Source organism: Phaethon aethereus, assembly GCF_964289735.1.
Source record: "Phaethon aethereus genome assembly, chromosome: 12".
Classification (NCBI taxonomy): domain Eukaryota; kingdom Metazoa; phylum Chordata; class Aves; order Phaethontiformes; family Phaethontidae; genus Phaethon; species Phaethon aethereus.
The window spans coordinates 2043105-2187283 of record NC_138588.1 but is presented as its reverse complement, the minus strand read 5'-3'; the positions used below and the strand labels follow the sequence as shown (position 1 = coordinate 2187283).

The 144179-nt window shown below is 45.3% G+C and overlaps 1 protein-coding gene across 4 annotated transcripts; it reads left to right on the top strand.

The window, feature by feature from the left end:
• Positions 1 to 66590: 66590 nt before the first annotated feature.
• SMAD3 (SMAD family member 3) lies at positions 66591 to 141167 on the top strand (the record flags this gene model as incomplete). Of its 4 annotated transcripts, none has more annotated exons than XM_082005123.1 (9): positions 66591 to 66796; positions 122856 to 123049; positions 123910 to 124044; positions 124737 to 124811; positions 126621 to 126671; positions 133286 to 133498; positions 134882 to 135019; positions 137398 to 137542; positions 141044 to 141167. In XM_082005123.1, 9 exons carry the CDS (start codon positions 66591 to 66593, stop codon positions 141165 to 141167), a joined length of 1281 nt encoding a protein of 426 aa, XP_081861249.1. The 4 variants fall into 4 exon arrangements, with proteins under 4 accessions (XP_081861249.1, XP_081861248.1, XP_081861250.1 ...); XM_082005122.1 differs by having other exon boundaries at positions 134882 to 135097; positions 137353 to 137542; XM_082005124.1 differs by lacking the exon at positions 123910 to 124044.
• Between the last annotated feature and the right edge of the window lie 3012 nt (positions 141168 to 144179).

The window sequence follows — 144179 nt, the reverse complement described above, 5'->3', positions numbered from 1 at the left end:
ACATTTCCCTGAGTGTGAACATATGACAAAGCTTCTGATCTGGGCGGTTTCTACCCCAGCGGGGAAGTCAGGTCAATGCGGAGGAAGGATCGGATGTGGGGAAAGCCTGGTCCAAAGCAGGTGAAGCGTGATACGGTCGAGCAGGTCCAGGGATGCTGCTGGGGATGCGGCACCCCACGAGGACCCTCCAACTCCTCCAGCTCAGCAGCTCCCGGCTGCTGAATCCACCCAGAGGTTTTTCACCTCCCGTTTTGGTTCAGAGAGATATAAACGTCTTTGCGATCAGTGGTGAGTTTAGAGGTGGGCTTTAGCCAAAGCCCAAGTCTTGAGGTCCAGGGACGGCTGGAGCATGGCGTCTCGCCGTGGTTGGTCTGCACACCCCTCTGGCTTGCTGTACACCGGCAGGGATGGATTACAGCACCCGGCCATTAACCGGCAGCGTTTTGGAGATGGAACGCGTGTTTTCCAGTTGTTGGTCTGGATTTTGTTTCTGCCCCAAGAGCAGGCAGCGCTTCCCATGGCGCCTGGCTCTTCCTTTGACACCCCTGCTACAACAGCTCTGCCGAAGGCGGAGGGAGAATATTTCAAGCCCAGATTTTCTGGCTGCCCTGACAGGGTGGCGTTAGGAAACAACAGGCTGTGGCGTATGGATAACACTGGAAAAAGGCTGCACTTCATTTTACCCTAACCAGAAAGTTTGTTCACCCAGAAGCCCTTTTGGGGGAGCTACTTATTTTCTAATCTTGTGGTAATAATGAAATGATACAGGAGTCCGGGGATAATGAAGACAAACTGATTTCCTGATGCACTGAGCACAAAAGGAAGCAGAGAAGGGTTTCAGCAACGAGACAAAGAGTTTATTTTAAATAAAGATTACAAAAATAACCTACTGTCAAAGATGATGTGAAAACCATTAAATAGCAATTTAACGTAATTATAATCACGGGTGAGCTAAGGGCTATCTTACACAATTACAATCAATCTTTCTGTCTGGATGTGTTATCCTGAGCCCTTACTCCTGCCTCCAGCCCCGCGTTCCCCTTGGAGAAATGGCTCCGTTTGGAACGCGGCTCCGTGACCGCTGAAGCCATCGAGACGGAGCGATACCTTCCGAGGGCTGACTGAGAAACCCGCTCGGGCTCTGCCTTCCCCGACTGCGACAGCCCTTTTAACAGCCGCACTTAACAACCGAGCACGGTACCTTACTGCCGCCGATCGCTATAAAGCGGTGTCTCGCCGAAGGAGTAGCAGATGGCTCCATCATGCTTGGCTGTGTTGAAATTTTATGAGCATGGTGGATCCTTATTTACTAAACTAGCAGAACTGTGCACACACCCGACACTTAAAAAGATGAGCATCAGTCAGCCGGACTGTGCCGTGCTCCCCCACGCAACGTGCTTCTCCTCTGGAGAAGTAAGAAAAAACATTTAAGAAAGAAAACGAGTTCAAAAGCTTTTGCTTCAGTGGACAAAGACGGCTGTTGTCCTGCAAAAGTGCCACCCAAAAGGGTGCTGGGAGACCCTTCAAGGTGAGAATCGAAGGACTGCGTCTGTGCCCGTAGCTGTTGGTGGAATCCTACCCACTAGACCGCGGTGGCCTTGGCCGGGACATGGCATGGGAGGCACTGGTGTGTGATACTCCGCGTCTCGCTACAGCATTTTCAGTCTGAAACAAAGGCTCCTCTGTCAGCACTGAGCAAAGAACCCAAGAAAAAAATAATAAAAATAATCTCAGTAATCTAATTTAGTGCTGGTTCGAAGGTTTCTGTAAGCATGGGAAGTTAATCAGAGAGACTAATTAATAGGGCTCAGAGCTGCCCTCCATTGCTCAGCAGCAGTTTTGGCAGTGCTGGACCGAAACACTCATCCTGAGGAGCTGGTGGGACCATCCCACCCCACCTGACATGACTGGTGCCTCAACAAGGGCATGTGGTTCAGTCCTGGCTGCTGCCAACATCTTTGGACATGCCGGGAAGAAGTCGTGTGCCCATGGAATGGAATACATGGAACATATGTTCCCGTGAAAACCAATGCGAAGGGCAGACCATTTTCTCTTCTTGCTGATGGGTCTAAATGTGTTGGTCCCAAAGAGGTCTACACCCTTCTCTGCAACACCTGGAAATGCAGAGAGAAGCCAATGCTGGACCAGAAGGGGCAGTTGGATGGTTCTCCATGTCAGCTGGATGTTTCTTCATGTCCTGGTTGTTGTCTTCTTGTTTGTCCAACACAGTTTCAGAGCACCTGCAGCTGTTTTAAGACATTTCTGTGCCTACATGGGACACTTGTACCAAGCAGTTGATGAATCCCACTACCAATGTTATGGATGTCTCCACAGTAGCATAAACTTGTTTGGTCAGTGATGTTAAATATAACGTAATCTTCACCATGGAGTCTGCAGCCTCACATCAAGGCTGGAGCAACCCTGGAGCTTACTCCTGGCCCAGAACATCCCTGCTGGAAAGGGGAGAAGTTGATAAAGGGACCAGGACCAGAAAAGAGGAAAGCTGAGAAGCATCTTCTGTCCTATGTGACGGGCATGCAGCCACACTGGTAAAGCAACCGCACGATTTGTACCGGGCAGTCAGGGCAGGCAAACAGTCCCCGTGATGATTTTCCTGTTTATGCTTCAGAATCACTGAAGGAGAGTAACAGTATGGGAAAATCAATAAGGGTGGGCTGTCATAAAGTAGCACTAATGATCCTTAGTTTTAAAAGTCTAGGACGGTGTTTAGACATGGGCTTTTCAGAGCACAGACATCAAATCATTGCTACGAAGGCAACAGTACAGATGATAACATTGGCCACGTGCTGGAGTTCCCTGAAGGTCCCAGCTTTTGTTGAGGGGTCACATCGTGTTTCCTCCTCTTGGATGAATCATTGACTGCAGGAACCCGGCTGCTCCAAACCAGGTTTGCCAGCCAGGTTTAACTCTGCCAGCCGCAGTAGCTGATTTTAGCTGACTTGACTTACCCATCTCACCGGAGCGTGGTGCGAGCGTTGCAAGGTGCCAGCACAGCAGTACCGCGCTCGCTGTGGGAGCAGCCCCCAGGGATTTTAGGTCAACGGGAATGATGCAGATGCCCCTGCCTCAGTTTCCCACCGCTGAGCAGGGCCTGGGAATATCTGAGTTGCTGCGAGTAAATGATGAGCAGTAAAATGCTTTAACAAGACCCGGCGACGGGTCTGCAGGAAGCACAAAGGCTTCTGCTCGAGTAGCTCTGAGCAGTTTCTCCTTCCTCCTCCTGAGCCCAGGAACGTTTCCCAACCTTCCACGCTGGTACTTTCCAGGTCGATCTTAGCCACAACATGGTCTGGATGGCAAGAAAAGCCCCTTAAAAAGGAAAAGTGAGCAACTGGCAGCCAAGACCAAGGGGGAGATGCCCAGCACCACTGTCAGCCGCGTCAGGGAGCTCATTTCGTCTCCAAGCAAAAGCAGGGCTGGGGACTAGCTTTGCATAAAAGATTGTTCTGAGGGGGGAAAATGTACTAATTAATTTGATTTTCGTTTAGAAAAGGGGCGGTGATGTGAGAGCTGAAATTGCCTGATTATTGCCAGCACATAAATTTCTCCTAGAAATGTGGCTGCAGTTTATCCTAATCATATTCAACTTTAGGCCATGAAAATACTTTTTGCTATTTGTTTTGGCTTCTCTTGCTGTTACAGCGTCTGCAAAAATATGTCATGCATGAAATGCTCCCCTATAGTTTGACAAGTTATTCCTTATGCTCGCTAATTTTTCATTTAGAAAAATGACAGAAACACCAGATACCCAGTAAGGTCTCCGTAATAGCTGTGCATCAAGATTAAAGACTGAGTAGTGTGGGTCTGCTGGAATTGCTTCGTCTCCGTTATTTTAATGTATTTGTTAAAAAGAAAGTCTCCCATCCCATTCCTGCACTTCTCGGCTACGACAGCTGGAATTTCGCCGCTGTAGAGCATGCACGATAGGTTGTAATGTAGAGTTTGTACAAGGGAGATCTGCTGGTGAGCCTGAGCCGTTGCATGCACGTTGGGCCAAAAGCCGCCTCTAGCTGGCTCCGGGTGCTGCTGGTGGCTGAAGGGGGAAAATTAGCGTTATTCGAGCAGAAAGTAGAGGTTCCAACCAAAACAAAGGGGTCGGTGGATTAGGCAGTCCAGAAAAAGCGAGTCCAGGCAGTCTCTGCCCCAGCTTCAAATAACTCCTCGACGGAGTCGTGCGCTGTGTGCAAGGGACCACAAGGTACCTGGGCAGGTTGCCTGGGGCTGCGGAGCAGAGCATTAGTCCTGGTCCGTGCCGAAGCCTTAAGGAAGAGCAGGGGCGATGCTCTGGAGGTTAAGTTCAAGGCTGAAGGCTCCACAGATACGTTCTCTAAATTCTGGGGAGGTCTGAGATGGGCAGAGGCCCCAGTGCGTTGATGAGATGATGGGGGTGAGCGGGAGCTTTTAGGGATGTGAGGACCCCAGGAGCTGAAGCTGGAGAAACTGCTGCGAGAAAGGAGGTCAGATGTTCTGAGTGCAATAAATGGTGCTTTTTTGCAATGACCAGTGTTATAACCTGCTGGAAAAATGGCATCGAGCGGTGGCCACGTGTGGGGTTTGGTGCAGCAGCGGCAGAGAGCGAGGCCGGTCCACCCCTGATCCGGGGGTGCCTCTGCAGAACGGGAACATGCAGGAATGAGGTAACTGGTATTTTATGGGGTTTTTAAGGCTGCCTTGTACGTCAGCCCCCTTACCCCTACCACCCTCCGCCTTGTATTATCAGCTTCCTAAAGCACAGGGAAACCTTTTATAAAGCCCATTAAATGGGATTTCAGCACTGAAGTACGCAGCTTAACCGAGCAGTGTCTGATAGACAGTTTGAGGCTCCTACAACAAAGCAGCAGCAGGTGAGAAAATCGGTATTTAGGTACCCGAAGTAACGATTTCCCTGCGCAGATCAGCGCACGCCTCCGAGCACGGAGCAAACTCGGAGATGCAGCCGCAGAGAGCTGTGTCCCGGCTTCCCGGGCTGCTGGTGAGAGCAGGGGTGAGGCTTTGCGCAGAGTCATTTACATGGTAATTAATCGCGCCTGAGCACGCGGAGGCGCGAGGGCGGATGTCGCCCCGGGGAGCCGCCTCGTCCCAGCGGGCTCGCAGGGAGCCCTCGCCCCCGAGAGTGGGGAAGGAAGCGGAGCCCCTGAATAGCTTCATTTCCTCAAGGACCTTCCCAAACAGATGGGATAAAATTGCTATAAAAGAAGGAATCCCAAGATGGGAAAATATAATGAGCTATGGGCAAGGGGAAAAATAAATGCTGAGGGATATTTGTGCAGCATGGGGAGTAGATAGATCAAATCAGAAATTCCAATTAAGTCCATAATTTATTTCAACGGAAATAATAAAATTAAACATGGGCCCGAGCGGCAAAATTCAGATTGGGATCCCGATCCAAACGGCGTGTTTGGGCTAGGTCCATGTCTAGCCATCTCCACCGTGTCGTAACGGACAGTGTAGACCTGCGCCCAGTGGCAGGCCCTCCAAAAGTTGTGGTGCAACCTGGTTAGATAAAGTAGCAGGCGTTCAAAGGGCACCATAAATTGTAGATGCTGTGAGACAGGATAATTTTTTAAAAATACATAAATATCCCTCAGCATAAAGTTTGCAAGAGGAAAAGATACATGATGCAAAGACCAACGATATACACTGAATACAAGGAGAAGGGTTGGTTTTCTAATGCATTGATTAGAAAGAAAGGTGTTTATCAGGCCCAACAGCCGTTGCAGTCACTGCTGAAAAGTTCTGCTGGCAAGAGTGAAAAATCCCCTTGGGCTTTCTCTTCTTTAATCCACCAAACCTGACCGATGTCCCAGCAACAGCAGGCGTGCATCCTTGCGAGGAAGCCAAGGAGAACTCCAGAGAGAGTTTGGCAGGGACAGAGAAGTGTATTTTGGGGTTTTTTTCAGCATGTCAGCTGTGTGTCTGCAGCCACAGGGCACGGCTGGCGCGTGGGTGCGCCGGCACTGGTTTGTGATGGGAAGATGCAATTGTAAAGCTGCGGCCAAGGAGCTGCCCTGCTTGCTGCAGAATTGCTCTCTGCGGTACCAGTACGCCCCAGTTTAATTCAGCGTCGGGGTCACTGGGATTGGCACAAACACAGACATTTCCCCTAGCTTAAAGAGGGGAAGGGGCTGGACAAATTTTTTTGACCCCCCCGCTGACAGCAAGTGACAGAGTCCCTTGAAACCCAAAGGGGTAATGAAGGCGGATGCTCTCACCTTCCAGCAGCCCATGGCGAGCCTGAGAGTGATCCGCCGTCTGCAAAGTGCATGGACCGGAGCTCCCCGCGCCTTGAGACCCCATCAAGCCACAGCACCTAACACCCTGCCCAAACGGCCCGGATTAAGCGAGTGGGAATTAGCACTGAGGAATGCCCAGGACAAAGAAGCAGCAGTTCCCCTTTCACACGGTTTGGCTCGTGACGTGAGAAATTAAAAGCCGGGTACAAGCTGCTGCAGATTTATAAAAGATGAGAGCGCAGCATTTTTACCCCATTTCAGCAGGACTCCATGTTGCAAATAGTTACTTATTATAAAAAGAGATTCTTAGTGCTTGGCCTGAAATTACTCTGGGTTTGGTTCACGGCTCAGCTCCGTCACTGTTGTGAGTAGCGTCCTGGGAGGGTCTGGGCCGCGGCCATGGTGGCACGCAGCCCGTCCCAGCACCCCGCACGTGGCCGGGTCATGACCAGGGTGTCCCCACTGCCTTCCAGTTCACACCGTACCGGCGCCGCTGACATCAGAGTCTTGAGGAATTACAAGGGAAAAGCCCCGTTTTCTCCTGCAGAAGAGTGTCGTCTTGGCGGCTGCCTGTACAGCTCCCATTAAAAACAGTCGTCCCAGTAACGGGCAGCAAGGAGTGGGTCGGTGTGGCTTCCTTCTGCCCGGGTCGCCCACCGAGCGTCTCTACTCGGGTGTGTGTTGCGATGCTGCCTGGGACCCTCATCCCCCGACCACGATCTCCGTGCGCTGAGCAGACGGGGTGGAGGGATCCCACCGCCGCAGACGCAACCAGGGTCACCGAAGCACCACCAGCAGCGACCGAAGCTCTTCCACGGAGAAGAGTTAACCCCCACGGCCGCCCTGCCCGCGCCGCGCCAGCTGCTGGGCTTCCCTTTCAGAGCCTCGCAGCACCTCGGGAGACGGCTGTTAGCATTTCGGTTTAGCTTCCCGAGTGCTGTATGTCCACAGCTCTTGTGAGTCATGTTTTCCAGCCCCTATTATTCAACACAGCGCTTTCAGCCAACGTGTTTTATGGACCGAAGTCGCCGCGATTAGAAATGTATGTTTTCAATGATGACAACGTACTTTCCCTCCCTCCAGCCCATTCAAACCCTCCATTTACCAAACGGAGAAAGGTATTTTAAACATGTAGATCAAAATTACACACCAGCCTAAATGTGTCACTTTTTGGCACAGCCATCTCATTTCTCAGCCAAGACTTGCAACTAAGATTTCTGCTCCTCTATTTTATTGATTCCCTTTTTTCTTTCCAAAAGCACAAATAGCCACTTAACAAAAAGAAAAATTAACCTCTAAGCAACTGCTCTGTCTGCTTCCTTGAGGCTTGGTTTTTGTGCTAATCCACGGCTTTTCCCAATACCATGGTGGCTGCTCACTGACCATGTGAAGTTTCTCAACTGCTCCAAATTGTCTCAGGTCCTTCATCTTCGGCTGAGACCAGCTGATGGTTCCACCTGAGGTGTCCTTCAGCAGCTATGGTTTTTTCCCAGGCATGAATATGGCTTTCTTAAATAGAAAGGTCTGAATTCTCTGTAAATAGAGGCTAATTTATATCCTAGCATCTCATTTCAGAGGACCTCTGAGTTTCTCAGATGTAGCCTTTAATGCGCTGTGTAATTTAAAGGGAGATCATAGCTGCAAACACGAATGGCTGCATTTGCAGCTGAAAAAAAGAAAAGAGGATATGAAACAGTATTTTGCACTGTATTTGTGCAAGGTTCTTGTAACGGGAAGATTCCACCAGGCAAAAGGGCTTGAGATGTTGAGGTTGGAAGTGGAGTATGTTCAACGACATGCCGCACACAGGACATTTTGTCTCCTGGCACGTGCAGTACAAAACACAACCCTATTGTGCAGTTTAGGGGTTTTCCAGGCTTCTCTGCTGTATTTTGAACTCTGTAGCCTCAGGTAATAAATACATGTATACACACACCCCCACGTTCATCGTTACCCCAGGCTAGGAATTAACCAAAACAGAGAAAGCGCGATGTAAGCAAGGATTTTCATTTACACTATGTAGCAGTTAGCAACAGATGGAACCATAAGATCAATATATAGTCCAAATAATTAAGAATCGTGTTTTTAATTGTGCCTTTTCAACAAGCTTTTCAAATGCTTCTTAAATCAGCCGTGCAGTTGTTGATACAGGGAACGGTTGCCATATATTTCTTTTTGAGAGACCGATTCAAACAAGACGAGCGAGTGCCTTGTGTTCGTGAAAGGGTTTTGGCAGCTCGGGGGGGGTCACTGAAAACCATCACTGTGCGGATGCGTTGTGATACCCAAGAGATTAACCTGGCAGGTAAAGTAAAGCACAATTGATTTTACCCTTCGGAAGGCTTGGGGCTTTATCCTTCCACATGCTATGCTTTCAGATGAATCAAACTCTTTTTAACTCTCACGGCTCCTGCGTGAGTTCAGCATTGTGGTATTTGGGTAAACTGAGGCACAGACGTCCTATGGGCCAGGCTATTTTGGGGGAGCACTGAGCTCTCCTTGCCTCTTTTTCCTTTAAAAGCCTTACCAAAAATGATATTATCTAGTGCTGTTACAGCAGAGTGCGATCCCAGGGGCCTGTTTTTAAATTCGGATGGGTTGGTTGTTCCCTAACATCAAGGTTCTCACTTGGAAAGCTGAACTGAAAGATTTTGCATCCTTTGGAAAAATAATCCTGTTTGGCTGTTCTTGTAGGCGTTTAGCCCAAGGAGCTGGCTGAAAATCAAATGTCATAAACCAGCGGCCTGGGAGCCCTTCCGCAAGCGCACGGCTGGACGCTCGGAGAGGCAGAATCCTCGCGTGCCTCTGGGAAGGGGCTGTGCCTCCCCAGCTACAGGCGGCCCAGGGCCCGTGCCCGCACGGGTCGGGGGAAAGATGCTTTATTGGGGAAGGCCGGGAAAACGTTCCCCCCCGGCCATGGGACCGTTGCCCCCCCAGCAGCCTCTGCGTGTCGCCGCGCCGATGCCGCGCACGTGCACGTTGAAGGCTTTGATTTTGGGAGAGCAGCTGCCACCCAGGTACCATAGAACCACAGAGCGGTTTGGGTTGGAACGGACCTTTAAAGGTCGCCTAGTCTAACCCCGCTGCAAGGAGCAGGGACACCCCAGCTTCCCCCCAGCACCGGCTGGACCTTGAGACAAGCCAGGCGCAGGCGTGCTGGTCAGCAGAGCCCGGGGTGCTGCGGGAAGTGCCGCGGCTCTCGGCTGCCTTCGCAACCGCAGCGGGACGAGAAGTCATGCCCCGCTCTATTACGTACTTTTGGCTGTATCTTAGAAGGCCATTTGGTATCATCTCTTGTTCTAAGGGGTTTCAGCACCACAGTAAGGTGCTTTTGGGTTGTTTCCATTCGCTAATGTCATTTTGTGAGGTCATTTGTTCCCCTGGTTGAACAGAGCATAAAGCCACATCCAGATACGGCCAAGAGCCAGGAGGAACCCGCGCGGTGAAGCGGCCGGATTTGCCACCGGCCCTGGGTCCGGCACCCCAAGAGCCTCGGCCGTCCCGCCCGGACCGGCTCGGCCCCAGGTCCAGTCCTGCCGCGCAGCGTGGGCCCTCGCAGGCAGCGGGGGATAAAGGGGTGGTCAAGGGGAGCGTCCCACCTCCGCCATCCCCGGCGTCTACCGGCATGAGTCAGACCACGAACGCTGCCTGCGCACGGTTACTCCCTGGCTTAATTTATATTAAATGTGGCCACATCATTCAAGCAATCTCCGCGCTCTTCTCTTTGTGCAGGTAATGATGATATAGACTCATTTATGCAAGATTATCCTTTTATCACATTTCCAGACTCATTTATGAGGCTCATGTTTTCCCCCCAAGGGCATCATCAAGTGAGTTAAGTTGTACTATTTGCCTCCCGCAGTGAACTGGCAGGAGCCTACTTCATTGACTGATGAGGGCTGCTGCCTTCGCCAAATAGGGTCTGTGTGATGGATATTTTACTTGTGAATATTATAGCTGGAAATTAGCATGTTTATTGAGGTAGAATGTGTTTGTTTACATTCTGCTACCCATGGTATTACCTTTTATGACCTGAGTTATTTAGCTGAAGATAAGCATTAAGTGCTCCCCATCTGGGGGAGGGGAGAGAGGAAATAAAAAAAATTAATGAACTACTAGATATCAAATTATGCCTTCAGTAAGTGACAGAGACGCCTCCCTGGGAGCTGCCCCCATCCCCTCACCTGGGCCGGAGCGGCTCGGGCACAGAGGGGTGGGAGGGAGGGACTCGGCTCAGTTTTACCTAGTTTTACCTTATTTTTGCCTATCAAGAAAGAGGCTTTCCAGGGAGGAAACCATCCCATCTCTCTTGAAGCTTCCAACAGCAATTGGACACCACATAGCAGGGAAGGCGGGCGGGCAGAGCTCGGGGTCTCAGCTCACCCCACAGGGCAGTTCTTCCCTTTCCGGGCTTGTTCACCATCCCATTGCCTTGACTACCTGGCAAGAGCCCGGGCACAGCCCCGCTGAAGGGTTAAGAGGAGACCAATGCAGGCAGCAGCCGCTAAATGAACCATTCCCAATTGTTGAAAGGTTAAAAAAAATCTAAACCTCAGGTTGCAAAGCCACCTGGCCCGGTTTTCTGCATTGCAGGAGCGCGCACAGCGCAGTGCGGTGGGTTTGTGCCACACCGTGAGCTACGGGCAGGTAGATGCCGTCTTTCCCCATTTGTTTCTATTTTTCATTTTTCTCGCCGATGCCATCCATCCTTTTTGGCATCGCCTACGTCTGCGAGGTCTGGCCAGCCACGGGCTCTGACTCGCGTCCCTCCGTGGCACGTGGTTGCTCCTCCATGGTGATGATGCCAATTCATTGACGGGTGACAAACTCCCACGGGACGCTGAGGGCTGGAGGGAGCCTGACCAGCACGTTTCAGAGGGGACGTGCTTTGCCCAGCCAGGGAAGGCTCTGGCCTATGAGGTAATATATAAAGTGACCCTGATTGTGTCAAATTTTCCTAAAAAGAGTTATTCCTTGCCTCCTTGAAATGACGATGGTGCATTCATTATGTGAATTACCTGGATACAGAGCTGCCTGCCGCCTGATGCAACGCAGCCCAGCAGTCATAGGGTCTGGAAAACAATGCATTCCCCAACCCTACAGAATGGGGAATGTACGTAAATTCATACATCAAATCCTTGGGAACACAGGCGTGTTTTCTCCATGTTCAGAAATGCCTGCTTGGAGTAGGGAATTTGGCCGGGCAAACAGGGAGCTGGGTGTGGGACTGGGCACCCTGCTCCCGCGCAGGAGGTGTTTGTGGAAGTACAGATGAAGCCTGTTCTGAAGCCTGCGTCAAGATTTAATTTCATTTTAAAAGGTGCCTGCCAAGCTCTCTTTTACTCGGTGCACATCTGCAGACAAAAACGTGTTTTATATCAAGTCAAAGAAATGCTCTTTTTCTCTTTCAGCAAAATTTGGCTTTAATTTTTATAGCCTTTAAATATATATTATCACGTGTGAGCAAACGAGAAGGGAATTAGTGTGTGTCAGCGAGAGAGCAAAGAGGAGGTTTCAGCGACGGGCAGGGTTGGTGCCAAAGCTCCCACTGTGCCGGCTCATGAGCTGCGTCGGACAAACGGGGGGCAGGAAACCCTCCTGCCGCCCCAAAGTCCCACGAGCATTTCCCTGCTCTGTGAGCTGAGACTGAACTCACGCCCACGTCCCCTCCTCCGTTCCCCAACGTGCGTGGAGCCCCGCGTGCCGGTGACAGCAATGCCAGCACGTCGTCTGCAAGACGTGACACCTTGGGAGAGTAGCGACGGCGTTACCCCATCAGCATCTGCCTCTCTTGCTTTGCTTACCATGTTAATTTGCTGCCGCGTGACTCTCCAGGGTGCAGTGGAGACAAATATGACTTCACTGTTACAATAACTAGTAATAAAAATTATGATTGCCAATATCTGGGAGGCACGCACTTGTGAATCGTAAGATGAAGCGAATTAACAGCTTGAAAAATTGTTGGCCCTGGTAGAAAGCAGAGCTGTAAACGCTGGGATTATTTCCCCTGTGACGCTGCTGTCAGCAGGGGATGGTGCAAGTGGGGACGTTCTCTGGCCCCCACAAGAAATCGTTTCCCCTTTCCCTCGGCTGCGCGAAGCCCTTCATCACAGGCGTCCGTGGGGCTCGCTGGAGTATTTCATATTTGGCAAACGTGGACACGTTACGCACAGACGTCTTTGAGTGTGCAAATCTGCTCTCGCAGGTCAGGTCCGGGAGCACCCCCGGGCCATGCACGCCTGACAGCAGCCACGATCCTTGTCTGCCCATAAAGTCATTTCTTCCCAACCTCTTCCCCGACTGTTCGGCCAAAAATCGGTGATTTATCCGGGGCTTGTGCCTCTTCCTGCTCTCCAAAAGAGCTCTCAATGCTCTCGTTATCCCCATTGACTTCCTCTCCTCATCCTGCTTTTGGCCTTAAAGATATCATGATGCAATAAATTCTTGGGGCTAATTGTGCATTATGTAGCAAATATCCAAAGCAAACAGTTTGCCCAATGGGCTAAAATACATTTGCATGAAGTGTTCATTGAGCAATTATGAATAACCTACAAGTTTTAAAAACAGCCTTTTTGTGGATAATTTGAATGTTTGCTGCAAAGTGCAGCATTTGCTGAATTAATGAGTCATTACAGATATTTCACTGAGCTCTGGTGGCACTGCCTGCTGCTGCATGAAGGGTTTTTTTTCTTCCATTGCACCTGTACCATTTCAACGACATGCAATGCTTAATTTCTGCAAATTACTCCTACTAGAGCGATATGAAATACAACTAACTTGGGGGAAGAAGTATACTTTAATTAAATCATCTTACAATTAGTCCTTGAGTGATGTGATAAGGTGTTTTATCTCTGTGCAAGTGGTACCAAACCACTGAGGAGACGTACAGGGAGGGAATTCTGGAATTGGACGTTGTAATCAGATGACTTGTTCAACAGTTTGAGATTTCTTAAAAGAAGCCAGCCAGCTACTTGGGGGTTACTTTTGCTGGTTGCTTGGGACCGTCCATATTTACAGCATTAGAAGAACTGATTCAGTTAAAATCAATATTTTCTGGAAGTGTGTTTGGGCCCTAAGGACTATGGCAAAACACACAGACAAATTAAAATACGCCATCGATCAGGTATTTTGTGATGAGGAGGATGCACAACATTGCATCCCTTTTGTATAGGTGCTGGCTTTGGTCCTTTGAGATCTCATTCTCAGCTGTGGGACTCTGCCGCTGCTCCTCTGCTCTCCGCAGCACTTTTAGGGAGCCTTACTCGGGGAACGCAGAGTGAGAGACTATTAGCCATTAGCGCCAAATGTGGGTGTGATGGTCCCATTTGTCCCTTCCATGGTGACGCTTGCACCCTCAGAAGTCAGGGAGACAGGCACCATCCAAAACACCTCCAAGGTGGGATAGAGATTTCACCATTCATTTCCCTTTGAATTCTTGGCTGATGAAGGAGATGAATGGCTGAATGCTTCTGAATATATAACTCCCCAGACAGCATTTAACATGGTGTAACGTTTCCTTAATGATTTATTGTCCCTAGTGTTTTGGACAGGCAAAATATGTTTGCAGTCTGTCCTGCCTGACGCTGAAAACCTGGGCTGACGTATTAAGCCCTCCAAGAGAGAATGTCTTCTTTGAAGACATCTAAGAGCCTCTCGGGACGGAAACGTGAATTCCTCTGTGCCTCCGGTCTAAGTGTTCACGGTAGCTTGTGCAACCCAGGACCAAGCCCCACGTGCTCTTACAGCACAGCACAGTCATTATTTACCTTCAAGCCCAAGAGGCGTTTCATACACGAGCACTGCACCCAGTACACGAGCGTTGGACCAAGTCTGGTCAAACTCCAAGAAGTCCCTTTCATTGACTTGGGCAATTGCTGGGTCAAGCTTTTAATGCAGACCGAGTCATTTTTCTGCTGTCAGGTCATGCTCAGGGAAACTTGATTTTAAGGAGGGGAGCAGGCAGAGGCACTGGGGAGATTCCGTCCTGAATTGAAGAACAAGTGTTAAACAAGGGCAGGTGCAGGATAAACCTATTCTTCAGACCACTGTTGTCTAGATATTAAAAAAAAAAAAATCTAGTAAAGAAAAAACCCTAAGTGCAGTTTAGTAGCAGGACTTGGAAAAGCAAGGAAATTCAAAGTGGCAGTAGCAATTTCTCCCTCTCCTCTCAACAGACCTGAGTTTTACAAGAACCAGTGGGATGTGATCCAGGGACCTGCACCGGGGTAGTTTCGCGCAAAATGTCATTTCTTTGAAGTTTAGAAAACCACGTATGTAGTAATGTAACATCAGGTCCATCTCCGCTGTGAAGCTGCTAAGTAACATGTTCGTGACTACATACGTGTATACAATGGAGACAACAATAAGCAAAGAGCCCGGCTTGAATTTAGATTTTTGGTTTGTATGAGGTTGCATAACAACCTTAATGTTACTTAAATGTAGGTGTTTTGTGTGGGGGTGCATGCGCGTATGTGTGTATGTGCATTAATAGCCATTTGTGATAGATGCCTTTAGGGCCCACACATTCAATAAGAAAAAAGGAGTTTTTATGGGAGATAACATAACTGTTTGCAATTTGGCTATTCATTGTATCTTTGGCATTTTATGTACTGCATTAGCTGAGGCAATTTCATGCATATGGATATAATGCATTAAGTAGAAGCATTTAAATATAGTGAAACTAATTTTATGATGATTAGTTGAAGGAAAACATTGCATTCGTATCATCTATATAGGAGCCAATTTGCATGAAAATGCCCAAAGTTGCTATGCCAACATTTTCTGTGTTGTCGGTCGGGGTCGTCTCTGTGTCAAGACTTTGTATTAAAAATCGGTCTCCAGTGCCCGTGTCTTTTAATTCATTGCAAGCTGTAGGCCATTTGCTCACAAAGCGCTTGCAGTAAAACAAATGAATAGCTAAAATACTCATTTGCATGATTCCCATTTGAAAACGATTCCCCTGAAATTAAGGAAGCGTGTTACTCGGTTGTGAAGATGGATGGGCAGATGAGCCATGCAATTAATATTTTTCGGCGTTCTCTTTTAAAGCTCTCCTAAGACTAAAAGCAACACATGCTGCCTTCCAGACAAATTGGGTCCCGCAACAGTTCCAGGGCTGCCATGGCAGCAGCTTGTTCCCGCTCTCTCCCCTTTATTGTCTCACTTACATTATGCAGTAATTAAAACTATTTACCATTCCTACTTATCTGCCATCTGCTGCCATTGAAGTTTCCTCTTCTTTATAAAGCCATCGTGAACAGCAACAAGAAAAGTAACGGATTCAAGGACAAGTAGGGAGGAGGAGAAAATTCTCCTGCTTTTTATTAATAGGTAGCAGACCAGGACGAGGGTTGAGTGTTATAAATGACCGGGTACTTTAATGTACTGTGTCACTTACACCCCGGCCACGGCGATAAGAAACACGGGCACACGGTAGAGGGACACCGACACAACGCATGTATATGGTGCTATAGGTGGGATACTCCTCTATTTACACCAGGATAAGAGGGAAGAAGGATCGTGCCGACGGTTTCATTCACTCTTCAGCCAAGTCAGGGGGAGTCAATGAAAGATTTGGATTTGGGTGGACACTGGCTTCGAAGCACAGGTGATTTTTAGCAGATCCTTGATTGCGACCCCGCTTCGTGTGGATGAAATCCTGTAGGATGCCGTAGCTGTGGTCAGGCAGGGATGCTCGGCAGAAACAGCAGCTGATGTCAATACATCAGAGAAATAGGGATGGAAACACCCAGAGATCTCCAGGTGAACTACGGTGCTTGCAGGGCACACGAAGGAAAATACGGTTAGTGGTCGTGGCCTTGAAGAGTGCCTAAATCATGCCTGGGAAGCGGTGACAGCCAGGTAAACGGCGCCTGCAGGGGACTCCGGAGAGCCCAGCCCCAAAGGCAGATTTAGGGAGGGCAAGACGTACCCCAGCAGGGCTGTTACACAGTCAAATGGGCCAATAAAACAGCTCCCAGCGTGCTGTTGGTAATAAAAAGTGAAGAAGCCGGCAATTACTGTCGCCCTCGTCGCATAACTCATGCTCCATATTATTTACAGTGACTCGAAAATTTAAAAAATCCCGTTAGCTTAATTGCCTTTCCTCCTGCGTGGATGTCGGAAGAGAGGGCGGCGGCAGCCGACTGCTCCGGCGGCTAACCCCACCGTTGGCTCCCGGGGTCCGGCTCGCCCGGCACTGGGGCTGGGTGGGGTAATCGATAGCACAGAAACATCAACCTTTGCTGGCTAACTCCTAAAAAGCAGTTTCGCTGGTAATTCTCCTTTATTAAAACTCCAGCAGTCTAAGTTACTGCTGCATAAACCCAGCCGTGGCACAGAGGGCTCTGGCTGAGCTGGTTTTATTCTTAGAAAGCCGTGGCAGTTTCATTAGTTTTCCATCGTTCAGCTACAATGGATTTTCTCAGTATTAATTTTTTTTATTTTATAAACCGTTCTGTATTTCAACTGTTTTTTCTGAGAGTCTGTGTTTTTGCCACCATCTCCTGGCCTGAGTAAAAAGTCAAGGAAAAGAAGGACAAGAAAATGTTTAGTTCTGGGTTTGGGTGGGTTTTTTTAAACGCCAAGTCTTAAATATCAGGGATGTTGGTGCAAAGCATCATCCAAAAAACTCCAGGAGAAATAGGCCCAAACCTATAAAATTATGCAACATGGAGAAAATTGTATGTTCATATTACAAACAATGCTGGCAAGGAGCTGACCGTTCGCTGGGGTGGCTTATTCAGTTTTACAGACATTTCCTTCTCCCCACATCTGGAAGGATTTTATGGTTAGGTGAGAAACAGCATCCCATTTTTCAGCACTTTGTGTGATTTCTCAGATACAGTGGAAAGCCTCATGTTCAAAACGACAGTCATTTTCCAATCCATTAAATTCCTTTGTTAACGTGCAAATACTTTTCATTCCTTCCGAAGTACAGTAGAGCAGGCATTGTTACACCAAATTATTCACAGACACACAGCTGAAACCTAAAAACACAGGGCTCTTTCTCGTCTTTTTTTGGTAACCATAGTGGGCTTCTCCCCAGATCAAACGCCCTTCAAACACAGGGAGATCGGAGCATCTCGCATGCATCCCAGTCCGTCCCAGCAGGACGGGACCACCCTGCTCTCCCCAGCACGTGGTTTCTGCACTGTGCAGAAACCTCATCCAGATATGGCTGGTATCATTAGGAGGATGCAAATTGTCCCCAGAGCAGCATAATTAGCTTTTTCCTTGGTGCTGGGCTCCTCCTTGCAGCCTCCGAGCAGCCGTGGTTGCCCGCTGGGTTCCCGGAGTGCCCGGCCGTTGTCGCCCACTGCGTGAAGCATCTCCTTCAGCACCAGAAAACTACCAAATAATCCCTTCCACCCAAAGTTGAAAAACTGGCTGAGTTTTCTTTACGCCATACAGCATTCCCATCCCTTTTAGTAAATGATTTTGCATCACAACCCTGCAAAAAAATTACCATGCAGATCCCATTTAAAGCAAGGGAAAAAAAAAAAATGCAAAAGGAAATATTTTAGGTGGGAGTTGAACAGCAAATGCTTTTTGGTCTCTGTGGGGAGTAATGATCCACAACAAGGACACAATTCTATATGCATGTAATATTATCACATGCTTCAAAAAGCTTTTAAATCACATAAATGCAGTTATGGACCATTGTACAAAATAAACATTCCGCTTGTGCTCAGGCTGTTTTTAGTTCTTTGATCTAAAGTGATGCTTGCAGATTTTATTGCTTTGTAAATTAAAGCGGCTTTGATTTGATTGAACTAAATTAATAAGACTTCTGCCTTGTTGCGAGATAACGGCTATAGTATATTTTGGCTGCACTGCACGTAAGAAAACTGCAGTCTGTACCAATTCCGCTGAAGCTTCATGGAGGATTTCAATACCTATTTTAATTAAAACAAAAGCCTATGTAGCACTAATGCGTTCCTTAAAGAGCAAAAACTTAAAGTGTCCTTTTAAATCTATTTTAATATGTCTTAAGGACTAGAAGATAAATAGCAGGAGAACTGGGCTCTGACAAGGTGCTTTTTCCCTGCCTTTTGAATTTTCTTCTTGCGCGTCCAAGGCACGTCTCCTTTCAAACGATAAATCTCACGTGGAAAAGCGAGCAGCTTTCGGGTGTCCTCCCAGGCGCCGAGTGACGGCAGCGCTTTCAACCCAGCCTCACGGACCACAAAAATCCCCCGCGTCCCCGGGCGGAGCCGGGGACGTGCTGATCCCCACCCGGCGCGGGGCACCCACGGCCGCCGGGACGGGGACCCATCGGCAGGTCAGCCCCCGCCCGCCCGCGGGGTCCTCGGCCCGCGTCGGCCAACGCGCGGCTGCGCTTTGCTCGCGGGCACCTCAGCTGCGGCGCCGGCGGGGGCGGCGGGAGCCCCAGCCCCACTCGCAGCGGGGTAACCGTCGTTTAGACGCCCGAGCGAGACCCCCACGAGCTCGCAGCCGGGCCTGGGGCACCGGCGACCGTGGGGCAAGGCTATTTCAAACCTGCTGACGATTTTAAGCGAGCTGTTTGCTGCCCGGGGGTCTCCTTGGGTTTTTCTGCCCTCGTGCGGAGTCGGGAAGTTTGAAACCGGCAATGCTTTTTGCTTACTTCTATTTACCAAAGACTCTTAAACAAATGCCGCTCTTTGAGGCGATAAAAAAAAAAGCAAGTGCCAAAACAACGGAGCTGACTCATCCTGACCGCAGGGACGAGCGGCAGAACCACCTCCAACGGGGAAGCACGGCGGGCACGGGGGCTGTGCCCCTCCACCCACGCCTCCCCGGCCCGGCATCCCCGCGTCGGGGGTCCCCGGGCACAACCGCGGCCCGGGGAGCTCCAGCGACAGCTCTGCCCTTCGCGCCGCCGGGGCTCCGGCGCGGAAACCGGCAAAGGAAGTGTAGGAGCAAGGCCTCCCTCACAACCTTCACGCCCGCGTCCCTCCGGTCCCTGGTTCGACGCTGCCACACGGCGCAGACGCCCGGTGCGGTGCCGCGATGCCGGCGCCGGGGGTCCAGGCGGCACGGGGCAGCGGCGCTTGTTTGCATCCGCTGTTTGCCTCGCGGTGTGTCTCCTGTAAACAGAAAAGAAAGAAAAAGCATGGTTTAATTGCAGGTGCTGTAAACTTTGCCTGAGGTCGAGAGATCAGCAAACACGTCGAAGGGACGGCGTTCGCTCATCGACCGCCGTGTGCCTGTGGGCTTCGTCCATTCTCCCCCAGAAGCTCAGGTCCCTCCATTCTCCCTCCTGCACCACGGCAGCGGATCTGCCCCGGACAGTACTGGCAGGAGGGTTTGGGACGCTCCGCGGTGCCTCGCTGACCGGGTCGGAGGGACAGAGCTGCTGCCGGGGACATCTGGCCCCAGGTGACCCATGATCCTGTCGCCGAGTCAGCCGGCATCCCGGCCGCCGGCACACCGCCCCGCTCCGCTGCGAGCTCAGTAGCGGGATGAAAAAATTCCCCCCAGATTTGTCTCCCCTGGCAGCAGCCCCAGCTCCCCATCCCTCCCCTCCTTCTTACGCTTTTCATAAATAATTTTAATATAGTACAGAGTGGCTCAAAACAGGAAACTCTGCTGTTTTAGTTTGGTCTGGAGTCAATTTTCCTAATCCCTGCGGTGGAGTTGCTAAGTTACCCTATCCCGGGGCCCAGCGCTGCCGTTTTCATGTGGGGGGAAAAAAGAAAAAAAAAAAATCTGTTCTTCACTAAAGTGCTGGAGTTTGAAAAAGCCGTGGCTCATTACTGCACGAAAGGTCCAGCACGCCGAGCATTTACAGCGTTGTCATCTAGAAATGGCATTTACCGCAGCTGAAACCCAGCCAGCAGAAAGCAAAGTCTTCGCCGGCTTTGCCGAGGTCAGGCGGGTCAGACATGAGATGAAATGAAAGACAAACAGTGGCCGTGGAAAGCTTTCACTGCCATCTCCTCCGGCGTAATGAGCCCTGGCTGCGCGCTTGGACAGAGGCCAAGCACTCATTTACCACAAATCTTCTGTAAATGATTACATTACCTTACATTAGTTTCTGTAGTACCCCCAACTGTTCCTTCCAAAGCAAGTTAAGCAGAAGGAAAGCTGCCACTTCCCTGTAATTATTCTCCCTCGGCCAACGGGGCACGTTCCTCCCGTCCCTCCCACCCGGAGGTGCAGGATGGCGGAGGCACGGACCTGCTTTCCCGTGGCGGCTCGACGGACGCCGCGGCCGAAGGAACGGCGGTACCCGCCGTGGGCCGGGGAGGGCGCAGAGCACGGACGCAGCCGGAGGCGCAGAAGCTCCCTGAGATTCCCCTGGGACGGGAACGGACACCCAGCGCTGCTGCGCGCCCATGGGTGATGGTTTGCACTTTGGCTCCTGGGTATCTCCTCCGCTGCTGGGGGACTGTTGGGTTGAAGTTTGGACCTCAGCAAGCATGAGCTCGGCTGCCTCCGAGGGATACCGTGGCACTTCTGACCCCCGGCAGCCCAAGCAGGGTGTGAAGCTGGTGCCTTGAATCGGTTAACTCCCAAGCTCCAAGTCTAGTGTCATCCCAAGGTCCAAGGTCTGGATGTTCTGGAGAAACCTCAGATCTCCCTAAGCAATTCGTCTTTTCTCCCTCTCCACCTCCTTACTTTCCCTGACCTAGATGAAGGCTAAAGCAAAAACACTGGACATAATCCCTCATCTTCATCCACACTTATATCTCAGCACATGCCTCTGCTTATACCCATTTGTTCAAGCTGCGTTTGACTTCGGGGGGCTACTTTTTAAAGTTCAGCCATATGCACGTGGGTGAGGAAAGAACAACTGGGACATTATAGCCTGGTGTAAACTCACAGTCTGCTGGTGTGAACTAGTCTTCCTAGACAGGAGTGACAACCACGCAGTGATTTCCCCCCTCTCCAATGCTCCTCAGATGACAAATTCCTGTGGCTTGCAATGTGGGGCCAGTTTATTTATTTTTTCCAGCCCTACATGTGCAGCCCGTGTTGCAGAGAGGCAGAGCGATCCCTACCCCGATGGCTTGCCATTTCTCCGAGGCACAGGAAATAGCATCGCTTCGCCAGCCAAGACATACATTTAGGCTAGAGGCTGGTGTCGGGGGAGCATGCTGCTCAAAAAGCCCTTGCGAAGGTGCTGTGAGATGAGCAGCAAACAAAAGATAAGCCCTGGGGGTTAAGCCCTGCTTAAGTTAAGCCAGGGAGTGCCAACGCTTTCTGTCATTCTCAGGCGTGCTTCCCGCACGCCCCTTCCCTTGTCCTCCCTTCCCCTCTTCCAACCTTCTCCCAAGGCCTTCTGCAAATCTGCCATTTGTTATCGATTTTATTTAAGCCGCAGCAGTTTGTTGTTATTATTAATTCCAGGCACATTTTTAATAACACTAATAGGTCGGAAGAGAGAAATGCCCCCATTTGCACACCCTTTCTTTGGGCTGGCTGTGGCTGATTTAAGTCCATGCATCTCCCCAGCACAGAAACTCACGGGAAAGGAAGATACAGGCTGTTAACAGGGCTTTTACAGTGCTGAAGTACGAGAGCGAGGGAGTGAGAGGCAATACCCGGAGGTCTTTAATTGTCATCCTGTATGAGCACGGGGTGTTCCAAAGAACTGAGCTTGTGCTGCCTTGCGGGAACACAGGAAAACAGCCCTAATCCCGCAACTACTCCCCGTTAGGTGGGCGACCTTTCGCAATATCGCCCCAGAGGCAATTGCCCTTATTGCCAAATATTGCCCTAAAATGTTGTGATTTGGCCACGAGTTAGCGCCTTGCTCTTCACCGTGCCTTTGCGCTGAAATCCCTAGGCTTCATCCGATGGAGGAGTGATGGAGGAGAGCGTTACCCTTCCTCTTCCTCACCGTTACATCGGCTATCTCACCGCTAAGGTTTTGTTGCTGCCACAGTGCAGATGATGAAGGGAGAACGCATTTCTTGGTGTGAATTTTGGAATAAACAGCTCCTGACATACGCTTGGCAAGCGCCGGCTTGCGTGGAGACAACGTGCACCCGCAAAGCACGAGGGTGCCCTCGGGGCTCCCGCCCTTACGCCGCGGCTGTGAAAACCAGACGGATTTTCTCCATCGGCATCACTCCCTTCACCCCCAGCCTTTGGCCGGGGACAGGGCGAGGTCACCGCTCGCCGTGACAGACCTGGCGCGTGGCAGGAGCCGTTTGCAAACCCCCGTGGGCAGCGTGGAGCCGCAGCCGTGCATCCTCCCGACGCCATCATCACCATCGCTTCCGGGCACGCGACTCCGCTGTCCCCCGGGCTGGCAAGCCAGGAGCCCTCTGGGCCTGCTGTAAATTAAAGCAATCAGATTAACAGTGGGACATAAGATGTTCATAGGAAAAACCCAATTTTAAGGCGTCACAAAGGGGCCTCGGTTTGAACCGAAGCTTTGGCTACCAGGAAGTTTGCCTTTTGTTTGATCTATTTTGCATATCCCTATTAAATAACTAATTATTTAACATCTTTTAAAGCTTCGCTATATATTACAGCAGGCAGGACACAAATGGCTGCTTTTAATAATATAAAAGCCCATTAGCTTCATTTACTGTTAATGTTAAAATAAACATGAGGCAATTTAGATATACTATTCCAATTTCACGGAAACTTTGATGTTTTTCTTCTCCACTCACATAATTAAGGGAAAAAACTACTAATGATATTAAGTTTGTACGGTGTTAATGACAGAAACAAGCTGCAGTAGAAATTGCAGCCATTAATATGGAAAAATAAAATATTTAACAGAGGAGATAAATGAAAGCAATTTTAATAAAGTAAAATGAAGAAAATTAATTTTTAAAACTTTCAGCGTTCTTAAAATGCTATCGGTTCATGACACGCCTTGTGTATTTTTCTGGTTGGGATTATTTATGGGTGGTATGGAAATCTATCGTTATTATTTTCAACACCTACCTGTTTTCCCTCTCTATTGTCCGTTGTTTTCTCCGAAGGCGAAATTCTGCCCTGACTTACACCCCGTAGCCTGGCAGCAAGGTCGGCTCGTTCCGATGAGATGCTTTATCGCACGATTTTCTCGGGAGGCCGGAGCCCCGCAAGCACCTCGGACACCCAAACGCCACGTCGGGACGCGGGACGGCGCCAGCCCGCGCGGGCAGGGCTGCGCGCCCCAGGCACACGGGCAGCCTTCCCGCGCGGGCTGCCGGCGCCCAGGGGAGCAGGTCTGCCCGCGGCAGGGCCTGCGCCCCACGGCTCTGCCGGCGCGGCGGAGGAGGAGCTGCGGGAGCGCCGCGCGGGTTGAAGGCTCAGCGGCACCCCGCAGGGCAGCTGACGGGGCTCTGCCGCGGGTGGGTCTGGGCTGAGATCTACTGCATGGGGCAAACTCGAGTCCCCGGAGCGACCGGGCGCTTGAACGGGAGGAAGGGAGTCCGTGCTGAGGTGGGTTAGAGCAGGGACAACCTGGCGGGTGCTGCAGCCGAGCACCAGCCGCTGCTCCCGTCCCCACGGCAGCCCCGGGGCTCCGCTGCGATGGCGACGGGACCCGAGAGGAACGTCTCACCGGTTCTCGGCTAAACCTGCTTCCCCCAGGAGAGAGGCAGGGAGAGCTCATACCCAAGGAGGGAGGCTCGTGCGCTGTGGCTCAGCCGTCCCATCCCCAGCGCCCTGCTCCCTTCGGAGCCCCTCGGTAGCTAAAGCAAGCCCATTCCCTACGAAACTTCCTACATTTCCAAAGTTGGGAGGAAGGACAGCTGGCATCCACTGAATATTTCAGCCTCTCTCCTGCCTCTTCCACACCATCAGCTCCACCACGCTAACATGCGGCAGCCTCTTACAGCAAACCCTTTTTAGAAACAACACCGTGATTTACTTTATTCTGATGCATTTATTTACAGGAAATGATTAATTAAATAAATTCTTTCCATTGCCATTAATTGTTTTGCAGGCAACCCGAAGAGATAATCATCACACGCTGACAATCACTTGCCATCAATTATCCACACGCCGCTGCTGTCAATGAATCACAGTCCCTACCTGGTGGGAGAGTCACTGCTGGTGCCACTGAGGCATCTCGCCAGTAATGTATAACGGGGGAGGATATTAGACACTATTTTCAGACAGGCTGAGAGATTGATATGCAAGCCAAAGGGAAATGCATTAAACTATTTAACTGCCTGGAAATCCAGCATAATGAACATCCAAAGGTATCTTATTACTAGTTCATTGTAGCTTGCCTTTATTTATTTGTTAGCATTTAAATTTCGTTCAAATTAGTTCTTGTGTTGGAAACACTCTTGCTGCCGGGGTAGGTCCTGCTCTCGCTCTGCTCAAGGCCATGGCTGAAGACCCTCGCGTCTGTATTTGCTCAAGTCACCGCAACAGGGGGTGGAAAGGGACCCTGGGCACCCTGGAAAGGGTCGAGGATCATGGCAGCACTTGCGTGGACCGGGGGTCATGGCATTTGGGTGGGCATGGGTGAGCATCCCCCGCTTCCGAGTGTGCTTGCCCCTTGAACGCAGCCCGAGACGCTGCGCTTAGATGCGGGGGCAGCATCCGCTGCGGAGGCTTGGTAGGCACCGTGGTCCTGTTGCCCGGGCAATATTTCTTGTTGCTGCTCTGGGCCGGGCGGAGAGGATCATATTCCATGATTCTGTGTTTCTATGAGAGCAAGCGCCCTGCTCCCCACGCCTCAAAGGCTGGATCGAGCGAGCTGGGCTAGGACTCACCACCGCCTCCGCTCCCCGTTCCCACGTCAGTGCTGAACTGGTTTCGCTGGTGCTGCCCGCCGCCGCCTCCAGCGTCGCGCTTGTCAGGTGTTTCAGAAAAAAGCCCAGAAACTTCCTCACGCGGCCAGGCACCCCGGCCGGGCGAGGGGACCTCGCACCCGGCGAGCAAAGTTTTTGCGAAACCGGACCAACGTACGCAGCGACGTCTGAGCTTTTTAAACATGCCAGAAGGACGTTAAACTGAATGTATTCAGTGCTAAGAATTATGGTAACTTTAGAACCTAAAGTGTATAATTAAATTATAGCATCTGAGATTGGAATTGCTTTTTCACTTGTAGGGAAAAAAAATAAGACACTTTAATAACATGTCATAAGTTTTACAGTTACTGGATTTTCAAATTGTTTACAAAAGCAATATTGTTAAATTGCATAGTTTTTTTTTTTTTCTTAAGTCTTTTGATAAAAAGAATAAACTAACAATAATGTTCCCAGGAGGTAAAACAAAATTGCATTTCACTTTTGTTATTTGTTTAATTATCCATTCAGCCAGTCAGTATATAAAACTCATTTTCAGCAGATTCGTTCTGAAAGTCGCCGGCTCCAGCTGTAACTGCGAAGAGCATTCGACTTTTATTTAAGATTAGTAAGCCAAGGAAAAGCCTGGTGGTTAAGGTACTACCAGCACCTTGTCTGCAGTTCCAGCAGACCTGAACAGGAGGGGACATCAGGCTGGTAATTCCCAATTTTTAGTGTTGGGGGGGAGCTATGGATCATGGGGTCCCTTTTATTTTAGATAGGGAACAACTGGCGACTCCTTCCTAAACATCAACAGTGCCCAATGGCCTAATATCAGCATGGTTTTACAAACCGTAATGTCAGTTAAAGCTGGGTAAATCTTGAGCAGTTTGAGGGGGTTTGTGAACTCTCCAGCTATTCTGGGTTGTTGTAAATTTGGTTGGAAGGAGAAGGGAGCCTGTGCTGCAGGAGGCGGATTCCCCGGGGCATAAACCGAGTGAGGTCCACGTTTGAAAGGTGACTTGGCTCAATATAGAGCCGGAGCTGTTCCCACGGCTGGTTTGGTTGGTTGTGTCTTGGTTTTGAAGAGATTTAATCAATGGATTTAATCAATGGATTTAATCAATAGATTTCTGCCTTCATCAAAATTCTGGTATTTTTATGCCACCATCCCTAGTTAAGTGTGTATTTTTAGCAAAGCTGGCTTCAATAGCCTTTAAAAACATTATTTTCTTGACAGGGGGAAGTTTTGCATAGCTGGAAACCTACCTCAGTAATCGCTCTGTGTAGATGCTACAGGATTAGTACGCACCGCGTGATACTTCTGTAGATGTTTTTCTCTCTTCTTTCAGCATCTTATCCCAGAGGCTGATTTCCGCCATCCTTGAAGCACCGATGCTAGTACACAACATCATCTTCCAACCTCATACACCACCAGAGCTGTTTCCAGGCAGCAGCAGGAACCTCTCTGTTTGCAGGGCACCCCATTGAAATGAGCTCCCGCTTTTGGACTTAGCTGCCGCATAAACCCCACAAAGCAGCACCTGAGCTGGGGCCGTGGGGGAAACAACCAGAAACAGGTTATAAAGAGGCATAAAATGAGGGATGAAATGAAAGAAGAAGGTATTTCATCCTTTGGGATGACCAGCCTTCTCCTCCTGACAAAGCGTATCGGCTGCTAAATGCTTACCCAACAGTGGGAGGGAGGTTATTAAGAACAGTGAATTCCTCCGACAAGTTCTCAGGCCATAAAGATGTTTGACTCCTCATTTGCACATTTCTCTTGGAATCAATCAAAGCAGAAGAGCTTGAGGATAAAAATCGATAGGGGAAAACAAGTCTGCGCAGGGCACGATAAGACATATAGATACAGATGCGTAGGTGCAGGGCGATCATTTAGTGTGCTAATAAATGGGAAGGTGATAATTCAGAATTGATCAGATACTGCCTAAGCTGATGCGATTCAGCGGCTCCAGAACTCCTGGTCTGGAAGATCTCGCAAAGGGATGCTTGGATTAGCTGCACAGTTCCCAGCCCACGTAGCTGCAGGTATTGGCAGGTATATTTATAGCACAGGAGAAAAGCAAAATGAGACTTGCTCTGGCTTAAATACCTAATAAAGCAGGACTTTGCTAATAAGTGCTCTCACTACTCCAGTAGGTATTCATTGCCCACTCCATCTTGCCCGGTATGGATTCAGCGGCTGTCGCTGCACCCGCACGTGACCCACAGCCTGCTCCTCCTCTGAAAACGGCACTATCAGCCGACAGCAAAGCTTTGGCTTCCACCAAAGCATCACAGGACATCGGGGGATTGATTAATCCTCCTGACACCCTTGTGGGCTGGAATTGACTCTGTCCAAAAGTCCCAGAGGATGGAGAAGATCTGTCTGCTCTCGAGACCCACAATGGGAGCAGATCAGAAATGTGCACCATCGCGTTTTTTGCAGAGTGGTCCCAAGCACGAGGTACTGCTGTTGTAGGACGAGACAGGAGATTTAATCAATGGATTTAATCAATGGATTCCTACCCAAGGCTGCCCTGGGGGGCATGGATTTGGCATTCCCAATGAGTATTTCTGGATGAAACTTAGCTTGAACATAGGAGGGATGCCTATGGACCCATTTTTTTGGAAGGCAGGCGATGTGTCAACCAGACACATACCACCTGCGTGTACCCTCCGGGGGGAATTTCATGGCAAGGCTGTGGGACAAACTGTGCCCTGATTCCCCTCTGGGTAACTGCTGTTTGATGGCACCATCCATGCAGTTCCTTGAAACAAATTACACTTTGGGCATAATTTCTGGAAGATCTGCCCTTAACCTGAATGGGAGGAAGCACCCAGGAGCCCGTGAAGAAGCCACCTCTGCTGCACGGCTCCAGCAGTGACCCCGCCACCGGAGCGTCGGTGCCAGCCGGCTTCCACCACTGCAGATTTTGAAGACCAGGTCAGGCAAACATGTCCAGGAGAGTTTAGACAGGGCTGAGCCCTGGGGCGAGGGGGTGGTAGGTGACCAGGCAAGGTCGTCCCGTGCCTGTACCCCTCCTTTGGCTGCAGGGTGCTGCCCAGAAAGGGGCTTTGCAGGTGCCCAGTTACCTTGGGCTTTTTCTCTGCCCTGCAGCCAAAAACGGGAAAGGAAAAACAAATTTCTTGGTAACAGATGTGTTTCCTTAACAAACAAATGTTCCCTTAAAACATCCAGGATGACGAGTTGACAGTAATGAAGTAACATCTGTCCAATCAGTGCACTTTTTGGCAGCTTCGGAGCCTCCGCGTGAACGTTCCCTAATGTTCACCAGACACTCGCAGCACCTGCTCTTCACCCCCAGCCTCGTACCGCTGCCTCCAAATGCAGAACAGATGTGACGGCTGAGATAAAAAGCTTCCCCAAACAATCTATCAGTTTAATAGCATTGATCAAACAAAACAACCTTGGAACATCACTTGTTTTGCTCCGGGCACCTTCCACCTTGCTGGGGCACGAACCCTGCCGTTAACCCTTGCAGGGATGCCGGGAGAGTGACTGGGGCTCTCGGGACCTGGCAGGGCGTTTGAACGGCTCCTGTACGCACTGTCGCTGCTGCTGGGACCGTGGCTCTCGGGGACGTTTAAGAGTTGCTGCAAGGATGTGCTGGGAGTAACAGGGGACAGACCGACCATCCGTGTAGGCATCAGCTCCGGGGTGGCTCTGAGCCTGCCTGCGGTTGAGAAAACCAAAGCAAGGACACATCAGGAGAGTGTTTTCCATGGCAGCAGGGAACGTTGTCGGCACTGCCTGTGGCGCTGGGGAGACCTGGCATATCCAGTGCAATTCTGGTTGCTCGTGCCCGAGGCCAGTGAAGGCAGCATGGAAGGGAAGTTGGGACGCTTGGGCGGCTGCGAAGTTCACCTCCTGAGAGGCACCTTGTCCCGTCCGGCCCAGTGCAGGTAAGAGCAGTGGTGCAAGACCGCGCTCTGCCAACCTGCAGGGAGGGGGGAGCTCCCTACGGTGCGAGACCGCCGCTGCCTCGCTGCCTGCGTCACCCCCGGCCCCGCGGCCCCGCGCGAGGTGCTGTGTGGGCAGAGCAAAGCGATCGCCCCGGCTGCCTGCGTGGGGCTTCTTGGCTCGCGCCTGCCCCACGTAACTCCACGGCAGCGGTGTTTTACACCCAGATCCGATCGACGAGCGTACACCCAGAGCTTACGAGCCGGGAAGCCGCAACACCGGCGGGTTGTCCTCCCCGCGGCCAGCCATGGCATCAGCACTGAGCCTGTGTCTCCTGCTGTCTGGTCCCGTTTTTCGCCACATGAGGCGGCGTGGGCCGCTCTCCGTGAGGGCAGCCAGCCTGCCCGGGCAAGTACCACTTCAGGACTGTTTATTTTCTATTTAATTAGCTCAGCTCCAGCCTGCAGCTCAGGGGTCAGCAGGTCCCAGCCCTGAAAGGTGCTGTCATTGCTGGTTTGCTGCTTTTCATTCCTCAACAGCCTCTTTCATCCCCGCATCTCAGCTCACTAACCATCCCCCCCCCTTAGAGGGGTCCCCCCACCTTAGAGGGGTCCCTCCGAGCTGTCCTCCTCTCTAATGGGGGCATGTTTATAGTCCTGCAGAGTGACAAAAGAGCAGCTAGTCTCCTTCCTCTGGTCTTGTCTTGAAAGGAAAGAGCAAACCTCTGTGCTCCTTCTGGATGGGAGACGTGTGAAAGAGCCTCAAGCATGATGCTGAGAGGGCCCCAGGGACATAGAATCATAGAATCATCATAGAATGGTTTGGGTTGGAAGGGATCTTTCAAGGCCAACCCCCTGCCATGAGCAGGGACATCCCCAACCAGAGCAGGGTGCTTAGAGCCCCGTCCAACCTGGCCTGGGATGTTCTCAGGGATGGGGCATCCACCACCTCTCTGGGCAACCTGGGCCAGGGTTTCACCACCCTCACTGGGAAAAATTTCTTCCTTAGACCTAGTCTAAATGTGCCCTCATTTAGTTTAAAACTGTTACCCCTTGTCCTGTCACTACAGGCTCTGCTAAAAAGACTGTCCCCATCTTTTCTGTAGGCCCCCTTTGAGCACCGTAAGGCTGCGACAAGGTCTCCCCAGAGCCTTCTCCCCTCCAGGCTGAACAACCTCAACTCTTTCAGCCTGTCCTCACATCAGAGCTGTTCCAGCCCTCCGAGTATTTTTGTGGCCTCCTCTGGACCTGTTTATAGGGACATCCCACGGGACACCCCATCCCTGGGATTGGAACGGCTCCCTCATGCCCAAAGCCCATGGCATGGCACAAGGACCACCAACGTGAAGCATCAGGGAGGTGGACTGAGCAGGGCACGTTCGGCGCTGACGTAAAAACGTGTCCCACACCGATTGCAGCACAGGTTAAGTAAATGGAAGCCTTATTAGTCATAAAAGATGTGATATGGAAACACTTAAGGCAACCACTCAGATAGAAAGAGCCAATTTAGAAATCTATTAGGTGCAAAAAGCACAGCATATGTGGTGCAATAAGGGAGAGTGATGCAATCACCAAAGCATATGGACACCTTCCCGTGCCTAAACATATCTATTAGCTTGGCGTATCAGTTCCTGCGAGCACTGTCACTCAGGATTATTAATGTGCTGCCTGAATACTTGCAGGGAACAGCCACCGGCTCTTCTCTGGGTCACAGCCACAGCTTGCATCTGCAACCAGCCTGGCCCCAAAATCCAGAAGGGTGGCTGAGGTCAGAGGGTCTCAAGCGCTGCTTGCTGCTGGCTGGCACAGTGGGATTTTCCCTGCCACGTGTGCGAGAGTGACCCAGCCGCAAGTACGTACTGAATGGCGCCTGCTTGCTCCGGGAGCCGTGCCCTTGGCAGCTGCAGGTGGGGAAGGCTGAGCTGCTCTGCATGGTTTTCCATCGATTTCCCTGCAAAATGGTAACGGCAGCTGCAGACAGCGGGTCACTGCACCCACCAGCCACTCACACTGTGTTATCAGGCCTCTTTTATTTGCTGGGCTGTGGGAAGCAGAGGTTGAGACAGATACCTGGAGGTACCAGCTGTGTTTGGCAATTAGATGGGATCCCTTCCCGCGGACCCGGTGCTGGGAGGCAGCAGGACGGTCCTGTCTTTGGGGTGACCGTGTGCTCCAAAGTCTTTCCAATACCATAATCTCCTGCCTGTGGTCAGACTTGGCGGCGCAGCAAAACACAAAACCACCCAAGACCATGAACATGGCAAAGGCCACAGCACATCGCTCCAGGACATCGTTTTGTGCAGTTAATGGCGCCGGCTGCCCAGAAGGGCACTAATCTGGAAAGAAACTGCCGCTGCCCACGGCAGCGGATACTGGAAGTGCCGTAAGCGAGCCTTCAACTGCCGTCTGCAGCGGCGTCTCACCCCTCTGCTCTCAGGGCAGGTGGGGCTGCGGGTGCCCCAGCACCCCGAGCCCGGCGGGTACCCAGCTGCGGGGATGTTGTCGTGTCCCCCCAGGCCACCAAGCAACGCTCCTGATCGTCCTGCCCCACGGGCCGTGCGGGGTCAGTGACCGGCGTCAGCGGTGGGTGCTGGAGGTGCACCCACCCTGGCCCGCCGCCGGGAGGGGCGGGAGCCCCCGGCGCCGGGGAGCAGGCACGGAGCTGCCAGAGCCCCGCACCGCGGCTTTGGGCCGCGCACGGGGCCGTGCCCTGCGCGGCGAGCAGCGTGTGCTGCCTGCAGACAGCCACCAGAGAGAGCCCCTACACCGGGAACCGGGGGCGGGCACCCCCCGCCCGGCTGCCGCAGGCGCTCCGGCACCGCCGGCCGCGGTCGCTCTGCTGCTTTTGTCGTCTTTGGGGGCTCGGGGACTTTTTTGGCTGCTACCATAACGGCCAGCTGAGCATGAGGAGTGATGCGGTGACGAGGCTGGGTTTAAAGCAGAAGTTGTCACGGGGCTGCTGTGTTGACTCCTCTCTAACCATCATCTTCCTCCTCACAGTTCCTTGTAACGTAACAAGTTACCTAAACCTGGGCCGCTCGTAAAAGTGAGATACAGGGTTGGCGAGAATTAATGAATACAACTGTCCTTGAAAAGTCATTGGAGCCACGTTGATTTGTTCCAGCTAAAGATCTGGCTCAGAGCACACCTGTGGACATACTACGGTATCTTCCGAGCTGGAAGGAAATTTAATAACAACGTAAAATATCCTGCCAAAACCTCCTGAGCTTTTGGGATAGAGATTGCCCTCCTGGGCTGACGGTAGAGCATGGCAGGGCGCCGTGCCTCTCCCATGCCTGCAACAATTAGATCTATTCTCGAGATCCAATGCTGAGTTTGTTGTCCCATTAACACAAAGGAAAGATGAATTAGCAAAGGTGGAAGGTGAAAGGTCTGTCTGCAGGCTCGCCCGGCGTCAAATAGAGGAGTCTCAGCTCATTTTACATCAAGTGCAGCAAAGTAAAGCCTCAGCCTTGGGGCTTACGGCCGTTGAGCTTATGTATATTGATTTCCCACCTTCACTCATTTGCTTCAGCTTTCCATAGTGCTTTCATGCGGACAAATTTAAGGCCCAGCAGAGAAGGAACATCCTTAGCTAGAAAAATCAACTGTGGCAAATTCGCGATAAAAGTCAATCTTCCATGCACCTTTGTTTTGCTATGTGTTGTAAGAGATTAGACATTTATTTCATCCAGCTGGATTTTCACCCTGAGCATGCTGAGCTTGCCTTGGTACGGATCAAATGAGGGGGAGGTTGCTGTGCTTTGCTCTCCTGAAAGCCCAGCCCAGCCGGCAGCCGCCCGAGAGCACTCCAGATACCTGGAAATACAGACCCTTTATAAGAGGATGCTGGGGGGGTGGGTGATATTTTTTTTAGGCAAATTACAAGAGGCTGTGATTTCCAATTAACTTTAATTTCTTCAGGTCTATCAGTGGTAAAAGGAAGACTAGGGAAAATGTGGGACCTTTGATGAATGAAGTGGGAACCCTGGTGACAGAGGAGGTAGAGAAGGCAGAGTTACTGAATGCCTTTTTTACTTCAGTCTTCACTGCTAAGACTACTCCTCAGGAATCTCAGACCCTGGAGATAAGCAAAAAAGCCTGCAGGGAGGGAGACTCTCCACCGGTCGATGAGATTTGGGTTAGAGATCAGTTGGCTGAACTGAACACTCACAAATCCATGGGCACTGATGGGATGCACCCACGAGTGCTGAGGGAGCTGGCTGATGCTGTTGCAACACCTCTCTCCATCATTTTCAAAAAACCATGGAGAACGGAAGAGGTGCCTGAGGACTGGAGGAAAGCCAATGTCACCCCAGTCTTCAAAAAGGGCAAGAAGGAAGACCCGGGAAATTATAGACTGGTCAGCCTCACCTCCATCCCAACCTCCCTTCTGGAGGCTGTCTCTAGGCACATGGATGAAAAGAAAGTTATCAGGAGTAGTCAGCATGGATTCACCAAGGGGAGATGGTGCTTGACCAACCTGATAGCCTTCTATGATGGAGTGCCTAGCTGGGTAGATGAAGGGAGAGCAGTGGATGTGGTTTACCTTGGCTTCAGTAATGCTTTTGGCACTGTCTCCCATAACATCCTCATAGTGAAGCTCAGGAAGTATGGGTTGGATGAGTGGACTGTGAGATAGGTCGAGAACTGGCTAAGAAGCAGAGCTCAAAGGGTTGTGGTCAGTGGTGCAGAGTCCAGTTGGAGGCCTGTAGCTAGTGGTGTCCCCAGGGATCAGTACTGGGTCCGGTTTTGTTCAACATCTTCATCAATGACCTAGATGAAGGGTTGGAATGTACCCTCAGCAAGTTTGCTGATGATACAAAACTGGGAGGAGTGGTTGGTACACCAGGAGGCTGTGCTGCCTTTCAATGGGATCTGGACAGACTGGAGAGTTGGGCGGAGGGGAACCTCATGAAATTTAACAAGGACAAGTGTAGAGCTCTGCACCTGGGAAGGAACAACCCCATGCACCAGCACAGGTTAGGGGTTGACCTGCTGAAAAGCAGCTCCATGGAGAAGGACCCTGGAGTCCTGGTAGACAGTAAGTTATCCATGGGACAGCAATGTGGCTTGGTGGCCAAGAGGGCCAATGGTATCCTGGGATGCATTAAGAGGTTATCCTCCCCCTCTACTCTGCACTGGTGAGGCCTCATCTGGAGTATTGTGCCCAGTTCTGGGCTCCCCAGTTCAAGAGAGACAGGGAACTTTTGGAGAGAGTCCAACGGAGGGCTACAAGGATCGTTAAGGGACTGGAACATCTCTCGTATGAAGAAAGGCTGAGAGACCTGGGGCTGTTCAGTCTGGAGAAGAGAAGGCTGAGAGGGGACCTTATCAATGTCTATCAATATCTGAAGCATGGCTGTCAGAAGGATGGAGCCAGTCTCTTTTCAGTAGTGCCCAGTGATAGGACGAGGGGCAATGGGCATAAACTGCAGCACAGGAAGTTCCACCTCAACATGAGGAAAAACTTCTTCACTGTGAGGGTGACGGAGCACTGGAACAGGCTGCCCAGAGAGGTTGTGGAGTCTCCTTCTCTGGAGACCTTCAAAACCCGACTGGGCGCGTTCCTGTGCCATGTGCCCTGGGTGATCCTGCCTTGGCAGGGAGGTTGGACCAGATGACCTTCAGAGGTTCCATCCAACTCCTACCATTCTGTGATTCTGTGAGTACTTTTAGGAAAAGCTAGTTAGCCCTGTAGGCACATTTTGCTGAAGTGGGTGGCACCGGTACAATATTGCAGCAATGAGGGGGTCACCTCCACCCCATTTCTGGGGCTGTTTCCGCAGCTGTGGCCCCTTTCCTCTCTGGTTCGGTTTGATCTGCGCGTCCCTGGGGCTCTGCACCGCAAACACTGCTTTACAGCTAGTTTACTCTCTCTTCCTGCTTTATGCTGCAACCTGAAACAAGTCATTGCTCTTAACACAGGACAAAATAAGGTCTGTATTGTTTCCTGCATTGTCTCCAGTCCCCATCCTCTTTCTCCACTCAAAACAAGCTAAATCCAACTCATATATTTGGCAAACACAACTTCAGGGCACTTCTAACATCAAAACTGAGGTGATTTTATTGGCACCAGTGCAATCCTGGGCATGTTTTGCAAGAAGCATCTCCCAGCACTGAAGCTGTGGGTCCAAAGGTGCGTGCTGCGGGAGTAAGGTGGGTCCTGTCCTTGCGGAAAAGCCTTACCTGTCCTTGCAGAGGGACTTGCTCCTTCCACAGGAGAGCTATAAGCCACCCTCAGATTTGCTGGGTATTTATCCCACTCAGATGAGTGCAGCTCTTGCTTGCAGGTACAAAGCTTGAGCTGGCTGCAGCATTTCCATCCAGCACTGCTTTGTTTGGATTAAGCAGTGCTGCTCCCAGCTGCAGCACGTTTCATCTTTTCCCAGGACTGGAGGAGATAAGAGCAAGATGATCACTGAGTTAGAAAATCCTCCCTGGTCGCCGGAGCTGGGGGCGAGGCGACCACTGTGTGCAGGCTGGGACCCCCTGAAGGGCTGGATGGATTTCTCACAGTCCCGTAAATCAGGACTGCAGGCTGCTCTGTCATCGGTGCAAAGCAGGGGAGGGTTAGCAGAGCAGGTTTGCATCCTGGATCTCCTCCCAGAGCCCTGAGTGTGCACTGGAGAGGAAGAGCTCGGTCCAGGTCTGGGACTGCGTGTGTCGGCGTGGGAGCAGGGCTGCTCTGCCGTGCGCTTTCATTTCTAATTGGCAATTAAGGACAGAGAAGGTGAAGGAAAAATGCATACAAAGTCATCACGCCTTCACCCAGAATAAATACATCTGGGTAGAAAGGGAGAAGAAAGAAAAGGAATAATCTGGAGTAAAGCAGGAATGACCGTGTTGGCCCCGCTGTGAGCCCTGTAGGGGATGCGGTGGAGCATCCTCCTCATTCACTAGCATCAGCTTTGGGGACAGCTATAGGAAAGCAGCAACCAAAACTCCTTCTCCAGACATTGCATGGGCTTCGTTATATCTATCCCACAAAAATGTCCTTTAATCCTGGAGTAATGGAGGAGAAAGTCTGTGGTTTCATCCCTAGCTTGTAAGCAAGGGGTAAGCGAGGGATTCTGAGCAAGGGATAAAAAAAAAAACCTTTCTCCACGTACCCATAAATGGCTAATTTTCTTAGGCAGGGCTGCGGGAGCAGAGTGGCCTGGTTAGGGGTGATGCATGCACGCCGGGGCAGTAGGCATTCCTCGTGAAAGGTGTCTTTCCCTCAATCTGCCTCGTCGCTGCATGAGTAAGAGGGAACCTCAGCTCCCTGTTATTAATATGCCATCAGACCATATGTTCTCAGCCTCAGCCCATATGTATTTTTGAAAAGAACCACCTGTGAGTAATTCTGCCTCCTCAGAATAGTGAGTAAAATCTGCTTTGGGCGGGGGGGTGTGCTGCGCAGGGAAGGGGGACTTCAGGCATTTATTGAGTTCGTAGGAACGTCACTGTCTCCAGGTCTTCTCTGTTGCGGCTCAGGGGTTACCTCGGTCCCCATGCCCTCGGTCCTGCCACCAGCCGCCTCACTTCTGTAGGAAACCAGCCCCAAACAAGAGGCTGTTGTTGTTTTTCAGGCAATCGATGGTTCTGTTCATCTCAGGTTATTTTAACAGCTGTCATGAGCGAGTCAGTTAGGAGCTGGGATTTCAGCCGGAACTGAGTCACCTCTGCTGCCAAGGACAAAACACAGACCTCCGCGGGGATGCCAAGGATGAAAGGCTGTCCTGCTCGGGGATGCTGGCGGTGCTCAGTCGCCCCAGACAGGCAGAGCTGTGGGCCTGATCCTGGCCACAGGCTCCCTGTTGTTTTCCTCGACTTCATTTTTAAAGCAGTTCAGGTGGCCCCAGGCCCTTTTCAGAGCTCTCGGAGCCTCTCAGCCCCTGCAGCCCTGCGACGTGCTGCCGAAGGATGTCCCAATGACAGCTGTGACTTTCGCATTTTCTGAGGGCGTCAGGACAGAGGGTTAAATCTCAGCCCCTCCGAGCTGGTGGGGATGGCTGGGAAGCAGGCAAAAGGCAGAGCCATTCAGAGAGGTGGCTGAATGGCTCAGAAACATCACCTTTTCGGTTTTGGGGAGGCTATCACGTTTAGCAGCAGTGACCACGGGCCAGTGAAAGCCTGGAAGTAGCTATTGTTTGCAGATGCAGGAGAAAATGTTTGCTAAACACGTTATGAATCAGTGTTTTAATGGATTGAAACCACATGCTTGTGTGGCTGGTGTGTACTTTTTCACAGTAAAATGTTAATGAAAAACTTTTGGGCAAGCCAGTTCCAGTAAACCCTATAGCCCATGCCTGTGCAATGCTGGGAATGCACGAGAAAGAGGGGCAGGTTTACTGCTCCATCAGAGTAAAAAAAAAAATTCCTGTATAGAAAGGGGTGAGTATAAGAGAAGAGGGGTTTCACATCCGCTCCGTGCCCTGCCCGAGCTACCCTCACTCTCCCGGCACACACGTGGCGAAGGGCAGCTCCAGCACCTGGGGTACTTAATGTCGCTTCCAGGGTATTGTGGAGGGAAGTCTGCACATGTGGAAACCCGGCACCTTGGATCACTCCCCTCCGTCTGAGCAGGCTGGCTGGAACTCACAGAGACTTTTTTTCTCTTGCAGATGGAAAATATTCCTCAGTGGAGCCCCAGTATTTGACTGACAAAACAATAATATTCCCTTTAGGCACGTCAGGCAGCCAGGTAAACAGAGGCTTTGCTGGCAAAGGGCAGCAAAAGTTCTCCAGACCCCTCACCAGCTTCACTGCCCCTTTGAGAAGGGCGACGGAGCTGGGGAGGGGTCTGGAGCACAAGTCTGGTGAGGAGCGGCTGAGGGAACTGGGGGTGTTCAGTCTGGAGAAGAGGAGGCTGAGAGGAGCCCTCATCGCTCTCTGCAACTGCCTGAAAGGGGGTTGTGGTGAGGTGGGGGTTGGTCTCTTCTCCCAAGTAACTAGTGATAGAATGAGAGGAAATGGCCTCCAGTTGCGCCAGGGGAGGTTTCAACTGGATATTAGGAAAAATTTCCATACTGAGAGTGTGGTCAAACATTGGCACAGGCTGCTCAGGGAGGTGGTGGAGTCACCATCACTGGAGGTGTTCCAAAAACGTGTGGATGTGGCACTTCGGGATATGGTTTAGGGGCCATGGTGGTATTGGGTTGATGGTTGGACTTGATGATCTTAAAGGTCTTTTCTGACCTCAATGATTCTGCGATTCTGTGGCATCACCGAGGATGCTCCAACACCGGCTCCTGGCTCCAACTAAGGGCTTCGAAGCACAGCACGACGCTTTCCAAAGTGAGCTCTTAGCGAGCGGGGTTGTGCCGGAAGATTTACACCTTGCCCAGACTGGAAGGAGTGAGCAGGATGACAGTGCCTTGCTGAAACTGCACTGCAGGCAGTGCCCAGGTATTTTTCCGTCACAGTGTGCCTGAGGGGGGGCTAAAACCACCTGAACTTTACACCCCAGATTTTACCAGTGCTGGAAATTTGGGTCTAGGAAAAAAAAACAATGCTTTCGGGCAAATTGTTAGATTTGGATGCTCGCTGCAGCTGGCCAATGGAGCGTTCAGAAACGCCCGCTGCAAAGCCCCGTGCCCTGGGCGAGGGCGCCCGGATCTGCTCATCTGCTCCCAGCACGCAGTCCCAGTTGATGGAAGAACGCGTTCGTGAGGAGCTCACCCTCGGCGTACGGGCGGCAGCGTCACTGGCAGGTGGTGAGCTCCCAGGCACCCACCAAATGCCATTTTGGGTAGGATTAAGGCCAATCGCTGCTTCTCTGTGCCACCCAGGGCACTGAGTCAGCGAAGTCCTTCAGTGTATGCTGAATGTCGAACCCATTCAAGATTCAATTAAGCACATTTACTTATTTTAGTGCCTAGATGTGGCTCAGATACCAGATGCATTTGCTGTATGTGCTTATTCCCTTTCCAGACTGCTTTCCTTTCGGTGTCATTTGGGCAGCAAGTGCTTGCTCATCCCCATTCTTCTCCAACTGCAAAATTTCACTCTTGCTTTTAAGAAAAATTAGGAAGTTGTAAATTCTGGAAGTGAAGCGTGCATGTGTGGTGCGGGAAGTTCAGAAAGAAAGGAAGGAAAAGAAAAAGAATTCAGCGCAACTCAGAAAACAGGAGGGGGAAATAATTTGTGTGAAGATGCATTTCAGGCCCGTCGGTGCTAACACACCACGTGTCAGGGCATGGAAGGGGAATGGGTTTAACAGCTCCTTGGTCCTTCTTTTACCTCCCTGCGTCGCAGTGGCCTGTGTTCACAAGGGAACTCACTTCACCAGCTAGTAGCACCTTTTTCCACCGACTGTCCTGTTACAGGAGGAGTTTGTACTGGTGAAGGAACTGTTTCCTTACGCGAGAATACCATAAGGTATGGCAGCAAGAGTCTTTCTTGGCCTGGTGGCAAGGGTACGTGTGGGGCTTTGGCTGGTCCAGAGATGTGGTGAAAACCCATACTGCTGAGCAGGGAAGCCGTGCAAGGGAAAGCTTCCAGAGCAGACCTGGCCTTTGTTTATGAATCATTTCAACCATCCATTTAGTGTCACGCAGAAGGATTAACCCACTACAGATTTTTGAAAGGAAGCTTTAGAAAGATCACTCTCGTACATTGGGGGGGGGAGTTAGAGCAATGACTCAGTTTAATCTTTCTGGAAGCTATTGTTTTAAGCCTGTTAAATTCCATAGGATTTCTCATGGGATTGAGGATGAGCGAGGGGTAGACAGACAGCTGATGACCAACACTGACTATTCCAGCTGCTGTTTTCTGTTCAAAGACTCTCTTTAGTGGGGGCAATCTTAAATGTCATGCCTTGAACAAGAAACAGAGATATTTCAAGGTCCCCTTTCCTGGTGATCTCATGTCTTCACCAGGGAAACCTTAATTATAAATCATAGTAACACCAACGAGGATGTATCATACCCATCCCTGCAGCCCCTCCTTGCAGCAGGAGCTCTGTTCCCGGCTCATCCTCCCTATCTGCTGCCTCCTCAGTCACTGTTTACAGCAGCCTCCCAGTGCTGGCGGTCGGAGCGAAGGGAGGAGCGGGGTTTTGGCTTTAGGGATTAGGACCAAAAATAAAACCCTCTGCTGAAAGCCACGCAGCGCTGGGAATCTTGAGAAACGCTCCCGCCCAAGCACACAGACGGGCTTCATTGGGTGGAAAATTAGAGACGGGTATTGGAGCAGGCGTGGGCGGCAGGTCGCTTGTATAGAGTTTGCAGAAAGCGATGCTGCCTTGACATAAGACGTCTCCAGGGCTCAGATAGCCTGTGGCTTACACTGGTGTAAGCAAGAGCAGACCCTGATGGGCTGTCCAAGCCCAGGCAGTTCAGGAGGAAGCCCCGAAGTCACCAGGGATAACCATGTAGGTGGGGAAGCTGGGCCAATGCTGCTTGGTTTAAGATTCCCACTGGCATTTGATTTTCAAACTAAAGTTAGCTCAGATGTCTTAAAAACACAAGGTTTGATTCTGCTCTTTCTTGAACTGGTCTAAGAAAAGAAAGAGCCCCCTGAAGTTAATGATTAGCTGGTGCAGACCAGGCCTCCTTGGTGGTCCTACCTGGTGCACTCACCATCTCCAGGATAAGCCATAAGCCACAACCCCCACCTCAGCAAAGGGCCAGTTTTGTGAAAAGGCTTAAAATGCCGGATCGGTGCCAAGCGCAGATGTCGCTAACCAGGTTGGTTAGTCACGACTTCGTCCTGGCACTGTCACGACAAAGCGTGTGACGCAACAGCCCTTCGGCAGTACCACTTCCCACCACCCCAGAGCACGTGTTTACTGGGTCCGGTCTAGGTCAGAGGAGGTTCAGCTGATGGTAACTGGGGTTTGGTAAAAGCAAGAAAGGAATTACTTCTGGGCAGTTACCTGTTTATTCCCTCTCATAGCACAACTTAAAACATCCTGTCTGGGTAGTTTTGCATAAAATGAATCCAATTTCATTCCATACTGCTGAATGCATTGGATTAATTCTTTAACCTTAATTATTTATCCTAGTTCTTATGTATCTTATGTATCCTAGACCTATACAAAATGAAGCTGGAGTTTTAGAAGATTGAGTGGAAGATCAAAGAGCAAACGAGGGGTGTGTTTATATAGATTAAGATTGAAGCTGCGTGTGGTGGGTTGACCCTGGCTGGAGGCCAGGTGCCCCCAAAGCTGTTCCGTCACCCCCTCCTCAGCTGGACAGGAGAGAGAAAGTATAACGAGAAGCTCGTGGGTCGAGATAAGGACAGGGAGATCACTCAGCAATTACCATCACAGGCAAAGTAGACTCGACTTGGGGAAAATTAATTTGATTTATTGCCAACCGAATCAGAGTAGGATAATAAGAAATAGAAACTAAATCTTAAAACACCTTCCCCCCACCCCTCCCTTCTTCCCCAGCTCAGCTTCACTCCCCATTTTCTCTCCCTCCTCCCCCGAGCGGTGCAGCGGGACGGAGAATCTCTGCCGCTCCTTCCTCCTCTGGAGAGGACTCCTCACACCCTTCCCCTGCTCCAGCGTGGGGTCCTCCCACACGAGACAGCCCTCCACCAACTTCTCCAACGTGAGTCCTTCCCACGGGCTGCAGTTCTTCACCAACTGCCCCAGCCTGGGTCCCCTGCAGGGTCACAAGTCCTGCCAGCAAACCTGCTCCAGCGTGGAGCTCCGTGGGCTGCAGGGGCACAGCCGGCCTCACCGTGGGCTTCCCCACGGGCTGCCGGGGACCCTCTGCCCTGGCGCCTGGAGCATCTCCTCCCCTCCTTCTGCACTGACCTTGGTGTCTGCAGGGCTGCTCCTCTCACACGTTCTCACTCCTGCCTCTGGCTGCAGTTCCACAGTTGTTGTTTTTCCCCCCCTTCTTAACTCTGCTCTCCCAGAGGTGCTGCCACCGTTGCTGATGGGCTCGTCCTTGGCCAGCGGCAGGTCCATCTCGGAGCCGGCTGGCACTGCCTCTGTCGGACATGGGAGAAGCTTCCGGCAGCTTCTCACAGAAGCCGTCCCTGCAGCCCCCCGCAACCAAAACCTTGCAAACCCAGCACGCTGTGGAGGAAAGGCGTCTCGGCTAGCACCAGCGGGCAGGCAGCCATCTGCCAGTGCGGGAACCCTTGTGCCAGAAACTCTAAGCCCCACAGATCTAAAAATCTCCTGATCTTGCAAAACTACTCTAAAACGAGTGCATCGCTTCCATTCAGCAGGCACGAGCAGCGCGGCCATTCCCCTGACCGGGCAGCCCCAGCGCAGCCATGCGGTGGTTTTTCCACCCATGGATCAGTTGCACGCCCGCAGCGCGGGCGGGTGTACCGTGCGCTGAGCCACCGTGTCTCCAGGCAGGTACTGACCCCAGAGCCACCACCGCTGTGTTGGCCGATCTGCCTTTTAATATTTTGAGGTCTTTCCTAGAGACTCTCGTGGCAGCTACGCAGCCCCGTGCTGCCCGCTGGGCCGAGCTCCCACAGCCTCAGGCCGGCACATGCAGTGCGCAGCCCAAGTAGGGCCGACCTCTTCATGTCTTCATGTCTTCAAAGACATTTTCTGCCTTACTGGTATTGATACATACTGTTTTGGCTTTGGCTTCTGGCCTTTGTCACCCACGCTTGAAAATGTCCCGTGCTACAAGACCACTTTGTGTCACCAGCTTAACAGGTACCACCAGGCTCTGGTGTGTCTCCCTGTTCAGATGTTTCCCCAAGACTTTGCCGCTCCATCTGCCTCTTCTGATGCACCAAAAAATACCGACGGCTTTCAAAAGCCCTTGGAGTCCATCTCTAAATTCATATTTGCAGAAAAACATTAAAGTTTGCGTGTGGTGGCAGAACAAGATAAGTGTCTATGCAATTAAGAAACAGCTGTTGCTGGCAGTTTGCCCCGACCAGTCTCAACAAGGAGCAAGACAGGTAGCCTGCTTTCATCAGGCCCTGGAATCCCTTTCAAACCACCCCAGCGTATTCACACCGAGAAAATAAAATAAGCATTTTTATCAGCCTGTAGGAATGGCACATTGGTTTGGGTCCAAAACACAAGATTAAGTTGTTCTAAGACATAATGCACTGTGGCGAGGACAGCATGTTTCCACAAACAACACCTGGCAAGAAGGAATTAAAAACAACGCTGAAATCATGCCAATCTAAAGATTTTCTGAAGTTGATAGCGATGCGAAACGAGGACAGGTGTGGCCGTGTTTTCAAAATCGCCCAGGGCCAGTGTTTCAGGAACTTGGCAGCAACTGGCAGGGCCAGATTTTCTAAGGAGGTCAGCATCCAAGATGTGGAGCTTGCTTGAAAACCTGTCCCATAATATCTAGAAGAGAAATACATACCTTGAGGGTGTCACAAATGTTTCTCCACTGCACCAAATGCAAGGAGACCCAGGACCCTTCTCTGCACCCCTGGCCACAGCCTGGCGGCTCTAACTGCCTCTCCCACTGCTATCCAGAGGCGAAGGAGGATCCTTCGGGATACCTGGCAGCCAGTGGCTTGAAAGCAACTACTGTTGTTTCTCAAATAAAATCTGTGCAATTCCCTTCCTTTTGCTTCCTCTCCTAACCTCTTCTCTTCTCTTTCACTCCCAATTTTTTCTGTAGTTGGCTTCGATTTCCAAAGCATTATGATTTGCAATTGTGATTCATTCATCGTATTCTAGCGAGAGCGTGCTCAGCATGGTGCTGGGAGCTGCACAGACACCTCCGTCTGTCCTGCTTTCCGCAGGCAGGGCTCGGGCAAGGTGGAAGCAAGCCAGCCTCTCTGAGCCGGAGCGGGATGCTCACCCCGCCTGCCAGGGCTGATGCTCTGAGTGAAAAGGTGCCTGCAAACCATCTCTGTCCGGCCTTGGGAGAGGTGGGAGTTGGATCTCAGCTCTTGGCATGCTTCATGCTGGGCTGAACCAAACCCAGACAGGGACACCCATAAATTCTGGGAAAGTCTGGTTCTGAACTCCGTGGCTTGGACTCCTCTTTAATTACAGGTCACTGGTAAAGCTGGTTGGAAAATGTTATATATATATTCTCTGCAAAAATGGTTGTTCAGTTAAAAATCTTTCACGGATTTCGTTCCTTGATTATTGTATCTTTTTATTGAGGCCTCACATATAGTTGTCCATTTTTTCACTTAGCTTCCATTTTTTCAATAGAAGAGCAGATTAAGTGACAGAAAATCAAAACCCTCACATGCATTTTTGTCCAAAAATTTGGAAAATTCCAACCAAAACAAAGAAGTACTTTAGCCAAGAGCCATTTTTGTTGATGAAGTGCTCTGTGAAAAACAAAATTGAAACCAGCCGTGGTCACAAAGCTGCCACCGCGTCCACAAAGTGCTGTGGGAAGAAGTTACCCCAGCGCTCGCCCACCCACTGCTCCCTAGCCCTATACCCAGGGCTGTTGTCCTCTGCCGAGAAACCCCACCGCACAGCTGGAGGGGGTGCCGGCTCTGCTCGTGCCCCGGGGCGGTATCTCCACTTTTCCATGTCTTCAGGGCTGGAGAAAGTTGTAGCTGCTGCAAACGCAGTGCCTGTGGACAGTGGTGCCGCGCTCAGGAGGATGATCCAAGCGGGCAGATGTTCCTGGGAAGTGAAGGGTGTGGAAAGAGAATTTCTGCAGCACGTCAGTGGAAAAAAAAAAACAAACCAAAAAAAAAAGCGGCCAAGTGTCTTAAGCAATGGTGCTTCCTGCAGAGCCAAACAACAGTGAGGACAACCACCTTTGGGAATTGATGATGTAGAAGTGCTCTTCTACCGGAGACGGAAGCGAGGACGTGGGAGGATGCAAGTCAGCAAGAAAGGCCAACGCTTCTGAGCAGCTTGACCCACATCCCATGGAAGTCTGTATTTTATTATTAGAATCATTATTATTTGCATTGTGGTAGCATCAAGTGGCCCCAACTGGAAGAGAGCCTCATTGTACTAGGCACTAAACAAACACCGAGTAAGAGACACTCCCTTCCCCATGGGGTTTGCTGGCAGAGAAGACGCACACAGGGCTGCAGGGGACAGGAAATTATCATTTACTGGCATTCATTGTAAGTGTAACGGCACTTCTGTGCTAATGAGTCTGTCTCCCACTACCCTCCTTCCCATCTAGGGCCTGATCCAAAACCTGATGGAGTCAGTGGAAACGTGGACTTGAGCACAGCACAAACCAACACATTTATTATGCTCCTTTCTGCATGTCTGTCCACACAGCTCCTAAATATGCAAGAATTCTGGTTTCCAGCCACCACTGGCTGAATAAAGATGCAGCCTCAAGACAGAGGAGAGATGGGGAGATATGGTCACACTCCTCCCAGAGCTGGTAAATCTAATTTTGGGTCCATCAGCCTTGATTAAGTCCTTTTAAAGACTGACCCAGGAGGGAAAAGCTAACTATGCTGTTGTGCAGAGGCCACATACAAGGATCACAAGTCTCTGATTTCCCCAGCCTTCAGCTTTATAAACTGGAGATTACTACAGCAGCTTCAGAAGGGAAACTTGAGATAGATACAAGGCTGACAGGTCTCCCTGGATTAAGGTCACTTGTTTTAAAAATTATTTATTTCCACATTCAACATTTTATATCTAAGTGGCTGGGAGTCACTGCATACATCTCCAGGGAAAGTGGGGCAGGAAAGTGCATTCTCCAGGGACCTGAATCCTGAAAGACAACCCTTATGCTACCTGATATGTGACAAATAATAGTTCCAATTCATGCCATTTTTCATCTTTCTACTTTATTCAACTGACTAGTACCAGAAATCCAAGTCTGGCAGGTGATGAGCACTTTGAAATCCATTCAAAATGATGGGAGCTGCAGAAGTAACTTAGCATCACTGCATTGCAGTGAACAGTGCTCTAAGGGAGGCATCACTCTCTGCTTCAAAGGAAGGTCCAAAACCTTACAGTGGGTCATAGTGGGAGATTCCTTGCACACCCATAAGCAGTTTGCTCGGGGACTGCCACATAAGACTATATATTCCCAGTGCTCCTGCTGAGCCTGACAAAAAGTCTCTGTACAAGCCAGCTGAGGAAAAAAAAAGAAAAAAAGCCAGTGCTCCGACACCGCTCCCTCTGCAACGCGTGGGAGTTTTGCTGTTTGCCATGAGCACGATCAAGGCTGCTGTTGAGGCAGGTGGAACAGAGCTACTCAAATCTCAAGCAGAAAAAATCAAACGCGCTGCTAGTGCACTCTGACCTGTGTTGCTGCGTTCTGATCGAAAAGCTGTGGGTCTTCTCTCTCATTCATACGCCCGGCAGTGTTGTGGTACTTGGGACTGGCTGGCGTGATAGAGCGAGGGCTCCAGCCTCAGCCCGCGGCCACAGCCCGCCCTGGGGTTACGCTGAGTGCGGATGCACGTTCCCGCTGCCCAAGCAGGGCTGCTATTTGTCTGCAGCTTGTGAGCCCTGGGCCAGACGCAACCAAGGCACAAGCCGCTCGCCCCGCCGTACAGGACCATGGCACAGAAGGAAAACCTACTGCAAATCCTAAGCCGTGGCCGTGGGGTCTGATGGAAGAGATCAGTGACCAGCATTTAGCAGGTTGCTGGGAGAGCTGTAGCAGCTGGCAGATGCTCCCCTGAGGCTTTTGGGCATGTTCTAGCAAGGGCTGAGACCCGGCAGCTCCCCGCAGTCTCCCCTGAAGCACCGCGGGGTGCTACCTGCTGGTGTCCCCGGAGAGGTGACATGAGTGCAGACAAACGCAACAGCTTCTGCCCAGGTTTGTGGCAGCTCTGAGAAGAGGAAACTCTCTACATGTTGTTCAGAGAGGTGTGGGCAGGGAACCGTTTGTGGGCAGAGACTGAGAAGCAAGAAATCTTTTCCAGCCCAAAGTGACTCCTAACCCTGTTCATTTTGCACAAGGTATCTACCTTCTCTCTGACTTGAACAATGTTCTTTTTCACAGGAAGACTTATTTTGGTACTCAGGTGTCAAAATCAAGTACTCAAATGGTGACAAAGTTAAGTACTCAAAAGGTGGGAAGTGCTGCTACGAAAGAAGGACGCTCACTGAGCATATTTGAACATATATGTGCTCTCGTGTTACGACGTTATCTTCTACTGTACAACTAGCCACAGTTTTCCTCGTAGGGCTCCCGTCTCTTTCCATGTACAAACTTGCTTAGTGAACTATTATTCAACCTCCTATTCTTCCTTGTTGTGCAATGTGTGGCCCCATGTCTTATTTACTGCACACTATCCAAATCCTGCCATGAAGACAGAATTATTCATTTCCTTATGAGCACTCTTAGGACACTGATGACAAGCATTAGCGAATTTATTTTTCACCATTCCCCTGTGAGATGTGGGGGTGGTATTATGCTTGGTTTATAGATGACATTTGAGGCAGAGAGAAATCAAATTCAAAAGTACTCACCAGTTCTGGTTTTGGACACGATGCATCTGCGATCATAGTCCCATGCAGCGCTGCAGCTTCTTGAAGCCCGGCTGTCTTCAGATCCAGTTGGGAGTCCGGAACCCAGCGAATGAAGAATGTATATTTAGTGACCATCTGGGAATATTTTATTTAAGTGACTTGCCTAATTCTGCTCAACAATTCTGTGGCAGAGGCAAGGATTTTACAGACATTTTTCCAGGTCGGTTTTCAGCTGCATTAGCTGGTTCTCTTTCCAATTTCCTCCGTAAGTCACTACATGCTTCCCACTTTCTGCAGCAAATGGAGTCGGGGCCCATCAGGTTATAGCCTTCGTCACCTTGTAGCCTTAATTCACCCCTCAATAGGCTCTTGCATACATGCTGATAGAAACTGAGGGGAAAAAAGGACATGGTTATATAATTTGTAATAAATGGTTTTGTGGGGGTCACAGGAGGATCACACAGACAGATCATCAGGTCTGTGTCTTCTCTGGTTCCTTCCACAACTCCTACTCATCTCCAGTTCTAGTCTTTCTCCCCGCTCCCCTTCTGCACATATCTCCTGTTCCATCCTCTAACACGGAGCCAAGCTTTCTGTCCTCTCTTCACTCCTGCACTGGCATCCATTCCCAGTTTCATTGCCCAAACTTTACCCTGCAAGATTGCCATGGCTTCCAGCTCCTCTCCGTGTGTAGCATGCGAGGCCATCAGACCCACGCTGCCTGCAGCACCTGTGAGCTGCGGTGACAAAGCCGGCTCTGCTCAGTCTCCCTGGGTGCAGGGCTGACGCCTGCTCTGCCGGACCAGGTCATCCACGGAGGACAAGTGAGCATCCAGCAGCCCCCTCTGAGCACTTCCAGACTGCAGTTCTTCGTAGGTTTATAACTTGGTCAAACTTGAGTGATTTTTTTTTCCAAAAGCATTCCCCTTCCCTTGCCAAAGTTCAGGTTTCTTTTCTGGAGAGTAAGGATGTTTCTCAGAGGGAAGGTCAACAGAGTTATTGTAAAAAAAGGCAAAATAACCTATTTTACTCTGTCCTAATTTCAGAAATGGCTGAATGGTTTAATTTGATTTAATTTAAAATCAAAAGAGCAAATAAAACCTCAAGGCAAACCCAACCATGGTAGGCCTTTGACGTGAAGGGTTTGAACTCAGGTGATGAAAGTTTGGCCAAGATTTCAGCAAGCCTTAGCATCGAGGCAGAACTATAGCATCAACTGTAATAGCTGTGTTTTACTCAAGAAGACTGTAGTGACCTCATACTGTTTTGCAACTAAAGAAAGTGAGACGAGACAGTGATATTAAAGGTATTAAATCATTAAAGATTGCAGAGGTGGCAATCTGTGGTTGAAAGAGTTTGCACGCTCTCGTGCTGCCAGGTAGAGATGGCAGAAGATAGGGCTGAGCACCGCATCCATCAGCAGGGACACCACCATGCCTGGAGCTCTGTCCCGTACAGTGGCTGTGCTGAGATTCCCAGAGAGAGCTAGGCCAAGTCTTTGTAGCTTTTTCTTTTCAATTCTTGTGGATTTCTGGGTGTGGAAGTGGTTTATAACAAAAACTGAATCACTCCCACGTATCTTTTCAGAATAAACAGGCTTTAAAGTGGAAAGCTCTTCTTTTGCAAAAGCAGAGCTGACTTGAGTCAGGGACCCATGTGGTACGATCACCGCAGCAAGGCGTTAGTAAAGGAAGTGTAAAACAAGTTCTGTCTTGAAAAAGGCAATGGAAGTCAGGGAAGCAGGTACCCTTTATCTGAAGTTTTAACCTGGTGGATGGAGCCATGGCAAGGGAAGCATTCCAATAAAGTAGATTGTCTTTGGCTTAGCCAGGAGATCCTTTCTGAAAGCAGTCTCATATATCAGGAGGGGAGGGGTGCTTCTCTTCCTTAAAACTCTCATAGTGACCTACTTACTGTTTAACAGATGGCTGGTGATGAGCTTCGGCTGTGTGAACCTACAAAAACCAGAGATCAATTGGGACACAAAACTCAGATGTGACAAGCAGGCAAACGGTCTCTAGCTTCCGGATTTACCAGCATGGGTCTAAATTCATTACCAAGGCCTAAAGCAATGGCTCGCTTTTTAGTGGCAGATACTAATCACCAAAGCCCTTGATCCTGCAGGTTCCAAAAAAATGGAATAAACCCTTCAAGGCTATTCTCCTCTTGATGTTAATACACGTTGCTTAGTTCAGCTTTGCATCAGCACAACTCTTCCCCTGTGCACGTGCTTTGGGACAGGTAGCATTAGTGCCCAGCCATTGTTTTTAATTGCTGTGCGGTTAAGGAAATTTTCACAAGAGGGTATGTATTGCTCATAAACTTTTCCTCTAAAAAATCTTCTGTTTAGAGAACAGAGTAACAACCGTCCCTTAATATAATATATTTAAACATCATGATAAAAATCCTCTCTGGAGTATCTGACAACACACTATTCCACCAACATTATAATGGATGGTTTTCTTCTTTTAAATGCCTTGCCATTAAAGTTTAACGAGCAATACTTACTTTCATTCTAAACTTATTTTTCTCCTTGACAGATTGGATACTTAGTTTGGATTTGTTCACATAGCTAGTCATAAAAATGTCTGCTTCAAAGAAACTGATAGATACTGTCTTTAGGAAATTGGGCTTTGATGCCTTATTTGATTTCCATGGTAAAATAAGTTCATATTTTCTTATTTGGAAGAAATGAACATGAAGTGCTCTACAGAGCAAGCTAATAAGCTCATGCTCCAAATAAAATTTGCCTGGAATTTAAGTTTATATCAAGCATTGTGTATCTCGGAAATGTCCTAACTCAGGACTGTACTTTCAAACGACAAGGGGGTTCATTTGCGGAATTTCTGATTTAGCTTTAGACGTTTGCAGGACTTTCCACCTTCTACTCCTTTACTTTAAAATGTATGTAGTGATACAAGGAGTGAACAGAAATGAAATTGCAACTAAGGCTTACATCTTTACATAGAGGTTATTTATGGCATCACACATCTTAACCAAGTGTCTGGTAAATGTCCTTTGTAGTGTTTCCAGTTCTCACAGATTTACTTTGAATCTCAAAATATTAATATTTCTCTTAACATTTCCATTTCCTTTCAAAAGTTATTTCTATCCTTAAATTTGGAAAGGAAAGACTGAACTTGTGAATTCTCATGCTTCAAGACAAACATACATTTTTTTGAACCATAAATAAAAAGAAACTGCAAGGAAGGAGGGATGAGCCTGACTCATGATTTTTCTTACATTCAATTTGTCCTTCCTCTGATATACTCAGACTCTCTTAGAATAGTCTCTGTGATCTTGCCAAGCTTTGTGCTTCAAGAACAAATATTTGAGGAAAATCTCCTTGACCCCCTTAGTTCTATACTGCCTAATGGGTTGGTATGTTGTTAAGAGTTACGGTAGAGAAACAAAGCGAGCGATTCAAAGACTTACTAGAAATATTCACAGGAAAAAAATGCTGAGTAAGGACATTCTGAATTTCTTTAGCATCATTTCCTTACAACAGCTGCCATCATTACCCTCCTCTCCAAAGCTACAGCACCTACTGAAGAGCCTTTTCCTAGCTCAGACAAGGGCAACAGGCAACCGCTTGATATTTGAAGACACCAAGATCCACTGGAAAAGAAAAAAGCAGACCACAAATAGACGGTAGAAACCCATACAACATCGCAGCAAACATTTCCTAATTTACTGCAATGCCAGAAGATGATTCACCCCGGTGTTCCTGTTGCATAATCTTCCCCACAGCTCAGGAGAGTGAAACTAGAAAACCAAAGATCTCGCTGGGCTTTCAGTGACATTTATGTTTAGACTGAACTTTCAGTTAGGAAAGTGTGAGTTCTTCTCTGATGACAAAGGAGGAGGAACTGATATAGTAAGGTGTTGTTTCAGAAATGATAAACTACTGAGTGTACCAGATTGTCAGCTCCCTCGGCCCAGCGTAAACCCCGAGCCAGACCACAGGCTCCATTTGCCCTTCCAGCCCTTCACACAGGTCCCGTCGCAATGACAACCCGGCCCATTCAGCCTACCTCGTCCCCGGCACATCACAACGGGACCCTGAGAGCCGTCAAGCCCCTCCAGATAAACCATGCCAGGGTCTCCCAAGGCTTGGGTGTCAGGGTGGAAGGTACCGTGGGGGGTCATCCCCCCCAAGACCTTTCAACGGCAGCAGGAGGTCTGGAAACTCCAGGCACATGTTTGCTCTGCCTGAGCACTGTGCACATGGTAGGTCCAACATTGTCCAAAAGCACCAGGCTTGGTGCGTGCCTGCAGGATCTCCCAGGCTTTCAGGGAGCCCCGGGCATAAGCACAGCTGCCAAACTGCCTGTGTAGTCACCGGGGAAATTCCACCCAGGCAGCCACTTGCCAGAGAGAGCGGGGAGAATGGAGTAGGGAAGCAGCAGGCAGCAAGGATGACTATTTCAGAGCCTCTGAGAGGTGTCATATAGACACAACTATGTGTTTTAGGAGCCCAATTTACTATTTTATTCCTTAAAATCAAGTCAAGCAAATTAGTGAATGCTGCACATCTTCAAAGGAATGTCAGGCTGAAGACTCTACATTCTTGTTAGGCTCAGTTATCCTGGGTTAGTGACTGGGTGCCAGGCATTTTTGTGTGCTGATTTGGTGAATGCTCTTTCAGAAGAGCCAGTGTGAGCAGCACACGAGTCCTCCACACCTCAGCAGCTTTTCTGCTGTCTGTTACACCAGAGTGAACCAGGTTAGTTCCTCCTTCAGGGCAGAATTACTACAAGCAATGTAATTTCTTCCCCACTCTGTTCAGAGTAGAAAAAATTTCCTTTATTCAGAGAAGAAAAAAAAAAGAGCTAAGCATTCTGAGGGTGGCTTTTTTTTCCCTCAGCGTCTCTGTTTCTGTGGGATTTCCAGTGTTGCTGTATTTCACATCCCCTCCTTCCAACTGATATGCAGCATGGTCAGATGAGACATTCGCTGAGCGCTTGTCTCGAACAACTGCCCTTTTCAGCAGGGGCGGACGCTCTTCGGCGCAGCCTTGGCTCCGCAGGTGCGTGGCCCTGACTCACGAGGCAGAGCTGCCTCTTTCCTGCAGCAGGGAAATTCTCCTGCTGGCTCTCTGCCCTGAGCTCTGCCCTCTCGCCAGCTCTGGATGCGCTGTCTGCATCTGAGGCTCTATCTAAAGCATCCACGGGCCTGGCCTCGAGAGGAGAAGTGGGTGATCCCCAGGTGATCAGCAGCTGCTGTCAAAAGCTATGGGGAATCCCGAAACTCAAGAGGCTTTAGGGTTCGAAAACAAAAGGACGGATTGAGGGCAACCTCAGTCAAATGGAGAACACTGTAAGCCTTGTGTTAAGGTTAGCGAAATGAAGGTTCCTCACATTTTGCCAGGGGAGACCACAAACCCAACAGGCAGCTGCCTGTGGGTGAGAAAGGGCTGCCTGACTCACGCCTCTGAACAGTCCTTCGTGCCACCATGGGATAAGAGAGGAGAGCTGAAGCCGAGCTTTATCCCTGCGAGCTGGGGTGAAACTGAAATAGGAGCGTATGCCAAAAAGGGAACAAAAACTCATCAGCTGAACCACAGCTGTGGCCAGAGAAGGGACGATGGGGTTTCACAGCCTCTCTCCTCTCACATCGGGACTGCATGCCATAGGGAAGGAGGGGTAACCCACATTGCTCCCCCCCAGGCATTGCCTCTCCGTGGCTGGGAAATCGAGCTTTGCAGCACGATTCCCCCGTCCCGCTACGATCACTGCCCTTGGCAGCAATGCAGACAAACAGTTGCGTCATTCAGATGAGGATGGGGATGAAGAGCCCTGCCAGCAGGCAAAGACGTCAAAGTGCAGGTGCCTCCTGCACCCCAAAAACTGTTACATTAAACGGAAAGTCATCCGTGAGTGGTAAGCAGAAAAAGAACAAACTGGGTGCATTGGTGGAAATATAGGTCTTAGCTGGTAGCCTGAACAGAGAGACAAAAATCTGGGCCTGCGTTGGTAAAGATGACGCTGAGAGAGCACACAGGGATTACAGATCACGCTCAGGTTCTCGGCTGCATGATACAGCAAAAGGGAAAATATTTAGAATCTACCTGAGGGGCGATAATTCGTACCTTAAACAATTCATATGTCATGCTCTGTACACTGAAGATTTCACCGAAAGAGTGCAGCTTCCCCTGGCACATACCCACCCAAAAGGAAACTTTATAGATCATAGATATCCTGCGTTAAAATACTTATGGAATTTTCAAGACTCAGGAGGAGGGAAATGTATTCAGAATGGCTGAAGGACTGATAATTTTCAATGCCGCGTCTCGGCATGAAGCAAGTATTTATGGCCAAGTTATTAAATGGTGTCTACAAGGTTTCTAATGGAAAGGCTGGCACCACCTTAACTGTAGTAACTCTGGCAGGGGCTGCTATGGCTCTAACATCAGCCATGGCTGCAGAAATGGGAAACAGCCTCTTGTTTGTTCCTCATTCTGAAGCAGGGAGGGCATATGTGCCGCCTGTGGAGAACCCTTTCTTTCTCTTGTGTCCTCTGATTTGTAATCTTTAATATCCTGTTTTAACTGGAAGTTAAGATTTAGCTTCATAATGCTGCCCACACACTAGGAGTATGAAGCTGCAGCATGGCATTGACTGCACATTAAGATCAAAATCCTGCAAAACAAATAGATTTTTAAGTATTCACTCAAATCCATTCTAAATCAGGAAAAAAAAATATAAAGATGTTTCAGTGTTTTGATGAACAAAGGCAAATTTAGGCATAAACTTAATTTATTTGCAAAATTTGTGCCCAAGGCGTGCTCCAGAAGCATTACAAGATGTTCCCTTTTACAGAAGATCTTTTAGAGAATTCTCTTTCCAAAGTCTAATGTTATTATTCTACCTTAATTCATTACAAGCTAGACTTTGCCATTTCCATTAATGTAAAACCATCCCTTCACATTGAGCTGAAAATAGCTAAAAGTAAATATCTAATTTAACTCTTAAAATGAAAAGAATGTTTGGAAGGATCTGTTACCAGACAGTGAAGGTTCTGCAGTGCTTGTTTTCTATTTTATCTGTGTTAACTGCTGTAGCATTCAGGCCCTTGACATGCATTGTTCACTGGAAATGAAATTGCACACTGTTAGAACAGTCTATTGACAGCACTGAATTTCTGCGGAACTTCACTTCTTTTCTAGAAGATAACATCTCTCTTTCTTTCCAAGGATAAAATAGCTTCCTTTCTTGCAGCGGTATGTATAATGGTGCTATTGCTTGATGGGGATGTCAAGTTCCCTTAACTGTTAAGGAGAGGGGAAATGTCTTTGTTACACATTTCTGTTCTCCTTTTATCCTCTCCAGAGAGGCCCCAAGCTCAATCTAAACAAAATAAAGCCAGGGTATCATTTAAAAACAAAACCATTTTGAAAACTCTTTGATCTCCCTGACTTCCTGTTAATTATACAATCGACTGTTTTTCTACATCCTCGACCACTACAGATCTGATTTTCTCTACAGTTTATATTGTCTTTGGCGCTACACAAAATTAACATGGCATTGGCTATAAAATCTCTTAAAGACAAAGAAATCCAACCCCTCCTCAGCTTCACCTTTGCCTTTCTATGTCCTTTTTTTTTCAATCCTGCAACCCACCTTTCTGTTTATGCACAAGGACCCTGAGGTTGGTCCATCTCTTGTTGAACTCCCATTTTCCAACTCTCCTGTCAGACCATCTTCCCCTTTTCCCCAGCTCAGTGAAGATTCCTTTATACGTGTTAGCCCTGGAAGAACTCAGCATCTCTTTTCCTCTGTATCTACACACTGTTCTGTTGGGTTTTTTTTTTTCCTTGAGAAGCTTCTCCTGTCCTGCTCCACCAGCGCTGCTACCAGGTCACTCTGTTGACTTCGGTCTCCTCCACTGTGGTGACTTTCTCCTCCACCTCCTGCCTGAGGTGGAGCACATCCCCACATCCTCTGGGTGGGGAAGAGCATCGGTTACCCCTCCCCATGCCTCACCACCAGCCCTGCATGGTCAGGCCCTGACTTCCGTCGTCCTCCCCTTTCTCCTCACCTCTGGCTCTTGGCATAGCTCAGCATTCAGCTGCGCCTCAGCCCTGCCCTTCTCCCTGTGCAGAATTTAAACTTTTCCAGTCTATTCATAATGCCATTTCTTCTCTCTCAAATGGCTTTATGCATTCCTCCTCACTCCATTGTAATTTGAACAATTGTCTTTTTTTTTTTTTTAGGGGGTGAGAATGGGTGGATGGGAATGAGAGAGTTTGCTGTCAACTTTCTACTCCTTAAGTTTATATCTTAACTGTCCAGTGTTCATCAGTTCTGGTGCGTTAATGACTCAGGCAATATATATTAATTATTTAGGGTGAGAAGGGAGTTAGATCTGATATAGATGAATAGGTGGTAAGGTATTTAGGTCTTACTGTATTTGTGCAAAGCACTGCACATAATCTATTGAGCTCTACAAGTAGCAACAGGAAGCCTAATCCTCTGTACTGGCAAACTGTTGACTTGGTCTCTTCCAGATTTAGTTACATCGACGAAAAACAAAACATTCTAGCTTTAAGGACTAACTGCTTCATTAAGTGTAGCATTTTAAGCAAGAGAAATGTTCGCACACCATGAAAAGACGCTAATGTTGCTCCATGTGCAACTCAGATAAATTGTTCTCTAGCTTTAGTGACAGCAGAGACAAAAGGCTCTGTCCTCCCACACTGCGGCAGCAACATCTGGGTGGCTGCCACCGAACTTCTCCCCTTACTTGAAGCCCCTCTGTTTTCCAATAGCTGGGGAAGGAACATTGTTTGACACACCTCAGGTGGCACCAAAATCGGCCAAGGCCTGAAGAAGGCTGTGAGACCGTGACGGGTGCAAGTTTTGACGTGACGGTGCAAAAGTGGGAATTGAGTTTGCATGCGTGATGGGGAGATGTGCTGTCAGAATAATAGATCTCATGGGGCCTTGAGTGGCTGATTAGAGAATTATTTTGCAACTTGCCTGGTTTCCCTTCTTGCCTCAGAGGTATTTTATAAAACAAAGCCAATATTTCATAAAATAAAGGGCCCAGAATATCAAAACAAATTGCTGCGTAGCACAGTCACTCAGGTTACGAAGTACCAACCAAATGCAGAGCAAAGGCCAAATTCCCAGCTTACCTAAATCCATTCAAATCCTGCCTTGCACTGTGGCAGCTTTGTGTTCATCCTGCCTTGCAGGGCACTCATAACCCCAGTAGCAACAGCCTTTTCAGCATTCTCCTCCCACAGAAGCACAAACCGATGATGAAGGAATGACATTGATATTGGATCTTCTTCCTCCCTGCTCACAGCATGCTTATCACCTCCTCCCCCTTGCTCCCCAGCCCCCGTTTCAATAGCCAGTGGGAACACTTGGCAACTGGACAGTGTAAAAGCCCAAAACTAGGCAGTGTATAAGTGTGCAAAAGCCACCCTCCACACGACGCCAGGCTCCAAACCCAAGAGATCCTCAAGTTACAATTCAATATTCTTTGAGGAAAACTCATAACTCTCAGAATTGTCAGAAGAAATTAAAAATATGCTGACTAATTTCAAATGTGCCTCAATCTCCACCTCAGCAAGCTTGGTTACGTTTTTAAAAAACAAGCCAGAAAACACAAGCAAAACCAAAACCAGAAATCGGAGTTGAAAAGACCATCTTTGTACCCTTCCATTGCCAATTCCGTTTCTACCCTGGCTTCCTTTCTTTTGGGAAGAGTGCACCTCTTTGGAAATGGCCAGTTCTGTGAACCTTTGTACCTCTGGTTTGCCATTACTGCGTCTGGTCAGAAAGAGTGACCGTACAGGAGACAAGTTAACCATTTCTCATCTGCTGAGTCAGGTTCACTAAAAGAAACATCGGCCAGGAGGTCATCCCCTATAGACCAGAGCAGAGATATGGGCCCACTTACTAAACATATGCTTTATCTAGCAGCACATTCAATATCCTGAAAGTATATAGTACAGTGAAATTTCTTCCTAAAGTGATCATTACTAATATTTTTTGTACCCTCTTGTTATAAAAATATTCTTTCTTTCAGCAGTTTGTCTACATGACTAAAGGTCAAGTGTCCTGGGCCTAGGCCATAACAATTTATGCGGTATTACGAGTGATATTGAAATGCATATGCTTTTTTTTTATGTGAATGTATATGAGAAAGCAAGGGATCAATGGACAATTAATAACTGAGTTAAAGAATTCTGTCTTTTTTAACCCAGGGATCTTCAAACTCTTTACAAACCCTGATTTCTTGCTCGTAGTGAGTTTTGGATCAGTCCCTCCCAAATAAAGAAGCCAGTTGTCTTTTACCCAGCTCCTTCTTTGCACTGTAGGCGTAAATCACATTTTACTTTCTCTAAGTGGGGAGCTGCAAACAACTCCGGTGCCTTTGGGGTAGGCGGGGAAAAGAAGTATGGCTGATTCTAAATAAAAGTTACTTGTCAGATCAACCTTGATAGCAGAGATAATGAGGGTGATCACATGGGAATAAAGATTCAGGGTTTAGTTTAATCATCATTCCATATCAGCTGCACTGATCCAGTTCTGCGTGACTAAGTCAAATAAATGTTAGGTAACCGAAATTATCTCTAGCCTCCCTACTTTTCACTCCCCCCTCCAGTACCCCGCAACATTTGCTTCAATTACTTTAAAATTTCTATAAATTTTAAATTTATAAATCTATAGAGGACATCTATAAGTGCTAATAAGTAAACAGAGCATGAAGAGGTATCTGAACTTAAGGTGTGAAAGAGATTTCTAAAGGCAAGAAATATGGTAAGGTCATGAAAAGCACATATGCCTTTGAAAATCTCTATCAAGGATGTACCCAGGTGCCTAAACTGGCTTCCATTAACTTCACAGGAAGCCTCTGAGTGCTGAGGCACATGATTTTCAATCTACGCTCAACTCCATGGGGTGGAAAGACCATCAGTATTGAAAAAATTGCTCTTTGATATATTACCAAAAACCTTATAACCAGTGATGTGGCATTACCATAAAAAATATCACCCAAACCTCAGTATGTCAGGTAAATTTATAATTATTTGCATTTTCTCCACAGCTCTGGTTTCACTTGCACCGTTCCTACCTCTCGTGAGTTTACTGCTAGCCTCGCACAGGTGATGTTTCTTAAAGCCCTTAGCTCCTGGAAAGATATAGTCGCATCAGGACCCCCATCTTTGTGTCATTTCATCTCTTCTGTGGGCCGAGACAAGGTAGGAAACATGAACCCTTTGAGATGCAAAAAGAGCAGAAAAAAGGAAACAGCATTATTATTCTAATTTAATTGTTACAATTTTAAGCCCATTTGATGATATGTTGGGGTCTTGACTCAGGAGGTTTGAATGCTTGAGTTGGTAATTCTGCCTTTAGCCTCTATATCAAGTACTACACTGTGTGTTTAAAGTGAATTTGATTTGGGTTTAGTTTTAATTTAGGGCACTCTGCCCAGATTGCTTTCCCCTCTCCTGACAGACTTGGTAATGCTTTAGCAGGGCCCCGAGAGCTTTTCAGCCTCGCTAGCAAAGAGCCCTCACACAAAGCGCTTTATTTCCCCCCAGAACAAATAAACAAGGAGTAAACATCCCTCCTCTCACACACGGAGCAGGAGCATTTCTTTGCAATTCTCCTCCCCTCTGTGCCGTTGCTATAGCCTAAGTAGGACTTGAGCTTTATGAAAATTTTATGAAAAAGCAAAGCTGCGTTTTTGCAACAGTAAGCACTCAGAAGAAAACTAAAGAAAAAAGTAATCCCAAGGTTTTTGTATATGTACATGCACAGATTGTCGAGTCTCCAGCTGCGTTTGAGGATCTCCACAGTAATGTGGCTGTGCTCTCTTCAAAACGTAGTGAAATCCCCAGCAGAAAAGAAGAACAGGCAGACTGTAGTGGTTTGATTTTCCTTTTTTATCTTACCCCCCCCCCTCCAATTCTAAAGAATACACTTTCTTGGGTTACACATCAAACTGTCAGGAGGCAAAATCAACACTTGGGATTCTACATGGAGCTTGAAAAGTTACTCCACAGAGCATGGCCATACAGAGCTTCTCCCATAAATCTTCAAGTTGTTTTTCTTATCTACGCAAGCTATGTATAAATATTAACATATTATTCATGGACAAATAATTCCATGCCACTCCTTCCTGCTGCTGCCTTAAAGAGGATTCTTGATTCAGATGAGAATGACAGTCCCTTTGCGGGGCCTCAACTGCGTTTCAGGTTAAAAGAATTAAAACAAAAAAGAGAGTAATGACACTTCTTAATTAAGTAAACCTCAAAAATTAAAAACTAAGCAGACTTTAACTGTTGGTTTCAACGTAGAGAAGCCACCATATAAAAACTATTGGCTAAACTGCATACTAATTGGAATTAGTAAACTCCCACTCAACTTCGTGAGGCAGGGCTGCGATCCGAAGCATTCGCTGTCTGGGGCGAGCGCGCACGGACGCGTGTGGCCAGCAGCCCCGCGCTCTGCCCAGGCTCAGCACAAAGGCGGGAGCGAGCAGGCAGTGTCTGAGCCACGCAGCTTGAACCCGGGTCGGCAGCTCCCGCCGGCGCCGGCGGGTCGGTTCCAGCGCCTTGGCCGGGGTGGTTTCTCCTGCCCAAGGCTGCAGCACACTAGAGGGATTTCCCACTAAATTGTTCCTTGAGAATCTGCCTTGCGCACAACAAGGAAAAGCGTGTTCCTCCAGAAGTGTATTCTTCCCGTGGAGGGTTTGACATGCCAGCAGTTGTGGACAAGAGGCCGTTGCAAGTGGAACATGTGAAAACAGGAGCCTATTCATAAAAATAATATATTTATATTTGCTTGTTAAAGGCCTTTGCTCAGGATGTTTTTTAAAGTTCAGCTGAATATAAAATGCCCACTTCAAAAGCCAAAATGAAGACTTTAACAGATGTGCCCTGGCAAAGCAAAGGGTGTAGACACAGCAAGGAATTCAGAAGGGACAGACAGTCATATATGGACATAGGAAAAGAATCTCAAATAAAATGCTTGTGGCTGGGAGCTGGAGTTTTTGTGTTACCTGTAACGAGCCTTTGTGTTTGGGGCTCTGGGGCCTGCCCTATCCCTTTCTTTTTTTCTGGCTGCAGCTTTTTCACTGGTGCTTTTTGTGCCACAAGAGACTATTTGTGTAATTTTACATGGATCCCAATCACTCTAGCAACCAGCGGAGGGAAATGTCTTCTAAGGAGAAACTTCCCTATAACTGACAATTTGGCTCTTATTTGAACCGCATGACATACTTTTAAAAAAATTATGAAATTTCAGGGTGCAAGACTCAGAACAGGCCAGCGTTTGCATTTGAATGAGTGTGTGTACGCAACTGCGCTGAGGAGCAGCCTGATGGCAGCCACCCGCGAGCAAAGTCTCGGCAGTGCTGAGCATTTGCAGGTGCTGCCTCCTCGCAGAGCCGGGTGTTGAAAATGCTCCGCTCCATGCCGTCAGGATATCTGCACGGCCTAGCGGATGTCTACACGAGTAGATGGTTTTATCTGCAGGTTAATTGAAAGCATATTAATTTCAGGTTGTTAACACGTTTGTAAAGATTAGATCAGGCCTTAGCCAAGCGATTGGGGTTCAACCGAGGGCTCAGCCTCGGGAGGCTTTTGTGTCCCTGCGTGTACCTCTCCCATGCTCCGAGAGCTGTGCAGGGGCAGATGCCATGGTGTCCCCAGCAAGATGCTTTGTTGTCTCTCACGAAACGAAAAAAAGCCAAACCAAAGAACTATCCTCCGTACTTTTGACTGCCATCTCCTGTCGCTTACTGGACAGATGTAAACCGTGTTAAGAGTTATCATATAAGGTAAATTAAGACTTCAAAGACAAGCCTTCAGTGACCAAGGAAAACCAGAATTAGGATTACCACTCTCAAAACTCTGCTAGTCGTTTGTTTTTAAGGAGGTCCTTAAGGTTCTACGATGCTATGACCCTGACCACCGGGACGTCCTGCTTTACTGAAGCAGAGCTCTCGGCAGCTTCCCGTGCAGCTGCGTGTGCCCTGCCGCAGACCTGACCCCCGGGGAGCAGCCAGACCTCCCAGGAGCGAGGTGCACACAATAAACACGCTCTGTTTTGGTTGCAGTTGCCTCATATCACACAGGAGCAGCAACAGAGAGGGAAAAACTCCAGTTTCCCAGGAGAGCACTCACCTGCCCTAACCACACTACTGCCCTTTCTCTTCTTGCATGGCCACCAAGTAGCATCCAGTTTGTAAAATAAGTAACAAGGGAATCTTACAGACAATATATTTTCATCGGACAATTTCAGTTCATCTTTTGAGTAGCTCTATTGTGTTTCCCAGATGGGACCCGGGGGTCTAGCGGAGGCCACTCGCACATGTAGGTCAGAAGCAGAGTGGTCTTGGTAGGAATGGCCTGTGTGTGGCTCTCCAGGGAGATCAACTCCAGTTCAGGAGTGTCTACACAAATAATTACCAAAAATTGGCAGAGTATATTAGAAGAAGGATCACTCTGGACATGCTGCTGCCTTATATTTTTTCCTTAGGCATTCTGGCTTAACTAGATCTTTGGTCAGAGGTGGTTGTGTGATTTTTATACTACTGAGCCTCTTGGAACATGGAGGTGAATTAGCTTGCGTGTATTAAGTATTATGAATTTTCAACAAAGGAACTTTTTATCGTATATGTATATGTTTTCTCATATGTAGAGAGGAATAATTGCTGTACCCTGAAAGGATTTGTCTGAGCTGTGTGTTTGACAGTGTTGAAGTTAACTCTGAAGACATTAACTTCGAATGACCTTGCTTTTTTCATGACTCACCCCAAAAGTTATTTTCCTGTAGGTTTGTTCTGAGTGATTAGGATAGGTTTGCTTGCATATAAATGCTGTTCTACATATATATATATTACCTTAACCAAGGAAAGCTCCCACACCTTCCCTTGTTTGCACATATTATATGTGACACAGATTCAAAGCTAAATGTCATAGCCCTTATTTACAAGCTAACATACGAATATAACCCAATTTAAAACTATCTCCTCATTTTCACTGCTGCCTGTCTCACCCTTCAGTGTGGCTGCTGCTCGCAAAACGTGGAGCAAATGGAGTTGAGGAGGTCACAGCTCTCTCAGCTGCTCTAGCAAGTCCCTGTCTGCTGTGAACTTCCCAGGTTGTCCACCTGCTCCTCAGCTGTCTGGGTCACTGCCATAGGAAAGTTCCCTTCCACACACAGATAATGCCCACATAGGAAATTGTACTTAATATTTCAGTCAGCGAGTGAAAGAGAGATGGGGGCAGTACATTAGAAGCTGGTTCTCAACCACTCCCTGATTTTCAAACTAGCCACAACTGCATGTTAAGACAGCCTGGGAGCTGTTTCAGCAGGCACCAGGCTCCCCTAAGAACCGACTGTCGGCTGAGCGTAGCCAGAGAACAGTGCTCTGGCCATGCTTCCTCCAGCCTGCCTGTTCCAGCACGCCGTGCGCCAGGGGCGCTGGGCAGAGCGGCGGGAGCTGATGGAACCGGCTTCGTGTCTGCCCGAAAATCCCTCGCTCCCTTCTCACTACTTGAAGGATATAAAAGGAACAGAGAGGAGCACGGAAGTTATTTTTCAGTGTCTGAAGCTGTTAAAAATATTTCTAATAAAAGTACATAGGAGCGGTGTGAGCTTCAGGGGACACCTTCTTGTTTCTCATGTTAATTTTATAATGTTCCTGAATCAAAGCCCAATTTTTCTCACTGCAAAAGTAAAGTTTAAATTCTGTTCCTCTTCATTGATTGATCCTATTAATAAACAAGGTATGTAGAAATGATTTTTTCGTAATTTTTAAGGTGCTAGTGTATCAGTAAAAGGTTAAGAAATGCACGATAGCTGCAAAGGATATGGGTTTTTTCTTCAAGTATGTAAACCAAGTATATGAACCAAGTATATGGTTTTCTCACGTTATTGCAAACTATATGCATCTTTATTTTTCAGTAAGACCAAACTGCAATAAGTCCCTGAACCTGTACTATGCCACAAACAAGCAAAGATAATGACTTTTAAAAAGCAAAGGAAAAAAATGTATCACAAATAAATGCATAAACTTAGCCTGCCTAGAGGTGGCTCCCAGGACGTCAGACGTTTTGTAAACCAGCAAACAGATCCAGACCATGCAAAATTGGGACGGTCCTGTCTTTTCCTCTCTGTTAATTTTTCCACTATGAGAGTGTCCAAAACTCTCTGAAATAAAGGATTACTGTCCAGGGGTTCAGAAAGTCATATTTTCATAGAACAGTTCATCCTGACAGGTAACCCCAGCAGGCACACAAGCTGTTCCATAAAATGTAATGTCCTTAATTTTAAAAACGTACATCTCAAAACTAAATGTTTTTTTGTTTTTAGTGGTGTTCACAGTGCTGCTGTGGCCCAGAGTTTAGATCAGTGATTTAGCTGCCTACGCCTCATTTATGAGATTATAAGCAAGTGAGATCCCAGTTCAGCTTAGTGTTTAGCAAATTCTATTCACCCTTTTGCCACTAAATCACTGTACAAGTGTGAGCAAACCACTCGGCTCTTTCTCTCCTTCCCCTTATTCAAATTTACCCAGTCGATCACTTGCGATATGACTGTAACAGAGTGAAGATTAGCCCATGAATATGTGCGGAAAATTCTGGAAGCCCTGCTGAACTGAGGTCACAGCATGAATTTTGAGTGTAGAAATGAGATTTGAGTATTCTTGCAAACTTTCTGGATGAAAAAAGTATGGAACGGTCCCCACAATTTTCTAGCCAGAACAGCCAGAAAGAAACGGATACAGTCCCCAGCAGAAATCTGCACTGAGATCACCCTGACACTGTATTGACTTGCCAGGTCTGAGACAGGTCCTTCAGGCTCAGTCTTCTTCTGGGCTTCTTTTAGTTGCAAAATGTGCTGGGCCAAGAATTAGGAAAACAGAAAAAGATTACTTTAAACTTCACCACATTTAAAATGTTAATGAGTACTTATTTCTACATTAAAAAATGTATTTAACTTCATCATCTGCCTTTCACTTGGTTCACATATTCAGGTTATTCTCTAAAGTTGTGAGGAAAAAAATTTAAAATGAAAGTTCACATTCTTAACTAATCACCAGCTATCAGGAACTAGGCCTTTTCAGAAAAACACAAATATGCAGCAAGTGAATGGCACCAGCAACAGTCAGTAATTTGGGCATCCTACTTTTAGAGTAATTCATGTCAAAAACTTTTTGCATTGTTTTAGAGGTATGGAGGAACTATTTCCTCAGATGATGTTGGGACCATCTATAGGGGTTCCACATCTCTGTACTTCAGGCATCTCAACCAAGGCAGCTAAAAACTCAGCCAGGGCAACATTCCAAAATTTTAGTGGTGAGCCTCCAAAATTCAAGACACTCGGGGAATGCATGTTGGGGAATAATATGAGAATGCTGGAAAAATAATAAAGAAAGGGAATATTTAATTCATACCCAATATTGATATTTCAAAATTTGGTACTGTCGATTTGGACTAAAACACGCTGTTTGTTTTAAAGCCTTGGGAAAGCCAAGCCAGTTGCCTTTGAGCCTCAGACGCTGTCTGAACCCATAGGTTTCTAACTTGCCACAAGGCAATCTGTATGGCTGGCTGCTTCAAATCCGCAGGCAGAGGAAGTTTTTGGATGCCGGCTTTCGAGGAGTCTCCCCACTGGGTTGCAATGGAACCTGGAATATGAGAATGTGGGGTGGCAAGAACCTGCATGTCTGGGAGCTGCCGAGCAGCCCCGGAGGCTTCCCAAATTTGGGCTTGCCATCATCCCATCTGATAGGATGGAGAAAACTGGGAAGCATATCTCAGCTTGAAACCTCAGAATTTGGGAGCTGGGTCCCCCGAAACTTTTACCCCTTCAGTCCTGGGCAGCTGTTGAGAGGAGCTATGAAGCAGCTGGAGCTCAGAAACACGAACTCGCCTCTGTGGAGGCACCTGGTGACTCTGCAGGTGGCCCTCAGCCTCCTCGCTCCTTGCCGGGCTGCTCTGCACGCTGCTCGGCACCATTTTGGGGTGGTTTATAAGAGAACTGGAGCCCTGATGAGCTATGGTTTGTATTCACATGGTTTTTAGGACCTGGGCTCCCTTTCGGCATGGAGGGGGTGATGCTAGAGACTGGGGAGTGTGACAGCCCAGTCTGTCCAGCAATGGAAAGTGAGAAACTGGAAATTCACCTGGATGCCACCCTGAGTCTGCCAAAACCGAAGCATCTCTACAAAACACCTAGATCTGAACAGGCTGCTGTCCTCTGACAAAAATATTCCGTCTGAGAATTTCTGACCAGGTCTGGTAGTAAACATCTCCAGGGTGTCATTTGTGCCTGATACAGGATAAAAATCATTCTGGTACCTGGTGCTCAGGGTGGAAAGACGAGGGAGTGGAATAGTAGTGAATTAAAGGGGTTGAAACAAAACCTGCTGATGGTCTGAGCAGGGCCGACCAAGTTGTGTTCAGCTATCGCTCTGTGGAAACACACCTTTCCACAGAGGAAAGGGCTGTGGAGGGGGCCGCATCCATCCCGCCCGGCCCAAGGAACCCTCCGTCCCTTCGCCTCATCGAGTGGGACTTTGTTGTGTGTGGTTATTTTTGCTGTTTCCCCCCTCGACAAGATTTCTCCCAGGCACCGCTTCTTAGCTCGCTTCGGGGCTTTTGTGGCTGCGCTGACCCTCTCTGTAAGCTCACGGCGGCCCCGAGGAGAACGACCCCGCACCGCGGGCCTCCCTCCGGGAAGCCGCCGGCTCGGCGGGTCTCCGCACTGTGGGGAGGCCGAGGGGACGCGGCTCGGGCGGGCAGAGCCCCCGCGGGTCTCCCGGTTGCGGGGTGAGAACGCTCCTTTCCCGCCGCGGCGGCCCTGAGGGGAGCTTCCCGCCCTGCGCTCTGAGGGGGCTCGCGGCGGGAAGGCCGCTGCGGGGGCGCCGCGCTGGAGCGGGGCTGAGGGAGGGAGAGCCCAGTCCCGCCCGGGGAGCGGGGGCCTCTGCCGGGAGCGCGGGGGGAACGGAGCTCCCGGCGGCCCGGCCGCCTCCCCGCCCTCCCTCGGCGGCGTGAGTGAGCGTGTTTGGGAGGGAAGGAGGGGGTGGAAGCCGGGCCGGGGCGGCCAGCAGGCAATTTGCATGAGAGACAGACTGGGAATGAGCTGGAGTGGGCGCCTCTCCGCGCACACAGAGCGGGGCAGGAGGGGGAGGAGGGAGCTGCCGCCGGGGAGAGGCGGCGAACTCCGGGCAAAGTTTGGTGCCGCGGGCCCGAGGCGCTGAGGCACCGGCGGGGCGGGCGAGCGGAGCGGCGCGGCGCTGGGCCAGGCCAGGCCAGCCCACCGCCGCCCGGGGCCGGGCTTTGTGCTGCCCGCGGCGGGGCCTGCGCGGAGCGGAGCGGCGCGGGGGGCGGCGGGGCGAGCGCGGAGCCAGCGGCGGGGCGCTGCCGGCCCTGCCGGGCGAGCCAGCATGTCCTCCATCCTGCCTTTCACTCCTCCCATCGTCAAGCGGCTCCTGGGCTGGAAGAAAGGGGAGCAGAACGGGCAGGAGGAGAAATGGTGCGAGAAGGCGGTGAAGAGCCTGGTGAAGAAGCTGAAGAAGACGGGGCAGCTGGACGAGCTGGAGAAGGCGATCACCACGCAGAACATCAACACCAAGTGCATCACCATCCCCAGGTAGGGGGGTGCGCGGCGGCGGCGGGGAGCACACAAAACAAGGGCCACCCCCGCCGGGCACCGCAGCCCCCCGCACGGCTACCCCTGCGGGAGGGACGGCCGCGGGTGCCCCCGGGGCGGGCACGGGGGTGCTCGGAGGCCCTCGGTAGCAGCTTTCTCCCGAGGGACTCGGCATGCTCAGGCACCGCCTGGTAGAGCGCTTGTTTTGCTTTCCAGCCCCGCTCACTCCGTGCGGTGTTAGTCCTCTCCTACATGCTCTGTCCTGGCTCTATATATAGTTAAAAAAAAACCCAAAAAGCAACCAAACAAACAGCAAATAAACAACAAACAAAACTGGCTACAGAACTGCATTACTGTCCAGTAACAGGAGAGGAAGAAAGTAAGAGGGGAACGTAGGGGAGAAAATATGTCTCCAGCCGAGATTAAAAAAAGAAAGTTGGAAGCGCTCTGGATTACAGTTGTACTTACTGTGGATACTCTCAGTGTCAAAAGTTTCAGTGTGTTCTCTAGTACTGTTACATTAAGATTTTCTTTTGATTAATGTATCGGGAAAATGGTTTTGTTTGGGTTGCTTGGTTTCTTCCATATTAGCTAGACAGATATTACTCTGAAGAGGTGATTTAGAGCCCTGCTGTGCATATGTTTTCAAATTACTTTTTAAGTCGGAAATGCAAATGGCATAGCTGAACGGGATTGTTTGGAATGAAAAAAAGCGTGTGAGAGTGACTATAGCTGGCTTTATTTGTTTATTTATTTATTTATCGAATTAACATAGATTTTTATTTTTAGCCTCGATTCTGAGATCGATCCATAAGACCATTATAAATTATAAAGGACGTGTATATAAGTATCCCATCTAAGAAAAATTTTCCAAGTAACTTTTTCAAATAGCTGGCCACAAGTGGTGTTTTATTGCTGAAGATTTGTTGATTTCTCTGAGCTCAGCCAGATGATTGCTGATTCCGTTACTGATTGTTGTTTGAGGGTACTTTAAAAAAAAAAAAGGCCAAAGTTCATCCCAAATATTTGAATGCTGCATAATTGTATGCTTCTGCGTGAGAAGATATCTCTGTGTGTGTGTATTCATGCTTCTCTCTCGCACAAACAAATGTATGCTTTCTTGGTTGTCAGAATGATTTAATATGCAGTAGCTAATACAAAGCAGCATCTGTTGCATGAAAAAGTGAAGCAAGTCGCTTAGAAATGTTGCTATTTGGGACTCCTAAAATTTTCTTCCAATGACTATAGTGTTTTTTTTAAAGGAAAAATAAAGTCTCCTTATCTTTTTGGTGCTGAATGACTGTGGCTAGTAATGCAAATAGAGCTCTCAGTCTTTGTTAGAGTTACTCTGGCTTCACCTAGTTGAAGCAGAAATCAAAACCTGTAGAGCTACCACCTGATACAAATGCCTTAAAACCTATATTTTTAAATTCTTGGTAAGCAATGTGTTTTCCACATAAATAATACCTTATTTAAACCATTTCCCTGAAATACTTACCATTTCAAAAGAAGAAAATTACTTGAGCCAGCCCTGCTGATGTGACCTGGGTATTGTGTCTAGCTGATGCTGACCTGTTAGGGATCAGAGTGTGAAGCCTCTTGGTACTTCTTTCACTAGTAACAAGGTGGTTTAGATAAGGGAGGAAGGTTTTGACATTTTATGACTCAAAGGAAGCAAAGAGATGGGTGGAGTATGATGCTTTAAGTTAGAAAAATAATTTTAAAGCTTAAAAATAAGTAACAACACAAGCAGATATCACAAGTCATAAATATTATCACCCCCAGAGATTGTCCTGGCTGTTCCTACTGTGCAGAAGCTAATGTCTGTTTCTCCTAGACCTTGCTCTGTTAAAGGAAAACTGTACAGAAATTAAAACATTTCTAGTTCACTTATAACACAGAGCCTGGACCCTGCAGATCTTAAAACTTGGTATGGGGGAAATGTCAGCATATTTTGATGGTAGCTCCTTATGTCTTGGCACTAGTTTTTAAACACGACACTTCATATGTACTTTTATTATTGTTTAGCATGTGTATTACAGAGTTCCAGATGAGCATCATTCAGTTAGTCTGTGCTGGACCCTCTGCAGCAGCATACTGAGGGGCTAATATCTATCTATCAGAGATTGGGGAATGGTGTGGAAATGTGAAACAGCTTGCAGAAGTCAGTGGTAGAGCTGGAACTATAACCAGGCCTTGTGACTTTAAGAGCTGTGTCTTCTCCTCTGGACTGTGCTGTTTATCCTAATGCATCTGTGAATCTGATTATCATGTTGTTTGAAATTAGCGTTTGAAAGACAAATTTAGTATGGTTTTAGATTGTTTGTTGGTTTGTTTTTTTTAAATAATTCTACATAACTCATTTTACTATTTAGTCAAATAAGTGCATTGGGGGAAAACGGGGGAAAAACCATCATTAAGGATTAGATCATGTTGTGCATTGTCTGTAATGCATCAGTAGACTGAATTACAGTGGAGCTATGCCAGTGATGACTCTGGCCCAGCAGGAGTAGGGTAAGTCCAAAATTAGCTATTGTATCCATGAGACGAAGCAAGTTTCAGATATAAAAGTGCTTGAGCTTTGCAGAAACATTGCTCATGGAAATAAGGGCTACACAGCAAATTCCTGTAGTGATCAGGTGGGATTGGTTTAAGAACAAGAAAAAAATGAATTTTTGTTGTAGGGCTAAGGAATTAGAAGACCAAATTTATTCCTGCTGCCATTTTTATCTACTTGGAACTGGAAATATACATGCTGCATGCTATCTCCTGAAGGATTATTAAACAATGAATAGTTTTTTGTTTTCGTATTTGTTTAGCATGTGTTACTTTTCCAAGTGCTCCATTTGTAAGGTGATGTGACAGACACCTCAGGCACCAGGTTTTCTGTTGGAAGGGCCTGTGGCAGACAGCAAAAGGCTGGAGAGACCTTCAAGGACTTCAGTGTAACGCGCTGCTGGCAGGATTTTTCCTTCTTGTTTTTTTCTGCTGGAACAGGAAGTAATTTCCACCTGAAAAACCTAGCAGTCTCAGACCATCTGATCGTTTCTTGTGCCGCAGTTACTAGTGCTAGAATGGCTCGTTTAAAGGACCTTCCTCCCTCCTTCGTCTGGCAGACTGCTGCCAAAGCCCATCCTCCTCCAGAAGGGAGCCACCTTTAAACCTCTGTACACTAAGCTGGTGGGCTTTGGTGTCAGGAGGTGACCTAGTGAGTTGTAGCAAGCTGGGTCTGCATGGCAGTAAGACATTTTTTCATACTCTATTAGGTAGTAAAGTTAAAAACGCACATTCTTTTGCCACTTGAAATATATCCTTTGCATTGACCTTGAAAGCCCAGCTTTCAGGATGGGCATTTTTATTGCTTTTCTGACAAGCTTGAGGATAGTGTGCCATTAGCACGCACCCCAGCACAGTCAGGTGTTTGAGTTTGCAGCCTCTCTGCTCTGTGAGCAAGCTTAGGTCTACTCCAGCTGTTATCAGATTTTTTGAATTTTTGATGGCTCTATTTGCTTCTGAGACTAAAGAGTGTGGTAAGCATGGAATCTGATGGCAGCAAAGTCTACAGCCAACATTACTACATACCTGCAGAACCCGTGGACTTCATCCTTGTGAGAAGAACAATGAGTTTCTAATACTATTCCTGATGTGGAGAGAGGCCGTACTGTGCACCTGACAGACCGTCAGCATTTGGCCCTAGAAATAGAGTGTGTTAGGCTGAACTGTGATGAGTATTTAACCTTAACCTATATAGGGGTCTGAACTGCAGAAGCCAGGAACGTGTGATGAGCACTTAGTAATTTCTAAAAGCTGTGCAGTATATATAATCTTGCTGATATGAGACGAGATAGTAAATGTTTTGTTTCAAAAGCTTTAGTGGTAGTACACATATTAAGACATAAATCTCATGACATTTTGTAATATATTTTCATATGCATATCTTTCTTTTGAACCTATGACTGTATTTATTTTTTTTGTATCACCAGTGGTTTTAGGGGAGCCAGGGTTCTTGTATCTAAGGAACACCTTCTTTTAAGTGGTGGCTTTTTTTAATTTAGAAAATGGTTTTGAAGAAAGGTAGGTGTTATTTCTTGTGGAACTCATCTGATAAGGATAGAATGTACCAACTGAAATGGAAACATGGCACATTTCCTTCTTAAAAGCAGATGAACAAGGTGTTCCTTAAATGATTTACATTTTGGTGGGGAAAACCAGGGCTAATACATAAGTGATTTTAGGAACATCTTGGATGTGGGCATACCTTCTGTTGTGTTGGTAGTTGACCACACAATATTTACAAGAATTGACTGTGTTCTTGGGGTTGTCTTGGTACCAGGAAACTATGAAAATTGTAAATACAGTAAGTGGCAGAGGCTGTCTGCAAGACCGTGAAGTATGTTCTTCTTTTGAGACTGGTGCCCATCTGTTTTCAGTATTAAGCAAAGGGCCAGTCATAGTTTTGTGTGTCCATGTGCAAATTCATATAATTTTTTAAATGACAATTTTAAACTACCTTGTTTTCAACTTGGCCTGTCCCTGTATGTGAGGAGCTTTAATATTGCATAGACTTGTTTAAGAGTGTCTGCAGTTAAGATTAGATTGGCGTAATGGTGGTGCACTGGAGATGATTACAGTACAGTCCCTGTGTGCAAACATAGTCTAGCTGCCATTATATTTGTTAGCTCCCTGTTGCCAGTAATTTTACTGCTACAAAACTGCATGTGCTAACCTATCCACTGACCTAGCTTTATGGGCAGGTTTTTACAGCCCTGTCCTAACCTTTGTGCTGCCACAACTGTGCTGCTAGCAGGACCACATGAGCTAGTTTAGCTGCGGCAGTGATAGCTGCAGGGTAGACATGGCTTTACAAATCTGTTTGTAACTAGCTTTTCTGGCATTACCATGAGTTTGCAGATCAGGTCTAAAGGTGAAAATATGGTAAGTGTACACAGGCCTTTAGTCAGGTGTTCTTTCTGCCTGCAGTCCCACTTGTCCATCAGTACCTTTCTCATCTTCCTCCTTGTCATCTCCCCAAAGGTTAAACCCCCTCTCCAGGCATAGAGGTTCCTGCTCCGTGCAGCCCCTCCAACTTTTTCTCCTCACCCTTGCATCACTGCCTCTTAGATTAGCCTGGATAATAGCAGGCGTAGTTGACTTCTAGTCATTCTAGGCAGTATGCCTTTGTAAAAAACAAAAGGCTACTGTTAAGCTGAAGGGATAATGTTGATACAATCAGTTAGGGGACAACTATGCACTCAGTTATGTTGGCAGAGAGGAAGGAACGGGGGAAAGGAGGGACATCAGGGGAGAAAGCCGGTTGTCTGTCTTTGGTTGTCCAACGTTGCAGCCCCTTCCCTCAAAGTAGTTGCTACTGGAATAGCACATTGGACCCAGCCCTTAGTAAGATGTCTTCTCAAATTTGTAGTCTCTCTGTCAGCAGCCACTGCAATTCAAAACCTTTTGTCAATATTTCCCCCCGTCCGCCCCAAGCTGTGCAGGCCAGCTAACATTTTGCATGAAAACTGGTGGTAAAACTCCTCTAGATTTGAAAGACAACCTGGCAACATTTATATAGAACACTGATGGGCTAAAGGGAAAAAAATGTATTTTACCATTTGTTGAGGTGTTTTCAAATATTCATATCTCTGTGGGTTTTTTTTCTTCTCCCCTTTCTCAAGAGACTAAAATATTTAAAATACCTCCTGAAAGGACTCATAAGATTCTCATTATATTGTGTAGTAAGTGTTGAATCTTTGTGAAATAAAATGTTTAAAATGGTTGCTTAACTTTTATAGTATTAGGAAAAGACCCTAAACATTGCAGTCATTTAAACATAATGAGAAATAAATACAAAAAATTGATGAAATCAAGAAATACACTGTACAGGATTATCACATCAGGGATCCAATTAAAATGAGTTCTTCTAATAAATATTGGTTTAATAATGTAAACTTGTGATTGGTATATTATTGGAACAAAAATAAAATTAACAAGATTTAATGGACTGAGCAGCCATTAATTTTCACTTGTTAATTTATTAGGAGCTTCTAATGCTGTTAGATGCACAATAATACCATTATCCTGCATGAACTACTTTATGAAATAAATAGGGCCAAACGATGCTTGAATTAAATTGAAATCAAATTTTATTCCCAAACTATCTTTTCCTGTGTTTTTTTTTTTCCTAGCTTTCCCCGATTGAGTGCAATTAAATTTTCAGGGATGGGATGCAGTACTCTCTTCCAGTAAGGCTTATGAATAGTCCTAATTAACTTTTGTCCCTGTCTGCCTTGATGTGCTGTGTAAAAAGCTTTTTCCAGTCCAAAGCTGATTGTGTTGATTGGCAGCTAAGAGAGCAGACAGGAGCGAGGGGAATAAAGGCAGGGCAGAGGTTCTTGTCCAGATACTCTAGTTCTAGTAGGCTGACTCCACCAAGCTTAGCAAATGTTTGCTAATTACTTTTTGTTACATGCGACTTGACTCCAAACATAAAGGCAAGGAAGTTGTTAATAGTTGGGCTCTCAGTACTTGTCACTGGTAACACAACTTTGTAACTGAAGAGACAATAATGTGTCAATTGTTGCAGTTAATACTGCTTTTAAAGATGTTTTGAAGCCGTTTAAACTTGATCCTCATTTGCTCACACGTCTCTTTACCATCGCTGTCGGAATGGTGGGACTTGCCCTTAGGCAAGCAGGAAAGTTTGATTGCTACTAGTACTGTGGCTCTGTAGAAACAGAATAAAAAGCCAGAGCTCGCTGTTTCTGCGTTAAAGGCTTGATCCTTCAGAGGCATAGGTCACAGATGTGAGCAGGAATAAACTGCTTGTGCATAGTAACAGGAGCCCTATTAAAAAAAAAAAAAAAAAAGGAAAAAAAAAAGGGTAACCTTATCTTCGGAAGTGCCCAGCCAGGTAAGAAATAATAATGCCCTGCTTTTTAGAGGATCACCCAGGAACTGTGAGCTGCAGAATAGGAACCCTTTGTTGTCAACTAAGAAGCCCGTTAAACCTAAGCTGCTGTAGCCACAGTGTTTCGGGTATCCAAATTTGCTCATTTAGCGATAAGGTAGGTTTCTCTATCCTACACGGCTGTGTGTGGTGCAGGGAGACTTCAGGCTATTCAAAATCAGGAGGTCAGAAAATCTGTGGGATTATGTGCCCCAGCAACCGCTCCAAGTATTGAATCATCATTCCTTTCTCTACAGTGGAGAATCTCCACATGATTGCCGATACTGGCCTTGCTTACACCAATAACGCGCTTCTGAAGCAGCAAATGTCACTGGATAGGAGCAGCACTGGGGAAAGCACACCGGGAAGTGTGGGGAGAAAATGGTAGTTATTCCTTGAGAGTTTGATTCTTCAACCTGCTTGTATTCAGTCATGCTGTTCCATGAGGAGTCCATTTGGTTGCATTTTTTAAGTATTCAGAGCTGCTGTTGATGTGGAAGTCATGATGAAATTATAAATCTCATTGGTGAAAAGAACATGCTTAAAAATCCAGTAAAACCTACCTGTTAGAAATGCAGCCTGTGTAAGTCTAGGAAAGGTGAATAGGTGATCTTGATACCTTCTATTTGTGGCTAGAAATACCTTTACAGCTCACTTGCTGTTCAGCACTGAGGTTATGAGGGCAAAGAAGATGCACGTTTGTGTTGTGTGGCTGGGGTCTGTGTGTGCCAACCTTGTCCTAGGGCACGGGCACACTTGCCACAGATGGGCCGTGTGCCTGACTCCATGAATGGGAGCATCTGCTTTTTGATCTATGGAGGAATGTGCATCAGTTTACAAAAGGTGAGGTCTGTGAATCCTGGAGAGAAGACTACAGGGGACAAGGTGTCTGGAGAGTCTATCTGCTCGGGGCTTTTGCTTCCTCCATGCTTTGAGGTTCTCAGGAAGGAGAGTCTCAGGCATGAGGTATTATGTGGACCATCCTTAGCTCACTTCATAATTTGTAGTTCTCTTATCTGAAAATTTCATTAATTTCATTAAATTTCAATGCTTACAAATTGTATCATAGGAAAGGTCGGAGATTATCCTTGTATTGGTTGCATTCATCAACCATAACAATCTTTTTTTAAAAAGGAAGCCAAAACAGAAATTTCCTCCTTTGTGGTGAAGTTGCAGCCAGCAATGGTTGGATGGATGCTGATACTGACTCTCCCTTTTTGCAATAAAAGAGGAAAAACTTTGTCCTTCCTGTTCTAGCTGCTTGAACATGAAAAGAGAAATTCGCTTACTCTTCACAGATGTAGAACAGTTAAAGTTCACAAAAATATTTGGCTTAGTGGAAGACATCTGTGGAACATGAGAATGCCTCTTTGTTTTTGTGTTGAATGTGCAACTGTTGTTGCTTTATCTACTTAACAGCTAGAGAACACTTTTCTCCAAAATTGCTTTTCCCTCCGTAACTGGATTTTAAGTGTTGCTGTGTGGGAAGACCCAACTACAAGCACCTTTAATTTTGTTATACTCAGACCAGATGTGGGTTTTTTTCATAGAGATACAAAGTCTGTGGTTTCCATACATGTGGAACTGTACAGAAAGGTCCTCCTCTTATTATTATTTGCTGAACAAATTATTGTTCCCCTTGAGTCAGATGCATAGCCCAATTTGTAGCACACATGTAACAGCATCTGAAAAAATACATCAGTGTTTAAAAAGCACTCTTTGCCTAAAAGAAAGGCTAATAAGCAGATGGAGTCTGAGTCTTTCCCCACTCTCTTTGCATTTGTGTAATTACATGGATTTCAGTAAATTTACTTCTGATTTACATGCAAGTGAGAGTCAGGCAGCACAAGAAAGCAGTGAACTGAAAACAGAGGATAGAGCTGTTTGTAGGTTGAATATTGTCCAGTTTTCTCTTTTAAATTTAGGGCTCTTGGGGCTTCTGTGGATTCTGCTTTGCAGGACTTGAAGTCTGCCCAGTGCAGCCTGTAAGACCTGGGGCCTTCAGTCCCACGAAGACTGGACTTGTCATCCCTGGGCTGGAAGTGTGGCAGGAAGCCAGGCAGGATTTAGCTGGAAGTTTGTTGAAAATGATAGTTCTCTGCAAAGCATTTCATTTTCAGAGGAGTTCTCGCTCATGTTGCACTGAGGGTTTTCTGATGGGCACTAGTGCGGCTTGGCAGAGGCCATCCACATTTTGTAGCTGAGATACCACTGGCAGTGGGTTTGGCATTGGCAGTGGCTCCTGATCCTGTGCCTGTGCAGAAGGTGGCATTTGGCTCTTCTCACTGTGGGTTTTTTTTTCTTTTTCTTTAACCATTTTTAACCAGCTTGCATACCAACGGTGAAGCCCTTATAATGTGCTTCTCTGAGCCCCCTTTCCACCTCCCCTGCTACACAGCTATACAAATACAGGAAGGAGTAAGGGTTTCCTCTTGCATGGCCTAGATAAAGCCCATCCACGGTTATAGGCCTTGAACTCAGAAGAGCACAAGGTCTGCTAATAACATCCACCCTTTCTTTCTTCCCCCACGGTCAGCAGCCTGTTGGAAGAAAGGTCTAGAATAGTTATTGCTGTTGGCCTGGAACCTTCAAGGGAAACTCCAGTGAACGCTGGAGACCCCAGATTAATTACCTTGTAAGAGTTTCATGGGCTTGGAATGGTGGAACTTGTATATGATTTGGCTAATCTTTCTCTATAACTGCTTCTTGGGCCTGAAGGTACCTGACTTACTGAACATAAGCTTCACCATAAGTCAAAACTATCTTTTTGCCCTGTTTAATGTTACTTGTTTTCTTTTCAAAATTTTGTGGCTTTTTTTGTTTTTAATGGCCAGTGGAGTTTTTGCAGATGATGACTGTTAGAATGGTGGCATGTGGAAACCAGCTGATTTGAAACCACTGCATTAGAAACAAGCTTTGCAAAATAACTGAATGGTTTCTTTAGAAGTAGATAATCACTGTCTGATTATCAAAGCTAATGCTACTTTATAGCTGATTTCTGTCGCCAGTAAAAGTCTGCTGGCAGTCTGCAAACTGTTTAGAGCTTTGGTCTGAATTAGATGCCATAAATAACTTGTGTGTAGGTAGACAGCTGATCATTGAAGCTTTTTCCCAAATCTGATTTTGCTTGTTTGGTAGAACTATAGGCTGAAAGTTCATGTGTAGAGTCGCAATTGCGTATTTGTTTTTTCCCAGTCATAACTGAATTAAGATAGGTTTTCAGTTGTGGATTACTGTATAATGACTGTACATTGTGGTTCAGAAAGACTGAAAACATGGAGTTTGTTCCATACCACTATGTAACTGAGCAAAATGCTTAACCTCACTCTTAAATACCTAGCAGATAGATACAGTAGTTGCTTCACAAGGATATCAGAGAATTTAATAACAGTTGTGAAAAGCTCTTAAAATCTCGAGAGGCAGACTCTCTTGCAAAACCCAGTACCTTGCTACTTTAAAAAGCTTTCTGTTGCTGTTCAGCATCTCATTTGTACTAAGAAAGCGGTTTTCATTTTTCTTGGAAACTTTCTTTGAAAATATGTACATGCTACGTCAGTGAGAATATTAGAATTCCATAGATGTTTAGTGGTAAACCTTAACTGGGTTTGCATAATATTTTATCTATTCATTTCTGTGCTGGTACCTCCTGTACACATGGAATATTTTGACTGGTTGATACACATCATACCACAGTGGTCTGCTACTGAGCTTAAGTTTGAAGTCTATTAGCGCAAGTCCAGGAGAAACACTATACATGTAGCCTCATGTTTTCATTTAAGAAATATTATATAACCATATGTGAATTTAATGCCAACCAAATACAAAATGTTAAATGAAATAAATGTGTGTCTGTCAGGCGATTGTGCTTGTTGTTACTGGACTTTTACGACCATAACCCACAGCAACGTGAATTGGAAAAACTCAACATTTCTATACCTATAGCTGTGTTTTTTACTGAACATTTTGGCAGCCACTGAGAGTGCTGGGCAATCACATCTATTTGCTTTAAAACTGCTTTGCATCTGAAGACTTCTGGTGAATTGTTCCAAAAGAGATGCCTGAAAACAAATAGCTGGCCATCTGGCTGTAAACAACATTATTAATTAAGCTTTCTCTTTTAAATCATTTACAAGTTTGAAATAAATGCTCTTTTTAAAGGTATTGAAGCAAGCTGCATTTGAATTCTTGCTGTGAGAAATGGTGTATTTAATCTATTTCTTAACTAAGATTAGGTATTGAGAAGTAACACTTGAGATCATGGTTACTTAGATTTCCTAAGAGCAAAACAACCTCCAGATTAGTCCTTATGTATTTTAAATGCTTACTTCCTACAAAGGACTATAATGAAGTTCAGATGCTGTCAGCTACTCCCATTTAAAAATAAAAAAACCAGCCACCTTTACTATGCAATATTCATTAAGTCCTTTTAAAGGCCTTTTCATTATGGTCATTCCACACACAACCTGTTGAAGGGCCCATGCCCTGTTGAAGGGGGAGCATTTGTGACTTCTCATTTTATACCATAGATCTTAAAGTCCTTTACAGCAGAAGGATTTTTACCGCCTTGTGATGATGGGAAGAGTGAAGTCCTGGGAACTTGGTTCAGTTATCTGAAGTTCATGGAGGGCAGAGGCAAAGCAACATTTAGGGTGCAGACATCCTAAGGCCTGCTACAGTGTTCCACATACAAGATAAAAGTGACATTACTCTTGAGAGTGCATCTTCCCATGCTCTGGATGGAAGACAGGAGTCAGTTTGAAAGCTGTTCTTTCTGTGTTATACCCATGTGTAGTATTGATAATTATATTCATAAAACAAATTTTCAGTTAAATACAGGAAGAGGCCTCTAGCATTTTACAGTCACAGAATCGTAGAACGGTTTGCATTGAAAGGGACCTTCAAAGATCATCTAGTCCAGCCCCCTGCCAAGACCTGGGACATTTTTTACTAGACCACGTTACTCGAAGCATGGTCCAACCTGACTGAATGCTTCCAATGGTGGGGCATTCACAACTTCTCTGGGCAACCTCCAGGCAAAGCAAGTATGAAAGTGCTGAGGACACACCTCCTTGGATACTCAAGAGATGGCATTTCGTTATGCTTGCATATTTTCCAGACTTTCTGTACTCATCAGCTATACTGATGAGTACAGCTCCTTATTGTCTTGATTTTTCAGTACCTTAAGGGTACCTAGCAGTTCTTACTGGTATGTCTGAGGGCCAGAAGAACGAGCTTTAATTCAAACCTGCCTGTAAGTATTGTAGTTCCTGATGCTTGCACTTGGAGAATATGTATCTTGAGATACTGGAAGAACTGTACAGCCATTTAGGTACGTGGAATGGTGTACAGTCATGAAGGGAGAACCCTTAAATAGTGTTCTGGCTAAAAGAATGCTTTCATGTAAACATCCCCCCCAGTTTCCTCCCTTTAATTCTCCATTTTTCGCTAATTCTTCCATTTTCGCACTGCCTGTGCTGTAAAATATTGGTGTCCCAAACACAAATGAACCCATATAAGCAAGTGAAGGCCTTGGAAATTATGGCTTGAAATTGAGTTTTGTAAGTCACTGCTTTGCATGCCAGGCTCTACTGGTTTGAAAGCTCCGTTGAGATAGCTGCTTCTAAACAGGAATAAAAATAGACATTTGAGTGTTCTGATTTTAGAAAAAAAAAACATTTATTGGATTATGATTGGCTGATGACTTTGAAGCTGGAGACAGTTTTATATTACAGAGCTTCTCACTCTGCTTATTCTCTCAGTTCCCGTTCTCCACCCCCCCCCCCCTTTTTTTTTTTCTTTTCTTGCTTTCTATTTTTAGGATGGCATTTCAGAGTTTCTGCTGTACTGGCAGGCCAGCTATTCCAGAAGAAAAAGAAAGAAGAAAGGAGGGAGGTAGAGCTAATGAGCACTAATAATCTGCTATTAATTTGGCTTTTGAGTGCTTATGTTCAAAGTTTGTATGTTTCCAGTTTATCTGATAGTCAATGAAAGATCTGCTTGAACTTGAAGCCATTGATTACATGCATTTTGACAGTCTTTGTGCACTTCACTCGAAGAGAGGAAAAGAAAGATGTTTAGGCTTGGAGAGAGGCCATTAGAAGTTTTAGGACAATTCTTTATGCATTTTATATTTTTTTTTAATGTGTGTGTGTGTGTGTATGATTATTAAAAATGTGTATATAAATAAATAAAAACTCGTGTCCGGCAAAATTAGCTTCATATGGAAACTGGTATTTTACTTAACCATCCTATGGAGGAAATTAAAAAAGTATTGTAACTTCATTAAAGAAAGTGTTAATGCTTTATTAACATTTGAGCAAAATATAAATAGCTTCTGTTTAGTATGTACATGCCTATATAAATGAAATAAAGGGATAATAGGTTCCCAGGCAGCTCTAATGCTGGTCAGAAATTTGACTTGCTTCAAGGATGTAAATGCTGGGAGAGGGAATTCCACAGGGATGGAGTAGTTAGTGCATATGGATGCGGAATTCCTCCATCCCTCCTAGAGAAGGGCCGTGATGCCATGTGGCCCTGCTAAAACTGTTTTGTGAGATGCAGCTGGCCACATCTCTTTGCTAACATGTGCCTTTGTGACTTGCATTCTCCTGTGTATGTGTGTGTTTTTCTTTCTTTGTTTGTTTAGGGGTTGGGGTAGGTTTTTTTTGTTTAAATATTATTTTTCTTCCTTGTGCAGTGTCTAAGAACCTTAAACAACATGGAAAGATGGGCAAGGAAATGAACAAAAATGTTCTTTGTTATGAAAGCAGGAGGTGTTACTTAGTGTGACAATGTGTAAAACAATCCAGGCATAGGTGTTCTTGTTCTTGAAGCCTGAGTGAGATCTGGTGTTTGTTATTAGTTCAGTAAGTGACACATTCTTTCATCTGTGTGACTTCAGGGCTTTCATTTTTGCATGTACAGAGCAGCTCCCAATGTACATTACTATGTGTAAAAGACTTTGTCGCACTTTCGCTTTAGAATCACACCTTGATTTTACAAATCCTATTGTATTTCATCCTGAATTTTGGTTTGCAGTCACTGTGCTACTTGGAGCTATGAAGAATGTTTTTCTGGGTTCATGTGAGGGTTGAGTGTTGTCAAAAGCTGGATGAAAGTTGGCCCAGTGTAACAGCATATGTAATGTATTTCTATAAATTAAATAACTGACGAATTATTTTTAGAAGACAAGGATTATTTCAAAACACAGGACATAACTTTTCTAACAGTGATTCAGTGACTTATTCCTGTTGGCTAAAGGTTGCACCTCATGTTGAGTTGGATCCAATGCTAGTTTGCAGGATTTTTTTTTTTTTAATTTTTTTTTTTTAAATAGCAAGTGAGGTTGTTACTCAAAGGTACTTAGCCTCTTTAGAATAAACAGGAGACAAACATGTCTCTTGGTTCACAAAAAATGGTATGCATGGTTTGTTTTGTAGCTATCATGGGGACTGAGGTCTGCTGCTTAATCTGAAGTTAGCGATCCTTTGGGAATGCAGCGTACAGGCTTGCTCATAGGATAACCTTTCTCCAGTTTTGCTTTCTGGTGTTATCTCCTGGCACAAAAGACTGGAGGAGGAGTAAGCAAGTGAAGGGTTTAAAATTTGTGGATGTTTATATCTACTGCAGTAGTTTTCAGGGACTGAAGAAGAGGTGACTAAGGAAACTAGTTTTGTGTATGTTGTGCAGCAGTCTACATGGATGAAACTGCTCATGCGGTCTTTTCTTCTGGGAATTTTTAAATAAGTTTTCTACAAGCAGTTGAAAGCCACTGTGAATGCATGCAGTTGGCTGGCAGATGCATTCAAGCCAGCTTGTTGTAGCAAGCGGCATTATGTTGGTAGAAGTAGTGATAGCGATAACCCCTGCATTTATTTGTCAATAATTTTTTGTCCTGTACTTTAACTCCAAATATTTCCTTAGTATGCCAATAAATGGCAGAGTGGGTTTGGACAGAGTAGACATCTCAGGCTTCTGTGTCTCATGAACATTGTTTGGAAGCCAAGTTCTTTTTAACAGAAATGACAACTCCAAATTATCTCATTTCCATGTACTTTTATGCTGTCATATCTCTGCATATTATGATAATGATACATCAGTAACATAATTTTATTTACGGTTTCCACTTCTACAAGCTTAGTTCTTGTTACCTACAAACCACTGCAGGAATATTACTCACTGGGTGAACCGCTTGACTTTGAAGAATGTGACTATGATGAAGTGTTTTGTTTTCTCACATCCTACGCCAGTGACTGGTAGTTTCTGGCCACGGTTGCTAATAGGGACTGTTCAATACAGGTTTGTGGCTTTACTAGCAAATAGGTATGTTGTGATTCCTTCGTGAACAGGCATCTAACCACATGCAAAGCCGTTACAGTTGGCTGTTTGGTAACTGTTCTTACAAGGTGCCTCTGAAGTGACTAGCACTGAAGATGCAGACTCCCTTATACCTTTTGATGTCCCCTTCAAAGAAAAGACTAAATGATCTCTCATTGTGTAAGGTAAGTATCCTGTTAGTGGTCATGTCCTCTAATGAAGAATTTGAGCTCTTGAGATATCCTTGGTCTAGCACTTTTCATGAGGGTTGAAAGCATGTTGAATGCTGGAGCAAGATGTTACAACAAAGAGAAATGTGGGTGCAAAACTGTCTGGGTGTTGCTGGACTCTGCAGGGATTTGTGGAACGTGAATAGCGTATGACCCTTGTGCAACAAGTAAATGAGCAGACGTTGAAATACTCCTCCATCTTCTTAACTGTCTGGCTCTGCAATTCAAGCATTTGGTAGCACGCAGATAAGCTAATTGTACAAGAGGCCACATTACCTGGAAATTGCCTAATCTTTCTATGTGCAATAATCTGCTACCCAGATATCTTGGATAATGCAGATGTGAAGTGTTATAACTTTATGGGATTCTTCTTCAAGGAAAATTAGCTAGCTCACCACTGTGCATTTAGAGACAAGAATATTTCAGAACGTGGATGTGCAACTGTCATTTACAGGAATTGTGCCTGGAGTGTACTGGATGAAAATACGCTTCTTACAATCTTTTTTCTGTAAGTTACGTAAAAAGAATCTTGTATAATTTGAACATATTGTTACCATCAGGTAGTGGTGTTCATATTTTCTCTAATCAATGTAGCATTACTTTCCTTGTCTTTTTGCCTTAGTTGAAGACTTTCATGAGATTATTTCAGCTAAAACATCTCGTTCTCTGGCATTTGGTCTCCTCTGCACTGCAGTAGCAATACTTAAAGTGATAGGTCAGCACCTAATAAAAGCGGGATTATCTCTAAGCTGAAAATAAGTAGAAAGAGCATCCTGTGGAAATTACAGGGTTTGCTTGTCATTACTGATTAATTTTGTAATACACGTAGCAACTTTCAGTGCAAGAATCAGCAAGCTGAGGGTCTTCAGAGGGCTTCATCACCATTTTTTACTACTTGCAAACTATTTAGACTTTGGCTGTGCAAACTGTTCAGATGATATCTCCCCAGTCATGCAAATATCACAAGCTGTTCAACTTGTTCATTTGTTCTGTTGGAAAGGCAGAGGGGAAAAACAGCCTTGACTTGCACCCTGGAGGGACGCTGTGCAAAACCAGTCTTAAGCTTTCTGGGGTGGGAGCTGTAGAGTTTTCTATTCTTTTGTTTATTATACTTTGCTTTCTGTCATCTCTTAGCAAATAATGAATAACAGTAATAGTATGCTGCGAGACATGAAATCTGGAAGTGTTTATTACAGTATGTGTGTGAACCATCGTCATCACCAGAACTTATTTTCTCACGGACTGGTCTAGTAACCACCTGGGGGAAGAAGCTTGCAGCTATCTTTGTAATAAGGTCTCAGGGACTCTGGTATTTCTGCTTCCCAGGTTCTCTGTGCATAGCAATTACTGTCCATTCTGCAATCAACACCTGTCTCTAATTTCCATTAGTAACAAAGGAGACTGCCTTCTGCGTAAAACCCTCTGCTGTTTGACTATAGAGTACTTTGCTTTTACAGGCGAGGGCTAGGAAACACCACAAAAGCAGATAAAAGCTGACTAAAGCAGTTGCTGCAGTAGGCCTAAAACAAACATAAAAATTTGTGAGGTTTTTCCTTCCTTCCCTTCGTGGTTTATTTTTTATATGGGGGAGGGGTGTGAGTGGGGAAGACTTATCTCTAAGTGTGAACACTGCAATTTTGTTGGGGTTTGTGGACACTGTTTGTTGGTTTGTTTTTTGGGGTTTTTTTTAGTCACTTCCTCTCCTTTAAGAACTGTTTTCTTTAAGTTAAGATTTCCATGATCTCAGTCCTGCAGTGAGCTCCCCATGGCCAGCCCGGTGTCCATGTAGAGCTGTAGGAAGCCCTTTTGCCCTGTGAACGCTTAGGATGAGTAATAGTGGTCCCGCCAAATTCACACGCGCTTGAAGACCAACATGTTCTGAAGAGTCTTGCCAGATTGAGTCTCACATAAGTCAGTGGAACTAATCACACGTCTAAGCCTAACCATATGATTCCCTTCCTAAAATCTGCAGCTGCTTGTGCATGGCTATGGTATTGCCTGAGTTGTTGTTTGTTGTGTTTCTGAGGGAGCTGTTTCGCCTGCAGTATTATTTCTTTAATTTTATTTCTTTACTTCTCATAGCAGATCTGTTCAATGGGGAGGGTGCTGCTACTTTGGACTCTAAAAGCATTTTTGGAGGGCATTGCTTGTAAAGTGATTTTTCAGCTTGCAGTGACTGGAGTCTGCTTACTGAATCTACATTTAATAATTTTCTTTGGGTTTTTAAAGAAAATGGAACATCAGATAATTAGTTTAGCTCCTTGTTTCTAGAACTCGCATCTCTGCTGGCAAGCAAATGTAAAACAAAAGGAAGCATTCTGGGACTGAGTAAGGATGCAGCTTCATGTTATACCTCTGATTTAGTCTGATAGTAGATTATAATTAAAAGGCATAATCCCATTTCTGTCTATCTCTGTGTGAGTTTGCTGCTTTCTTGTGCAGAGTTTACTGTAGTTCTCAGAGTGTCTTTTTATCTTCATGGCAACAAGATCACCTAGTCTAATACCTTGTAAATCGTGCACTTTTAAATCAGACTTATTGGTAGAGTTTTGACCTCTGTATTGAAATCAGTAACCTGTACAAGTGTATCTTCTAAAAGTGCATCCTGTCTTCATTTAAAGATACCAAGACAGAGATTCCACTATGTTCTGCATTTTTTTTCAAGTGTCCTCACATTAAAAAACAAACAAACAAACCATATTTCGGCTGCAATTGGCCTGGTGTCAGCTTACAGCATTGCTTCATTATACCTCTCTTGGCTAGACTGAAGAGTCCTTCAGTATTCACTTTTTCCCCTTCAATAAACATACTTTTACATTGCTGTGATTCAGTCATTGCTCGGTCATTGTCTTAATAAAAACAATGTATTGAAATTCTCCTATCTTTTGTTTTAAGATATCTTCTTTGGCCCTAAACTGTTTTTGTGGGTATATTTTTACCCAGCTGTACACAGCCAATTGCCTTACAGAAATCTAATCACGCTATGTTTTGAAAATTACCTTCTATCAACCAAATTTCTCCTCTAATAATGGAATGAAACTAAATTTGAGAAGACCTTAAAACTGGGTTGCCCAGAGTTGTGGTACTCTCTAATTCTGCTGTGCTCTGCTATTTTTCTTTCACTGGAGATAAAATTTACCCTATCCCTGCTTCTAGAAGTCCCCCACCTCTCAGATGATGATAAATTTTGTCCCAGGATGGAGTTTTTTATATTTTGTTTTGTGTGCCCTTGTAGCTTGTGCCGTCCTTCAAAGGAGCTTTTTGAAGAGCGGTTGTCTCCAGAAACACAGCTTTTGGGTCTACTAGCTTCAAGAGGGTAAAGATGCTGAAGTAGCATACTATATTTCTGTCTTAGTCTGAATTAAAGTCTGTGGTTTGCCTCATGATTTGAGAGGGCTGGGAGAGAGCATGTTGGAACATGGGTGTCCCCATGGCCTGACACTTCTGACTCTGTGGAAACAAAACTTCAGAAATTCCTCTGTGGAGGCAGTGGGAGGTGAGGCAACTTGCCACAGACCTGACATCTGACTCAAGAGGCTTGATTCTTTCCACCTGGAGAAGTCCTGTGATTATTTTTAGTACTTCTGATTCTGCTTGGAAATAATTTTGAATAGTATGGACTATTGTAGGAAGGTGGGCAAATTGCCCAGGACGGTATCTGAAAAGGTTTCATTAAAAAAACATCACCTGTGTTGGAGTAGAACCATGCCGGGTGGTGAACAAGCTCATGTGTGCTATGTTTATGAGCAACAATGAAGCAAGTCAGAGTTTGGATTGGAGTGTAGTTTCCATAATTTTATGAAAAATTAAAATTTAAGATCTCCTATATTCTTTCCAATGCATCTTTGTTTTTACTTAAGATGCTAGTAGGATTTTACAGTTTCAGGAGGGGTGTGGGAAAGGCATATATTAACAATACTTCAAGTATTTCTTTTATGGGTGAACTCAGGACAAAACAGTATCTTCTTGTTTCAAGCTACACTTAGCATTTCTGCCCCGAGGAGAATATGATTACACAGCATATAAGGCTTGCTTGGACAAGTTGTAATGAATGTTAAATAACCGTTTGGTAGCAGCACGCGTGCTTTTAACTTAATAAATATACATTGTGGTAATGTTAGAGAAGACCTCAAGATTACAATTATTTGAAATATGCTTTACAAGTGCTTAGCAAAGCAAAATAGTTTGTAGTCTCAGTCAGGAGCACACGCTCTAAGGAGATGCAAGGAATTTTCATTCACCCCATGTGGTTTAAACCAGCAGAAGACATCTGCCTGTCTTTTTGGCAGTCAGCTACTTTGCAAAGGCTGTGTAGTGCTCATTGCAGTAAGAGTGAAAGACGTATTTAGAAAGATGTATTTAAATATTTGCCTGATCTGGGACTTGTGATGGCAGACTGATCTTCAGGGGACTTAGGGATCCAAAGTTGCTGATGACCAGTTGAGCACTAAGTCACCAGAATGGTGCCGAACTGAGACCAGTGCCCTGAACTTCCTGCGCCTGAAAAAAATGCAATTCTGGGGAATAATCAGAAAGACACATTTTGACTGATTGATAGGCTGATGCTCTTGCAAAGCTTAGGGACCTGGTGAGGTGACGGGGGGCTCTTTGTCTGCAAGCAAAAGGATGACTAATTTAGCATTCCCCTGAGCTGATTTGAGGTCCAAAAGAAGCTTCCTGTGCCTGTTATTTTTTGAGCTTTTATAAAAGCTAAAGGGTTCCTCTCCAGCGTTATCAGTTTGGTTAGAGAAAAAAGGCTCTTACTACTGAGCTGTGTGATGAATGATGATTGCCATTTTGTGGATTTTTTTTTATTTGTTTCATTCTTGGTTTTAATCCAGTGCAGAATGAACTTTGACACTTTTGGGGAATTAAAGTAGATAGGATTGTAAACTGTTGTGGTGGAAATTGTCAAAAGGTGATTAATACTAGAAGCTCTCTCTTTTTTTTTTTTTTCTTTTTTTTTTTTAATTGTGTGGACAGTCTCCAACGTGGAGCTGCATTGTTAATCGTTGTGATGCAAACTCTGTAGGCAAAGCTTAAGTCTATTCTATTTATATTCAGGATTTCTCGGACAGAAACACGTGTGCATCTGTAGTATTACACACACAGAGTAAGTCTGCAGTTTTGGCAAGGCATTAGACCCATTGTATTGGGATACCCAGATGTTCTTGCAGTATGTGAATTGACTCTACAAAATAGAGTGGAGTCAGCTGAGATGCCTCTTCAAAGTGTCGGACTCGCGGCACACGTTTCCAGTTTGCGTGTGCACGTGCAATGAACTTCTGGACCTACCGCAACCTATAGCTTTAAGCAGGCTTCAGTAGGTCTGTATATCTTGAAGAAATGTAGAAAATCTTCACACTCTGCCTGAATGCTTGTTTTTCAGATGAAAAAGAGCTGATGTGCCTGGGGAAACTTGGAAACACATTAGCTGGAGGAAAGCGGTTTAAAATGGCAATGCGATTAATTTCCACTTCGTTTCTTCAGCTAGCATCAATACTTGGACAAGAGTTGCACCCTAGGAACCAAGCATTCAAATGCAGGCTGGGAAGAAAAGAGATTGCTTGCATATCTTTTGGCTTGTTTCTGCTCAAAATAGCACACACAAATGGAAATCGGTGCCCAGCTTCTGCTAACTGGGCCCTAAATGGACCCTGTTCTTTCTCTTGGCAGTGAGGGGACTGTTAAGGCCTGTTCCTAGGTAAACCTGTTGTGTGATGTGCATGTAGTCATCTTTCATTTCTCTTGGGAAATTTTAGGGTTGTCTTGTTTCCGTTCAGGACCCCTCAGACAGAAATGAGAGCACGTTCAGGGTATGTAATACATGGACAATAAGGAAGAGCTCAAGTGACTTCTGAAGCTCTGAATTTCCTGGGTGTACGCATGCAGTAGCTTGTGGTAGCTCCATTGCTTTGTGGGAGCGTATTCCTTACTACTAATTCTCTATGCAGCACATGAGCCTGTTTCCTGTCGGCAGCCTGTTCCCCGCAGGGAAAAGATGTGGTTTAAAAGCAGCCTGCCATTGCATTCCACGGCAATATTCATCCAGTTCCCAGCTGCCCTCTTTCCCAGACACTCTTCAGATCTAAGCAGGGGATAGGATGCAAACTAGATGAATTGCCTTTGTGGTAGCAATAGGCCACTTCCAGCCACCATCTTTCCTAGAGAAAGTTTGTCCTCCGCCGCATAAAAGGGAAGGCGGGTGGTGAGGATCGGGCTACTTGGCTTTTGGTTGAGCAGCCCAGGGTGGGCAACACAATGTGTGTGTTAACTTCCTCCTCGAGAAAATGTCCAGACTCATCATGGGCTGTAGCAAAATTTATGGGATACTCAGATGTCCTTTTTTTTTGTTTTGTTTTTTGAAAGCAGGATCAGCTTTGCAAAACATTAAATGTTGATGCCAGATGTATTTGGATGTGGTTTGCTTTGTTCTTAAACAATAGACAGTTTTAAAGAAAGAGGAATATTACTTGTGCCCATATGTCCCATTGTTTCCATCATGGGTGTAATCCTGGCTACAGAGTTCAGCATTATCATGCTGATTCTGTTTATAGCGACTCATGGAGTTGAACATTTGTCATCCAGTTTGTTGAATCTTTGATCTCTCTGCTTCTTTTCTGATCAAATCTGGAATTTGCATCCTGTGCTGTAGTAACTGCATGGTTTTGTGAAGCAGTTCTGAAGGATTAAATTCCATCACTGCACACCTACTAGGTGCTTGAACTGTTAGTGATAAGCATTTAGTTAGTTCTGCATATTTCTGTTTAGTTTTTCACAGCCCCGTATTCTACCAGCAGTCATTTTAAAGGGAAATAATATGCAGATTAAAAAAAAAAATATTTCTAATGCCAGACCAACAGCATGCATTTAAAAATAATATTCTGAATACTCTGTTTAAAAAAGAATCAAGAAATCCCCATGAGTGACACTTGCTTTTAATGTAAGCTAAGCATCTTTTTCTTCCATGAGGATAGATAAAATTTAGTTCTAGAATGATACGAAGCATTCAGGAAATCATGCAGATGAGGATCACCTAGCTTTTTTGTTATGTGGAATTCTCAAGTCTTAATTTACCTAAGACATCAATGAGCATCTTTAATTTCTCTCTGAAATGCAGGGCTGATCGCTGAATTTAAATAAACAGAGTTTCCTGGCTGTGTGAACAAAACTTGAAAAACTAAGAGTGATGAAACCATAATTGGATTAAATGTCTTCCTTTATCCATTGGGAATATGGATAAAATTTCTGTCTTTCAGTAGTTTTGTTTTGACCATGCTAGTTAAAGATCCTGGGCTGATGGCTTGTGTTACAATGGGTTGAATAGCAGATGGCAACTATGGAAGTGTAAATTAGCTAGCAGCTGACATTACTTGGAGAGCTATTGATTGTGTTGATACCATTATATGCGGATAAGTGCTAGATACTCAGTCAATCAATAAGGGGAGAATAGAGCTTACTTGGAAACATTTCATTAAGTTAACGTATCAAGAGTTCTTACTTCTATTCAGTTGTATGACAAAACTGTTTTCTGGGGGTTTTTGGTGGGGTTTTTTGTTTGTTTCTTGTCTCTTTTTTTTAAAAAAAAACAATCAAACAAAAAACTTGTTGCTTTGAAACCTGGACTCTATTTATGGACAAAAATTCCTAGGCTTTACACTAGCAAAGATTTTTATTTTAAAATATGTTGTCCTTATTTCCTGGACTGTTCGCATTCAGGCACACAAAGGTAAAGGGCGGAAGGAGAGTGGGCCAAACATTCCCATTGGAAGAGCCTGGGGGTATCTTTGTTTCTCTCAAGCAATTTCTCGCTGACTTGGGAGTGGTGGTGACAGGTCTTGCAGAAAGTAACATCCGGTTTCCTTGGCCAACGGAGTGCTGAATGTGATTCAAGGTTTTTCAGGGGAACAACAGATTTAGCAACACAGGATTATCATATTGGCTCACCAACTTGGTTACCTGCCTTGGATCATAGTTGGCATGTGATGCATCATAGGAGTTTCCACTCCTGCCCGTAAAGATCTTGGCAAAGCTAGCAGCAGAAGAAAATAAAGTCATTGCGCCTTGATACAGCACATGGCATAGAATGTTTGACTACTTCCTTCGGAAAAAAAAATTACTCATTTTTTACTCAGTTTTACTCAATTACTCAAAATGGCAATCCCATCTCAAAATCTGTCTTTCGTATTTGATTTGTTGGCTTTTTTTTTCACCTCAAAGAACTATAGAAGGCCAGTTAAGGTATAACATGAATGAAGTGAGCAGAGCAGCAAACCAAAGCATTGGGCTCTCTCCCCAGCCTAATAAATAGATGTGCAGCTTGTGGTACAACAGTGTTTGGATGGTGATGCTTTACTCCATGACTGTTCCATAGCATGAAAATGTTACATTAACACTGGACAAAAGGAAAATACAGGACTTAAGTTCAAGAGTGGTATCTGTCTTCCTTGTAGACCTTCAAATGCAGCTGCTGCCGGATAGGTGACCAACCTGGGAATTACGGTTGTGTGATGCAAAACTTCTCTACCAGGTGCTCCCTCTTCAACCCTAGGAAGTGTGGTGGGTAAGCATCGTGCTGAGTTATCAGCGTTGACAAGACACTGATGGGAGGCTTTTATTGCCATCCCCGTCCCATGTCATAGGTTTGACTGTCACTTGGCTGGCTTGCAGCCGAATGGAGCAAATGGAAGTTGAGAACTGACTCCCAACTTCACGTTAGGCAAAGAAGTGATTTTAAACACAGGCAATTTATCTGCGTGTTTTTGAGAATTTATTTGTGGCCTGATATCTTCCATTGGAAATATTTCTGTTTTTACTCCAAGGGGACTGGTTCGTGGGGGGGGCTTTGCTTTCTATGTTTCCACTGTCCAAAATTGCTTCTGCAGCTGCTGGAGGCTGTGAGCCTTCCACGCTCTCCAGCCAGAGACGCTGGTCCTTTCTCAGGATATTTCTCCAGTTTTAGCCCAGAGCAGCTGTGTGTGCTGCCCCCATTCCCTAGAGCCGTATTATATCCAGCAGTGCAAGGAGGCCTCACTGGGGTAGATGGGCAAAGCAGCGAGAAATGGGATCAGTACTGCAAGAAAACTGCTGCAGACCTGGGGGCAGGTCCCGTTCCCTCCTGCACAGGCAGGGGATCCAAGCCTGGCACAGCAGACTGAGGTTCCTCCTGCTATGGCAGCCCGAAGCCAGCCTGTCTGGGGTGTGCATACCCTCGAGGATAACGTGCCTTTTTCCTCCTGAGTGAAGAAATGAGTTCTGGGTAGGTCTCTCTCTCTTGGACCAGACTGGTTTCATGTTTGGCTTTCATGCCTGAATCAGTGAGGATGGTTTGGCATCATTTTGGAAACGGAATCAGCCGGGAGATGCATCTCAGATCTCCTCTTACTTTCAGTGATCCCAAGACAGAGGTAGGACACAGCTGAGGGACTTGTTCTTTTACACGCTATTTCTTCTCTTCTTTCCTTTTTTTAAATCTGACACTTTTTTTTTTTTTTTAGGTAAGAAAAGGAAGTCAGGGGCATCTGGTCTTTAAGCTTCACTTAGAAAGGAGTTAAACTAAATACGTGAGGTGTGACACAAGCTGCCATTCCAGCACTGATTCTGCAATAGAGGAAGGTCTCTTCTTAAGGCTTTGAGGCACAGTAAGAAAGCGCAGCATGGACTCAAAGAGACTCCTGTTATTCAGCGCTCAGGAATGCAGAGGCATGCTCCAGCCGGGGTGTGGGCGGCTGTTTGGTTTGCGGTTCTTGCTAGGGGGTGGGTGATTTTTAAAAGCACTTGCTGAATTCGCATTTGGTTGAATAATGGCTACTTTATATACAAATGATAAATGTTAGTCACAGAGGAGCAAAAGAAGTTTCTTGTGTTTGTCATGGATTTGGCATATCAAGGGCAGGGGGAAGAAAAAAACAAGAGAGCAAGCCTAGGGTTTCACTGCTTCAGAAACTGCAAAGTTAAACAGAGCTGCATTTATGTTATGTGACATCTTTAAGCCTTTGGCGCTCTCAACTTAATGCCAGATATCCAATTTGGAAATATTTATTGTAACTGGCATATCTTTTAGAAGCCTGTCATCACGGAAAAACTGTCATCAAACTGTCCTTGCTAACTTGTTTCTGTTAAGTGACTTTTTTTCGGTGCTTCAGAGTTAGATGAATCATTTCTGCTTTACTAGGGCAAGTAGTGGCTGCTACAGAAAAGCTTATAGGACCTTAACTGGATTTATGTGGTGGAGTTTTCTTTTGGGTTTTTTTGGTGGGTTTTTTTTTTCTTTTTTCTTTTCATTCTGGAATCAAAGATTCTGCAAAATTAGATGCCTGAAGCTGTATTCCTACATTTTTAAAAGTATCTTTGACTGAGCACCTTGATATTCCCCCCCCTCACAAGTGCTGGAAGCTCACCAGCCCCTCTTTGAGTCATGCTTTGCTGACCTGATTTTTCAGGTTACTTTAGTGCATTAATATGGAATGAGGACAGAGTTCCACATGAAAAAAGAACAGGTTAGGCATAAAACTCGCTTGAGAACGGAATTTTATTTTCCGGCTGACTTTTGTTTTTCAACACTTTATTTGCTTATTACTTATTTGCTGCTATTGCTTATTTTGAAGAAGCAAAGCTCAGTGCTCCACATTTGGCTGAGGTTAATCTCAGTGCCTGGGCCGCTGTGATACTTCCTGAGAAATGGCCTTCTGGATCCCGTATTTTTGCACTCTCTATTGGCCCTGTTCTCAGCCAGGTCCCCAGATTTTCCAGCTTAGTGCCTGTCTTCACTTGCTGTTGCTTCCCCAAAAGAGATACCACAGATCCGAGGATGCAGAACCCAGTAACAGACCTTGCCTTTAGGAAAAAAGTAGGCTGCAAACAATCTAGATCATTATAGCAACTCCTGGAAGGCTATGAAGTGGTTGAGGTGGGTATAGGTTGGTGTTGATTTAAAGCAGAATGTTGCAAAGCTTTGATAGTCTGGTTTGTCACTGCTCTGCTCCTGAGGTTAAAACTGAGATTTGTTTAAAACTCTGCTTTGCTTTGCTTATTTTAAATTACTGCGTGTCAAGCACTGAGACTAGGACCAAAAAGGAACCAATTCAAAACAACTGTTGATGAAGCTGCATGCTGCTTCTTGCTCTGCTAAACTGCAAAGCCCTTCCTGGGAAGAGTGGATTATAGAAATCCCAGTTCCGCTGCAGGAAAAAGGATTTCTCCTATTGACTTCTACACAGCAAAGGCCTCGTGCAGGAACTAAAGGGGGTTGCTGAGGCAAGTTTTTAATTAATGGAGGGGGGAGGAATCCACAAATATTTCCATGCTTTCTGAAAGATGAAAAGGGGGCTACATATCACTTTTAACGTCAATAATGTTAATAAAGCAAAGCCACAAAAAGGAAATTAAACTTTAAAAACCATGTTAAAATAACACTGAGGATTTGACTATAGCCCATAGAGGCAAGAAAGTTCAAAGGCAAGACTGAACTTTATCTGACCCTGATGTGCCTAGGAATTGCAACACAGTTTCTCTGTAAGAATATCCAATTTTTAGAGTCTTTACCAGAGCAGGAAGAGGAAGGTCAGTGGTACCCTATTTAAACTTGAAATTGTTCCCTGTGTAGTTCCTATAACACTAAAAAGAAACAGTTTGAAATTGCAGCTTAATACAACCAAGCTATCAAATGATTATATATGTGTGTCTTTTTACATGTTACCTATCAGAAAACTGGAAATTTCCTTAAACATACCAGTTTGTTTTGTTTTGTTTTTCCCAGGCAATGTATATGAGCAAAATGTCTTCCCCTTGGGATTAATACTCTGTTGTTCCTCTAAACTTTTAGACTTTTAAGTTGTAAATCACTTCACTTGATATATGCTGCTTATTACAAACCATTAAACTTTTCTGCTATATCTCCCTGTCTGGTGTTTTTAGGTGGTGGTTCCCCCACCCTTGCTGTGCTACTGGTATCTTGGTCTTGGTATACGTTTGTGTGTGGAGAGCTTTTTCAGTGGTTTGTTGCTAGTTTGGAGTTTTGTTACAGATGTTGGTATTTTTTGGCCCTGCACTTGCAATACTGTCAAGAAATGTAACACTTAAGCTGGGAAATTCTTGAGCTAATTAGTGCTGCATCTCTCACAGGTGCTACAACTGTTTCACTTTTGGCTTCTAGAGGAGTTTTTAATCAGAGGTTTGAGTGTTTGCTTGTGCCTTGGTAACCTGCAGAAGAGGTGCATGCCAGCTACCTTCATCACAACATACTGGTATAAACCGTTACTGCAAAGGAGAGATTAACTTTATGCTGTAACTTCAGTTTTATACCAGTCTAATGAGATGAGGCTGTTTGAACTAACGATAGGAGCTTGCTCTCCATTCTTTGTTGTAGCCACCCTTGAGCTCTGAGCAGAGGTAGCGCGTCCCCAGCAGAGCCCATTCTCTGTGCCAGCAGCTCGGCACTGCGGGGCTCGATATATCCCGTGTTCTGCCCATCAGGCCAAAAGCCTCATATCACCTTCTGTAATGGTTTCCACTCCATCTACCTCTGGAGCTCTCTGCAACTCTCTGTCACCACTTCGCCGTTTCCCCTGGATGCTCCCGTCCATGATTCTTTCCTCTCTTGGCCAGTTTTGTTCCTCACCAGTGAGTGCACCTCTGATCTCTGCTTCTCGCTGCAGTGTGCCCGACACAGTGACGTTCCCCTCTGCCCATGAAAGGGGCAGTCTGCGTGTTTCCTTCTGCCTCTTTGTCTTATGCTTTTTCCTGTCCACTTCGCTCTGAGGGTACCATGTATTGGACCTGCAGACAGAGTCAACATATGTCGATGTTTCACTGTAATGTGGTGGCATGCTGTTAGCTTGCGCTGTGATCTGCAGATTGCTACAGATCTCCTTTAAGCCGTTGGCAAGATGCCTTCTGCTTTTGGTTTCTCCTGTCATTTCCAGTGAGTGTTTTGGTTTTCACCAGAATTGACAGGTTTGGGTTTTTTTCGCTAGTGCTCTTAAGTTACTGTACAAAAGCCAAACACTTTTTAGAGAAAGGCCAGCAAGTTGTACATACAGCCTTGTGTGCTTGGCTGACCAAAAACACCCAAAAGCCAGTGTGGCCCAAAAGATGTAGAGGTGTTTGTGGCCTAGGCTGGAATCTGCAAATGAGTAATATGGTGTGCAAAAGTAGCGTGAAGCTGCTTTTATGGACCCCTGATGTTGTGGTTGGGTGGTTCACAGTAACTGAATCTGAGAGGAGGGAAGTCCCCAGAAGATCCCCGCTTTCACTGGGGAAGCTGTGGTGAGAGAAAGCGCAGCACAGAGCCTCGCCGTCTGCCAGCTGGGTGCCTGCCATGGGTGCATTCGAAGACTGAGGTCTGCAGTGAGTAGCTGGTCCTGCTTGGTGTATCGTCATGCATATGGCCTTTGAGTAAGGGACTCTGCTCCGGTGGGGTGAAAAGGTTGGTGAGTAGAGATTTTTTCCTAGTCTGTCTGCTTTAATGTTGGCTGTGCAGATCTATGAACTCCTCAGTTTCAGCAATGCCAGTTGGAGTGGATTGTCAAACCCCTGTGGTTTTACTGTGTGTGTACTTCACGTCTGTATTTTATTGATTCCTTAGAGGGTAAATTTTGCTGTTTGTCAGTGTGAGGGGGAGGATTTTTTGGTGAAGTATGAAGTCTGTAACGTGGGTACTTGAATTTGGTTTTGTAGTTAATTTTTTGGAGAAGCTCCAGTGAAGCTCTTCTCCTCTGAGTAACTCTGGAGGCCTCCTGCACAGACTGAGCAAATGGAATTCCCACAAGAGACACTCAAAAAAAATTTTTTTAAAATAACAGGCAATTAATAAAAGACTGCCGCTGTATATACTCACTCCATACTCATTCAAAATGTATTTGATTATACCAAGCCACATAGTATAGATGAAACAAAGACATAATTGGCGGGGGGTGGGGGGGATGTCGGTATTTCATTTTTACAGTGACCTGTGAAAGACCCGGAGAGGCTGAACAGTCAAGGGCAATCTAAAGGAAATTTACTGCTGAAGCAACATGGGAATGATGTGTAAGCCCTGGACTGTGAGAAGATCTTTTTTTTTTTACGTGATACTAAGCAAATATATACACAGACATGACTGGCCTGGTCCAAAGCCCATGTGCATTTCACAAACTCTTCCTGAGCTTTGAATTAAGTCCTAAGTCTCTGAAAAGGAACAAGGGAGTTGCTTATTGGGATTGTGTGCGCCTGTCTTCCCTGGGCTCTGCCTAATACAGCAGGGGTGGCTGTTCTGTAAAGAAGCAAGGAGAGTGTGCACGATAGCAAGGAGGGTAGCACAATCACTTCCATCCTCTACCCACACGCTTTTAGAAGTTTTTAGGCAGGAGGACTGTAACAAGCAGGGAAGCTACTAGAAATGGCTATATTAAAATATCATATATACAGTAAATGTTACTCTTTACTGTTTTAAATTATGAAGAATTTTCCATCTTGCCACTGTGAGATATAAAGTTTATAATTTCTTGTTGCAATTACTCTCTGCAAAGAACCTTTACACATACGTGATATGGAAACAGCATTAAACATTAGGCATAACAGAGAACTGGCGGACTTGCACTCCTGTTCTCGTCGTAACTTCGGATCAGTTAGTCTCCCTTTGCCTCAGCTTCCGTTCTTCGAAATGGAGCAAATAATTCTTTTGGGCACTGAGACAAGTATGCAAAAGTGTATCAGGCATTTGGGTGCTATGGGAATGGGAACCATTGCATATAAAATGCAGTTTTCTTTTTCAGGTTATTATAAACAATTTGTTGTGTAATCATGTAAGGAGGGAAAACTTAATGCTCTCGAAAACATCGTGTAGAATTTCAGCATCCTGAGCAATGTTTCTACTTGGGGAAAGAGTAAGGTGTAAAGATTGCATTTTATTACTGAATAAAGATAATCTGTGCAGCCCTCTGGTTTTGCCCCAGTGCTGCAAGGGAAGACGGATGCCATGGCAGCAGGCAAGAAACAAAGTGTGACTCTTTATAACCCTTGCCCGCTATGTGACCATAGCCAGGAAGGGAAATCAAGTTGCCTACCAACGCTGCCATGCGTGAAATGTGGCTGACGTAGCACTCAAATACCATTTCTGGGGACTTCTGAGCTCTGCAGGGCGATAGGCACAGTCATCTTCTCCACTTGCCCTTTCTCACAGCTTTGCTTTTTTTAGGGTAAGAGAAGATGTAGCCATGGGCAGGCCTAACTTCTTATTCAACAGTAGTTCTGCTTGAACTGGATTTCTGTAACGAAACTCTTGAAAGTTGCCTCATATATCCCCCTTCTCCTTTCCTGCCTTCTCTTGGGGAATAACAAAATGGATCTCTGCCTCAGTTAGGCATGGAAGGGAGTGGACTGCATAGTTCATAGAGAAAGCCGACATAAAACTCAAACTAATTCCTAAAGTGGCTAAGTTAGCATTGCTCTAGTGCAAAATATCTCCTGATGCCATATGGAGTCATAACGGGCTAGTATGTGCCAGGAGGGATGCTAGCAGTTGGAAAAGTGTTAGATACCTTGCAGGTCACATGAGGACTGTGAAGCAGGATTTTCAACTTGAGCTTCTGAATTACTCGGGTTAGGGTTTTTTTTTTATTTTAAAGAAACTAACACCAATTTTCAGGAGAAATGGAATCAAAACTTGACTTGCCAAGAGTCATAAGCAGATTAGCGGGAGGAAGAGAGCAGTGAGTAAGCACGTTCATTGGGTAAGGTATTTTTAAGGTAAATAAGTACAGCCAATGAGTTATATTTTGGAATTGTGAATATTTTTAAAATTTTATTGGTGAAACATTTGGTCTCTCACTGACTTCACTCAGTTAATTTTGGCCAATTATTTTGTATAACTCTGTGTCATGGGAGGGTGCCCTCACAGTACAGAGGATCTTGTATCAGTATGTATCCTGACTTGCCACTAAATTTTCTGAGAGTTTCAACAGAGGCATGTGCAGCAAAGACATTTGGACTACATCTCCTGCTAGTGAAAATCTGGCATTTCAGGTGGCTTTTTGTCTTGTGCATATGGATAGGACTACATTGTGACAGTGAAAGGCAATGGAAGATGGTAGAGCTTAAAAAGGAGGACCCTGCTAAAGTTGAGTATTTTGCAGCCCCTCCTGTTGGACTGGAATGTGTTGTTCCTTGAGTTGACAGTCACTGTGATGGAGACTCAAAATGTCTCTGCCAGCTGGTTACCACTAAGGCCATATGCAGCCATGCTAAGCACTGGGCTGGTGAAGAAACCAGGGAGAGTGTTCACTCCTTGCAGAGCCAGAGGCTCCAGCAGAAGCCTTGCTTTTGATCCCTTTTCCCTCTATAAGAAATGTGAATGAGAGAAGAAGGATCCTTAGGGGATAGCTGACCGGAGAGGAGAGGCTCTTGCACAGCAACCTAGGAGAGAGAAGCTGGATATCTGGTCTTGATTGCATTGACGGTAGCTCTAGGTCTCAGTCCCAACTGAAAAAGAGATTTATGGAACCAAGGATGTTCTCTACAAAGCTGGTACTTAACGTCCTGTATTACTCTTGCTTCTGGGCAACAGAGCAATACAACCAGTCCTAAGAATTTAACCAAGGTTGGAAATCATGCATTCCACCAAAAAAAAATCTAAGTTTCACTGTGGTGTATTGTGCCTTAGTAATATTCTCCAAGGTAGCTAAACAGCCTGCCAGTAGAATTTTATGTGTCAGAAATGTTAAATAGTTCATAATGGTAAAAAGATGTCGCCTATTGATACTGCCGCATAACACTAGGTGAAAAAATGCTTTTGGTGAAAAAATGACTATAAGAATCACTTTAATTTACATTGCTGTGCCAGTGAAGATTTCAGGCCTGGCTTTGTGAAAATACAAGATAAAGGAGCTGAGGTTTCCCATTCCGAATTTTTATCAGAGTTAAAGTTGTGCAAAAGCACGCCAGAGCAAAACTGAACTGCACAACAATGAGATGTTCTACCACATGCAGGGCTGAAATGTGTCTGTGTGTGCCTTGTCAGCAGAAATACCTTGCTTGGGGAAAAGGAGAGTCACAAAGTTCTGTATGGGATTACTGCCAATTTGAAATACAGCCTTGTGCTTGCTTGTCTACCAGCATATAACATGAAGCCCATATGTTGGTTAGAACTGTAGTTAGATCATGGTAAAGAGTGAAAGGACTTGATTGCATAAACAGAAACACAACATGGGTAACAATTGGTGGTAGAAAGAGCAAGGAGAATAAAAAATGTCTTCCTAAATTGTTTTAACCAGTAACACCCCACATGAAGGAGGGTTTGTTCTTCAGGAATGCATTCCCACGAGCAGTGGTGAATACATGCAGCCCACAAGTTTGATGAGGTCAAAGCATCTGTTTTTAGCAAGGCTTATTCTTCTTTTGTTGTTTTGGGGGCTTGGGGTTTTTTGGCAATGCTAGTTGCTTTTACTTTGTGATCTTTGGGGTGACCTTTGGGCATCGTTACTGTGAAATGTGCATTTTTCATCAGTGAAGAACGTACACTTGGATATTTTTTAACATTGTGCCAGCTATTAGTACCAGTTCAGCTAATGGTGATACCGACCTTCATTTATCACCCTTCATACTCGTTAAGATTTCATTGGCTGGTAATCTATCATAAAATGCCATCAAAAAGCATTTTATAATGTAAGTGAAACAAACAAAACCAGCAGTGGTTATTTTAAAAGTGTGCTATCTTTCTGCACTAGTGTGGGGAAGATCTTCCCATGAAAGAATGTCAGACTTTACCTGGAAAAATAAAGACAAGTAGTAAAGAGAACCTACAGAGAGAAAATGTGGAGCGGAATGACAGCAGTCGAGTGCGACACAGCGTCCTCCTGCATTTGCAGTCGGATCCTTTCACACGTAGTTAGTGCCAAGGTAGCTTTCCCTGTGCCAAATTTGTGGTTACCACTGGTAGCTGTACCTTCTCCAGTTAGTTTCTGTCCAGTTAAGGGAGCTATTTGTGGATACAGGGATATAAAGGCAGAATTTAGCCTGTCAGTTTTAATTCTGCATTTCTTTAAGTGTGTCAAAAATTTGTCATGACCCCACAGTTGCACAGTTAATTTCACAGTTAGTGACAGAACTGAAGCCTAAAGAGTAAAGAAGGAATAGCTCATAAATAAAGCCAACACAGATTCTCTATAGCATATCCAGAGAAGGCTCTGTTCTGCAGCCTCGGCGTTCTGAAGCCTGCATCCACTACCCTGTTAAGGCACCTACGTAAAGCTGACGGTCAACAGGTAATACAGGCCCATGAAGCAGATGCCCGTTGTTTATTACTGGCTTTAAAAGTACCTCACTAAACATGGCTTAGAGTTTTTGTTTTTAAGGATTAATTATTCAAAAAACATCGAGGTTCAAGCTATAAATAACACTAGTGAGGAGTGTGCCAAGCAGTGGTTCAAAGATAAAATTAATTTCCTGCACAGCCTGTGTAAACACACGATGCCAGCAGCAAAGTAGCTGAGCCCTCCTTTCCATCGCACAGCCAGGGCTGAGCAGCCAGGCTGGTGCTCCTTGCTGGGCAGCTTGCTCTCAAGGTACCTCTGGTTTGGTCATCTCTACAGCTTATGTCTTCACTAGAACCTGCTTCCCCAGCGCTGATAGATGGCTTCATTCCTTCTCGCTCCTTTTGTACTGGTACAAGTGCTTTATCTCTGCCTTTAAAAAGAGCCCATTGTGCCTCTCGCCTTCCCATCTCGGTTTCTTTGTGTCTTTTTCCTTTTCTAAATTTCGTGTTAGAGGGCTCATTTGGTTCATTACAGGGAACTGCATGTACTCCCTTGGGGTTTAGTTTCTTTTTCTGGGGGCAAATTGTGGCGTGCTGCCATTTTTTCTCAAGCTGCTGCCACTGATAGCATCGAAAAGCTGCAGCCTCCCTCCCTCCCGCTCCTCTGGGGTGCCCCGTGCCGCTGCACCCTTCCTCTCTCCTGGTTGCCCACACGATTCCTCAGTATCAGTTAATGTCACCTGTTACTGCTCTGTATTGAAGAACAGGAGCATAGTGGAGATGGGAATCTGTGGCTGGACAATGGAGTATTTTGGGTTTTAAGTTTGCCTCTGACATCTCATGTCACTCTCGGTCTAATTGGTCTACTAAGACGCAACTATGGTCATTATCAGCTTCTTGAGAAATATTTCATTCTTTGTAAGTGGAGACTTCCAGGTCTGATCAGCGCCTGTTACCTTTTGTACTCTTGATAGGCGCCAAAACACCGATTCAGTGGGAATTCTTTTCAGGATAGCAGTGAACATAGCTATTTGTTTTATGAAGCCTGATTATTGCTATGTTCTGAAAGGGGGATTCTGGACAAACGTACTGCTAAAATAAACACTTGTGAAGGAAATCAGCTTGTGGTTAATTAGCAGCACAGAGAATGAATATGTATTGGTGTTCAGATGTTTGAATTGAAGTTCTTTATATGAGTTTACAGGCTTGGATGCACTAGCATTTTTTCAAATGCTAAAGAGCCACCAAAAATGTATTTTTTTAAAAGCTTCTTTGAAGGCAGCTTTCTGTATTAAGCCAATTGAACTGAGGGTTGATGATGTCATTTCCCTCAAAATTGCTGCGAAACTCTCCTATAAAAGCATAATATTAGGAAAACCACAGCAAAATGAGAGAAGCAAAAGCATGTGTCCAAGGAATAACGCCACCAAAGGTGGAGTAATGGCACCACTCTTGCACCACCGACTGGAAAGGGCTCAGGTGGCATTTCACTAAGGAGACAATTTCCTTCCTTCTTGAAGCCCGTTTGTGCAATGCTGACACTTTTCAGGAAGGGTGTCTTGAGGATTCCTGTGATCCTGACAAGAAGAAAACAGCCATCTTGTAAAACAGTCTTTTAAAACAAAATGTTCTATCGACAGCAAGCTGGCGGCACCATTGTGTGCTTTCTTTGAAATGTCTACTGACTTAAAATCACTCCTTCTTGGCCTTGTCTGTGATCTCCTTTGGTATATTTTCTTTTGTGTATTCCCTTGGTGTTTTTTTCAGGTGCGTGTTCTGCTCAGATAGGACTTGAAGCAATGCTGGGAGCTTAATACAATCACTTCAAATGCATTAAGACCTGCCAGGAATGCTGTTCTTAAGCAGTAGTGCATATGGAAAGTCCTGGCATTTTTACTGTGAAAGGAACCTTATGCACAGAGTAACTCAGACTCTGTGTGGGGGGGGGAAAGTAATCAAGTTTAAAAAATATATATCACTAAATTTGCCCACGCATCTTGTAAACATTCTGTGTAAAATGTAAGTCAAAGTGGTTTAATATTGCGACAAATACAAAGTAGAACAAAATAATCTTAAAGAAGAAATGTAATGAATCCTTCTACATAGCAGTTTCCATTCCTCTGTTCCCTCCCCAAAATATCAGGGAGACCATTTTTAGAATGATATGATAGAAATAACCTTGCGCATTTCCGGCAGTCTGCTGTGCTGACTTTTGGGCAGAGCACACTTTGGGATTTTGCTAGTGAAGCTGAAGTACAAATCCAGATGGGTTTGGGAAGCTTGGGCCAGGATTGCTTTAATAGGTGTACAAACAATTCAAGTCTGTTGAAGCATGAGAATAAGTGGCCTGATGGGGGTTTGTTGAGCACCCAGCAACTCCCACAGAGCACAACAAGCCTCATTTTGTCTTACCATAGACCTTTTGTAATGATTTCCACTACCAAGGCAGAAATCTGCACTCGCCCAGCAGCATGTTTCACACCCACTCTTGCACTCACTGGCCCAGATCCTCAGCTGTGGAGGAAATACCAGGAAGCCGTAGTCCTCAGAGCCGCTCTGCGATCCCTACAGGGGCTGGAGCTGACTGCCGAGAGCCTTCCAGAGCTGCCCTGGCCTGGGGACAGGGCTCTTCCAGCTGCCCACGTGCTCAGGAGAGTCCCTTGTGCTGTTGGGAGGGGACTGGCATGGGGCTGGCTGCCCTTCCTTGGGCAATGCCAGGCGGAGGAATCGTTAGCGATACCTTCCTAAACTTGCTTTACGTCTTCTGTTGGCCGAGTTGTGCGAAAGCACAGGATGAGCATCTCTCCTGCTTTGCGTGGTGGCTGCACATGGTGCTGGGCAGTGCAAAGCCAAGTTGAGGTCTCACTGACTTAAGCTTTTTGGATTTGTCCCAAAGAGAATGAGCCTTTTTTGACGAAGGAAAAAACAGGAGACCTACTGGCTAAGAAATCCTTTATAGAGCACAGTAGACTGGAGTGATGTTAACCCTATAGCATTACGAGTAACAGAACTGGTCCTTCACGTAGGCTGGTGTAACTTCATCATCTATTTTTAGGGGAAAGACTTTTGAAGTTACCTTTTCCATCAGTGAAGTTTGGCTTTAATTTTTTTCAACTGTTCCAAGAAAGAAAATGAAATGTTGACTTTAAGCACCTCAGTTAAATACTCCGAAGCTGTGAAAGTGCGTATTTCATAGAGGAAAGTTCTGGTTTTAATGCAGTAGTTTGCATTTATAGGAAAGATAAACCTAGTCTGAAGTAACATTTCTTTAAGCCTTTTTTGGTAGAATTTGATCAGTGGTTTAAGCAACTGTAACTGATTCCAGGAACACTTCAAAGGAGGCACTTCTCATTGGCCATTTGCAAAATCACCTTCTGAGACTGAGGCTCTGGAAATGCATTTATTCATAGAATATGTCTTGCATTAGTCCTCAGTTGGCCAACAAAATTATCTAAGGCATGTCTGAGGCAGCTACTAAAAAGAAACTTAAAAGGCATTACTGTTCTAGTGAAGATGATGCAATACACTTGTGCTATTATCAGTCTCAAAGTAAAATTAAACACATTCAAATGAACTTGTTCTTGAAAGGATTTGATTAATATAGCGCTTTAAAGAAAAGCTGCTTTGAGTAAAGGCCCACCCTTCTTAATTTATTGTGCATGAAAGCTTAGGTAAAAAGCGAATGCCTTTACCTGCCTCCGTTGTTTATCCCAGGTTTGCATGCGATGAAAAGGAAGTGACACATGATATTCCATGTTGTTTTTCCTCATCTCACAGACAAGGCCTACAGTTGTCAAATCTTTACAACAGGAAGCAAAATGCTAAATACATTGGCTTTTATTCAGATAGGAGTTTAGAACAGAGTAGGGGTGAATATTGCCTTTAAATAAGCATGCATAGTTGTTGCCTTGAGGTACATTAGACAGTATTGCCTGCTGGGGTTGAAATAATAGGTGTTCGCAAAAGAAAATATTGAAGGCTTTTTTTTTTTTTTTAGATGCTTCATTATCTAAGATAGCAGCAGTGTTTTAAGATTTCAAAGTCTCTTTCATCCTAACTGAGCAAAGCATTTAAGGGCTTCTTCAGTCCATCTCCTTTCTGCAGAGCCCTCTAAGTCTATGCTTAGATTTAAGCAGCTAAATTAATGGGGCTGATGCACAAAGTCTAGCAAATGCTTGAACGTGACATGGACTGGGGTGTTTCTGGAGTGCCAGCTTGGGTAATGAGGAATTGTTCGCTGGGGACCACAGTTGGAGCTTTCTAAACACATCAGCAGATGAGAACAGCAGAGATGCGGATGGAGGCAGGTGGCTGGTTTGCTCTGTGCCCGTTCATGACAAACAGCACACTGTCTTCCAAATTTCTGCTTCACAGTGCTCTGGAGAATGTGTCATGGCTGTCAGAAAACAATTAAGAAGCCATTACGAGGGAATGCTTTTGCCAATCCGGCACCTGACGCCGCCAGTGGATGCACCTCAGTGTACGAGTCAGGAATGCACCAGCCACAGCCTTGGTCACGTAAGGGTTCCCCTGCTGCTGGTATGCACCCTGGCCCTCCTCCAGCCCGTTTCTTTTCCTTGATTATTTTATTTTTTTTTATACGTCTGAAGGATTCGGCTCAAGAAAATCCAATGCCACCTTTTTGCGCAGTTTCCTTATTATCGCTCTTTGTTGAGAAATAAATGCCTAAAAACTATGCAATTATTCATGTATAAACTGTGTTTATTTGCAGTGCCGCTGAGTCTCAGGTGCTGGTCCTGCCCACAGAGCCACATGCAGCGCTCCCACTTCTCCCACTCGTGGCAAAGTTACAGAGGTTTTGTATAAGCAAATGTGTGCTGTGTGGTATGCAGGCACACCGCTCAGCCCTCAGCGGCTTCTGGAGGCAAGTCACTTGTGAGTTATGTTTTTCCGTTCTCTGCATTGTGCATCCAGGAACGTTATAGAGTCTTAGTGCCTCTCGTAGCAGCCCGTGCTGCTTTTTTATTGCACCAGAGCTACTAAGTAGTAGCTGGCCGAGCAGCCAGAGCTTTTACAGCAGTGAAATCCTTCTGTGTGGGAGTGTGTGGCCCCTGTTAAAGTTTCAAAACCGGAGACAACGTTATCTTCCTTAAAAATAGGAGTAATAATAAAAAACAGATTTAAAAAATCCCTAAGAGAGTCATGGTAATTTATCAAGGGTGATCTGCAGAGGAAAGCAAAAACGGTTGGTGCTCTTTGCTTTACTGATATGCCTACTTCCCCACAGCCTACTCTTCCTGATGCCACTTTGGTTTTCAGAAAAATATGTATTTTGATTTTTGTGCATTTTTTCCCCCCCTCTTCCCCTGCATGTAAAAAGAAACAAAATGCTTCCAAGATTTGCCCACCTGGACTTTAGCACACATGTTTTGAAAGTAAAAGCTGATTAATTGCTGGAAGAAGAATGTGATGATGATGGTTTTAATTTCTTTTCCCCACGAAGACACTTCACACTTCTGGTATATAACTGCTCTTGTGTTAACTGTTCCTTCCTGTTTGCCCATTTCATTTACCTGTTGCATCCTGCTGTAAATGGAAATCACACTCTCTTTGGGTCAGGGACTTTCTCTTTTATGTTGGTTGTGTATTAGCCTTGATATTTGATTGGGGTTTAGTGGGGATTAGTGGGTACTACCATAAAGCAATTAGCATTCTCAAAACTCAGTGAGCTGGAGGTCTGGAATGGCATTTACTGAATTCATCGCATGTGCAAATGAGTGCACACCGTTCAGCTGGAGGGCTCTGCTCATTCCCTTCCTGGAAGGTAACTAACCTTTCAGGTTTTGGGAACCTGTTTTTGTTTGCCTTTCTGAATACCCTTTTACGCCTTAGAACTTTACTTCACATAGCTCTGGGCACATTGGAGGTTCGAGAAAAGATTAGGCTGTCTGAATGATCATGTGTATTGTTATACCCAAAGATTGTTTACGGCTTTTTGTTTTGGGGACTGTTATGCATAACAGCACTGAATGCTTTTAAAGATTGACATCCATTCTTGTGGTATTTAAACTCTGAAGTGTTTCCAGTGTCCTTACATACTTCCACAACAGGGACTTATCATGTGTATTTTATAGAAAAGCATTGAGACCAATGGGGAAGATTTTGATAGGAATAAAAGACATAAAAGTAATCTGAAGGTTTTGAGAACTTGGGTTTAATTTACCAAAATCTAGCTAAACTTCATCTACTAGAACAACAAATGAATGTTACTTTCCTCTGGTGGAGAAGTGTGCCCCCAGTGCTTCACTTTTTTTTCAACCTGGTATGGCTTTTAGCATTCTCTCATTGATGCTAAACAAAGTATTTTCCCCTTCAAGCCCAAATTTTGCAAATGGGAAGAAGGAATGCAGAATATAATGTCTTCTAGTTACCCCGGGGCATTTCTGTTTTTAATTTGATTTCTGGGTAGAGAAAAGAGATAGCAACAGCCCTTCACTTGCAGGGAAGAAGACTTAAAAACCACTGCCAACTGCAAGGAACCATGCTGCAGTGAGTCAGCACATCTCAAGGCTGGGTTTCCTGCCGCGGGCAGGGCACAGTGTTCTCCTACAGGTGCTGGCCTTAGCAGAAAATGGATGGTAACACCATTTTCCTCCTTCCACACCTCCTCCCCATGTCCCCAGCAGGCATGTGCCACTGGAGGGTGCCCGCAGGGACGGGCAGCTTGCCCATGCTGGATGCTGAGGCAGCCCAGCCATGCTCCCACCAGGTTTCTTGTTCTTCCGATATAGATCAAGATATCTGGGACGAGGAGTGTGGTGGCTCTGGGATGAAGGCTGCAGTTTATTACAAACTACTGTCCTACTTTTTGTATGGGTGGCCTGATTTGTACAATAGTGCCAATTCGCATCGTGGTGTTTACAGAGTAAAGGCAGGATGTGCGCCGGCCTGTCTCAGTGCATTAGCTGCTCGTGTTACATTTTTAGGCTCTTGCTTCCATGACAAAATATTCAGTGACAGTGTATTTGCCTACAAGCATTTGAAGGTCTGTTTTTGCCTCGTGTAAGAGTTCCCATCGTTTGGGATTCAGCCAGCATTTAAGCAGCAGTGCTGTGTTTTACATGTCATCTCCATAATGTTTCTAGAAACAAACTTTGTCTTGCTTTCAGTAAAGCCACAGGTCCCGCCTTAAAAAGGTTGAGTTTGTGGCAAGCTGACTGCTGATCGGTTCTTCATGCCAAACAAATTGTGGCGAGTGTTATGAAAGCAATAGGATGTGTGTGTGGTGCTGTTAATTATAATAAACATAACAGCCTGTGGAGTAGCTGCTCTCAGGGGCCGATCCTCCAGCTTGTCTTACAAGTAAGCTCGTACTCATAGCAAGGGGAAGACCTACCCAGTGATCCTCGGTTCATTCAGCAAAGCGGGAGCAAAGGTGGTTTTTGCAAGTATTGGAGCTGAAATGTGAGAAAGTAGTGCTCGGAGGAGGGGGACAGATACTTCTGGTGTGAAGAGCTGGGCCAGAACTGTGGAACTTTCCACCAGCAGAGTGAGAGCTAATTCCCCAAGCTCAGCATATTCAAAGCTTGAATGCAAAACTCATCTTTTCCTTGGGTTTTTGGTTTGGTTTGGTTTGGTTTGGTTTTTTTTCACAAGTTCACAATGGATCAAAATAAATTCTTAAGAGCTAATCCAGCTAAGCTTTTTCTTGCCGGCTGAGAAGAGAGAGAGACGGAAAGAACAATAAACACTTTGTCTTTTGCAATATCTGGTCAGTGGTCAGATATAAGAGAGGTAGAGAGGCACGTAAATACAGATCATTTGGAGCTGGATATGTGGCGTAACTGGTCTCGGTGGGAGACTGAGATTTTGGTGGGGATGGAACCGGGACAAAGCCGTGTGGGCACGATGGCTTAGATGACTGAAAAAGATATATCCTCTCTTTCGGGCTCATCTATAAATCAATTACTATTTGTTCCTTATTAATAATTTAGCTGCCAAGAATGTGCTTATTACTTTAGAAGGGGAGAAATACACAGACTGTACCTCTGCTGAATAGCTGGCAGTCTAAAAGACACAAGACAGTGCTCATGGGAATATCCAGAGAAAACTGTAACTATGGACTATATTAAATACTTTAATATTTTTGCCCCATCTCCTCCCTGTAAACCTTTTTGTCTGCTTGCATCATGTTGTTAGTGTATGGTCCACTCAGTTTAACTGGCCTTTCCAAAGAAATGAGATAGTGAAGGATCATCCTCCCATCTCATCAGGGCTAGAAGGTTTTTCTATGCCCCAGTGTAATGCTGAAAGCTGCACTGGGAAGGGAAGGAGAAGCCAAGGGGAAGCATGTGGTCGATGTCCAGTCTGGGCAAGGAATTTGGGAGGTGAGGGAAAGCTGCGCCTGGGATGAGCTCTCAAATGTGAGATATAAAGAGGGCTGGAGTGCCTTGAGGACAAGGCTCTAGGCTGTTTGAACATAATACCTCCTAGAAGATACCAGACAGATTAAGGGACAAGTGTGATTGGTGGGTCAGAATGATAATTTTAGCAGCTGTGTTTTCTGATGGGTTGGAAGGACAAGATATTTATCTGATGTGCCAGAGAGGAGGCAGAGATTAGATGGGCTAACATAAGGACAGGGAAGTTGTTTTGGTTGCTAAGAGGAAAAAGAAGGGGTAGATCTTAGTTGGGGGAGGGGGGCTTGGGTTTTTTGGGTTTTCTTAAATGATGTGCAGGAAGATATATCAAGGTACAAGTGGTGAACCAAACAGTAAACAACTGGGGAGGCTCCTAGAGGTGGTGTGGAGCAGTGGTTGTAGATGGTGGGTAGATTCCTAGAGTAAGGTTTAACATCGTTGTTACCCGGCAGGTCTGTGCCAGGATGGGGATGAAATCTGGGCCTTCCGCCTCCGTTGCAGGCAGCGTCCTTGCCACGACACCAGCAGTGCTCAGCCAGCGCAGCAGCAGCCTGTTAAAGGCAAGGTGTGGTACAAAGCCTAAGTTAAGCTCAACGGGATGTTGGGAGGCAGTGAGGCATGGACTGCTGCCAGGGCTCACCCTTACCGAAAGGCTTTGGCACAGCCCACCACTCTCCCTTCCTTGCCGTACTTCTGAGCGCTGGTTTGGGATCAAAGTTGGACCGTGGCACGCTGGGCACTGCAGTGTCCTTTCCCTGGCAGCAGCTAGGAGTGATTTCAGAAAGTTTATCTGCATGAATGATGTTGTCTGCAGACTCAGGGGTTTGGGGAGGGGATAAGGAAAATAGAGAGGAGTTGGATTTGCTAGTGTTTAACGTCTTATTGAGAGGGGGAGGTGGATCCTGTTAACATACAAAGCAGACAGTTGGTGCAGACTCCTAGTAAATAGACTTAGTGCTGTGAGGAGGAGGTGTGATTGGTCATTCCCTGTGTGTATTTTAGAGCAATCAAATTTGTTTCATGGGGTTGTTTTTTGAGGATGAAGTGGGTGTGTGGACCAAAGGCTTAGTCACGAGGGGAGGGGAAAGAAAACTGTCTTGACTTGTGAAATCAAATATTTGTGACTTACCCATTGTTTCCCTGTCTTCGTGTAGCTTATGCCCATATTCACACGCTGGAGGAGTGAGCAGTGCTGCTAGATCTGTGTGGCCTGTATTCCTCGTCGTAGCATTCAGATGTTCAGAGAGCATTGTCTGCTCTCCTGCACCCTTGCTCGCGTGCTTTCTCTCTCTCACTCTCACTCATGCCTTGCACAGCCCAGTAAGTATTTAGGGAAGGTGTAGGTAGTGAGACATCTCCCAATCAACAAAACCTGGAGGGTGCTTAAAAATGTGTGGATGATTCACTGGAAGGCCCTCTGTTCTCTGAGTCACTGCTGACCGAGGGACCTAGCAAGTGCATGATGCTGCTAAAGAGGAGACATAAAAAGAAGGCCATAATTGACTGTTACCTTTATATGCCTCATCATGTTGTTTTAGAGAAGCTGGGTGGTGTTCCTGGGTCTCCTGTCTGCATTTCATCTTGAGTAGTTATTATGGTTTGCTTCTAAAGTTTCCCTCAAGCTTTGATTTGGAGTGGTGGTGGTCTTCATGTTGACTAGGAAAGTGCTCTAGCGCTGCTGTGAGCTGTTAAGCAGCATTTTAGTGTTAGTCTCATCTTGGCTATACCACAAAGATGGACAGATCTGTTTGTACGCTCATATAGTTCTGAAAACACTTCAGTATTGGAAGGATTGAAAATTGTTTTGTCTTCTGTAGATTCCCTTTTCAGGTCACAGCAGAGGGGTGCTGGTCTGCTGCTGCAGGCCAGGAGGGATCCATCCTGTGGCTTAAAGAGCTTCCAGTCTTTGTCTAGCATTATCGCACAGGCCAGTACTCATGAAGGTCGCCAGATGGCAAGGTGATATGAGGCCTGGGAAAGAGAGGCCTGTGTGGTTACCGGATGGGAGCAAAGAGGAGAAGAGCTGTGCTCCCAAACAGCACTCCTTGCCCCTTTTGTGAGAGCCAAAACCACACACAACAGCCCAGCCAGACTCTTGCGTGGCTGGCATTGAAGGCATCGGCCAAGAGGCGCCAAAAAGAAAATGAGGAAGAAAAACCTCCCTTGTTTCTGGAATTCTGCTGATCATTTTCCATAATTTGGCTGATAATGGCTGGCAGTGTCACTGTCACCCTGGACCAGCTGCCAAAGGCACCAGGCACTGGTTTCCCCTGCCCTACCAACGTTTGAAAGAGGACGATTTGAAGTTGGCATGAAAATCAAAAGCAGCTTTAAAATGTGCTCTGGCTTTTTCAAGTACAAACTAATATTTACCTGTGAGTCTGCTTCCCTCCTTGTTCCCCTCTCCTTGGCAAGCTCTAGATCTGCTTCTTGTTTAAGCTTAATGTTTAAGCATTCATCCAGTGAGGTTCCCAGGACGTTAATATTCTTTTTAGTTTGGAGAGAGGGAAGGGGGAGATGACAACAGGAAAGCTACTTGAAATGTTTCTCTCTTACTTAAATGTGAGTTTTGATGCAGTTGATATTTTCAGCTGTTCGTTATGGACACCTCATGGAAAAGTTTTGAAAAACATCTCTTTTGGGAACAGTTCTGTCTCCTGTGGTGGTTGAAGGGTGACTTGTTTTCGTGTTGTTTTTTTCTGGACTGTTCTTTAATCACTTCTTGCATCAAGTTTTTGTTACTACTGACATTTACATGAAAATAAGGTATTTGTTTATGTTGATTTCAGCTACTTGCTTTTTCCTGCTCCTTTTTGTGTCGTACCAGCTGGATTTCCATGCAAGCAATAGTAATGATAAAACCTTTACAGGAAAGGTACTGTGCACGCACATGCTTGAGATCCTGTTTGGATGATAAGAATGACTTAGCGTGATACTGATACGTGCTTTATAGAGCTGTTATTCATGCCGCTGTGCTGCTCTCCCACACATCCTGCATTAGTCAGAGTTAAGCATTGAAATTATACATCCTTGCTCCCAGCCATATCACCAGCGCAGAGCTGGTGCACTTCAGGGCACGAGAAAGTGAAGGATAGAGGGAAAACATCTGTGCTTGGGTTAGTGCTGCTTTCCTTCAAATAGATAGTGAGAGCTGCAGATCTTGATGGGAAAATGGTACATCCTGATAGAGGGAGCAGCAACATGTAAAAGTCTGATTTTTTGGTGAGCAAGGGAATTCCTCGTGCCTTGCAGCATGGGGAAAATACTCTTCCTCCCTCCTTTTCTCTAAGTTTTTCAGTGTGGGGGTTTTTCGGGTTCTTTTGGTTTTCTTGTTTGGTGGTTTGTTTTTTTTTTTAACATAATATGTAATTTAGGAAAGCAGAATTGGGCTTCCATGAATAAGATCATTATCTTGGCCAGAGGGGATGGCTGAGGGAGTGACTTCTCTTGCTGCGTGGTACGTCTGCTGTGCTATTAGGCTGCGAGTGGTAGCCTGAAAAAACCTTTCAACTGATCTGTAGATTTACTAGAAGAAAGGAAGCTTTCAGGTAGGCCACATACACAGCTTCCTTTTTTGCTGTTAAGAGTTTTTGGTGGGGAAAAAAAAATACTTCAGCTGAAGCGTTTTCTACCTCTCTGGTACAAATAAACCTCTTGTCTTATTGTACAGAAACAGTCCCCCAAAATAAAACTTAACAAACCAAAAGCCTGTAACACCACCTCCTCTCTTCCCTCACCCTCCTCAGTTGTGTTGTAAAACCTGATTATGAGACAGAGAAGTTTACAAAGTTCTTCCTCCAAATACACACGAACTCTTGCAGAGTCTTGAGTCTCTGATTTCACTAGTAATTACAGACATAAGAGACTGTAAAATATTAACTTCTGCGGGCTTTTAATGAGGCGTTTCATCTTAAATCTGCAGCATTCCCCTAAGACATCACACTCTTTTAGGTTTACTTTTTAAGCTGGATTTCTCCTGCATTGCTGGTGACTCATAATTAAGGAAGTCAGAGTTGTAAAATTAACACAGCCTTCTTCCACTACCCTTTTCACCTCTCTCACACAGCACACACCTTCTGTTAACTCCTTGTGGAAACTTCAAGCTTGTTTTTGTAGCAGAGGCTGTTCTTTGTCATCGGGACCAAGGAGGAAAGTCTGTGAGAATCTGCTCTGTGATGAAATACGCAGTCTGCACATGGGAAATGATTCATGCAGAACTGATTCATGAACAACTCGCAGGATGCCAGAGTGGGTCGGAGGCTGGGAAAGCTCGATTGGAAAAGAGAGGTGGTTAATTGTTTGGGAGAAAGGGAGAGACTGAAGGCTAAGGAACCCAGACTGAAGTTTTTGTAAGCAAGCTGCATTTCATTTAAAGTTGGTCACCCTTAATGAAGAACAGGTCCTCATCACGGAGTCATCTGAGCACATGTGTAGCTCTGCTGTTGAACGGATCCCAAGGGACATCCCTGCAGAGGGGCTCGGGGTGGGGGAGGATGTTGGACGGAAGTGTGAGCGTTTGTGGGACCGGGTCCCCTTGCTTGCGGTATGCTGTTAATTAGTACTGGTTGTGCAAATAATTATATATCTGAGTTGCTGTTAAACCAGCTTGAAAAGCAATATAACGTAGAGCCAGTGGAATTAATGGAAGACCTGAAAGGCCTATGTAAATTCAAGGAAAGCATCGATCTGTGTCTTAAGTACCTGAGTTGCTTTTGAAAATGGGAGATGGGCACTCTGGAAAATTTCACCCTGGATCTTATTATCCATGCGGGGGAGGTACAAACCCAGATGTCAAATCTTGAAATAGCTGCTTTTCAAATTACAGGAAAAGCAGCGACTTTTTCACTATATAATAAAGAAAATAACAGCAATGAACCTTGAGTAGCCTCAAACTATTCCAAACAAGATAATTGGAGGCTGTAGCACAGTGTATTTTTGGTTATATTTGCTATAAAGTAAACATGTTCTTTGCCCAGGACCACCAAAAATGTTTCCATAAGAAATGTTGGCTTTGTCCCAACTTGATAGAATGCACAAACATTTGTCTGAGGAGTCAGTTCCGACTCCTGGTATTTATATGCAGTTGAAGGCACTGGCAACTGTATATATTGTGAAGGAGAGTCCAAGGTCTTAAAACTGTCATTTTTCAACATTCACTATGATAATCACTTTTGCTTTTGTTAGCAGACATACATATTTGGGGCAACAGTTCTTGGCGTGAGACTTCTATCTAAACAGTGTGCGGTACATTAGTTTCTTTTCTCCTTCAGAATTAAGAAGCATATTCTTTTCTTTGTTCTTTTGCTCTGGTTTTATTTGGGCTATACTGACAGCTGATGCTAATTTGCAAAGCTCTCCTGAGATTTTTTCCCTACTGTATCAAGAAAATGTATGTTGAAGCTAGATACTAAATGTAAATCAGTATAAGTACCATGGAAGCTAACAGAGTAACTGAGTTTTACAGCAGTTTGGTTTTTTTTTTTTTTGATTGCCAGTAGGACCATGTGCTCCAATTATTCAGTCTTTCTTGAAATACTTCTGTTTTGAATGCACTCTGTGTTATGGAAGATTATCTGAATCTCTTTGGCATTTCCATCCCTCCATTTTCTCCTTATGAAACTCCTCTGAATATACAAATACACAGACCCATCAGTATGCCTGGAATCTCCTCGGAGGGAGGAAGTTGCTGGTTGGGTTGGGTGAAAGTGTGTTGGGTTTTGGATTTCATGATTAGAGTTAAACCCGGGATTCTGGGAAGAAATGACGAGCTCATATGATAAATGACTTTTCAGAATGGCACGCTCCTTCTGAGAGGCTGAGCTTCTGACTGTGGCTGTTTCCTCCACCCCCAGTCCCCTTAAGGCTCAAGCACAAATAAATTTAGATGAGTCTGACACAGATTTGGGCAAATCAGCTTTGCTGAAATAAATAAAAGGACCAGGCCTGCACAGAAAAACTGAATTTAAAATTTAGAGGAGTTATAAAAATCATGCAAAAAGTCACGTTTGCTCCACAAAAAGGTAACTGGGAAAGGGCTTGGATGTGATACCTTCAGAAACACTTCTGGCCTCAGATTCCACCTACATCCCTTATTCTCTACTGATTTCTATTCATGGTAAATTAGTAGTAGTGAATTACCACATTCTTACCAAAATAAAGCTTGCCCTTTCTGCCTCTTGCAGTAATAACAAGGATAGTGAGGTTTTTTTTACCTTGCTTGGCTGATGGCTGTGGACTTCCTGAGGGTAGAGGGGTACCACTGGCGATATTTTAACTGCATAATTTCTGCTGCAGTTACTAGAAACAGCGTGTCTTCAGTTTTGTGCCTTGCTGGGGAATTCATTGCTTTCCTTTGCAATGTCAGTAGTAGAAGAGTGTACCTTTTCTGAGAACTGTCATCCACCTTGCAGGTCCGAGTGCAATTGGACAAGCGTAGATGGCAAAAATATTGGGGTGTTTGTTAGGGGAAGTTTAGAACTGGGTTGATGATTAAGCCTTAATTAAGCATTAGGATATGTTACGTCCTTTCTGAGGTAGGGAGGTGGAGTACATGCGTGGTTGGGCCTCTGAAGTACCTGTTTTCCATGCCACTGGCTATCACAAAAGGGAGGAAGTGAAAGAGAATGTAGGGACATATAATTACAAAGTGGCTAAAAATAGAGGAAAGGAAGCTGGGTTTCATAGCCAGCAGCCAATATCCTGTAGCTGTGGCCTAAGAAGAAGTGGTGTAAATAACAGAGATTAGTAAAAAGTCCAGAGGAAAGATTAGTTAGGTCATGGTACTACATGACAAAACAAGATCTCTCTATAGCTTTAAAAAATCTAAATTAAACTAAGCTGTTGTTTGCATGCCAGCAGGGAGTAGAAGTGGACAGAGCTTGGAGAAGAGAGCTGTGGAGTACAGGACAAGCAGAAGGTGGTTTTAGAGAAGCAACAATAGACAGACAGTTTATGGTAAACCAATAAAATGTACTTATGTCTGAATCTGAAATTAGACTCTGAAAAATATGGTCTCAAGGCACCTGCTAAAGAGCTTAGCATTACTGGAATCTTAATAAATGACTCATGCTGTCATAATCTGATCCTGACATCAACTCTCCGTGCTGTATTTCTTCAGCTTTCAAGTGGGGGAAGGGGAAGTCTGCAAAGCCTTAGTAAAGACTGAAAGATGTAAATAGGCGGTAAGAAGCCCACACAAGATATATTGGTAATTTCTGTATTGTCAGCTACTTTTCAAACCCGGAACAAATGAGACTTGAGTAGAAGAATTATGCAGCACCGAAAGAAATTAGAATTGCTCTTTACCTTTAAAATCTCTACCTGATGCTGCAGGCGGTAGATTGTAGCAGTCTCTATTCAAGACTTCGTGGCCAGCAGATGCGTGGAGCTGTGCCATCCGCTGGCTGCGATCCTGTGCTTACCTGTAAGTACTCACGCAGCGATCCGCCCAAGGTGTGATAGCCTTGGCACGGCTTCCCATGCTTTGCCCATTGCTTCCTCTTCGCGCCTTTGCCGCAGTGCTGCTTCTCCCGTTAGCAACGCCTTGCGAAGGTCAGAAGCATCTGAAGTCAGCTACCGTCTGCAAACGTAGAGGAGATGTTTTTCTTCTAAATCCAAAGGAGGGCTTTAGTGGGAAGAATAATCAGTCCAAATGAGAGAGTTACCAGCACAAAATAGCTGTGATCTTTGATAGCGTTGAGGAGGGTGATGAACTCCTTATTCCTGGTGCCAGCTCTGACACAAACTTTTGCTTTGGGAGAATCATTTAACTTCATTGCTTTGGGGGCTGTAAAAACTTACCCTCTTCATAGAGATGTGTTGCAAATTAGACGTTTGTTAATTATTTTAATCTTCTATAAATTTAAGTGCTAAGTAGAAGTATGAATTATTAGTTTCCTCTATGGCAGTGTGATAATGTGCCTTGCAATCCTCAGTTCGACGCAGTTACTTCTATTTGTAGAATTTGAATGACAGTACTGTTAAAACTGCACCAGAAACTGGAAAATTTAGTGATGCTGAGCAAATTGAGGGGAAAGAGATGGCAAGGGATCAGCTTTTGAATTACAAATGTGCTGCATGGGTCATTTTTTTTTATTCAGTGTTATTCATTTGGCCAGTATTCAGGGAAAGTTGAGACTTTATCCAGCTTTTCAGTGAAGCCCTGTGGATATTGCAATGCTCTGCGCACAAAAGCCAGATTCTGCTACAAGCATAAATGCTTACTGGCCCTGCATCTGGTCTACACCAGGAAAGTAAGGAACTACTTACCGTGTTTTGTGCTTAAGAGAAAATCACGGCCTGTGGCCATAGTTCTTGGTGCATTTTAGAGCATACTGGCAACTTATTTGTCACAGTTTAAAAAACAGCTTCTGCATGTGGTTTTTAATAAGAACCCCTTGAAAATGCGTAACTTAAACTTTTTCTTCCTGATTGTTTTTCTCTTTTCCTTATCCCTTTTTGCACATGCTAGTGTTACTGGATACTTGAGCTTTCAGGCATTTTGCTCACTTGGAAGACTAACGACAGGGATATAAAACTGATGGGTTTTGCAAACAGGAGTGTACGTGTGTGAACTGTAAGAGGAGGGAATGGATCTCTGATAGAGTAAATCTGAACCTTGATAAAACTTCCCTGTAATATCTTATTGTTTATATCACTTTGCTTAATTTGCACTACTGCATTTCACAGATTTCAACTTTACTTTTAAAGAAGGAGAATGGGTGCAAGGAAGAGTTTCATTAGCCATCTAGAGGAAAGAGCTCAAAGAGGAAAATAAGAAATACCAAGCATATCTTTTAAAGTGTGGGTTTGGTTGTTTTTTGGGTTTTTTTTCTTTCCTGATTCAGGTTCTTACAAATTAAATCAGGTTTTAAAAAAACCCAACAAAATAAAAAACCCACCAAAACCAAAAACCCCACACAACAACAATAGCAGCGACAAAACCAACAAAAACCCCAACCCTGAAACAACAACAAAAAAAACCCCAATAAGGCCTGGAAATCAAATTCCTGTTATGCAATGTAATGTTCTCTTATTTACTCCTCACTCTTTTTCAGACAGTTACAGAGGATTGTTTTTTTTTTTAAAAAAAAGCTTCCATGTTTCTGTTACTCTTTTTTCCTTCCCTTCTCTGTTTTTACTATTAAGAGTCTCCATTGCCTTTTGTTCTTTGAGCAGCAGTAGTCTGGACAGTTTGGAGTAGCAGTTTCGAGTGTTAAACTTTCCTGGTAAATGGTTTGTAACAACGTACAGCGATGGATCAATCCTAAAGGTGCTCAGCCTGGGGGATTCTTTAGTTTGTTTCTTATGGACACTGCAGTGGTGTCCTGACCATGCCTTATGCTGTTGTGCAAGCAATTAAATTACCTGACTGCATTCCTGGAGTCTTAGTCTCTCTTTCTTCATTCGGTACTTTTTAATCTCTGGTTAGAGCTGCCCGAGGTGTGGAGTAACCTCTCCACTGGATACCACTTCATCATGTTTGAATGCACTCTATTGTAACCCTCAAGCCTTTGGCTAACTTCTCCTTGGGAGTCTTTTACCAAGCACTGAGTCTTCCGAGCTGTATCCTACATGCAGGATATGGGTGCGCAGTCATTATCTTTATTGCTAACACCCGCAACACGGGCTGGGACAAACCTGCTGTGAGGCGTCAGTCTGCTCTCCTGTGCCAGCACAGCCACCCAGCAGGTCTGCTGGCCACGTAGTCATCCTTCAGGTGGCGAAGTGCTGGTCTCTGCCGTTCTTCTTAATGAGCTGATCCTTGTCATCTCTGAGCCACTGTCTTCCTCCTCGCTGCTTCTTCTTTGTCCTGTCTTATCAGGACTTTGTTTTTCTGAAGCATTGTTGAATTAATTTCTCAGTTATAAACCAGTGCTAACTGATATCAGCTCGGCAATCTTGTATTCTGGCTTTAGTTTTGCTTTATCTTGCAGGGTCATAGCCTACATGCTCTCACACTCGCAGGCGGTGATAACTACAGCTCATCGTATCTCCCTTAGTAAAACAGGCTTGTGAATCACAGTGTTTTCTCGTTCTTGTCTTGCAAGTTCAAGATGCACTAGAACACTCTCTGGCAGTGAGAGTCTGCATCACCCGCTTGGTCTAAACATCAACATTGTGAAAAAAGAGCTCTTTACAACTTTTGCTATTTAATCCCACCACGCAGAGTAGAGACACTTTGAATACATAATGTCCCACCAAAAGAAATGGTGCTGCTTTTGGAGACAACCATGCAATACCAAATATTTGGCCAAAGAAACTTTGGTGTTTTTTAAAGAAATCCTGTTAGGTAGTATGGAATAATACCAAGTCAGTTGTACAGAGAGATCTGCTCAACATAGGCTAGTTAAAAGGAAGGTAAGAGGGAGGAACAATTCAGTAACCCAATGGAAATTTTGGTGTTTCAATTCTGCTAATTTTCATGAAGCTGATTGTGCTGAGCTCTCAGGTGGTTTGGGGAATACTTCAGCCTTCAGGATCAGACTTTGCTTCAGATCAGGACCAAGAAAGGGTATAAGTTGTGTGTGCAATGGAGTTTATTATCGGATTACTCTGTGCATGGATGTGAGACACACACCTGCTTGGGTCATGCCTGAGGGCTGTGGACTCCAGAGGTGGTGAACCAGTCAAATGCATCCTCAGCTGTGGTGCATGCTAACAAAAGCATATACTAGCTTATCTTGCACCAGCTTTTGGCTTCCATCATGTTCCTCCAAGAAATGTAACCGCCTGCTAACCCATGAAGTAGTGGATAGTCTTCTGCCAAGTTTGAGACCTGAGCCAGCTTGTGGTATGAGCTGAGGGGACAGGAGCCAACAACGGAAGGGAAGAAACACTATAGGGCAGGACTATGGGAATGTGTTGGACAGGAAGAAGACCATCTCACCAAGGCAGTGCTAGTCCTGTAGCTTGATGCAGCTGCCCTTAAGACTGCAGCCTGGATTGTTTATAAGTGAGATGACTGAGTGCTCAAGACAGTTCTCATGCTTGATGAAGTGTTTGCATCTACAAATGAGCATTCAGCTAGCTAATAAAGACATGGCAATTGACTGTGGTAATTGGAGTGCTGTATCTACACAAAAAGCTGCCTTTAGTAGAGCACGGAGTCTGCTCGTCTAATCTTGTGTCCCATCTCAGTCATACCAGTTATTTGTTGCTTTGGGGAAAAGAAATCAAGCTGCCCTGTTACTTAGCCACGTTCAGCCCAAGAACATGCAGACGATGCTTTTTTGTCCCAAGTCCCTTAACAGAGAGCATAAGGAGAGATTTCACAATCATAAAAATGTAATTAGCCCCCAGGGCTTTGGGGAAATGTAATTTCTTTTACCTTATCTTCTTATTGGGAGGGGAGGTTCTTATATTTGAAAATAAAACATATGGCTCTGTCATTTTTAAAAGTCTCTTTAGATAAGACTGTAGAGATGTCCATCTCTTCTGCCTTTATAGACAGCCTTCATGCCGTGAGCAGTGGTAGATAGCAAGCACAATGCATTTTCCTCAGTGTGCAGTCTCTGCTAACAGAAATGAGTAGCTGTAATTTTAGTGGTTGAGCGCTGTTATGGGTTTAGGCTGTTTTTGCTTTAGATAACCACTGAAGCTGTTCAGGATTTGGGGACTGCTCGGACAAGAGTGACTTGGTGTCTCTCTCCACAGTCTCCTGCGAGAACTTTGTGAGCAGAAGGTCTCTATTAACCTGGGTGGCAAGAGCCACTGCATCCAGAGTGAGTCAGGCATGTGGGTGTACTGGCTCATCTTTTGAAAGACTTCATAGCTTTTACCAAGAGCCCTGGGGTGATGGGAAGAAGTGCACTTTACCGTCCAGCTGACTGGAAAGTTTGTTGTAGGTATAAAGGGTTTATTCTGTCCTGGGAAATGTAGGGAGACACATCCTTGCAAGTAATCCCAAAGTCATACACACTGTGTTAGTCCCCCCATCTCGGCTGCTAACCTCAGCCCAAATCTGTCTGTGCTGCTATGATGTCCACCTGCTGATGATGACTGGGAACAGTAATTACACTTGCCAAAGTTTTATCTCCTGAAGAATACTTGGAAAAATCTCTCCCAGTCTTCTTTTTTCTCCTTTACGCTGACTTAGATGCAAGATATCCTTCCAAGTAGGCAAAGATGTTTGAAAGGGGAACAGAAAAGCAGTCCTATTTTGTTTCTTGTTTCAGCCTACTCTCTTTTTGTTAAATTTAGTGAATATTTTCACAATTTTGGTGTATATTTTTTTAATACTTCTTCCAAACTGACAAGTTTTGGGGTCACGTAAGTCAAGTCTTGGCCCCATTGAAATCAATACCAAGATTCTCATCTTCCACAGAAGATCAGTTCTAGACACTGGTGCCCTCCTTGTGAGTCTTCCACCTGGGAAGACCAATTTCTGCTTTCCTGTCATCAGAAGCAGCTTGGCATAAAACACAGCTGGAAAACGTGCCAGATACTCAGCTGGTTGGTCACCCCATCACACAGCAGTCTGAAGGGTGAAGTCTGAAGAGAATGCATGACCCATAAATAACAGGCACAATATGAAGAAACACATACTATAAATAATAACTGTGGGCGTTGTGCATTTTTCAGGGCTGTAATATACTTGCAGGTTTTAGATGTTTTGTAACCTGTACCCACAAGTCCCTCAGTGATGGCATAGACCCCTTATATACTTCATACATAACAGTTATATGACATGTTTTCCTGCTCCCCTAAATAAAGTGCTTGTCAGTAATAGCTTGAATTGGTTGCATTTTGCCTTCCTCGTTGTTGTAGCAGTGTTTACAAGAGGTGTGCGTGTTACCAAGCTCTGCCAGAGAAGCTTTTGGGAAAACTCTCTTAGGGCAGCCAAGGCTAGCACAACCCCTGCTTGAATAATTGTTTGTGTGTTTTGGTTTGGTTTTGTTTTGTTTTTCTAGATTGGCTGCCAACACAAAGAACCAAGGGAAGTAATTCCGAGTAAAATTTCAAACTTTTTTTTCTTTCCTTGACAAATTAAAAAATAGAAATATTTCATTTCACCAAACCCTTGAAGTGTTTCATTTCAGTCATTAAGAAAAGCAAGGGAAATGAAGGGTTAGACTTCAAAGAAAGTGCCTGGGGACAGTTCCCGTTTAGTGGCTCAGGGAGTGGAGCCCTCATTCAGGATGGAGGAGACCCTGCTCCAACTCTTTCCTCTCCTGGAGAGGATTTGAACATGCTTGTCTTGCTTCCCAGCACGGTTTGCTAGGAACAGGCTATTTTAGGTGAAAAATGAGTTGGAGGAGGCATGGGCTAGATGTAAAAACAAAAGCAAGCAATGCTGAAAAAAACTCTTTTTTGCTTTCAAGCTGCAATTTGGAAAATGAAACTGGAAGCCTTGCTTGTTAGTAACATTCGTGAACACTGTTTAAAGGAAAGGTCAATATTATATATCAACTTCGGATGATTTTGTCACAATGGAAATTCATGTCTCTCTGTATTTTAAAAGTACAGTTTTATTAACACATATTTTAAGATGTAGTACTTTTACATGCACAGCATAAATCGTTGAGAGCTGTGCAAGTGGCCTGCTCATTAGGACACACATAAATGCTTAAGAAGTACCACTAAACTGGTGTATTCTTACTTGCTGTAGCTCTTGTCTCTGCCTCCAAATTAACCTCTTTTCAGAAAATTAATAAATCCAGAGCAGGGTTGTTACATAAACCAAACGTTTTACAGTTTTCAGTGATAACTGCTTGGCCTGAAGACGGGGACCGGAATGCCTCCTTGCGGCACTGTCTCAGCGGGTTTTGGTGGCTAGCACCTTTTGGGACTGTGTTAGGATCCTGAGTTGGCTGGGCAGCCTATGCGTTGAGCCTCCTGCTGAAGTCTGCAGTCTTCACGTCGGGTTCCCCTGTGTAGCGTTTGATGGGATGTGGTCAGTACTACACATGCATTAATGCCAGTCTAAATTGCTATCATCTTTATGTTCTGACTGCAGGTCACTGGATGGCCGGCTGCAAGTATCTCACAGGAAAGGTCTTCCCCATGTGATCTACTGCCGGCTGTGGCGGTGGCCAGACCTTCATAGCCACCATGAGCTGCGTGCCATGGAGATGTGCGAGTATGCCTTTAACATGAAGAAGGATGAAGTCTGTGTGAATCCGTATCATTACCAAAGAGTGGAAACCCCAGGTACTGCTGGCCCTGTGTGTGGATACCTCAGCTTCTTGGTACCAGCAAGAGGGATTTATAAGTGCATTTCAAAATTGAATAAAGCAGCAGGCGTAGGGTTTTAAAACCAAAGTGTATCTATTATTGATGATAATTGCTTACTGTATGCAGTAGAATAATTTATGAATCCGCACTCAGGGGGAAAATACCATTTTAAATCGAAAAAATCCAAGTCGAGCAGGTTGCATTGTTGCCAGATTCCTAATGTGGCATCGTGTGTGTGTAAAAAAATTCACACACATAGTGGGTACAAGCATGAACTATGAGAGCATTTTCTGCATCCCTAATTGCTAGTATTAAGGCTAAACTTACTGTTAAGTTGAAGCGGATCTAAGAATAGCTCCCAGCACAACTGAACTTCCTGTTCTGAAGTCTTCCCCTGCCTCTGAAAGAGACTTTCCTCTGGAACTGCAGATACTTCTGCTGCGTGTCAGCACAAATCTGCAGAACCAGTCTGGATGTTTACACTAATCATACCTTGCCATTTCATTTTATGTGAAATTTATTCCTTTTTAATCATGTGGTATAACTTCTCTTAAATGGTTTTTCAAGAAGACCCGTTTGTTTGCCTTAGAAGGGGCAGACAGGCTAGGTGTGTTCAGATAAGCAGGTATCACATCCCCAGCTGAGATATGTTAAGAATAGCATCTTTAACTGCTGCTGTTATTTCAGAAGCAAGTATCAAATTGTGTCCCTTAATTAGCAACTTTGGTGTTGGAGGTATCTAAGGGTGTTAATCCAAACTGGTTTCTTTTCATTTTCTAGGGTTTCAGTCATTTTATTTTAAAGCTGATCTATTTTTTCCCTTTCCATTTATGCAGTGTTACCTCCAGTGCTGGTGCCTCGGCACACAGAGATCCCAGCTGAGTTCCCGCCGTTAGACGATTATAGTCATTCTATTCCAGAGAACACTAACTTCCCAGCAGGTATCGAGCCACAGAGCAACTACATTCCAGGTACCGTATATCTTCCATGCAGCGACCGGAGGGAAAAGGCTCATATTGCACAGTAAATCATGTCTGTGTATGCCAGGCTGGAAAGTCTTTCTTTCCATTGTTACTCTGAAGCTAAGGAGTGGGAACCTACGCAAAAATAGATGAAAGCTGTAAATGTAGACACACAACAGTGCTGTTTATAGTTTGGTTTGGCTTATTTTCTTTAAACTCACCCCTTCCCTTCAGTAGTACATACAGTTTACTGTGAAATCTAAAGCTGAATGCTCCATTAGCAAGTTTAGATTTGAATGAAATTCAGCCATTTTAATTTGAGTAAGACTCTCTACATTTCTGATGGAATTGAGCTCTTCTATTTATGTATCTCTTTTACAAGCAATTTACACCTTATTTGCATGGACAAGCTATGCAGCTGCACACCAGGAAAGGAAAAATATGTGGACAGAAAACTGTCTACATGGCTTAAAGTTTTATGGGACTGAAAATCCAGATTTTTTTGTTTCCTCTCTCCTCTGTTATTCACAAATATGCTATGACTGTCATCCTGGTTGTGCCAGCTCCTCCTTTCAGCAGCTTGTGGAAGAAAAGTAATAAAAAAGAAATTTAGCTCTTTGTGAATAACAAAGTGGTTTTGTGCCTAAAATCCACACTTTGCATCCAGTTGGAATGACAGTATGATCATTTTATGCTTCTAGAGACACCTCCTCCAGGCTATTTGAGTGAGGATGGAGAAACTAGTGACCACCAGATGAACCCCAGCATGGATGCAGGTAAGTCATCTTTTGCCGTTTGCTGCAGCTTTCCAGGTCATATCAGAGACTCTTTTAAAAAAAGTTTTTCTTTGAGGCACTGAAGATCAGATAGCAGTTTGAGGTGTTTTATCCCTGTAGGAGTGTAAATGTAGCCTGACATCTCATGTAAAGCACAGGGCTATATGTTTCAGAGCTGCTGATGAAGGGTACAGCATGCTTCTGTTCTCCCCAACATCCATCATTAGATACTACTAAGCAGGAGCCTGAAACAGTGGACACACCTCTAAGGACGATAGTTTGTGCTGTGTTTGTGTCCACGCATCTGCATGCACATGAAAATTTTCCATGTAGCTGGCACTTTCCTGTAGATGCATTTTTCTGATTGCTTGGTTGTTTACATACTTAAATGTCCAGTTTAACTATATTTGAAATGACCACTAGCAGATTTGTTTTTAAATGGGTTTATCGTTTAGCGGATAAATCCCAAAGAGAGTTGAGAGTCTGGGTTCTCTCTTATTGCCAAGAAAACTAGGTTTAGAATGAGCAGCCTTAGTGTTCATGCTAACCTGTATCAAGACTTTAAAATTAAATCTGCAGGTCTCATCTTTCTGGGAATGACTGTTTAAGGCATCTTATTGATCTCAGTGGTGTCACTGCTTGTAAGAATCACTGTATCAGACTCCAAATTTGTAAAACGTTTGCTTGAAAAGCAAAAACACATCCTTGGTTAGAAGGGTTGACGCTTTACAAGAGCACTATACCTGGCACTTACAGATAGACATACAAAACCTAATTAATGCAAATACTGCACACAAATATCTTGGTTTCTGTGCATGTCTTCAGCCATGGAGCATACGTGGGATGCTAAAAGAGGGATGACTGATTTGCAGTCTTTCACCGCAGTTATACAGATGGAGGAAGGCAGTGTGGGTTTGTTTGTCTACATCAAGCATAAGCCCATTGACACAATCTATTTTAGTGCATACAGTTATTGGTAATGTGGTTGACATGGAATGTATGTATGGCGCTTTGGAAAGTGGACTGGAATAGAATTGGCCTGGAAGATGCTATAAATACCCAATTTATATTCAAATGCTGTATCCCTTTCTTCAGAAGTCATGGGCTTCCCTCTTTATAGAAAAACAAATTTTAAAGAAACCAGCCAAACTCAGTGTGAGAGTAAAAGAAAAAATGGGCTGTACCACTTGTCTGCATCCACATGGCATCCAGAGACTGAGGAAATTGCTCTGGAAAGCCAAGTGCAGATATTTGAAATATATGTACAGAATTTGTGGACCGAATTGGAATGATTTGGGATAAAATTCTGACAGTTGCTTGGTCAGATCTGTCTAGTTTGATCCAATACTCCATTGTCCCAAAACCAGTAAGATTTGTTGATACAAAGTGGTATGGTTTTGGCTGTTACAAGGACGTTTTGTGCCTAGCAATGTAAAATTAAGCTCTTTAAATGCCCAGCTAATTGGGTTTGACTGTAACTGTCATGATGGTACCTGGAGTTGTGATAACCGCAAGTGAAAGTAAAACAGATAACTGCATGCTTAGTTTTGAAATTTAATGGGTTAAGCTTAAGTGAATGCATTATGAAGACCCTTAGCGGTATTGCAGATGTAGCAAGTTGATACAAGTGATAGCTTTTGGAAGCTCATGTAAAGAGTAATCAAAATCAGAGAAGCTGCTGGTGTCGCTAAATGTGACTTAAGTGAGAAGTGGGTTATCCCTCCAACAAGCCTGGGCAGCACTGAAGATTTTGTGCAAGTGTTTTTCCTTGTGCGGATGCCATACTAATAATAATGTCTTGATTTTCAGGTTCTCCAAACTTATCACCAAACCCTATGTCTCCAGCACACAATAATCTGGGTAAGCATGTGATCTTCAGAACTGTGTGTAATTAGAGTCAAGATAGTGACATTTTAATGACGATATTTCTTGAGGTTGCGCACTTTCGATGAGGTTGTGAGCACTGTTGATGTTCCTTTCCGCTAATCCTGTGATAACAGTGATTCATAGTAACTCCATATGAAATAAAGAAACCTGAATTTATATCAGAGAGTTAAATAAACAAGAAATGTTAGCAGACACATAGCAGAAAGAATGAGTGAAGGGCTGCAGCAAAAATACACTTGTTTCATTACATGAGTTTGCAAGGAATGTGTCCATCTGTTTTGCTGGTGGTTTTGTGTGCTTATATTTTTAAAGGACACAGATTAAGGTTAAATTTTTGTCTCCTGGAAAGTTAATTTGTAAATTTGTAGTGCTTACTGGTCTCTCTTACAATATACAAGAGTGTCTTGCAATTATTTTAGTATTTATTAACTTGGTGTTATATTCATTACAGGGCAAATGGCGCTATCCTCATATCATGGGCAGGGGGGTGAGGTTCAAAGCAACAGATTTGCCTGCGCTGCTTTGTCAGCTCAGGCAATCATCCACTTGATTGAAGGGCAGCAAATGAATTTCATCCTCATGTAAACCCAGCTCAGGAGCAAACCCACGTCCCCAGCAGAGCAAGTTGTGCAGTTACATGGCACAGATAGGCATGGCCTTGAGGGTTTGGGTGGCAGTGGCTGGGGACTCCGAACAAAACGACGAGTGCTGAGGGGCATCCCTAGACCGTATAGGGACAAAGCAGCCCAGAGCCCTCACATCCCAGTGCCCTAAACCACTGGAACAACTGATGGCCCAGGGTGTGTAAGTTGTTATAGTATGAAATTGAGCATGGTCTGAGCAGAGCAAAGTGGAGGAGGCTAGTTGGTTGGTGTGCGGCTGGAGAGTCCAAATAAATGGAGAGAGGGCAGGAATGCTAGCATATGGAGATGTGCAGATATCATGGACCTCATGACCTCAGGACCTCAACCTTAGCTGACAGCAGAGGTGCTTGTGGGGTCTTATGCTTAAACAAGCCTGGAGGAATGTTGTAGGTAAGATGCACAAACCACACATGCACTGCAGGATTTTTCTGACTGACCAGCCAGTTGGTTTTCTTCACAGAATCACAGAAGAAAAATCTTCAAGCAAACTCGAGTTATGCTGCAGTCTTGAGTTATCTTTCCCCCACCTAACTCCATCCTGCGCACCAGGAAGATAATCCAGCCCTAAGTGCTGTACTAGACCACTGATGTCACTGATTCACTCCATAACCTGTAGACAGTAAACAGGAGGAAAGCTGAAGAAGGAATAGCAGTTGAACAGAGCCTTTACCTTTGAAATATTACTAGAGGTTTTGCGGCTGTCTCTGAACCTGTTATCTTCTCAAATGGCTATGCCCTTTATTTGCATACCTATAGACATAAAAGGTCTGATCTTCATCAGTTTGAGCTCTTACGCTATTTGAAATTGCTCTCAATGGTCTGTCATAAAAAGCACTCATAGCTCTGGCTAGCTGCAGGATCAGTTCTCTAAACGTTCATTAAGCCAGCAGACAGAGGCCACTTGAGATTACTCTCAAATAACCATAGCTGTAAAGTTGACATATGCTTTTAATCCTGGCACAGGGTACTTTGACACTACTCCAAAATTTGTTAGTCATTGGCTGACTTGTGGATATCTTGGGGCTGTTGAAGGGAGGGTTTCTTTTCTCTTCTTTTTTTTTTTGCCTTTTTTTTTTCCCCAAACCATGGAATATGTTGCCACAGTGCCTCTAAATTTTTAGTTGCTTTAACTATTAAAGCCTAAGAAGAGAATACATGGCTGACATTTTTATTTCCTTTTTTTCTTTTTTGTTTGAATCCATTATGCTCCAGTGTGTTGCCAGGAATTGATGAGAATTTCTAGCATTTTTTCTTCAACCTAAAAATAAAAAGCCAATTACATGTAACAAAACCAACCTGGCAAGTTGACTGTGGCATCTGCCTTACATAAGGAAGAAAGGAGTTTCTAGGAAAGAGGCCCCAATGCATATCCTTTCTAACAAGGACACTGGTTATTAACACATGCTGCTCTGCTGATGGGCCTGTCAGATGTCTAATGTGCTGTCTGGTGACAAAAACTAAGTAGGAGCAGGCGAAGCTGGGTTAACCACACGGAATCTCTTTGTAGTCTAAGGAGCAGACATCAGAAAAGCATTTTAACTTACCAACATTAAAAGATACCTTTAAGTTTTGCAAAACAAATATGTATTGCTCTTAGGCAAGAGCTTCCACAAATTAAGAACTTCTTGTCCCTTTAAAAAATGTTATTGTAGATTTTTGCATGTGAGGAAGCTACAAAACAATAAATGAAATGGCATGTAGCTGAGCAACTCTTAAAACTGTCAAATGACAAAACTGTCATCATTGGTACCTTGTCGACCGCACATCTAAAGTGAGGAGCTGCTTATAGCAGTGTAGGTGAAAACTCCAGCAGCCCAGAAAGGGGTTGCACAGGCCATGAGAGCAGAACTTTTTCTCAGCTTTGCAGGGTCCCTTCTCCAGTTAGACAGAAGTTAGTTGGTGGCTGGTGACCTGCAGTGCTCCTGCTTTTGCTGTGCTATATAATTCTGTGGATAAGCAGAACACTCCGGTGTCTAGGGCTGTACTTTGATCAGCAGAAGTTTAGTCAGGCTTTCTCTGTGCGTCTGCTAAGAAAATTGAATAGAAATTAAAAAAAACACAACAGTGTGCAATGAGGAAAATTATCAGCAAGCTCTCAGCAGCAGAGTGCGGTAGGTTTTTGGAGTTTTGCTATTAAGAAAATAATGTCACAGTATTGATGTCCATTTATTTGACCAGAACTACCTGAAGCTTTTAAGACAGTTTACTTCGTGGAAGCTGAACTTTGGACTTAAATCCCACGGCCATATTCCGGAGAATTACGAAGGCAATAAATTAGCATGAGGCAAACCAGCTAGGACAATAGAAGCTGGGTTGGTTTGAGGTGCAAGGTATGCATTTCAGCATAAAGCCCTAAGGCTGTAATAGGGGGTTGAAGGAACTCACAGAGTTTCATCTTTCCATTCACAGGCACAAAAGTGTTGCAAGGTGTAACATACTGGGGTTTGTTTTGTTTTTTTTTTTTTCCTTTCAGCTTGTGCGTTTGATTTGGTAGCATTCTAGTTTTGATCCAACCTTTCGGTCATCAAATTTTCAGTTGTCAAGCGTTAAATGGAAGTATAGATATCCGATGATCTCTTCTGTATTACTGAAATATGAACTGGAGAAAATACAGAAAATAACCAAAACGAAAGGATTGTTGCCAGCATTATGTGGACATTCAGAATGAAGTCAGGGAGTTTACGCTGGCCAAGGGCCAGGCCTGAGGTTGCATGCATATTGTTATTTTGGAGTGAGGCAGTCCCTTGGTGTACAGGAAATCCATTGTCAGTGTTTTCTCCCCCAAAAGACTTGACGCAAAAGCTGTAAGTGAAATAAGCACATACCGTATGGTCAAATCCATCAGTCACATAAGCCTGTGTTACTCTTTATGTTGAAACTCTATTTCCCAAAGCAGTGAAAAAGACAGCCCTTCTCAGAGTACAGAGGGGAAGGGAGCGTGCACACCTATTTCTTTTAATGTTTTTGAGGAGGGAGTTAGAATTAACATGGCTGTGACTAAGACGGTGGGATAACATATATCAGTCACTTCTGATATACATTGTGTATCAAATACATTAACTGCAAGTAGGATAACGACCGCTCTTACGCTTGGAGAAGACATTGTAGAGCGTGCAAAGCAGCCAGCAGATTTTTTTTCCTCTGCAGCTGAACAGATAGTACTTTCATCTTGTAGGGAAGATGCAATATGGGTAGCATCCCACTACTCGGTGGACACTTGTGAAAGCAGAGCTGTAGTGTGTCCCAGCTGAACTTGTATGGAGATGATTCAGGCAGGATTTGCTTGGTTTTAATGCATCATGTTTTAGTTGATTGTGTACCCCCTCAGGATTCTTTGGCTGTAGCAGAGCTACATTCTCTTACTTTCCCCCAAACAGTAAATCCATAAATTGAAAATTAATATTCAGGGCAGCTCTAACACAAGAGGAAACTTGCCCATCCCGTGACAGCTTAAGCTGAAGCCTCAGACCACAAATCATAGGAGAAAGCAGCATCGTTAAAAGTTTGGTTGCAATTTTTAGAGACAAGTTTTTCTTCAAAATAGGATTTGTTGGTTTGTGTCTTTCCTGAAGTTGCAAATAAGCCGGAAATAAAATTTCCGTAGATCCTTCTGTGGGGAATCCACAGTTCCCTTGAGTCACAACCAAGCGGAGGTGGTTTCTGAAGGAAAGGACCATGAAACCATAGAGAGCAATACAGGCTTCGTTGTGTTTGTAACTTGAATAGTGCCAACCTGAGGGCTTACTTAAGGATCAACAAAACTTGATTTGGTTTTTCTGGAGCTGAGCAGCCTTTCAATTAGAAAGGCACTCGCTGTGGAATAAGAGCACAGTCATGTGGAACACAGTCTGTTTTCTAAGTGGGTGGACACACCTTAAAGAGTTAAAGAGCCTGATTAGTGCTGGTATTTACTGTCCCTCTATACAAATTGCACTGGAGTCCTGTGAGGCCCTGAGGCAGATGTGATGTGTACGGATTAGTGCTGCAGGCCACAACTGCTAACTGATGAAATGAGGCTGGTACTGGAGAAATATGCCTGATCGGGCAATGTCCAGTGGGACAACCAAATGTGTCATGTAAGAGAAAAAGGCAGAGACAGTAAACTTCTGCGACTCCTGGATGTGTTCAGTATCATCTGTGCATGTCAGGGGAGGGGCTTGCTTTAAGCTATAAAATTGGTTAAAATGTGAAGAAAAGGCAGGTATGCTTAGCAGATCTCTTAAATTGCCGTAGTGACCCCGGTTCTATTGAGCTGCCTTCCCTTAGCTTTCGCTTGGAGCATTATGTCCTTTTCCACAGGAGGAAGATAGGCTTTTTCTCTTATGGGTGTAACGTGTAGAGGAGAGCAGGAACATTGGGCTTTGCTTGTAATAGAGCATTTTTCTTTCACATGATATTATTAAGGAAAGAGATTGTGAAAGAAGCTGGGAATGGGAATAAGCTTCAAAATTCACAGACTTTGAAGATCTGCTCAGGATTAGAGAGTTCCCCAGATGCACTTTTATTCAGTTCTTATTTGCTGTCAGCAAAGCCTGTAACAAAGCAGAAACCAAAGGTTTTTTTCTGATTATTAGCTACTTTGGGAACTCGTACACTGCAGTAATGGAGAGGAAACCAGCATGTCTTTTGGCTGAAGCCAGGCTGCTCCAACTTGTTTCTGAAAGTTATGGAGTAACAGCAGGTACCAGATGAGAAATGACTCTGAAACCTCTGTAGAGACACTCTCTTTAGTGTGAGAGGAGGCTGGGATGGTAAAAACCTGTTTTTCATTTTTTGGAGCTGATCTCTTAAGTCTCAGATTCACCTAAGCCTTGCAGGAGCAAGAGATGGGAAAGACCACAGAAAAAACTGCGTTTTGCTGCTTGATGTTAACTGTTTGGCCAGATGGGAAGCTGCGCTGTTCTGCTTTCAAGCACCATTTCAATGGGGATGAAGTGATAAATTGAGAGGAGGACTGGAGGGAATTCTTCTTTTGCTTTTATTTCTTGCATTGAATGTGGAGAATAGAGCACTTATCAATTAGCTCGGTCTGCTTTCTACTTCCTGTGCTCAGCAGATTCTTGGCTTACAGCAGGACTGGGCACAATCTAGTGCAGTATTTCCAAGAATATTTGACTAGTGCCTTCCTCTGTAGAAATCTCATTGGCTTCAGTGGGAGCAGTTAAATCATTCGATGCCATTTGAATGTCCCACCTTTCATGCGTATGAAGTATTGTCTTCTGAGGCTGCCTCAGCCTGCTCATGAACTTCGGTCCTTTCGCTTTGGTCTACAGGCTGAATCAAACCATAACGCAAATAAAAGAGATGTGTCATCATCTATTGGGGATTTTCTTTTGAAAATTTGAGATCAAATGGACTGGAAGAAAGGATCTAATTTTTAAATTACTTTGATGCCAGTATTACATACAATTCAGTGCATATTGCAGACAACTCTACTGGTTTCATCAGTGCCAGAGACATCATAACAGAGTCAGTAAGAATGAAAGTTGGACTTGCTGGCTACTTGGTATAAGTGCACGGCATTAGTGTTCTGGAGACCTGTGTTATTGAAAGCAGGTTTGTGGTCTGCTCTTTCTAAGGTTTTCTGCTTCTTCCTCTTCTTTTCTCTTTTTAGGGTACTGGCTACTACAGTGATCCCACATTTCATAATACAGCTAAGTTTATTTTTAAAGTTTTCTCCAAGTATGAAGATAGTTAAGTGACACCCCACTTGCTAAGTGACTAATATCTTTGACTATTTGTGATTGTTCCATGTGCCAAAGGCTTCAGGGGTGATGTAACTTTCTAGCTGCGGTCCATTAAAATCTGTCAAGTAATTAAAGCTTGATGGTTAAAGTGAGCCCAAGGAATGAAGCAGAACAATATTTCAAAATGGTTGCTCTTTTTCATCTCCCCTAGTCCTCCTGAGGGCCTGTGACTCATTTTGCTTTTTATTTTGTGCAGATCTGCAGCCTGTTACATACTGCGAGCCAGCTTTCTGGTGCTCGATATCCTACTATGAACTCAACCAGCGAGTGGGAGAGACCTTCCATGCCTCCCAGCCCTCTATGACTGTGGATGGTTTCACTGACCCATCTAATTCTGAACGCTTCTGCCTTGGTTTACTGTCTAATGTGAACAGAAATGCGGCAGTGGAACTCACAAGACGACACATTGGTAATTTCTATTTCCTTGTTTTCATCAGTGTCTTTCAACGTGGAAGGTGGAGACCTACATGTGGAGCTTTTTATTTACCTAATCAGCATGCAGCTTGGTCAGTTTTAGAACACTGCAACGTTTGAATATCCGTGGTGTTTCAGCAGGCTAATCTGCCATAAACAAACACTAACTGTATTTTTTCGTAAAAGTATGATTAAAAAATGCACTGAGGAACACTAAAATTACTGCATGTAATAGAGGGAGGCAGAATTTAAGCTTTTACGTGCACTCTTCTGAACTATATTTGGATGGATATTAGTGATAATTTTGTGTATTCCTGCTCCCTCCTGCACTATTTTTTTTTTTCTAGTTGACTGCTCTTTTATAAATGGGAATTTAGTTTCTTGATTTTCATCTCAATTTCCACTTTTCTTGCTTACACTGCAGGGTAACATTCAATTTTTTGTTTTCAGTTAAGCTTGCGCTAAATAGAATATCCCAGATTTATGCAATTTTAATAAAAGGCAAAAGTTCTTATGCTTTGCTGTGTTTGTGTTGACTTCTATCAAAAATGAACATGCTTTTTGTCCTAATTTTGATCCCCTTTATACCCTTTCCTGAACAGTAAACTTTCATACGGGAGGATCTTTCCTTACTTGTTTCTAAAATGATGTCTAGCACCAAAAAAAACCCAACCATAAAAAACCCACCAAGATTCAGAAATAAGTCATTAAATTGAGCGGGCTCTTTATGCTCTATGGAAGAATAAAAGCAAGATATTCAAATAGGAATGTAAGACCACAGCAAATGTTTATTTGAGCAACAAAGATGTATTCCTGAAATGTGTTTCTTTACTAACTGAGATTTTAATAATTTCTGTGAACTCCTACAGGAAATGTATGCTTGTCCTTGAATACAGTGTAATCTCAAGCAAAAGGCAATGATTTGAAAATGTTGTATAATTTAATTCCAAATCACTAAGTAAATAAACAAACAGTTGTATCCAGCTGTGATGACTTTCAGAAAAGTTTGAAAACCATATGTTAACTGGTAGAACATCCATATGGAAAATATCAGAGGCATGTATGTTTGGAGTAAGCAGGCTGAGAGGTGGTAAATTTATGCACTCCAGGCTGTGATTGACAATGAGGCCGGAGAGTGCAATTCTGACTTTATAAATTGGTCCTCCTGCCTTCCTCAGCTTAAGTCACTCACAGAGCAAGTTTATTGCTCCCTAATGGGCTTACCCAGTGGGCCAAAAGAGGTGGTTTTCATTTTCCATCATTCATAGTTTAGCTGCTTTTTTAGAGCAGAGGTTATCTACGTCTTTACCAGCTCTTCTTGCAGATTTTGCAGATGAATGCTCTAAGCTAAACCAAAACTGTGCCATGTGTTTTCTAGGAAGAGGAGTAAGACTCTACTACATTGGCGGCGAGGTGTTTGCTGAGTGCCTTAGTGACAGTGCCATTTTTGTCCAGTCTCCCAACTGCAACCAACGCTACGGCTGGCACCCAGCGACAGTTTGCAAGATTCCTCCAGGTAAGGAAGTACTCCCTATCTGTGATCTTACACAAGCTTCACCTTTTGCAAACAGGGACTTGCTATGGAAAGCGAGCTGTTTCAAGGTAGGCATGGATTTGCTGACCTCCCTTCCTGACAATAATCAGAAACTTTTACCCTATTATAAGCAACCTCACAACTTGAGCAGGGCATTTTTTATAGCATGAAGGATGAAGGTACTGATAAAGGAGGCTACTATGTATGCTCAACAATTGTTTGCACTCCATTCATACAAGTAGGAAGAAACAGTTCTTCAGGATCAAAGCAGAACTAAGAGCAGACTCTGCCACTTGTTCTGTGCAGTGTTTTATCAGTCCATTACGGTAATTATCTGATAGTCATGTTTAGAATTCTGTTTGTACCTTTAAGTAAAAGAATATAAAGTAAGAAATTTTTCTTAATTTAGATTCGTCCATAAAAGATTTAAATTGTTACTTTTTTCTGTTCTGTACTAAACCTTTCCCCTTGCTTTGTGAATTGGTTTTATTCTAGGGAAATCACATCTGCAGACACCTTGTTGTTCTGGTTACAGCAAACATATGTCTAAAGTATGCTGAAAGATTACAGGAGAATTTATTGCATCTATCTAAGAAGAAAATACTTTTTTTGTTATATACATGTAAGAGCTAGGATAAGAGGATGCCATTCGAACGGGAATTTAGATTCTCAGCTAGGCTTACAAAAGCTGAATTTTTTTACAGTTAAAAGTACATCTATATTTAAAAAACAAACTTTTTTATTTATAAATATTTGAATAAAGATTGTCTTTCTTTTAAGAGATCCATACAGTGCAAGTTCTGGCCCATCTTAACGGGTTTCCTTTCTCAGATGCTTAGGAAGCAGCTGCCAGTGTTGCAAACATGACTTAAATCTCCAGCCACATCACAAGAGTCCACGCTGGCTGGAATCAACATCTGAAGACATAAACAACCCACATTTCCGCTGTAGATTCATCTAAGGCACATTTTTTGGACTCCAGCTCTCCCCACTTCTGCCACAATCTTTGGCCGCCTTCTCAGACTCATCTTCAAATCTTTGCTGGGTTTGAAGCAATTTCTTCATCCTCTTGTTGAAAAGATCAAGTCGTACCCGCTCCTCCCAGGCACAGTCGTGGAAAGACCCGTTCCCATCCAGTCCTGAAGTCTGAACAGCTTGGCAGTCTGATCCTGATCAAGTTTTTCCTCTCCTTGCCATCGCTCTTCCTCTGTGCTCAGCCTGGCCCTGGTGCTCTCACCCTTCTTATTTCCCCCCACCCTTAGACTGCAATATGCCTGATAGAGCTTCCCTTCAAACTCTCTGCAAGATACACGGCTCTTGGGCTGTGCTCTTTTATGGTCACAAAAATGAGTAGTTGTTTCTGCAGCTGCTGAGCTGTTGCATGCGGTTATGCTTTGGTATACGCAGTTCGACCCAAAACAGATGACAGTATGAGTCCAGCCCAAGAGAGTAGGCTCAGAAGTGATTTTAGCAAAATACAATTCATCACAGTCCAAATGGTGGTTTTTCAGATTTGGCCCATATGTAATCCCAAATGAGCATTAGTTGCGTGCCAAGTTTCAGAGTTTAACTTGTTTATGGTTATCTGGGAGAAAGTAAGCATAGCAACACCTCTTGTTAAGAGTTGTGTATTTATTTATTTATTTAAACTATGAATGCTGTTGTTACATTTCACCTTTATCACCTAAAAACAGTTGAATAAGTAGTTCTCCGTCTTTTAGCTGGGACTAAACATTGGGGGGAAATTCCAGTTTATAAGGAAAGTTCTTTGGCACATGATAGTTAAATTTAAGAGAGGATTATAGCAGAATCGGCTCTGCTACGAGCCTTTTTAACCTGATAACTGGTTTCTGGCTTGCCAGAGTGGTTTCGCTTCAGGACTTCTCCATTGCTCTTACTGACAGACACTGTAAATCCAACACCAGTGAGTTCCTGTTTTCAGCCTGTACATTCCTTTCTTTCAGGCCCCGTAGCGACTGCTGTTGATAAGTGTTACGGTCATAGTTAGGCTTTTAAATTACAGTATGAGGGGAATGATTATAAAGGAGATAGAAGGAGGTTCCACATAAGGATCCCAAGTCTGGTCTCGCAGATCGCAATCTGCTGTGTGGGCACTGGCATTCATCGTTCTCTGTCCTGTAACATGGTTTGCTTCCTTTTCAGCATATGAGCTGTGGAAATGTGGCAACCTTGATTCCTTTTTGTGAAATGCTGTGTTTAGATAATCTGTGTATAGTATCACCTGCTCTGAGGATGTGGGAAAGCAGCCTTGAGTTTGTTTCCATCCTCAGAAAGAAATGGATTTCTTAATCTAGTTAAGCTAATGCCTTGTTCTTGTCATGTTCTTTTTTTTTTCACAGGATGTAACTTGAAGATTTTTAACAACCAGGAATTTGCCGCTCTCTTGGCTCAGTCTGTAAATCAGGGCTTCGAAGCTGTGTATCAGCTGACCAGGATGTGCACAATTCGAATGAGCTTTGTCAAGGGATGGGGAGCAGAATACAGGTCAGGCCTTTTGAATGAAACTTTGCGGTATGCTTGTGCTTGCCATTGCCACTCCTGTACTGTACAGCCTAGGACAGTGTTCTGCAAAGCTTCTTTACTCAGCTTTTAAGATGGGGGGAATTAGCACAGTGTCTCTTCACTAATGCAGGTAGGTTGTAGTTCTTGAGAATATGTTGATCTCGTCTTTTGTTTTTCCCATCCTAGTTGTGTAAAAAATACACTGTGTGATATACCTGGATGACCGCGTGTATTTGGTCACAGTGTTGACTCTTGTAAAACCAAGAGCTTTACCTGAAGCACAGCAGATAAATCCAGATGGCCTGTGTGGGAACTATTAGATCTAATTTTAAGGAAAAAAAAAAAGTATATTTGATAGTTTGAGTGTCTTATGACTACACTGTTATCAGGACAGGATCAGTGTGAGTGCTTCCTAAGAGATACAGGTTAGGTTCGATGCTTCTTTTATCAGGGACTAATGGGATTAAAATAAAAGCAGATTGGCTTGAAAATTTATATTTGGAAGAACTGTTAGAGTTGCTGCAAAATTATAGTTAAATCTCCTCATCCTTTCCTTAGTACTTCTCATAAGGCAATTGCTTAAATGTGACTAGAGGCAGTGGGAGAAACAGCGTTACTGTTTTTCCCAGTGAATATTGAAGATAAAAAAGGAGATGCAGTAGGGTCTGATGTCTGGGATCAATGATGTGGTTATTCTGACAACACGGGGACAGTGGAGACCGTGTGAGGGACGAACTACTTCATCCCCTGTGCGGCTGCTGCTCCACTGCGTTAGCAAGCAAACGTCCCTAAGTAGGAGAGGGAGCGAAATCAGTGTTTAATAGCACAAGTAGGGGAGACAAAGTTCATTGGAAAACGAATGTTGTTTTATGAGAGAGAAAGCTGGCAAGGATTTAAGCCAAATGTGATTTTTAAATACTTACTTGACTGTGTACCCTTTAAACCTGTGGCCTTATTTGAAAATCTGGGGGCAGCCCCTGCCTCCCAGAGCAGTGAGGCTGTCTGCCGATGCTCCCCTTGCACAGCTGCCTGCAGCAGACGGGGAGATGCCATAGTATCAGCTGGAGCCTGCGCCCGGCACATTGCTCTCCCACTTTCTTCATTTCTCCAGATGTTTGGAGTCCATTTTGTTTTGAAATTGTCCTGCACCCAGGCCAGAGCATTTCAGCCCTTGGCTCGCAGCCACAGCTCGTAATGAAATCCAGATGAGCATGACTTACGGAAAGTCAACTATCTCATTAGAGTATTGTAGTCAGTGAAACCCTACGCGCACGCTGACCGGGCCGAAGCTGCGCTCTCGCTCCTTCATTTCCTTGCCACAAAATACTACATCTGATTGCCTTTGTCAGAGCACGTTTATTTGTTGAGCTGATTCGTATATGGGCACGTTACTGCGGGAGCTGCATCCAGAGCACCGTTCCAGTGATTTCTGGTTCAGCTGCTTAGCCTTTTGAGCAGGCTAATTGGTGGGGTGTTTAGTGCTCTTGTGTGGCAGGGATTTGGTGGAGGGGAGCGGGGGAGAAGCCAATTGCATAAGCAGCCTGTGATACAGAGGTTCTCCTCTGTCTGGCGAGAGCCCGGTGGAGCAAGCTGAAGGCATGGAGAGCTTTGAGGGTTCGCCTGCCTGAAAGGCTGGAGCCGATGTGGTGGTTGTCTGGGTGGGAAGGCAGAAGGAAGTTTGCCGTGATGGATTTGCAGAGGGCGGAAGCGGGGCAGCCCCACAGGTAGTGGTTTTCTGTACGGCGTTGCTGGGACAGTTGTTGGACTGCGCAGCATTAGGCTGGTCGCAGACAGCGAAGGGGAATGCTCTGTGTAAAGAGCAAAATAAGACTTTATTTTTTTTCTGGGACCTGAGAGGTTTGTATGCTTGTCCGAAGCTGACAGAGTGAGAGATGCTCTGCTTTCCCTGCCCTGCAGCCCTCCCCCAAACAGTTCATGAGACACCCTTTAATGCAAAACACTTACCACAAAGCCGCTGTACAGGACAAGCCCTGCCCCTGCGCCCACTCCGGGGCATCGCCTGGCCTGCCAGCTCCCGTCAGCCGCGCCCGAGCCGGGAATGGGTGGGGTGCCTCCAGGGACAGGCTTCCATTTTCAGTTCAAAGGATGAGAGACACAGATTCATCAGCAGAATGGGTTGCAGCCCTTGGCCGAAGCCTTGCGGATCCGTACCCCAGAGCCCCGCTCCTCTACCCTGCAGCGAAGGGGCAGGGATGGCGTTGGGAGCGCAGGGTGGCCCCGCGGAGCAGAGGGACTATCCCCTCGGGAAGGGTCCCCTTTTCACCAGCAGCTTCTCCCTGGGCCCCTGCAGGCTTTGTCTTCTCTCTCCCACAGATTCCAAGGACAGCTTCTGTGGGAAATGAGGGTGTAAAACAAGGCTGTTTCCAGGCTATTTCTCTCTCTTCATAATCCTCCTCTTCCACAGCAGCTGTCCTGCCTCTCTGCCTGGGACAAGACTCCTGCCATCCCTCAGCAGAGGAGGGATAGCCCCTTGCTCTGTGCCTGGGCCTCCCTTCCCTTCCTTTCCTCCCCATCTCTTCCTTCTTTACCATCTGGAGACACCCCATGGAGTCTGGCCTCAGGGAGAATAACGGAGAGGCAGAGAGGAGAGGGGGAAGGTGCTTTATGGCAGGGGAAGGTAAAAGCTCGGTGTGCACTGACCCAGCAAGGCATACCCCTCTCTACTCTCTGGCCACAGCCACCAACTCTTGAAGGATTTTTAAAACACGTGGTTTAATACCATCTTTCTGTTTTCCTGATAGGTTTTGCAACTTTTTACACTCCGCAGCATTTCTGCTTGTTGTGAGGCAGCTGATCAAATGCAAATCTGCTGGAGTGCCCCATACACAGCACGTGTAGTGTAGGCTTCAAACCGCCAGCGCATCCTCCCAATCTCTGCGAAAAGGATGCTCCGTGGCAGCTCTGGCCGCACGAGGGGAGAGGGCTCCGTGGGCTGCAGGAGGATCTGAATGGCTGAGGGGTGACCTCTCCCCATCACTTCCATGTCCCGCTAAAACCTAAAGATATGGTGAAAGAGAGTATCTGGGTCTTATAGACAGAGAAATTTAACATATTTAGTAAACTGCTTACATTGCTATCTAGTTAGGAGTGGTAAGGTCTGCAAAAGAAAACTGAAGAGCATTGCGTAGATAAACACCTTTGCTTTTCCTCAGGGAGTCAGATGCTGCCTGTTTTCAGGAATCTGAGTAGTAAATAGGTTATATAGTGACTTTCTCCTTTGGGATCATAAGAAATGTAAAAAGAAAAGGTAGGGGTTTTGAAAGAAGTTGGTAGCATAGGCCAAAAGAGTCTTATAAAGGAGAGAGACATTCCTTTGGCCCCACACGCAAGACTATTGTCTAAGCAGGAAAGAATGCTTCAGTAGCTGTAAAACCTTTTCACATTTGTAAAGTTTTCTAAGTCACATTTATGTTCTTTCTTTTCTTCTCCCCCCCCCCCCCCGCAACCCCTTCTTTCTTGTAGGCGGCAGACTGTGACCAGTACTCCCTGCTGGATTGAACTGCATCTGAACGGTCCTTTGCAGTGGCTGGACAAGGTCCTTACACAGATGGGCTCCCCCAGTATTCGTTGTTCCAGTGTCTCCTAAGGAAACACCTCCTGGGGATGGGTGGGGGGAACTAAGACTCTGGAAAATGGAATTGGCTTAACCCTTAGCAAAATGCATACTGCATAGTAAACAAATTCCCAGTTCCTGAAGTGATGAGGAAAAAAAATCTGCTTTAAAAAAAAAAGTGGGATTTATTTGTTTTGTTTAAACTAAATATCCATTTAAGCCACTTCCACTGAAACTGCTAGCACTTTGGCTACAATGCTATGGGCCATTGCAGTTAGAATTTGAAGCTGAAGTTCATCATGATAAAAAAACGGACTTTGTTTCAGCGGAGAGAAGCCAGTGCTCTGCCTCCAGCCGCGTAGTGCCTGTCTGGCCGCTCGCTCCGTGCTGTCGTGAGCACGCAGGAGCCACCGATGGCTGGGAGGAAACTTTCCATTTGCCTCACACAACTCCAGGCTCGTGTCATGCAGCACCTCTGAAAAGCCAGATAACCGTGGGACTTTGGGACGGCTCTTGCTGATGCATTCCTGTCGCCATCCACCTGATCTACACCTGTCCTCCCTGGGATTGCAGCAGGAGGGGAAAAAGGAAGCATTTAAAGCACACACAAGAACTAATTCCCCCAGTAAGGATCCCAAAAGGAATGAATTTCCCATGCTGGACTGCTAAGAAGGAGGCAGAGTCTCGCTTCATGCCTGAGGGATGCAGCTGACACCCTGATGGTCTCAGACTGGATTGATGTGAAGCAAAAGGCCAAACTTAAGGCTCCTTCTGATATTGCTGCAGCGACTTTTGACTTGAGCTGCTCACAGACGGACATTTGTCGTGTGGGGAGCTCTGGCTGGATAAGTTAAGCCTTCGTTATTGTGCAGTCTATTTGCATTAACTACAGAGAATTTGTATTCTATTTTCTCAGTATGTTGAATGGTATCTGCCACTTCTGAAGTCTTAGGGGCTTAGTGAATTCAGTGTCCAGGTCTGCTCTAGTGATGGAAGTGAACAGGCCCTTGCTGCCATTTTCAGAATATGCAATTTAATAGGTTATCCCATGCTGTCACACGTGACTGCGCATGAACCAGGACATCTCAGACACAAAAGCCCTCTGTTTCAAACGTACTTCAGCTGATTAAAATGCTCTGAGATGTGTTTTTGCCTGGAGAAGTTGGGAGAGTGTGTATTTACTTGTATTATAAAGTGTTCATTTTAAACATACATGCTCCAGACTGTTTAATGTTTTTTTTTCCCTGCAGCAACTGTCATGGCAAACAACTTCCACAACTGGAAAAAAACCCTTAGCACTTGTTTTTATCGTTCAAATTTGCCAAATAAGTCTCATAACTTTGTCAGTGCTATCCAATTATCTGTTTCTTTATATCTGCATATCGTACGCATTTGTGCTAAAATATTAGAAGGGGGAGGGGAGAAAGTGATAATCAGTTTCCTATGGAAATCTTTCTTTCTTCTTTTTTCATATGCAAAAGACAAACGCGCAAGCTAGATCTGGCTCTGGGAAGGACAGACTCGGATGGCCCCTACAATGGTCTGTGTTAAGGCTTTAGTCCCGCAAACTTCTGTGCTCCCAGATGCGAACGCGAGCGGCCCCACCGAGTTCGGCGGAAGTTTTTCTGCGTGCCAGGTTGAGGTTTGCAGCTTCAGAGCACCCCGGTCCCATGATGGGGCACCGACTTGTAATGTCCTTACAAACACTTACCGGGAATTTCCATGTACCCGCCTGTCTGTAGAGAGAGGCTTTTCTGATGTGCTTGCTCCTTTGAGACTGCTCTGTTTATCAACCCCACCGCTTGGTTTGCAAAAAACCCAACACTTTTGGACCTGAGGCATCGGCAAGACCGGGTACGAGGTGCCCCTTGTTCGGTGGACACAGGAACAGCTGATCCAAAAGGCTCATTGCTGGTGTTTGTTTTACCAGGCAAATGAAAGGATGCTTTAGAAGGGAGTTTTCTTCCAGAAACAAGAAAGGACATTTTTTGTATATGAAATTTAAATTCTGAATACGACTTCCGGTGGTGGATGTGCTCCTGAACGATACAGGCACTTTTGAATATCCTCTTGCAGAATTTTGACTGGAGCTTTCACTGTGCAACCCGGCTTGTATCGTAGCGCTGGAGGTTTTCTAGGATTTTTAAATTTTACTTTAGTTTTTGCAATGTGTCTGATTTTAGTTAAATCTCTGATTGCATGGACTTGTGCAATAAGAGCATCTGTATAAAATAGTTATTTTCTAGCCACTTCAAAAGTAGGTCTGTCTGTCATTGTGGATTGATTTGGCATATATTTTCAGATGCAGGCTTCTAACATAGTTACAAACGAAAATTTGTCCTGACTTTTGTGGAAGTATTTGACTTGCTGTTTTAGCGAGAGAGGGGGAAAAAACCTGCAATGTAAAATGACCCTGAGCTTCCTCCCTGAGTTTCTCTGAGTCCTGTTTGCTGATTTGAGTGAACAAACTGTTTTCATTGCCCACATAATCGTGGAGGAAGTCGGACTCTGTGGTGCCTTGTGCATTAGCAACAAAAACGACATCTTAAATTCCAGTATCAGAGAGCTCATTACACACGATGGTGTGTGCAGGAACCCAGCCTGACCCAGAGGCTACAAGCTGGAATAAACCCTAACTTTGATATGAAGTTTGCACACAGAGTCGCCGCCTCAGCCAAACCAAGAATTGGACCTGGATTTCCACTATCACCCAGATTTCTATTTTCTGCTTGATGAAGGATAATGAATTGCTAGCTGTTATTAAGAGATGCCTTTTGAAAAACACGATTCAGATGATACATAAAAACTTTGGCTAATCTCACCTCATCATGCCTTAAGTAAAATGACTTCAAATGGAAAATGTAAGCTGGTCTAGCGGTGCAGTTAGCTAAAATTGAGAAGATTATCTCCACTAAAGTATTAATTTCCTCTCCTCCCCTTTGTTTGCCTTCTCACTAATTCATAAAAGCTTTACGGTTTCTAAAGTTGCCTTATAAAGTCAAATGGAAAGTCCTGTACCATGCAACAAATGAAAAGATGAAGGTT